The 129,734-nt window shown below is 42.1% G+C and overlaps 5 protein-coding genes and 2 long non-coding RNA genes across 13 annotated transcripts; 4 read left to right on the top strand and 3 right to left on the bottom strand.

Annotated features, from left to right (window-relative positions):
- Nucleotides 1-10,752: 10,752 nt before the first annotated feature.
- On the bottom strand, nt 10,753-15,806 carry LOC110488070. The gene is made up of 3 exons (XR_002468341.2): nt 15,588-15,806; nt 12,418-12,503; nt 10,753-11,652 (listed from the first exon to the last, which is right to left on the bottom strand). It is a non-coding gene; the product is annotated as an uncharacterized LOC110488070 (long non-coding RNA).
- A 2,334-nt stretch (nt 15,807-18,140) lies between these two features.
- LOC110488068 (cilia- and flagella-associated protein 69) lies at nt 18,141-26,228 on the bottom strand. 3 transcript variants are annotated; one of them, XM_021560050.2, is made up of 23 exons: nt 25,816-26,228; nt 25,625-25,684; nt 25,433-25,498; nt 24,963-25,072; nt 24,804-24,880; nt 24,543-24,719; nt 24,268-24,420; nt 23,754-23,931; nt 23,466-23,589; nt 23,276-23,324; nt 22,995-23,116; nt 22,597-22,828; nt 22,155-22,319; nt 21,913-22,028; nt 21,337-21,455; nt 21,164-21,245; nt 20,875-21,067; nt 20,527-20,667; nt 19,700-19,776; nt 19,319-19,516; nt 19,108-19,194; nt 18,906-19,010; nt 18,141-18,528 (listed from the first exon to the last, which is right to left on the bottom strand). In XM_021560050.2, the coding sequence occupies exons 1-23, from the start codon at nt 25,951-25,953 to the stop codon at nt 18,355-18,357; spliced, it is 2,943 nt and encodes a 980-aa protein (XP_021415725.1). In that variant the 5' UTR covers nt 25,954-26,228; the 3' UTR covers nt 18,141-18,354. The 3 variants fall into 3 exon arrangements, with proteins under 3 accessions (XP_021415725.1, XP_021415726.1, XP_036827315.1); XM_021560051.2 differs by having other exon boundaries at nt 24,621-24,719; XM_036971420.1 differs by lacking the exons at nt 18,141-18,528; nt 18,906-19,010; nt 19,108-19,194 and having other exon boundaries at nt 19,391-19,528.
- Nucleotides 26,208-29,720, top strand: LOC110488069. The gene is made up of 4 exons (XR_002468340.2): nt 26,208-26,342; nt 28,035-28,124; nt 28,654-28,790; nt 29,051-29,720. It is a non-coding gene; the product is annotated as an uncharacterized LOC110488069 (long non-coding RNA).
- Nucleotides 29,721-34,601: 4,881 nt separating this feature from the next.
- LOC110488067 (DNA mismatch repair protein Msh3) lies at nt 34,602-40,445 on the top strand. 3 transcript variants are annotated; one of them, XM_021560047.2, is made up of 9 exons: nt 34,602-34,778; nt 34,863-34,988; nt 35,301-35,453; nt 35,574-35,741; nt 38,437-38,544; nt 38,686-38,835; nt 38,947-39,114; nt 39,235-39,396; nt 39,613-40,445. In XM_021560047.2, the coding sequence occupies exons 1-9, from the start codon at nt 34,760-34,762 to the stop codon at nt 39,693-39,695; spliced, it is 1,137 nt and encodes a 378-aa protein (XP_021415722.2). In that variant the 5' UTR covers nt 34,602-34,759; the 3' UTR covers nt 39,696-40,445. The 3 variants fall into 3 exon arrangements, with proteins under 3 accessions (XP_021415722.2, XP_021415721.2, XP_021415723.1); XM_021560046.2 differs by having other exon boundaries at nt 39,610-40,445; XM_021560048.2 differs by having other exon boundaries at nt 39,579-39,796.
- A 3,625-nt stretch (nt 40,446-44,070) lies between these two features.
- ccdc127b (coiled-coil domain containing 127b) lies at nt 44,071-46,057 on the bottom strand. Its single transcript, XM_021560045.2, has 3 exons — nt 45,904-46,057; nt 45,326-45,457; nt 44,071-44,998 (listed from the first exon to the last, which is right to left on the bottom strand). Exons 2-3 carry the CDS (start codon nt 45,450-45,452, stop codon nt 44,313-44,315), a joined length of 813 nt encoding a protein of 270 aa, XP_021415720.2. The 5' UTR covers nt 45,453-45,457; nt 45,904-46,057; the 3' UTR covers nt 44,071-44,312.
- A 72-nt stretch (nt 46,058-46,129) lies between these two features.
- LOC110488064 (succinate dehydrogenase [ubiquinone] flavoprotein subunit, mitochondrial) lies at nt 46,130-58,480 on the top strand. 3 transcript variants are annotated; one of them, XM_021560043.2, is made up of 15 exons: nt 46,130-46,276; nt 48,357-48,434; nt 48,632-48,793; nt 50,136-50,279; nt 51,483-51,647; nt 51,839-51,987; nt 52,193-52,317; nt 52,691-52,859; nt 53,376-53,571; nt 53,822-53,996; nt 54,147-54,265; nt 56,948-57,059; nt 57,214-57,344; nt 57,636-57,749; nt 57,948-58,480. In XM_021560043.2, exons 1-15 carry the CDS (start codon nt 46,217-46,219, stop codon nt 58,032-58,034), a joined length of 1,986 nt encoding a protein of 661 aa, XP_021415718.2. In that variant the 5' UTR covers nt 46,130-46,216; the 3' UTR covers nt 58,035-58,480. The 3 variants fall into 3 exon arrangements, with proteins under 3 accessions (XP_021415718.2, XP_036827483.1, XP_021415719.1); XM_036971588.1 differs by having other exon boundaries at nt 46,162-46,225; XM_021560044.2 differs by lacking the exons at nt 46,130-46,276; nt 48,357-48,434; nt 48,632-48,793 and adding an exon at nt 51,112-51,178 and having other exon boundaries at nt 50,140-50,279.
- A 2,657-nt stretch (nt 58,481-61,137) lies between these two features.
- Nucleotides 61,138-72,429, top strand: LOC110488063 (proteasome subunit alpha type-2). The gene is made up of 8 exons (XM_021560042.2): nt 61,138-61,315; nt 66,551-66,627; nt 66,915-67,047; nt 67,299-67,421; nt 71,571-71,652; nt 71,750-71,823; nt 71,943-72,000; nt 72,147-72,429. Exons 1-8 carry the CDS (start codon nt 61,215-61,217, stop codon nt 72,261-72,263), a joined length of 765 nt encoding a protein of 254 aa, XP_021415717.1. The 5' UTR covers nt 61,138-61,214; the 3' UTR covers nt 72,264-72,429.
- Nucleotides 72,430-129,734: the final 57,305 nt, after the last annotated feature.

Below are 129,734 nucleotides of genomic sequence, written 5' to 3'. Positions count from 1 at the left end.
AGGAAAGCTTTGCCCTTCCACCCCCCCACCCCCCCCCCCCCCCCCCCCCCACCCCCCCCACATACACACACACACACACACACACACACTAAACGACATCATAACCGCCATCGATAAGAGACATTACTGGGCAGCCGTATTCATCGACCTGGCCAAGGCTTTTGACTCTGTCACAGCCTTGGTTTCTCAAACGATTGCCTTGCCTGGTTTACCAACTACTTCTCTGATAGAGTTCAGTGTGTTAAATTGGAGGGTCTGTTGTCTGGACCTCTGGCAATCTCTATGGGGGTGCCACTGCGTTCAATCCTCGGGCCGACTCTCTTCTCTGGTGATTCTCTGATACACCTCTACGCAGACAACACCATTCAGTATACTTATGGCCCCTCTTTGGACACTGTTAACTAACCTCCAGACGAGCTTCAATGCCATACAACTCTCCTTCCGTGGCCTCCAACTGCTCTTAAACGCAAGTAAAACTAAGCGCATCACTGAATGCATCACTGATCACTGCCCGCACCTGCTCGCCCGTCCAGCATCACTACTCTGGACGGCTCTGACTTAGAATACGTGGACAACTACAAATACCTAGGTTTCTGGTTAGACTGTAAACTCTCCTTCCAGACTCACATTAAGCATCTCCAATCCAAAATTAAATCTAGAATCGGCTTCCTATATCGCAACAAAGCATCATTCACTCATGCTGCCAAACTGGTCACCATAGCAGCACCCACTCATAGCACATGCTCCACCAGGAATATCTCACTGGTCACCTCCAAAGCCAATTCCTCCTTTGGTCATCTTTCCTTCCAGTTCTCTGCTGCCAATGACTGGAACAAACTGCAAACATCTCTGAAGCTGGAGACTCATATCTCCCTCACTAACTTTAAGCACCAGCTGTCAGAGCAGCTCACAGATCACTGCACCTGTACATAGCCTATCTGTAAACAGCCCATCAAACTACCTCATCCCCATACTGTATTTATTTATTTTGCTCCTTTGCACCCCAGTATCTCTACTTGCACATTCATCCTCTGCACATCTACCATTCCAGTGTTTAATTGCTATATTGTAATTACTGCACCGTCAAGGCTTATTTCTTGCCTTAACTCCCTTATCTTACCTCATTTGCACTCACTGTATAAAGACTTTTTGTTTCATTTTGTTCTACTGTATTATTGACTATGTTTTGTTTATTCCATGTGTAACTCTGTGTTGTTGTATGTGTCAAACTGCTTTGCTTTATCTTGGCCAGGTCACAGTTGCAAATGAGAACTTATTCTCAACTAGCCTACCTGGTTAAATAAAGGTGAAATTAAAAATTAAACACACACACACACACACACACACACACACACACACACACACACACACACACACACACACACACACACACACACACACACACTGTGATTTTTCATTTAGGTATCTTTCACCTCTTTCCCAGGTGGGAGAAGGCAGTGTGAAGTCTAAAGGAATGAAAAAGATAACACTTTATATGATTCTGCCATCAAACCAACTGCAACTCCCTTGTCTACCAATGCAGTCTCTGCACTGCTGAGTTCCTCAGAGGAATGTTTAGTAGCAGTTAGTCCAGTGATGCATAATGAGGACAGTGCAGGACGGTGTAGTGTTGTGTCCCCCAATGCAGTCCTGGCTCCTGTCTGTTTATCCCGTCTCCTGCTGTCACCCCATGTCATCCTTATCTGTTTGATTGTCTGCCCTGCCCCAACCCAACGACAGTAAAGACAACAGTTCATACCATTAGGATTACTGTTTAAATAGGCACAGTATTCTTCCTCAAACATGGTCGGTTCCCACAGAATCACACTGCTATTGTATGTGTGTGTGTTCTCACAGTAGACTCTGGCTCACTGACTGACTAACTGACTGAGCTTCAGGCAGATGCTAAGCTTCGAAGCAAGCTCCAGATGCTTCTAGCTCCTAAGCAACTTTGAAGGATTTCGTTTTTTGTGTGTGTTATTTCGTACATTATTAGCCCAGAACGTTTTTTTTGTGTTATTACTTACAGCCGGAAATAACTTTTGGATATCAGAGCGGCGGTAACTCACCAGCATTAGGACCAGAATTACAACTTTTCCAAATTGGATCCTTTGTTCGCACCCCCAAGAGCAGTTGAACTTATTCCAGAGGCTGTTCCAAGATGCCGCCGGTGGAGAAGAGGTATTCGGAGTGGACTTCTAGTTCGACTCAGGAGGCAGGCACACCATCCTCCGCTTTTCAGTATATTAATCGCTAATGTTCAGTAAAGTAGATGAGCTCAGGGCGAGGATCTCCTTCCAGGGAGACCTCAGGGGCTGTAACATACTCTGTTTCACGGAATCATGGCTCTCTCCGTATATACTGTCTACGTCCAGACAACCAGCTGAGTTCTCAGCACATCCCGCAAGACAGGAATAAAGAACTCTCCGGGAAGAAGAGGTGGTGTATTTTTCAGGACTAACCACTCATGGTATGATTGTGATAATGTACAGAAACTCAAGTCCTTTTGTTCACCTGGCCTAGAATACCTCACAATCAAATGCTGACCGTCTTACCTCCCAAGAGAATTATCTTTTTTATATGACACAACCATAGTAGGCCTGATTATCAACATTGATGAGACAGCATACAGGGAGGAGGTGAGGGACCTGGCGGAGTGGTGCCAGGAAAATAACCTCTTCCTCAACGTCAACAAAACGAAGAAAAAACAGCTTCTATCTCAAGGCCGTCAGACTGTTAAATAGCCATTACTAGCACACGGTTACTCAATCCTGTGCCTTAGAGGCTGCTGCCCTACATACTGTACATAGACATGGAATCACTGGTCACTTTAATAATGGAACACTAGTCACTTTTGTATTTGTGTTTGTATTTATTAGGGATCCCCATTAGTTGCTAACAAGGCAGCAACTACTCTTCCTGGGGTTCAAACATATTAAAGCACAATACATATAAAACAAAATATACAACAATATCACAATGTATGCGTATGTGTGTGTGTCTGTGCCTTTGCGTTTGTCTCTTCACAGTCCCCATCTAATTCTACTGCTTACATCTGTTACTTGATGTGGAATAGGGTTCCATGTGATCATGGCTCTATGTAGTCCTGTGTGCCTCCCGTATTCTGTTCTGGACTTGGGGACTGTGAATAAACCTCTGGTGGCATGTGTTGTGGGGTGTACATGGGTGTCCGAGCTGTATGCAAGTATTTTAAACAGACAGCTTGGTACATTCAGCTTGTCAACACCTCTTACAAAAACAAGTAGTGATGAAGTCAATCTCTGAGCCATGAGAGATTGACATGCATGTCATTAATGTTAGCTCTCTGTGTACTTTTAAGGGCCAGCTGTGCTGCCCTGTTCTGAGCCAACTGCAATTTTCCTAAGTCCCTCTTTGTGGCATTTGACACACTACTGAACAGTAGTCTAGGTGTAACAAAACTAGGGCCTGTAGGACTTGCTTTTTTGATAGTGTTGTTAATAAGAAGGCAGAGTAGTGCTCTATTATGGATGGACTTCTCCCCATCTTAGCTACTGTTGTATTAATATGTTTTGACGTCAACTTGCTCAATTTACATATTATTCATTACGAGATGTAGATGAGGTTTAGGGTTAAGTGAATGATTTGTCCCAAATACAATGCTTTAAGTTTTGGAAATATTTAGGACAAATGTATTCCTTACTACCCATTCAGAAACTAACTGCAGCTCTTTGTTAAATGTTGCAGTCTTTTCAGTTGCTGTAGTAGATGACGTGTATAATCTTGAGTCATCTGCATACAGGGTTGGGGAGTAACGGATTACATGTAATACGTTACATGCAAGGCATTACAAAAAACTGTAATCCTTTACGTTACCAGCAAAAATATTCTAATCAGATTACAGATACTTTTGAAAAACTAGATGATTACTTTGAGGATTAATTTTAAATTCAGAAAGGATGTTGGCGAAAAATAACTTTGAGTGTGACCAGAAGTCAGAGACCACTATGATGACACAACAAATGTGTTTGATGGATCACGGGAAAAGAGCAGGAACAGGCTTTTGTAGGCTACAGTCCAAGCCATGTCTTCCAATGGTGTGACTGCTGTCGACATTCAAAGATTATCCAACTTGAATAAATGCTTGGAGGTAACAGCAAATAAAATCAAATCAAATGTTATTTGTCAAATGTGCCGAATACAACAGGTGTAGTAGACCTTACAGTGAAATGCTTAATTACAAGCCCTTAACCAATAATGCAGTTTCAAGAAAATACAACAACAAAAAAGTAAGAGTCTGGGTAGCCATTTGATATGCTGTTCAGTAGTCTTATGGCTTGGGGGTAGAAGCTATTTAGGAGCCTCTTTTACCTAGAATTGACGCTTTCCATGCGGTAGCAGAGAGAAAAGTCTATTACTAGGGTGGCTGGAGTCTTTGACAATTTTTAGGGCCTTCCTCTGACACCACCTGGTATAGAGGTCCTGGATGTCAGGAAGCTTGGCACCGGTGATGTACTGCACTGTACGCACTACCCTCTGTAGTGTTTTGCAGTCGGAGGCAGACCAGTTGCCATAACAGGCAACCCGTCAGGATGCTCTCGATGGTGCAGCTGTAAAATATTTTGAGGATCTGAGGACCCATGCAAAATCTTTTTAATCTCCCGAAGGGAAATAGGTTTTGTTGTGCCCTCTTCACGACTGTCTTGTTGTGCTTTGGGGATTTGTTTGTTGGGGATGTGGACGCCAAGGAACTTAAAGCTATCAACCTGCTCCACTACAGCCCTGTCGATGAGAATGGATTCGTGCTCGGTCCTCCTTTTCCTGTAGTCCACAATCATCACCTTTGTCTTAATCACATTGAGGGAGAGGTTGTCCTTGCACCACACGGTCAGATCTCTGACCTCCTCCCTAAAGGCTGTCTCATCGTTGTCGGTGATCAGGCCTACCACTGTTGTGTCATCAGCAAACTTAATGAGGCTGTTGGAGTCGTGCTTGGCCGTGCAGTCATGAGTGAACAGGGAGTACAGGAGGGCACTGAGCATGCACCCCTGAGGAGCCCCCGTGTTGAGGATCAACGTGGCGGATGTGTTGATACCTACCCTTACCACCTGGGGGCGGCCCGTCAGGAAGTCCAGACTCCAGACCCGTCAGGAAGTCCAGACACAGTCGTCCAGAACAACTGATGTTCTCATGCATGTTTCAATGTTACTTGCCTCGAAGCAAGCATAGAAGTTATTTAGCTCGTCTGGTAGACTCGTGTCACTGGGCAGCTCTCGGCTGTGCTTCCCTTCGTAGTCTGTAATAGTTTACAGTCCCTGCCACATCCAACAAGCGTCGGAGCCAGTGTAGTACGATTCGATCTTAGTCCTGTATTGACGCTTTGCCTGGATTTCTCATAAGCTTCCGGGTTAGAGTCCCGCTCCTGGAAAGAGGCAGCTCTACCCTTTAGCTCAGTGCGAATGTTGCCTGTAATCCATGGCTTCTGGTTGAGGTACGTACGTACAGTCACTGTGGGGACAATGTCCTTGATGCACTTATTGATTAAGCGAGTGACTGATGTGATGTACTCCTCAATGCAATCGGAAGAATCCCGGAACATATTCCAGTCTGTGCTAACAAAACAGTCCTGTAGTTTAGCATCTGCTTCATCTGACCATGTTTTTATAGACCGAGTCACTGGAGCTTCCTGCTTTAATTTTTGCTTGTAAGCAGGAATCAGGAGGATAGAATTATGGTCAGATTTGCCAAATGGAGGGCGAGGGAAAGCTTTGTACGTGTCTCTGTGTGTGGAGTAAAGGTGGTCTAGAATTATTTTCCCTCTGGTTGCCCATTTAACATGTCGTCATGACTTGGCCCTCTTTGGGTATAGTGAGTTCCTTCCCCCGCTCTCTCCCTATTACACCCAGGCTCTGTTATCTCAGGTCGTAAATTCCATGAGGAGACTCTTTTTCCCCTGCTATGCGGTATAGAGGGAGGGTTCACAGTAGATCAAAGGAACTTCTTCTACCTCACAGAACTTGAGAACTGAACAATATCCATGTTTTGGAGAATGTGTAAACGGTCAGTGGAGAATCCAGCTACGACCTGTCCATTTTGTTTAATGTTTGTGACCTCATGAGAGACAATACAGCCACATTACCATAACTCAGTTCTCCGTTATGAGATTTGCATCTAATTCTTGTATAAAATGAATGAGTAAAGATGAAATTATTTGTGAAATTATGTAATGTAATTTTAAACTGTTTAATGAAAGAGAATCTAATTCCCTTTAAAGTTTAACTAAGCCCTTGGCCCGCCCCATGAGCATAGACATTGATCTGGCGTCATGGGACAGCCTTTTCTGCTGTTGCGAATATAACCCCCACCTGGAGAAGCCCACTTCAGACCATGCGTACCTAGATTACCGAGAGGGCTAAGGTTTGAGTAGAGACCATGCATTCCTCGGTCATCTGAGGGAGCTAAGGTTGTAATGATTGTTTAATTCCTAACCAAACCACGTGGAGCATTGGCTACACTGGTGGAAATAGTTCAACTCTGAGACTATCGATACCGACAGAATAAGAGCAAATCTTCGATACTAATTACTAGTCTGCAGCTAGAATTTATGTTGACCTGGAATGCGAAGACCGACAACCGTCGAAACATATATTCTACAGGAACATTTCTGAATGGTACTCTGAAGTATCCATTCTAACCATGAACAACTCCAGGGACGCAAAGAGAACAACAGAAAGACTGACGATTCCAACAGAGATCACGACGACACACTGAACGTAAATATATATATATTGATTGCAATTATTCCAGAATAAGTGAGCATTCATGTGCAAATTATTAGTATTTCTATCAATATAATTATCAACTGTGTAGTGTCTTTTGTCTTTCGCGCCCTTCTCAGTCCCTTTGTCTACCAAGCCACCATATCGGTTTAGCACACTCGGGTACATCCCCTATCATTTCCTTGTAACCATATCTACTGTTTGTTTGTTATTCATTTCTGTGATTATTTTGTTTGTAAATAAATTATTAAGACAATTGATGTATGGATGATTCATAGTGAAGGCTGGGTTCGTGCAGATAACCAACAATTTCCGACGTTTGAAATGAGACTAACGTGAGATAAAGAATAATTAATTAATTAGAAGACTAATTGATCAGATATTAAAATATCTGAAGAGTTATATTAGGAAAATTATAACTTTGTAATCTGAAGATTTTCTTTGGTGCCCCGACTTCCTAGTTAATTACATTTACATGATTTGTTTAATCAAGTAATAATAATTACAGAGAATTGATTTGATAAAATAACAGTCTTCACTTTAATGATGCCAAAGACACAACAATGTTGATACAATTGGTCTATGGTGGTATATAGACAGCTACGAAAAATTCAGATGAAAACTCTCTAGGTAGTGTGGTGATTGAATCAGCATTAGTTGTGTAACATAGATAATTAAGATGCTGTATTGCATAATATGTTTATGTGATATACGTGTCTATTAGAATGTATTTCTTTGGATAATGGTGTTGGCAGTTGCACTTTTCCCTCAGCTGGGGCTCAGTCACTCGGGGCCCAGAGAGGGGAGAGGTCAGGCTTGTATTTCACATGTCCCTGGTGCTATGCAGAATATCAGAAAGGGAAGAGGACAGGGTGGAACATTGTCTTCATAGGTGAATGTATCTGTTAAACAATGTGAAGGGATGGCGTGATTAAGGCGGAAACCAATCACTTGTCTCCACAATGTCTGTGCGTAAGTCACTCCCTCCTTTGGCATTGGGGGGAGGTGTATGGCAGTGTCTGGAACCATTGTATGTCCTCTCTGATGTTACACTTATCCTAGGATAGTGTATGACCTAGAGGCTCACTCCCCTCAGTGAGCTTGTGCAGGAGTGGGGTCAAGAGGGGGTTTAATTGAGATGGGAGTATCTAGAGTTGACAATTGAATTATGCCATTGGAGGAGGTAATGGTTCTGTGCTATGAAGTACCAGGAACGAGATTAGAACCTTGTCTTAGGGACCAAACTGAACGATAATTTATAGCGAATGTTATCTGGCTAAAGGATACTCCTTTCTCAATTATAAAGTCCCTTTGTGAAGTGTTCTTAAGATCTGTGGTTCGTAATGTAGGTTGAGAGGGTATAGTGGCTATAAAAGATCTTTGTACTTTTGTATCGGCACTCTCAACGGATCATTAGAAATAGCAAATCGTTTGAAAGTCAGTGCTATCTTATTATTATTAAAAATGTAGTTTAAGTATAACTCTGACTGGTGTGTGAAGTTTGTTTCTCCTCATTTGGTAATGCAGAAAATTAGCCACCACAGTAGATAGTGTGGTCTACAGCTTATCATAAGATACTCTACCTCAGGCGAGCTGTTGTTTACATAAATGCATATGCCCCCGCCCCATGTCTTACCAGAGGCTGCTGTTCTGTCCTGCCGATAGAGTGAATAACCCTCCAGCTGTATGTTCTTAATGTCGTCGTTCAACCACGACTCGGTGAAACATAAGATATTACAGGTTTTAATATCGCGTTTTTCATCTCTTTCCACAAAATCTGCGTTACCTTTTCCAGCGAATAACGGGGATCTGGGCCTGGGCGGGTGTCTGTATTATAGCCCTCCCGTCCGACTCATTGAAGAAGAACTCTTCATCCAATTTGAGGTGAGCAATCGTAGTTCTAATGTCCAGAAGCTCTTTTCGGTCATAAGAGATGGTAGCAGCAACATTATGTACAAAACAAGTTATGAACAACGTGAAAAAACAATCAAAATAGCATGGTTGGTTAAGAGTAATCGTGTAGTCTACAGCAATTGTTTTAAACAGAACCAGGTAAGTCAATTAAGAACAAATTCTTATTTACAATGACTGCCTACCAGTGAACAGTGGGTTAACTGCCTTGTTCAAGAGTAGAGCGACAGATTTTTACCTTGTTAGTTTTTTGGATTCAATCCAGCAACCTTTCGGTGACTGGCCAAATGCTCTAACCACTAGGCTACCTGCTGCCCCGATAGGGATATTACTTATTATTTTAATCTACATAGCGCCTTGATGTGACACTGCTGCTCTCTCATTTAGCTATTTGCGCCTTACTGAATGTGGTTGTTGTGGATGGCTGTTCAGAAATCTAAATGTGTATTTGAACCCAATAATGCTTGAATTCAAGAAGTTTAAGCTGCTTATCAATCATTGCTTTTGAAATCAGTGGACAGCCAGTGAAAATACGCTCTTGCAATAGCTACATAATGCGGATCCAAGTCTATGGAATAAAAGTGACGTTTTTATTGCTCAATCTAATTCATGCTGATAAAAAAAAATCGATAGGCCTAATGGACACATGCTCAAACTTGCACACTTTTGATAGACTTAAAGGTGCAATCTGTAGTTGCTACATCCATTTTTTGACTTATAAATGATATATATAAATATATATATACATTGATTCTTGAAGAATATAACGTATAAATTCCTACCGAGCTTAGTTCAACTGTCACACTCCAGGAGAAAAATATAAACTTGTTTTTCTCAAATGTTTGTAAACATTGTAAATGTAAACAAACACTGTAAAGCATCATAACATGGTTAAAACAATGATTTTCATATCATGGATGGTCAGTCCTTGCATCCATAGCTCTGTCTATTAGTCTGAGATTGGTTACATTTCTCCAAGCCCATCCCTCAGCTTTTTACCAAAACAGAGGCGGGGTGACGGTGTTGTTAATGTTTCTTCTGTGGATTTGGGCTTTAAACAGCTGCATATTATCAAGATATCAAAGTGTCACCAACAAAATGGTCAAAAATAGGCCTGTAGTAAATGCAGCATATGGCATTAATTAATGCTCAAGTAAAACAATTTGGCTAATCTACACTTCCGTATTATTATATTTTAACAGCATTATTATATGTTGTAGCGATGGGTTAGATTAGGAGAAGCCTACATAACCAACCCATGAAGTTACATTTTACATCCATATGGCCAGCTATGTAAACTTTAACGTTGATTTATCATGCAATAGATGTTGTTCAATTGGTAACATACATTTTTGTCTTCTTCTAATGCCTCTTCAGGGGAAAATAATCTAAAAGTAGCGGAATGTAAACAGATTACATTACTGAGTTTGGGTAATCCAAAAAGGATGTTGCTGATTACAATTTTTGACAGGTAACTAGTAACTGTACCGGATTACGTTTAGAAAGTAACCTACCCAACCCTGTCTGCATTCATAGACACACTTTACTCAAGTGGCATGTCGTTAGTAAAGATAGAAAAAATTAAGGGGCCTACACAGCTACCCTGTGGAATTCCTGATTCTACCTGGATTATGTTTTAGAGGCTTCCATTAAAGAATGGAATGTATTGAACCTTTCTGGAATTTTCCAGCCCTGAATGGGATATCTTATTCATCTAGTGTCAAAACCACATTTTCCTCCTTTAGCTTATTTTCACATGAATCACCCAATACATTCAGTGCAGCTGTGTGACCATATCACTCCCTAACCTAATGTACTGTACCTTCCACATGGATAACCCCATAGAATTAGAAATATTTTCACCACAACACTTTGGTGTTGCATAACTGTTTCAAAGACTTTGAATGACAAATACTCAAGTCTTGATAGGTCACATACCACTGACATATACACACATTTATCAACAGAAAAACCCCCATAAAAAAATCAGTGACTTTGATGATTATATTACATTAAATTATTTTTCGTATATGTACTTTACAGCCAAATAAATCATTGAACCTTCTTTGAGTAAATAGTGAGTTTTATTTGGTATTTAAAAATGTAAACTATTAAAAATACTTGTTAATAAAATATACATATAAATGTCATTGAGAGTCAGTTTGGAAGTGGCATACGTTGAGGAGACCACCGATTCTGTCAGAACCACAGAGCTACAGTATTATCATGGCATCCATGTTCAACTGATAAAGCGCTAAAGCAAATACTAAACGCTTACTGGGGTCCCGCATTTGTGATGTGCATTCATGCTATGTTCAAAGACATTCTAGTATGGAGCCTATGTAAGTATGCTAGGCCTACATGTTGAAATCTTTCAAATAAGCAGATATGTGTAGATCACCTCATATCTTCCAAAAAATGTCTTTAGTTAAAAATGTTGTTAGGTCATTTTAATCTATTGGGCATTAGTACTGGTAATTCACATTTCCATTTCCCCACAGTACACTTACATTTTCCCGTTATCATAATACAAAGATAAACGTATGTCAAACCCAGCAGTTGTTTATTAAAGACTGCATGGTCTCACAAGACAAAACGCTCCTGATACCCATCCTCTTCCATCAAACACAGACATTCTCTCGAACAACAACAACAAACACTCAGCCCACAGAACCATCTTGGCATGGCATCTTTGAGTAGGCCTGAATTCTAGTGAAGGTGCCAAACGCTGCAATGCAAGGTGATGGAGTGCAGCACTGCAGCCTACTCTGATTCTCTTCATCTCTCTCCCCCATCTCTCTGGTCCAGTTGAGGGGCCACACTGTCCAACTGTTCAGGGAGCATTCTCTTTCAGATGGAACTTCTCCGCCATCCGCCGGGCGCTGTAGAAGGACACACTCATGCCCACCATGGCCATCATCATGGCGATCTGGTTGATGAATCCTTTCTGCGGCTGTATCTGGACTTCACCTGAGACCTGTCTCTGCCAGGGGGAAGAAACAAGCACGCACACATACACACACACAAACACTCAAACATACACACACACACCCCGACACACACAAGGTTTGGTCAATTTATATTGGCATCAATTCACACAGCCCCTACTGTTTTTGAACTGTGAAACAATCCTGTTCTATTGTTGCCTACTTTCCAAGTTTCCTTTACGCTGGCACTCACTATGAATATTTGAACAAGGAAATTAAGGATTTGAGTTAAGGGCACACAGTGCTCTTTCCACACACATTAGCAATGGCACTGATAATAAAGCCAGTAGGTAGGAAACAGTGTCCCATAGGTTGCATGTCTTTCATATTTACAGCTCTCATAGGACAGATCCACACCACGGTAACAGAATTCTGTTTCCTGATAGGAATAAGTCTTTGGTATTGTTTTATTCACATCTGTGAGGCAGGCATGCAAGATAATACGCTAACATCAAAATGATCCTTTATTTAAGAAAGTACAATTCAGCAAAAGCTTCAAACGATATGAGCTGGTTCTTTCAGTGAGAAAAGACGTCATAAGTGTTGTATTATATAATCACTTAAGGTCTGCATCTGTAGTTCACTATGAAATGTTAATGTCCACTTTTCACTGTGTTGTTATCCATCACAACTAGCCTACAGTACAATGGATCCCTATGCTAATATATCAACTTTCCAAATAAACTCTAAAAACAAACAGTGTGTGCAGGAAATAAACTATAAACCAAGGTTTAAAATCATCCCTAGATAGACAAGGTCACCTGGAGGAGACGGAAGTATCCAGGGGTCAGGCGTCCCAGTCTAATGAACATGTCTTCAACTGTGAGTTCTCAGATTAGTCCAGCACCTGCCAGCAGAGAAAACATAAAATATAAATATAATCACCATAGTCCTCAATAGACACTGAGGCAAAAACATCGACAACACAATGAAAAATGTAGTTTTAACTACAAGACTCAATAAGCAAGCCCTCTTCCCATATCAAGCCAAAAGCACAAACTCAGCCTTGGAGGTAAACAAGCTAATCAAAAATATGTTCCACTGTTAACATAGACGAATAAGGACCAGAATGATATTCTGAGACATTTATCAAAGGACAGTACTACATGAACAAAAATATACATGGATTTCACATCACTGGGCAGCAGCGCACCAGCCAGTCAGACTGAGTTTTTCCCCAGACAGAAATATTCCTCAGCTTCAGCCGTTCGGGTGGCTGGTATCAGACGATCTTGCAGGTGAAGAAGCCAGATGTGGAGGTCCTGGGCTGGCGTGGTTACACGTAGTCTGATGTGAGGCCAGTTGGACGTACCAGCAAATTCTCTAAAGCGACTTGAGGCGGCTTATGGTAGAGAAATTAACATTAAATTCTCTGGCAACAGCTCTGGTGGACATTCCTGCAGTCAGCATGCCAATTGCACGCTCCTTCTAAACTTGAGACATCTGTGACATTGTGTTGTGTGACAAAATAGCATATTTTAGAGTGACCTTTTATTGTCCCCAGCAAAAGGTGCACCTGTGTAATGATCATGCTGTTTAATCCGCTTCTTGATATGCCTGTCAGATGGATGGACCCCTCAACACTGTCATTGGTTGCACTAATTGCACTGTTTGTCAACAACCTGGTTCAAGTGTTCATGACGTTACACTGAATAAGGCAGGCACAGTGTTACCGAAAATTTGGTGTTTTACCCAATAAATTACAGGGAGTTTATGTATATACAGTACAACTGAAGTCGGAAGTTGACATACACTTAGATTGGAGTCATTAAAACTCGTTTTTCAACCACTCCACAAATTTCTTGTTAACAAACTATAGTTTTGGTAAGTCGTTAGGACATCTACTTTGTGCATGACACAAGTAATTTTTACAACAATTGTTTACAGACAGATTATTTCACGTATAATTCACTGTAGCACAATTCCGGTGGGTCAGAAGTTTACATACACTAAGTTGACTGTGCCTTTAAATAGCTTGGAAAATTCCAGAAAATTATGTCTTGGCTTTAGAAGCTTCTGATAGTCTAATTGACATCATTTTTTGAGTCAATTGTTGGTGTACCCGTGGATGTATTTCAAGGCCTATCTTCAAACTCATTGTCTCTTCGCTTGACATCATGGGAAAATAAAAAGAAATCAGCCAAGACGTCAGAAAAACAATTGTAGACCTCCACAAGTCTGGTTCATCCCTGGGAGCAATTTCCAAATGCCTGAAGGTACCACGTTCAACTGTACAAACAATAGTACACAAGTATAAACACCATGGGACCAAATCAAACCCAGAACAACAGCAAAGGACCTTGTGAAGATGCTGGAGGGAACAGCTACAAAAGTATCTATATCCACAGTAAAACGAGTCCTATATCGACATAACCTGAAGGCCGCTCAGCAAGGAAGAAGCCACTACTCCAAAACCGCTATAAAAAAGTCAGACTATGGTTTGCAACTGCACATGGGGACAAAGAATGTATATTTGTAGAAATGTCCTCTGGTCTGATGAAACAAAAATAGTACTGTTTGGCCAAAATGACCATCGTTATGTTTGGAGGAAAAAGGGGGAGGCTTGCAAGCCGAAGAACACCATCCCAACCGTGAAGCATGGGGGTGGCAGCATCATGTTGTGGGGGTGCTTTGCTGCAGGAGGGACTGGTGCACTTCACAAAATAGATGGCATCATGAGGCAGGGACATTTTGTGGATATATTGAAGTAACATCTCAAGACATCAGTCAGGAAGTTAAAGCTTGGTTGCAAATGGGTCTTCCAAATGGACAATGACCCCAAGCACACTTCCAAAGTTGTGGCAAAATGGCTTAAGGACAACAAAGTCAAGATATTGGAGTGGCCATCACAAAGCCCTGACCTCAATCCTGTTGAAACTTTATGGGTAGAACTGAAAAAGCGTGTGCGAGCAAGGAGACCTACAAACCTGACTCAGTTACACCAGCTCTGTCAGGAGGAATGGGCCAAAATTCCCCCACCTTATTGTGGGAAGCTTGTTGGAAGGCTACCCGAAACGTTTGACCCAAGTTAAACAATTAAAAGGCAATGCTATCAAAAACTAATTGAGTGTGTGTAAACTTCTGACCCACTGGGAATGTGATGAAAGAAATAAAAGCTGAAACAAATCATTCTCTACTATTATTCTGACATTTCACATTCTTAAATTAAAGTGGTCAGCCTAACTGACCTAAAACAGGGACTTTTTACTCGGATTAAATGTCAGGAACTGTGAATAACTGAGTTTAAATGTATTTGGCTAAGGTGCATGTAAACTTCTGACTTCAACTGTAGAGTGTGCGACTCTCTTTATTTATTTCTATAGACATGGGATCCTACCACCACATTTTGCTAAAAGGGAACTAAACTCCTTGGCAACAATACCCAGCATAAACTTCTGTAGAATGCACTTTTAGAATCTCATGTCCATGCAATTTGTTCTGCAACAAGGACTGCATTCATGTTGCAAATTATTACAGGAGTTAACCAGCAAATCACAAAAAAATGCAGCCCAAAAGTACACAATAGCTGCCAACATAGCCTCTTTTATCTAATTGTCCACTGAATGGCGCCCTCTTTCTTACATCACAGAGAAACCAATGAGTCCTACATTTCAAACTCAAATTCAACATTTAAGAAAGACATGATCCATTGGAGCTTTTATAAGCCCAGAGTCAAGCAAACTTCAACTCATGATGACAGCAAAATAACAAAACCAGCAATAACCATGACATGAAACCAATACCACAATTGAGAAATAACTTCAGAAATACCCTGAATTTTAGGAGAAGTGTAGAATATAATCTCACGGAGAGAGAGAGAGAAAGAGAGAGAGAGAGAGAGAGAGAGAGAGAGAGAGAGAGAGAGAGAGAGAGAGAGAGAGAGAGAGAGAGAGACAGGACAGGATCCAAAGGAATCCCGGTGAATCCTCACCTTCACCAAGCCCTGCAGCAGCATCAGCCCAGACACCATCCGAAACACTAGAAGAAAGTGAAAGCCTGTGATACTGAGGAAGCTCCTATGTGCCCCTGGTCTTTGTAAACCCCAGTCCCATCCAATTGGCTCAATAGACTCAAGCTGAACACACAGACACAGTCTTGCACAGACAGACACACACACACACACACATAGACACACTCTCTCGCCTTACTGCATAAAAGCCTCAGCCTGTCAGATATGGTTTTGTCATCCAGTCCAAAAATGGGAGGATGAGGAGAGGGGAGTGTGCTTCTGTGCAGCATGGTCCACGCTTGAAGAAACATGTGTGTTAACACGCTGCAGGGGTGTTATGTAACACTTCGGACTCACCAAAACAGGACCCTTTCCAATAGCATCCACTGTAAGAAGCAGTCAATGATCCCAGCAGGAAGTCATTATAATGACTTCTAATTATGAGAACATATCTGACATTTCTGGAAGACTTCTTGCATTGTATATGTTCAAATTATTGTCTGAAGGCTTGGTTCTAATGTTACATACTAACCACACCACTCGGTCACGTGTGAGAGCGTTGCAAAATAAATGTACACATACATGTTTATTCAATCATTGCACCCACACCGCTTGCGAGCGTCAACAAGCATGCGTAGCCATGCGCTAAAATAGAACTTTGTCATATTTGTGATGCTCGAAGCACTGTAAGTCCTGCCTCTCCCATCTCCTCATTGCTTTTTAGGAGTATATACCCACGTGGCATCTTATCATTGGTTTTTAGGAGCATATGCCCATGTGAGTGATTGAAAGACGAACTGAGTTCCACACTCCAGTCCAGGTGGTTGTGGGAATGCACCTTAAAGTTGGTTGCCAACCGCCATATAAAGTCCAAATAAGAAGAAGCCTGAAGGAGGAGAGATTAGAAACAAACTTGGTTTACTGTTTTATCTGTGGATTAATTGTCGGAGTAGAGGACCTTGTGCATTTCAGGTAAAATAACAACCCAATGTTTATATCCCAGGACAAATTAGCTAGCAACAGCAAGCTAGCTAGCTAAATGACCGTAAATGTTTGTTTTTTGACCTGTCCCCAAATTAATATAATTGGTTCAGAGTTTGTTTTGATATTTAAACCTGCGTGTCCTGATCGTGTCTGGTGTGGTTGGACAAAATCAACTTGCTCAATGATGTATATAAACCCTGGATTGCTGATGCTATTTAATTGCCATTGAGAGGCTTTGAAGTCACCAACATATTGGTACTCCCCAGTTGGAGCAGTCCTCCATAGGAATGAATGGAATTCGACAGTATTTCAATTAAATGTTTCAAGGACCAAATTACATGTATTAGTAAATGCATTTATATAGCTTCCAAAATATTTTTTACAACGGTGGGAGAGTGCGATGGCTTCAGCACAGCACTGCAAGATGGTGATGCGCAAGTTGGTGGCAGGACAAGGAGGAGTTCCTATAGTACTCCAGCAAAAAAAGGCTCTATTTACATGTTGCTTGTGGGTGCATTTCACACTATTTTTGAATTATAAATTAGATTTTAAGGCTTGTATAAATGTCATGCTTAATATGTTTATGTCATCATCGCAAATAAACTGTATTATATATATTTTTTAAACACTTCAACCAGTAAAATGTCTCTTTTTCTTTTGCTACAGCCTATAATCAATGAGCGTTAGTATTATAGCTAACAACTGCTGAATCCAAAATAGTTATTTTGCAAAGATCACAACCAAATATAATCTTTGCGACTGTTCAAGCAAGAATCAAAACATTATTGTAAGCGTATGACAACCCCAGAAAGTGATTTTGTTCAGAAGTAATAAAAACATAAATCTAGGCTTTGTTGAATGGGAGTATGATGGCAAAGGCTTTCTCACTGCCGCCAAAAGTCACACGCATCTGTGCATGACGTCAGTGTGTCGTGTACTGGAAAGTGGTATATAACCTTTCATTATGTGGGGAAAAAAAATGTATCTTCATCCAACACATCCAGAACTAGTGGCCTGACCACAGCACAACCAAAGACATTTCCTTTATGGAAACAATATTTTCAAACCAAAGGAAAGCAGGAAAGCGCCATCTTCCCCATCTTGACACACTAGTTGCCTTGTTTAGTATGGGTCTTTGTCTATAGTCTGCAGAATACAAACATGTGTAGTCATGTTCAGTTTGGCCACAAAAGGCAGTCAATTCAGAGGGGGAGGTAGACTACAGGATGCTGATTGTGGCCTCCTAAATGACTTCATCCGTCAGCCTGCACACTCAGTAAATTGAAACATTATTGCCAAAAGCAGATGCTGGTAACATACTGGTCTTGATGTAAACTGCTAATCACATCACAAAATAGTTTATACCATCACGAAACATGTGAGGAAGTAGAATATTCATCATAAAAAGTATCTCTGACATCACAAATGAAACACCTTGTGCACTGAAGGTCAAAATGAGGTGATGTCCTCACAAATGATTGTGAATTCTGTCGATTGCTACATCAATATTTAAATCAAAAAATCAGTCCTAGGCACAATGACAAAATTCAGTTGCAGCACAATTTTAATAATTTCAAATCTGTTTAATCCATCCATTAATATCTGTTCCTAGTAGATACTAGTAGTCTAATTTTGGTTGTTCATGCTGGATTGATGAATTCCTGTCTGTATGTTCACTCTGAAGCTAACACACCAAATTGTACATGGAGACCTGTAGTAAATAGTGAACAAACACTGAGCAAAGCTATAAGAGGAGGTGGGGTATTTATTTGACTGATACTGTGTTGAAATACTCTGGGTCCTCAGTGGCAGTGGGGAGTTTCCTCAGGGCTCCACCCTGGATGGGCACCCTCTCCAGTGCCAGCTCTGTATTGGCCAGGGGCCCTCCTGTCAGGTGGGCTGGAGTGCTCTCTACAGTCATCACCCGCCCACAGAATTTCTGAAACACACACACACACACACACACAATTGTTTTAAGGCGGTGGGGAAATCAGAGCAACAAATTAAGCATGGAAACAGGGGGTCATGGTATATGGCCAATATAGCACGGCTAAGGGCTGTTCTTAAGACAAGATGCAATGCGGAGTGTCGTAGGTCGTGGTATATTGGCAATATACCACAAACCCCCGAGGTGCCTTATTGCTATTATAAACGGGTTACCAATGTAATTAGAGCAGTAAAAATAAACGTTTTGTCATACCAGTGTTATACCTTTGATATACCACGGCTTTTAGCCAATCAGCATTCAGGGCTTGAAGCACCCAGTTTATAATTATCAATATAGTACAGTACAATATCTGCATCACAATGACTTACTGTAATTTGTAAGCCATGAATCTGTGTAGGATGGAATATAGCTTCCTTATGCTTTGGTTTAGGTCTGGAAGAGTCAATAGATCTCTCCTGATGCTCTTTTGTCTCCTGAAATAGAAATTGATAAAGTAATCAATCACAAAGTCTTCCCTACAAATAGCACTTTCAAAGAAAGATTAATTGCTTGAGGCGGACATAGGACAACCTTTAAAATCTTGTAGTTTGATGTCTTTGCCACAAAATGCTCCCAAGACTGGGCTGTAAGCTCCTGCTGTTTCCAGTTGGAACGTATCTGTGAAATTAAGAAATAAACAGAATAACTTAGTCAGACCTTAATTATTTTAGAGCCCTTACACACATTGGGGTCATTTGACCCCAGCTGATATTATGTCACGGGCACGGGCACGCACGCACACCTCTGTATACATGCGTTTCTCCTCACTGACGTCCTCCTTGTCCCGTTGCTCCAGCATGCTGCTCTGCTGTGTGATGACTCTCCTGGCTGTGTCCTCTGTCATCTTAGCAATGGTATCCAGGGCCTCTTCGTCAGGGGTGACTGGTCTCACTCCCTCCAGACTCAACTCTTTGGAGATCTCATCCCACACCTCGCCAACCTATTGGGATAGCTTACCGTTCAAAAAAACTGTTTTTCTTCATGATTTGACATGGTCTTTTTTTCTTTGTCAGTTTGACACTGTTCTGACTGATACGGATATCATATCAAGCTTATTTGTGTGTGACTGACCTGTTATAAATGTACATTCTAGGATAGGCTAAGAGAGGACACAAATGTTCACCTTAAAGTCCAGATATCTGGTGACAATGCTTAGGGTGATATAATCTTCCGTTGACAATCCAGGCAGGGCTTCAAAACCTGGAATCAGAAGCATTATTTTACCCAAGGAAACAACTCAAACACACATTACTGTAAAGCATACACTTGTGTTAATTTCAAAATTTCAGGGTGTTGGTATGGCAACTGCTCGGCATCGGTAAGGTGCTACAGAGGGTACTGCGTACAGCCCAGTACATCACTGATGCCAAGTTTCCTGCCATCCAGGACCTGTATACTAGGCGGTGTCAGAGGAAAGACCAAAAAATTGTCAGTGACTCCAGTCACCCAAGTCATAGACTGTTTATTCTGCTACCGCACGGCAAGTGGTACCGGAGTGCCAAGTCTAAGACCAAAAGGCTCCTTAACAGCTTCTACCCCAAGCCATAAGACTGCTGAACAATTAATCAAATGGCCACCGGACTATTTACATTGACACCCCCCTCTCTCCATTTGTTTTGTACACTGCTGCTACTCACTATTTATTATCTATGCACACCCCTCACCCCTACCTGTACAAATTACCTCGACTAACCTGTACCCCCCCGCATACTGACTCAGTACCCCCTGTATATAGCCTCATTATTGTTATTTTATTGTGTTACTTTTTACATTAGTTTATTTGGTAAATATTTTCTTAATTAACTCTTCTTGAACTGCACTGTTGGTTAAGGGCTTTTAAGTAAGCATTTCACGGTAAGGTCTACACATGTTGTATTCAGCAACATGTGACAAATAAAGTTTGATTTGATTTAATCTGTCCCTTGAAAATAGTAGTCAATTGTCCTTTACCAAGTTTACAGAAGACAGAGTAGATCTTGGAGCGAAGGTTCTCAGACACATCCATCACTGCAGCACTAGGCCTGTTAGCAGGCAGTGATACCTGGGAATCCTCCTCCTCTTGGTAATAACACAGAATAGGCTTCTTGGGATCTAGCCATAAAACAGAAAAAAAAGAAGAAAAAGTTCTAGCTTTAGTAGTTTTAGTAGTAGGATGTTACTGTAGCTCCATTATGAAACAGAGGCAACATTTACTGTATTATTCAAAGAGTATTGACCTCACTGCATAGCATTTCACTGTCCTTGTGTGATTGTTAACAGCAGTAATCCCACTTAATTTGAATGATACCATGGACCCACCTGAGATCCTTCCATAGAGGTCTCTGCTCACCCCCAGCTCTGCCTCTTCCTGCCTCCAGAGCTGTAAGAGTAGCCCCGGGGTGGTCAGGCTCTTCTGCCCTCGCCAGGCCAGGATGTGAGACATCGTCTTGGGGTTGTCACACAGCTCCAGCAGGGTTCCAAGGACCACGTTCTGCATGTTCCTAGGGCTCGACTGCAGGTAAGATGGGTTCAGAAATTCAACATGGTGCAGCAGAAAAAGTACTGCTTGAGCTACACCTAAGGATGCCACACCAGATAGTGTACTTACATGAAGCAAGTCAAGCAGAAGGAAAATGCCTTCTTTTTCCAAAAACACATCTTCTGTGGTGTAGCATCCAACAATACAGGACCTACAGTAAAACAACAGCCCACAAATGAGAACATACAGTACAAGAGTCACAGATGGAAGAAGTAAACTGATGTATTGGTAAGTGAACTGACCAGACACAATCCACGGTGGAGAGGATGAGTTTGTTGTGTCCCAGGCCACTGTAGAACTTCTCAGTGCTCATCTTGAGGAAATGCACCGTCATCTCAACTCCCTCCGATCCAAACAATTCCTGAGGCATATAATAGCATGGAGTTAAACCCATTTTAGTCTCCATTTAAATTCAATGAAAGCGAAAACATCATAGTGCATTGAGGCTTTTTAACTGCTGTTACGAGGGTGAGTAACACATAATTCTCCAATATCCTCTTTGAAGATGCTGTATTTGTATATATTAGGGATCCCCAATACCTGCTGCCAAGGCAGCAGCTATTCTTCCTGGGGTCCAAACACACTAAGGCACTTACATAACGTATAAAACAAAATATAAAACAATATATCATATAACATTATTACACCACTACATATCTATAATACAAAATGTATAATACCACCATACAACAATATTACAATGTATGTGTGTGTAGAGTGCGTGTGCTAGCGCTTGTGCACGTATGCGTGTGTCTGTACCTTTCTGTGTGTCTCTTCACAGTCCTCGCTGTAATCAAGGTTCTTGACCTTAGTTTTACCTTTCTGTGTGGATTGTTCTCGCAGAGTGCTGACAGGATCAGCTGAATGTCAGCCTTGATCTCCAAGGTAATAACGTCCTCCTCCTCAGGACTCCCCTCCATCTGCATAATGATCACTGGGAAAGTTGTGCTCAATATTATGGAAAAACACAGATACTTTGAGAAGCTTGCATTTGGAATCAAAATCCAAATATCCATAATAGCTGTAATATTCCAAAAGGGGAGGTAACGCCTGTCATTACCAAGCAGCTGGCTGATGGCTCCTTGATCAAAGAGGTCCTGGTTGATTGCTTCGTTGCCTAGAGACACCATGGATCTCAGCAGCCTCACACAGTAACGCATCTGAGCCTTCTTACTGCCCCTCCCTCCAGTGCCATGGAAACTATGGCCCTGTCCAAAGTAGGCATCTGTTGGGCATAAACAATGTGATACAAACAATAGTTGCAGATCAAACTAAGTGACCAATTTCAAGTTCCATTAAATTCATAGCTATGTCATCATAAGTGGCCAAACAAATGTGAGGTACCAGTCTCTGAATTACTCCCACCATACAAGCCAATATATGAAATTAAGAACATTGCTTTGGAGAAGTCCATCTGCAACTAACGTTGTCTACACACCACTACATCTGTTCAACTCCTGTCCAAGTTCGTGGTAAGTTCCCAGGGTGCCCCCTCTCCTCACCTCGCTCAGTGCACCACTCCAGCAGCAGCAGAAGGCAGGTGTTTCCCTGGCAGATCATATAGTCATCCAGCATCAGTGGAGCCACGGTGGCCAGAGTGGCCAGAGCCTGCAGTTGCAGCTCCTCCTGCTGGACAGGGGTCCAGTTGCGTGGCCCTGACTGGCCTTCAGGAGGAGCAGCAGTGGGCTTCACTAGGTGGAGCAGGGCCAGGACAACATGGCCCTCTTTGAACAGCTGGTAGACACAAACATCATGTATGAAGTTACAGTTTATAACACATCAGAGAGTATGAATAATTTGTATGTACTCTGGAATGTTTTTCAGACTATCAATGGCACACTAACATTAAATAATGCAGCTAATCGATCGTTCACATTACGGAAGTAAAATACTCATTCACCTGCAGAGCAGATAAGTCTTTTGACATGACAACAACCAGATTTAGTAGCAACCTTTTCATCTCAAAATCTTCATTGTTATAGGAAAGCTTGAGGTTGCGGACCAACGGGTTGTGACTCTTGACTTGGATACAAAGAAAAATAATATCAAAATAGTTCATGACCATTCAACTTCATTTGGAAGATAAAGTAAATCTGTTACATGTTATAATGCATCAAACATTATCACTACTTACAAACACATCATTTATTTATTTATATATGGCAAAAAAAAGAGGCTTACGTTCTGGAAATGTAACAAAAAGAATGAGTTGCTTGGCAAATAAACTCTCCTGTAAATGAGGACAACCACTGATGAGAAGACAAACAAATATCAATAACATGTGATGCTTGAAGTGTGGTATGATTATTGACAATTGATGACATTCCTGTGATTTACTTCCTGCTTTGATTTAGTAATACAATTTGCTTACAATGAGTGGAGATTTGGGGTTTTCAGCTATGAGAGTTGTGATCACCAGTAGATCATTCCTGAGTTGGAAGTCGTAATGTCGAAAGCCATTCAGCAGCTGGTGCAAAAATGCCTCTTTCAGAGCCCTATGTTTGAGACGATAATAATCATTAGTACTTCATTTCCCTTCACATATTACACAGTTAATTTGTAATGGTTGTAAACACTTTTTAATGTGAGTACTGTTTATTGCACTCACTCATGCAGAATGTGAATGAGCTCTTAAAAAATGTAGGTAAAAGTCACATACATAATACAGTCCATGTTGCTCAATTGAGCTGTAACCTCCTCTTTGCAACCTCTCTCCAGCAAGTTCCATAGGATCTCCGAGGAGCGGAACAGGACTTGCCCTGAAGGGTCTGGCTCATTCATATGGAAACAGATCTGCTGTGCCCCCTGTGCCTTTAATATTAGGCTACAGTTCACATCTGTGTACAAAACATACATGTGACTGTATGAGGTGGATTAAATAGAGAATGACTCCTTGACATTGACAGAGGTAAACTGTAAGTTACTGCTATGATTGGTCCTTCTTTAAAGAGCTACATTATCTCAAGAGCTACTTTCTCTGATGAAGGATGAAGGGCTCCAATCCAAAGTAGTGCACTATAAAGGGAAATAGGGTCCCACACAACCAATGTTCTGACTTTCTCTAGGTCTGGGATTTCTGAGACTATGCCAGTTGGGAAACATACAGAAACTAATTCATACAGAAACTAATTCACCAGTCCTTTATAGCAATTCATGTTTGAATTGTTATTTACCAGATGAGCTGGAGAGCATCTGAAGAGTCTGTAGGACCTGGAGCTTGACTGCAGGCTGGTTCTCCAGGAGGGCCATGGACAGGACCAGAGTCTCAGCCAGCCCACTCTGCTCCAACAGCTGCACCCTGTAGCCTAGGCTGGTAGGGTGGAGTCCTACAGAAAATAGGATATTACAACGGAAGACAATAAGCATATTTCTATGAAGTGGTACACCATTTCAGACAGGTGAATGTCTTACAACGAACACAACCTCAATATCATTTAAAATGGCTCACTCATTGACTGTTTAGAGAATCTGTGAGAGGCAACAGCTGGCTTTGAGGCAGCTGCAGGCTTTGAAAGACTGTCCATACCATCCACACTGTGTTTTGATGTCACAGAGCTGTACACGGATATAATAGAGTGGCAGATTTGGTTCCTCACTTCAGCGTTTGGCACCCTCATCAGGAACCCTGCAAACATAAAATAAATTGGTATCACTTTTGGATGACAATAGATGCTTGTATGACCACAGCAGTACTGCATGCGTTACGTACCCATCTGAGAGAATGATTCTTTGACAGTCTGTGCATAGGTCACTTCATCAGAGGTCTTTTCCTTTAGAAAAGGAAGCCTAAGTAATACAAGTTATAGTCTGTAAGCTTGTATTTGGTTTGAATAAGCAAGAATAACCGATTAAACAAGCAACAACTTACCGACAAATCTTCAGTAAGTCACATAGCACTGAAGTATATTCAGGATGATCTTTGGACTTCTCAGCACAGATATATAAAATCTTAAAAACATCTGCCAGCTCTTTCAAAAGCTTGAAAATGTAATTTTAAGGACAAATAAGCACATGAAGAAGTAGCCTAACTATGGAAATAATGATGTCTAAAAATACCCCATGGAGACGTACAATATCTCATAAGTATAATTATTTCTGGGCAATAAAAATGCTGAACCCAAAAATAATTAGCTGGTAATTGGGATCTAGGGAATTCAATGTGTCTACATTTGGTACTCGGAGGACATGACACTGCCTAACAACATAGGCTTATCTATTTCCAAAACATCATTAGGGGATATGAGTCAGAAGAGTTTACACCCTGGCACAATTAGTTCTGAACCAGAAAATAATCAATCAGCCCAATGAAATCAAGAAAAAGTCAGGTAAGAAGGATACAAAGCCTTTTTGACATCTCTTCACTACTTTCTTCAAAGCAAAAATCTGTCTCTCTTTCAAAGTAGCCTGAAGCAGAGATAGAAATGTTTGATTAACATTTGGCATTTCCATTGAATTAATAGCTTAGTTTATGATTTCGTTACTAACCTAGTAATAGTTTAATGATTATGTTGACAAATATTTTCCACTTACTGCTAAAGGATCCTCAAGAAAATGTATCACACGACTGAGTTCAATAGGTTTAGTGAGAACCTGAAAAAACACATGAACGCATTTGATAAATTAACATGAATCCAGATTCCTAAGACAAAGTGAACTTTTATTTGAAATGCATGACAAAGTAGTTTAAAACATGTCAAAGTAGAAAAATATAAACAACTTACCTCCTGTTTCTCTTGATCATTGTCTTTTGCTATATGTTTGATAACTGGGATCGCATGTTTTCTTCGATGCACTTTGGCTTTCGATCCAGTTGAAGTTGTCAAATAACTTTTAGTCATTGCAGCCTCCGATGCAAGCATTGCAAACGCGTTTGTGCAAAAAAATACCTGCTTTACAGAGTTCCGCGTGTACAACTGAAATGTTTCAGTTAGTTGACATAACAAATATTACAAATACATGGAAGAAAATAACTACAGTCGATGCCTCACAAAAACACCGACTTCTGTGTTGGCCTCAGACCTACCTATGTGCGCTTGTATCCGTTACTATGGTTATCTCCCTACTACCACAAACAGAAAATACCACATCTCGAAACGCCTACTTTTCCCGTTCTGACACACCGGAAGTGGGGTTTTGGTGACAGCATTCGCTGGCAGATTGTAAGAATTAATTGTTATCAATCGTCTCAAACATATTAATAAACTCTGAATCGGAAAAAGAGCACAGTCTGCCATGCTGCCAGATGCAGGTTAGTGCGTATATATCCAAATTGCACGCATCTGTTAGTTGTGGACAGCTGATTAATGATCAATTGGGCAGCAGGTTAGCTTCATGTTGGCAATCTCTATTACAATCATTAAATATGTTTTATAACTAAACCTCATTGTTCTATCAGTGCTATAATGTCCCTGTGTTTTCATATTAAAGCCGATAGTATAGCCGCTAGATCTACACTATCATCTAGGATTGATGTGCCCAGCCGGTAATACCAAAGATTTGTATAACTAAACCAATATTGACCATAGCCTGTCGTTTCCAATGGGAACAAATTAGTCATAATGGGCAGAGCCAAGCACGAGCTAGCGAGATCCTATTGGCGCGTTTTGGCATCATCTGCATATTGCCATTAGGGAACGCCTCCTTTGTGAAGTGCTCTTGTGCAGTAACTCAATTCGCCTTTGCACTCGTTCTAAACAACGCGTTTTTTATTTCATTTTGCAAAGGGTAAAGTCGACAAAACTTAGTCCACTCTGTTTATAACAGATTATATTGAGATCAAATGTTTAATCGATGAGAAAATGTGCAGAATCTCGGCCAAAATCCATCTCGTTCCATCTTCTTCCACTGCAAGCCAGTGAGCAGCTTCTTCTACTTCTATGGTATAATGGCGTAACAATCAAATGTACAGTCAGCCACCAACTGTGCGGGTGGGTAATAAGGATCCGTCCGCAAAAATAAAACATTTGCGTTAAAATAAAAGATCAAACTACCAAAAAAAATAAATGAAAAAAGACAAAATGAACCTGCTTTTCTGTAAAAAAAATTTAAAAAAACGTTTTTTTAATCAGGTCCCAACACAGGTTCAGAAGCCTCCTGTGAGGGCGGGACATTTCCTAGCAACAAAAGTCCTTGTAGTGTTTCTGCCGTGAAGGCTTGGAGCCCCAAAAACTTCTCAGTTGCAGATATAACGATATCCAGGTTATTTGACTTCTTAGACACTTGTGCTGTACAATTAATCACTGTGGCTATAAATGCCACAAAAATCCACCTTCACAATGAGTGTATCCAGATCACCCGATTGACTTAAAACACTAGCAACTGATTGCCAGGACTACCTGGCATGATGACGCCTTGCTGTCCCCAGTCTACCTGGCCGTGCTGCTGCTCCAGTGTCAACTGTTCTGCCTGCGGCTATGGAACCCTGACCTGTTCACCTGTCCCAGACCTGCTGTTTTCAACTCTCTAGAGACAGCAGGAGCGGTAGAGATACTCTTAATGATCGGCTATGAAAAGGCAACTGACATTTACTCCTGAGGTGCTGACTTGCTGCAACCTCGACAACTACTGTGATTATTATTATTTGACCATGCTGGTCATTTATGAACATTTTAACATCTTGGCCATGTTCTGTTATAATCTCCACCCGACACAGCCAGAAGAGGACTGGCCACCCCTCATAGCCTCGTTCCTCTCTAGGTTTCTTCCTAGGTTTTGGCCTTTCTAGGGAGTTTTTCCTAGCCACCGTGCTTCTATACCTGCATTGCTTGCTGTTTGGGGTTTTAGGCTGGGTTTCTGTACAGCACTTTGAGATATCAGCTGATGTAACAAGGGCTATATAAATACATTTGATTTGATTTAAAAGAAACTGGTTTATCCTGTCACCAAAAACAGTGTCTTGACACACCTAATCCGCAAATTGCCGTTCCCATACCGCTTTTAGGACGAGAAGATCCAAGGTGCAGACTACTTTGGCCACAAAGATGTTGCTGGTCAGTGCATGAAGGTCCTGCGTGAAGTCTTCAATGAGCAGGTAATGGAATAACCCTCTACTAGGAAGAGAATATTGCGCAGATGACATTAATACACAGATTATATTACTACACAGATTAAATTAGTACACAGATTACATTACATTACAACACAGATGACATTACGACACATTACATTACTACACAGATTATATTACATTACTACACACATTACATTACAACACAGATGACATTACGACACACATTACTACACAGATTATATTACATTACTACACAGATTACGTTAGTTACTACACAGATTAAATTAGTTACTACACATTACATTACAACACAGATGGCATTACTACACAGAGGACATTACTACACAGATTATAGTACTACATTACATTGCTCCACATATTACATTACTACACATTAGATTTTCAAGATATTCAAGGTCTCCCTTGTAAAAGAGGTCTCCTATCCTCAATGGGACTTCCTGGATAAATAAAAAGGTTAAAGCTGCAATATGTACCTTTTTTTGTATTATCCTGTACCTTATCCTCATTACTTTTCCATTGTCTTGGCCAGGAGTTCCTAGAGAAAGTGAAGTACTTTGATGTGGTAGAGCAGACATGTGGTCTCAGATGTCATATGTCTTTGTGAAGACTGGAGGCCTATGACATCGTCGCTGAAATGTCCAAGGAAAAGTGTTCTTTGCTGGGGAGGTAAGATCCATTTTATCATTCTAACCCAATGTATCACACTATAGGGCTCATATTCATAAAGTGTCAGAATATAATTGATAATCTAGGATCAGGTTCCACCAGTCCATGTAATCTTATTCTAAAAGGCACAACCTATCCTGGATCAGTACTCCTACTCTTGAGACACTTCATGGATATAGGCCCAGGTCTTCACAGCAAAGATAATATCCGTGAGAGTAGATTTTCAATGCATTTCATTCTTTGTCTTTTTCTCTCCCCAGGAAACATTCCTATTTGAGTGGCGTCCGTGAAGCAAGTAAAATCGCCTTACCTGTGAGCAGTCAGTCACACAATACCAGCATGACTACATCTCAGTCGTACAGAGCAACGGTTCAGTTCCTCACTCAACTGAGTCACTACGCTTTTAAGTGGTGTTTTCAACCAGTGTGTCCTGTACCTCGAGTGTGAGCAGAGATGACCAATGCTGTTTGTAATGCGCCAATGTTATGGACATTGAATCAATGTGGAAAACTGATTGGATTTGCACAAATTAACATAAGGGAATTTCATAATTTTCTTACCCAGCTTTTAACCTAAATGTAATGACATTACGAAATGTTTTGTTGATTTCACGTTAGTTGACAACTAGACATGGAACTGACGTCTGTGCCCAGTGGGACACTTCGTGTTGGTTTAGTTGGAGATCACTGTAATAAGAAATTAAAAGATTGGCAGCGCCAGTATGCTTCTAAACAATTAATTTTGATGTACAAATGGACATACAGTATTTCTGTTATATGTGGATTGTTTGTCAATAACTATTTAGTGAGGTGCATGCCAATGTCGTGCACACATCATCAATAGCTTTCAAAGTTCCAATGTGTTGGTACAATGAGCGCTTAACTGTTGAAGTAATAAAAGTTGATAACTTAAATGGATAAATGAGTACTTTTGCAGTAGCACGTTTGTGTTTTATAATGATTAATTAATTATAATTTCTGTTTTCAGAACAAAACTGGCCCTGAATATACTTTAAATTAACAAGATAGAACTGCCAAAGGGGAATGAGTTGCAATCTACTGCAGAGATAGCCTGCAAAGTTCTGTTATACTTTCCAGGTCGATGCCCAAACAGTTAGAGCTTCTAATTTAAAAAAATAATCTCTCCAGAAATAAGTCTCTCACTGTTGCCACCTTTTATAGACCCCCCCTCAGCTCCCAGCTGTGCCCTGGACACCATATGTGAATTGATTGCCCCCAGTCTATCTTCAGAGTTCATTCTGTTGGGTGACCTAAACTGGGATATGCTTAACACCTCGGCCGTCCTACAATCTAAACTAGATGCCCTCAATCTCAAACAAATTATCAAGGAACCCGCCAGGTACAACCCTAAATCTGTAAACATGGGCAACCTCATAGATATTATCCTGACCAACTTGCCCTCCAAATACACCTCTGCTGTTTTCAATCAGGATCTCAGCGAACACTGCCTCATTGCATGCATCCGTTATGGGTCCGTGGTCAAACGAACACCCCCCATCACTGTCGAACACTCCCTAAAACACTTCTGTAAGCAAGCCTTTCTAATCGACCTGGCCCGGTTATCCTGGAAGGATATTGACCTCATCCCGTCAGAAGAGGATGCCTGGTTGTTCTTTAAAAGTAATTTCCTCAACATCTTAAATAAGCATGTCCCATTCAAAAAATGTAGAATAAGAACAGATATAGCACTTGGTTCACTCCAGACCTGACTGCCCTTGACCAGCACTAAAACAACCTGTGGCGTACTGCACTAGCATCGAATAGTCCCGCGATATGCAACTTTTCAGGGAAGTCAGGAACCAATACACACACTCAGTTAAGAAAGCTAAGGCTAGCTTTTTCAAACAGAAATTTGCATCCTATAGCTCTAACTCCAAAAGGTTTGGGACACTATAAAGTCCATGGAGAATAAGAGCACTTCCTCCCAGCTGCCCACTGCACTGAGGCTAGGAAACACTGTCACCACCGATAAATCCATGATAATCGAGAATTTCAAAAAGCATTTCTCTACGGCTGGCCATGCATTCCTCCTGGCTACCCCAACCCCGGCCAACAGCTCCGCACCCCCCGCAGCTACTTGCCCAAGACTCCCCTGCTTCTCCTTCACCCAAATCCAGATAGCAGAGGTTCTGAAAGAGCTGCAGAGATTCCTAAAGATTGGAAAGCTGCCGCGGTCATCCCCCTCTTCAAAAGGGGGTGACACTCTTGACCCAAACTGTTACAGACCTATATCCATCCTGCCCTGCCTTTCTAAAGTCTTCGAAAGCCAAGTTAACAGATCACTGACCATTTAGAATCCCACCGTACCTTTTCCACTGTGCACTCCGGTTTCCGAGCTGGTCACGGGTGTACATCAGCCACACTCAAGGTACTAAACGATATTATAACTGCTGTCGATAAAAGACAGTACTGTGCAGCCGTCTTCATCAACCTGGCCAAGGCTTTCGACCCTGTCAATCACCGTAATTCTTATTGGCAGACTCAACAGCCTTGGTTTCTCAAATGACTGCCTCGCCTGGTTCTCCAACTACTTCTCTGATAGAGTTCAGTGTGTCAAATCGGAGGGCCTGTTGTCCAGACCTCTGGCAGTCTCTATGGGGGTACCACAGGGTTCAACTCTTGGGCCGACTTTTCTCTGTGTATATCAGTGATGTCGCTCTTGCAGCGGGTGATTCCTTGATCCACCTCTACGCAGACGACACCATTCTGCATACATCTGGCCCTTCTTTGGACACTGTTAACAAACCTCCAAACGAGCTTCAATGCCATACAACACTCCTTCCGTGGCCTCCAACTGGTTTTAAATGCTGGGAAAACTAAGTGCATGCTCTTCAACCAATTGCTGCCTGCAACCTCCCTCCCAACTAGCATCACTACTCTGGACGGTTCTGACTTAGAATATATAACTACAAATACCTAGGTGTCTGGTTAGACTGTAAACTCTCCTTCCAGACTCATATTAAGTATCTCCAATAAAAAAGAAAATCTAGGATCCACTTCCTACTTCGCAACAAAGCCTTCTTCACTAACCCTGCCAAACATACCCTCATAAAACTGACTATTCTACCGATTCTCGACAATGTCATTTACAAAATAGCCTCCAACACTCTACTCAGCAAATTGGATGCAGTCTATCACAGTGCCATCCGTTTTGTCACCAAAGCACCATATACCACCCACCACTGCGACCTGTATGCTCTCGTCGGCTGGCCCTCGCTACATATTCATCGCCAGACCCACTGGCTCCAGGTCATCTAGAAGTCTTTGCTAAGTAATGCTCCGCTTTATCTCAGCTCACTGGTCACCATAACACCCACCCGTAGCACATGCTCCAGCAGGTATATCTCACTGGTCATCCCCAAAGCCAACACCTTCTTTGGTCACCTTTCCTTCCAGTTCTCTGCTGCCAATGACTGAAACAAATTGCAAAAATAACTGAAGTTGGAGACATATCTCCCTCACTAACTTTAAGCATCAGCTATCTGAGAAGTTTACTGATCACTGCAGCTGTACACAGCCCATCTGTAAATAGCCCATCCAACTACCTACCTCGTCCCCATAGTTTTTATTTACTTTTTTTGCTCTTTTGCACACCAGTATTTCTACTTGCACATCATCATCTGCACATCTATCACTCCAGTGTTAATTTGCTAAATTGTAATTACTTCACTTCTATGGCATATTTTTTGCCTTACCTCCTTATTCCATTCGCACACATTGTATATAGATTTTTCTATTGTTGTCACAATCGTCATTAGGAGCAGACCAAAATGCAGCCTGGTATGTGTTCATGATGATTTTTTAATTAAATAATTCACTATTCACTGAATAGACTATACAAACCAATAACGACCTTGACACTATAATGATAACTATGCTGACACAAGCAACTAACATAGACACCCACAACCCAAATTGACAAAACAGGCTACCTAAATAAGGCTCCCAATCAGAGACAATGACTAACACCTGCCTCTGATTGAGAACCATATCAGGCCAAACACAGAAACAGACAAACTAGACATCCAACATAGAATGCCCACTCAGATCACACCCTGACCAAACAAAACATAGATACATACAAAGCAAACTATGGTCAGGGTGTGACAATTGTGTTATTGACTGTACTTTTGTTTATCCCATGTGTAACTCTGTGTTGTTGTTTATTGTCACACTGCTTTGCTTTATCTTGGCCAGGTCGCAGTTGTAAATGAGAACTTGTTCTCAACAGGCCTACCTGGTTAAATAAAGGTGAAATAAAAAATAAATGTAAAAATTTGGCTTTAATTATTGACTGGTTCTTGTAAAGACAGTTGTGTATTGGTTGTACTTGCATTGTTTTAGCAAGTAACTTGGACTAATGTCTCTGTAGGAAAGGGATATAATATCCTTTTCATACACAGATCAGATTCCAAGAAATTTACCATGGATGCTTTTTTTATGTCTGTTTTTTCGTATATCTGATACCAGTACCCATTTCAGACAAAATATGTGGTATATTACCTTTCAAACAGACCCTTATTTACCACTTTCTTGCAGGTATATCCCTTTTAGGGTTGTCAAACCATGGGGCTGTTTACATTTCAAAGTAGGGAGATGTTTTTAGCAACAAAACCGAACATTTCTCTCAGATTGTTGACAACATATAAAGTATATTTTGTATCCAATGTTTATTGAAAACATTCCTACATTTGCACAATGAGCACTTGTCTCTCAAATACATCGTTACAGTTGTTGGTTTGCTAGCTAGAGAATTTTTGCCATATTAGCAAAGACGTCAAAACAAGACATGGTATCAAGAACAAGATAAAACTAGCTGAAACGCGAGCCACCTACGATTCCCCACATTGCAGCTCTTTGTCACTAGGGCCGGTAACCCGAAAGGTTGGTGGAACGAATCCCTGAGTTGACTAGGTGAAATCTGCCGTTCTGCCCCTGAACAACACAGTTCCCCGGTAGGCCGTCATTGTAAATAAGAATTTGTTCAAAACTGACTTGCCTAGTAAAATGTGAGAACGTTTACATGCACCGTAATAATTCGATATTAAACTGATTATGGAAGTAGGGAGATTATGCAATAGTCATGTAGACACTTTACTCTGCTGAGCTTAATCGAAGTAAACATACATTTATTAAAACACCTGGTTTTCTGAGCAATCTTTCAAATTATTAGAACATGTAAACCCCTTACATGTAAACCCCTAGTAGTTATATATGTCCGAACTCGGAATCAAATACGTTTAACAGTATACCTTCTGTCCCCTCGCCCCTACCCGGGCTCGAACCAGATACCCTCTGCACACACAGACAACTGAAACCCACGAAGCATTGTTACCCATCGCTCCACAAAAGCTGCGGCCCTTGCAGAGCAAGGAAACGCTATTACCTCGCACCACCGCTAACTAGCTAGCCATTTCATATACATATGCTTACATATGCTTCACAAAAATAACATGATTTCTGTAGTATAACGTTTATTTTGATTGTCTGCATTTATTAGAGTAGCCAGATTTCAGATGTGTCCATGTAAACAGGATTATTAGCGACATAGTTTTTCCTAAAACGTGCAATACCTGTTAACATTTTAATCTAACTAGTCGTTGTGTACACGTCTCCTCGCCCCTACCTGGGCTCGAACCAGGGACCCTCTGCACACATAGCCACTCTCGAAGCATCGGTACCCATCGCTCCACAAAAGCCGTCCCTCCCCGTTTCGTTCTGTTTGCTTCCGTTTAAGAAACGTTTTTGCAACAAAATCGGCGTAATGAATACGTCCCACCAAACGCTGGACGTCATGACGTCATCAAAAAAGGACAGCGGGCTAATCTCGCAATCGTAAACAAAAGGAAATTTTAACCTTGCAGTTTTTCTACTCCTGGAAAGTCTCTCCGCACATAGACCTTTGCTTAAACAGCTAGCGACATTGTCATAATATTACAGGGCGAAAACATGGTGGATATACGCACAGGTGAATATGCCTTTTGAATCTACACAATGACCGATATTGGTTTTATTCTTTGTGTTCACATCTAACATGTTTTTTTTTTTTTAGCTGTACGGTCAGAGTCCTTAAATAAAAGCTCCGATTATGAACCTGTGATTACATTAATAAACAAGAAGCACCAGCCCAATGAGACCCAGTGTAAAAATAGCCAGAATATCACTAGACACGATTCAGGTGAGAGAACATGTGAAATGAAAACGTTTATAAACACCTATTCAATAAAGTAACACGTACAAAAAAAGATTGCAGTTTTCAAACTGCAGTAAAAGTGCAGTAATTGCAGTTAACTGTGGTATTTTGGACGCAATAACTAGAATATACTGCAGTTATGCTGCAAAACTACTGCAGTCATTTTTTTGGGATGCAGTATTTGCAGCATACTGCAGTTATACTGCACTCTAACTGCAGTTATACTGCAATCTTTTTTCGTAAGGGAATTTACCTTATTTTGAGTAATATGTTGATATTTGCTGCTTGTGTGATTAGGTTTAGATGACACTTCAGATGATGAACCCTTGACAAAGTTGGAGAGACTTCCCAGACCTAAAAAAGCCACTGTACAAGCAAAGGGGCAAGGGACTACTTATATCAAAAGAGGAACAGGTAATGGCATCCAGAAGACAAAGAACAAGATCGCAGGTGAGAACCTCTCTCAAGCCTCTCTGTCCTGAATACTGTAAAATACACACACACTACTACTATTCTGAATGGATGAATGGAAGGTGGCATCAATTTGTTTGGTCTATGTTGTAATTCTAGGTTCAACCCAGGATGAGGACTCCTATGACAGCTCAGACAATGAACCCTTGATAAAGATGGTTAAACAGACATCGTTGCCATTCAAAAAGAGACCCTTCAACACAGCCAGAGAGGTTAACGATGTGAAGAGCAGAAATAACGTCCAGAACACTCAAAACATATGCACAGGTGAGACTAGTTCCTCAATTATTGTATCAAGGCCATATTTCTAAGATACAGGACAGTTTCGCTAGCACAGACTGGAATATGTTCTGAGATTCATTCGATGGTATTGAGGAGTTTACCACATCAGTCACCGGCTTCATTAATAAGTGCATCAACGACGTAGTCGCCATAGTGACCTTACGTACATATCCCAACCACAAGCCATGGATTACAGGCAACTTCCGTCCTGAGCTAAAGGCTAGAGCTGCCGCTTTCAACGAGCAGGACACTAATCCAGACACTTATAAGAAATCTTGCTATGCCCTCTGACGACCAATCAAACAGAAAAGCGTCAATACAGGACTAAGTTTGAATCCTACTACACCGGCTCTGATGCTTGTCGGATGTGGTAGGGCTTGCAAACTGTCATAAATTACAAAAGGAAAACCCAGCCGAGACCTGCCCAGTGACGCAATCCTACTAGACGAGCTGCCGAGGAAGGACGGCTCATAATAATGGCCGGAACGGAGCGATTAGAATGGCATCAAACACGTTTGATGTACAGTGCCTCCGGAAAGTATTCAGACCCCTTGACTTTTTCCACATTTTGTTACAGCCTTAGTCTACAATTGATTAAATTGTTTTGTCTTCAATCTACACACAATACCCCATAATGACAAATAAAAACCGGGAATATGACATTTACATAAGTATTCAGACCCTTTACTCAGTACTTTTTTGAAGCGCCTTTGGAAACGATTACAGCATCGAGTCTCTTGGGTGTGACGCTACAAGCTTGGCACACCTGTATTTGGGAAGTTTCTCCCATTCTCTGCAGATCCTCTCAAGCTCTGTAAGGTTGGATGGGGAGGGTCGCGACACAGCTATTTTCAAGTCTGGCACTGGCTGGGCCACTCAAGGACATTCAGCTACTTGTCCCAAAGCCACTCCAGCATTGTCTTGGCTGTGTGCTTCGAGTCGCTGTCCTGTTGGAAGGTGAACTTTCGCCCCAGTCTGAGGTCCTGAGCACTCTGGAGCAGGTTTTTATCAAGAATAACTGTGTACTTTGCTCCATTCATCTTTGCCTTGATCCTGACTAGTCTCCCTGCCCCTGCCACTGAAAAACATCCCCACAACATGATGCTGCCACTAGCATGCTTCACCGTAGGGATGGTGCCAGGTTTCCTCCAGGCATTCAGGACAAATAGTTAATTATTGGTTTCATCAGACCAGGGAATCTTGTTTCTCATGATCTGAGAATCTTTAGGTGTCTTTTGGCACCTACTCCAAGCGGCGTGCCATGTGTGTTTTACTGAGGAGTGGCTTCCGTCTGACCACTCTCAACCATAAATGCATGATTGGGGAAGTGTGGCAGAGATGGTTGTCCTTCTGGAAGGTTCTCCCATCTCCACAGAGGAACTCTGGAGCTCTGTCAGAGTGACCATCGGGTTCTTGGTCACCTCCCTGACCAAAGCCCTTTTCCCCCGATTGCTCAGTTTGGCCGGGCAGTCCAGCTCTAGGAAGTCTTGGTGGTTCCAAACTTCTTCCATTTAAGAATGATGGAGGCCACTGTGTTCTTGGACCTTCAATGCTGTAGATGTTTTTTGGTACCCTTCCCCAGATCTGTTTCTCTACACAGTCCTGTCTCTGAGCTCTACGGACAATTCCTTCGACCTTATGGCTTGGTTTTTTGATCTGACATGCAGTCAACTGTGGGACCTTATATAGACAGGTGTGGGCCTTTACAATTGATGTCCAATCAATTGAATTTACCACAGGTGGACTCCAATCAAGTTGCAGAAACATCAAGGATGATCAATTGAAACAGGATGCACCTGAGCTCAATGTCAAGTCTCATAGCAAAGGGTCTGAAAAATAAATGGAAATAAGGTGTATATATATTTTAATACAATTGGAAACATTCTAAAAAACCTGTTTTCGCTTGGTATTGTGTGTAGATTGCTGATGAGTTTTTATTTATTTAATCCATAACATAACAAATTGTGGAAAAAGTCAAAGGGCCTGAATACTTTCCGAAGGCACTGTATTTGATACCATTCCAATCATTCTGCTCCCTTGGTGTCCCTATCACTAAGAACCATGGACGATCTTAAAGGATTTGTCATGGGCCCTCAATCCTCAAAAAGTTATACAGCTGCACCATTGAGAGCATTTTGACTGGCCGCATCACTGCTTGGTGTGGCAACTGCTTGGCATCCGACTGCAAGGCGCTATAGACAGTAGTGGGTACGGGCCAGTACATCACTGGGACCGAACTCCCTGCCTTCCAGGACTTCTATACCAGGGGGTGTCAGAGGAAGGCTCTAACTATTGTCAGACTTCAGCCATCCAAGTCATAGACTGTTCTCTCTGCTACCGCACAGCAATTAGTATTGGAGCTCCAAGTCTTGGACCAACAGGCACCTGAACAGCTTCTACTCCATGCCATGAGACTGTTAAAAGGTTAATAAAATGGGCAACCGGAGTATTTACATTGACACCCTTTTATTTATTTATCTTTTATTTAGTAAATAATTGTCTTACATTTTTAACTCTGCATTGTTGGGAATGGGCTCGTAAGTAAGCATTGCACTGTGAAGTCTACACCTGTTGTATGCAACGCATTATACCAATAAAATTGGATTTGATTCATGTACTAAATGGCTTTAGCGGGGAATAAACTTGCTTTTCCTGTTCATCTTATTGTCTATTTAACCAGACTCATCAGGTGACAGCTCCGATAATGTGCCACTGATCAAGATGGTAGACAAGCTGAAGACACAAACCCGAACAAAGACACTCCCTACAACAGCCAGAGAAACACCCAGTAAAGTTCTTAAAAACCACAACAGGAGGATAGTTGAGAACACACAGCATCTCTTGTCTCTATACTTTCACTATGGCATAATATGTCTGACAGTTGTATCATTGATTCTAATCCAATAGTCTTTTCTGATTACATGGCCAGAATCCTCCGATGACAGCTCAGAGGATGAACCATTGATTAATCTAACCAGGTCTCCATCTAAAGACACTGTGAGGACAATACTGAAGAGCTGTGTTGCTAAAGAATCCAACAGCAACAACTGTAGTGAAAGAAAAGGCAAAACCAGCAGAGGTAATTTATCCTACAGAGCACGTTTTTACAAATATTGCTGAGTATGTATGCTGACAGATCATTTTTTGATGGGTCTATAATGTTTTTCCTTTATCCTGTTTGAATTGTCAGAGGAAGAGGTGAATTCTGATTCTGATGACGAGCCCTTAATAAGCCTAGTTAAAAAGCCTCTTAAAGCTGTAAAGAAGACCACGACACCAGCGAAGAAGAGTGTGCCAGGAAAGACAAACAAAGCAGTCAACAGATGGAGCACCAACATTGTTCAAAGCACAAGTGAAGGTGACAATAATTTTTCAGCACATGTCAAAGCATGGATTTAAAAACATCCAAAATACACCCTAGAAGATTAGGTTAGGGTGAGTCTTGTTATGCAACGGTTGATTTGTATTGCTTTATCAGGGTCTTTGGATGATAGATTAGATGATGAGCTGTTGATCAAGAAGATGGTGAGGAATCCATCAATGAAGACCCTGATGGTTATTCTGGAGAGGTGTGAAACTAAAGAAGCCTTGGAAGATTACTATAGAGCCAATGTGGGAAACGCAGGCGAAAGAAGTGCAGGTAAGAATTCCACTTATTGTATATTTCCCTTCCCATTTGGATTATCTTTGACATAGTCGAGAGCTGCACTGTTTGATAAATCACATTGGAATCTGTCAGTGTCTACCTATTATGCAGTACTCATAGTTTTTTTGTGTATTTATTTGGAAGAGGAGAACTCTGATGATTAACTCTTGTTAAAGATGCTCACGAATCCCCCTCATTCTTCACCAGAAGCTATGGCAGAGAAGAGAAATCGGTCACAAGACTGCTCTGACGATGAACCTTTGATAAAGATGGTTGGAAGCCCAGAGTCATGATTATGGACTTGTATAGATACCGGAATAGTATTTCATTTTAGGATTTTTTAAATATTGCACCTTTATTTAACTAGGCAAGTATGTTAAGAACAAATTCTTATTTTCAATGACGGCCTAGGAACAGTAGGTTAACTGCCTGTTCAGGGGCAGAACGGCAGATTTGTACCTTGTCAGCTTAGGGGTTTGAACTTGCAACCTTCTGGTTACTAGTCCAACACTCTAACCACAATGCATTACAGCATTCAGTAACAAACTTGTCGAAGATGGCACAATAGTTACTGACACAACCACTTTTTTTCTTGCTTGAGTTTACTGTGTTATGGTGAAAATAAATGTGTGCTGTCTAACTATTAGGTGATTTGGGATAACTATTTTCATTTTTTAACCTGTGTTTTTCTAACTTATTTATTTTTGTATCATGTTTACCACATGGACGTTCGTGGTAGCATGTTTTATAGTATATTTATGGCCATGCAAAAGTTCAACAATAGGCCTGATTATTTTTAATTGTTGCCAATTATGGGTCTCCAGCTTAATGAATTAGAGTACATTTGTGATTAATAGGGAGGAGTCAGGTACTCAATTTCTTTTGACTAGAATGTACCATCAAATAGGGAGCAGTACTATTCATTTTCAAACACTGAAACTGTAGATGTGCTTGTCACAGTCCACACGTAATTTTGTGAAATTACGTTCTAAAAAAAATATTCATGAATTGTTTTCACAATTTTAATTAAAGAACAGAAGTTTCCCATTTGTCTTAGTCATCAACAAAAAACACACCTTCATTTCTATGGGAGATATTAAATTGGCAAAGGATTCCAGCTTCTAAACTGAGACGTCTGTAAAATGAGGCTTTTTTTGCAACTCTAACTAGAAGGCCAGCATTCCAGGCGTCGCCTCTTCACTGTTGATGTTGAGACTGGTGTTTTGCGGGTACTATTTAATGAAGCTGCCAGTTGAGGACTTGTGAGGCGTCTTTCTCAAACTAGACACTCTAATGTACTTGACCCACTTGCTCAGTTGTGCCCCCTCCCACTCCTCTTTCTATTCTGGTTAGGGCCAGTTTGCGCTGTTCTGTGAACGGAGTAGTACACAGCGTTGAACGAGATCTTCAGTTTCTTGGCTATTTCTCACATGGAATATCCTTCATTTCTCAGAACAAGAATAGACTGACGAGTTTCAAAAGAAAATGCTTTGTTTCTGGCCATTTTGAGCCTGTAATCGAACCCACAAATGCTTATGCTCCAGATACTCAACTAGTTTAATGAAAGCCAGTTGTATTGCTTTAATCAGAACAACAGTTTTCAGCTGTGCTAACATAATTGCAAAAGGGTTCTCTAACATTACCTCCTGAATAGCTAATCAAATGGCTACCCAGACTATTTGCATTGCCCCCCGCCCCCTTCCACGCTGCTTCTACTCTTTGTTATTATCTATGCATAGTCACTTTAATAACCCTACCTGCATGTACATAATTACCTCAACACCAGTGCCCACGCACATTGACACATTGACTCTGTACCGGTACCCCCTGTATATAACCCCGTTATTGTTATTTACTGCTGCTCTTTAATTATTTGTTATTCTCTTACTTTTTTGGGGAGGGTATTTTCTTAAAACGTAATTGTTGGTTAAGGGCTTGTAAGTAAGCATTTCATTGTAAGGTACCTGTTGTATTCGGTGCATGTGACAAATAAAATTTGATTTAATTTAATGCCATAATATACAGTGCATTCGGAAGTATTCAGACCCCTTGACCGTTTTCACATTTTGTTAGCCTTATTCTAAAATGGATTTTTAATAAAGTCCCTCAATCTACTCAGAATACCCCAAAATGCAAAGTATTTTTTTGCCATTTTTGCAAAATATTAAAAAAGCAAAAACAGAAATGACCTATATACATACAGTTGAAGTCAAAAGTTTACATACACTTAGGTTGGAGTCATTAAAATCAGTTTTTCAAACACTCCATAAATTTCTTGTTAACTATAGTTTTGGCAAGTCAGTTAGGACTTCTACTTTGTGAATGACAAGTAATTTTTCCAACAATTGTATACGGATAGATGATTTAACTTGTAATTCACTGTATCACAATTCCAGTGGGTCAGAAGTTTACATACATTAAGTTGACTGGGCCTTTTAACAGCTTGGAAAATTCCATAAAATAATGCCATGGTTTTAGAAGCTTCTGACTAATTGACATAATTTGAGTCAATTGGAGGTGTACTTGTGGATGTATTTCAAGGCCTACCTTCAAACTCTGTGCCTCTTAGCTTGACATCATGGGGAAATCAGCCAAGACCTCAGGAAAAAAATTGTTGACCTCCACAAGTCTGGTTCATCCTTGGGAGCAATTTCCAAATGCCTGAAGGTACCACGTTCATCTGTACAAACAATAGTTTGTCTTAATAGCTTCTTAATAGCTTCTACCCCCAAGCCATAAGACTGCTAAACAGCTAATCAAATGGCTACCCGGACTATTTCCATTGACCCCCCCCCCCCTCTTTTTTTTCACGCTGCTGCTACTTGCTGTTTATTATCCATGCATAATTACTTTTTCCCTACCTACATGTACATATTACCTCAGTTACCTCGACTAACCTGTACCCCCGCACATCGACTCGGTATCGGTAGCCATGTACAGTGCCTTGCGAAAGTATTCGGCCCCCTTGAACTTTGCGACCTTTTGCCACATTTCAGGCTTCAAACATAAAGATATAAAACTGTATTTTTTTGTGAAGAATCAACAACAAGTGGGACACAATCATGAAGTGGAATGACATTTATTGGATATTTCAAACTTTTTTAACAAATCAAAAACTGAAAAATTGGGCGTGCAAAATTATTCAGCCCCTTTACTTTCAGTGCAGCAAACTCTCTCCAGAAGTTCAGTGAGGATCTCTGAATGATCCAATGTTGACCTAAATGACTAATGATGATAAATACAATCCACCTGTGTGTAATCAAGTCTCCGTATCAATGCACCTGCACTGTGATAGTCTCAGAGGTCCGTTAAAAGCGCAGAGAGCATCATGAAGAACAAGGAACACACCAGGCAGGTCCGAGATACTGTTGTGAAGAAGTTTAAAGCCGGATTTGGATACAAAAAGATTTCCCAAGCTTTAAACATCCAAAGGAGCACTGTGCAAGCGATAATATTGAAATGGAAGGAGTATCAGACCACTGCAAATCTACCAAGACCTGGCCGTCCCTCTAAACTTTCAGCTCATACAAGGAGAAGACTGATCAGAGATGCAGCCAAGAGGCCCATGATCACTCTGGATGAACTGCAGAGATCTACAGCTGAAGTGGGAGACTCTGTCCATAGGACAACAATCAGTCGTATATTGCACAAATCTGGCCTTTATGGAAGAGTGGCAAGAAGAAAGCCATTTCTTAAAGATATCCATAAAAAGTGTTGTTTAAAGTTTGCCACAAGCCACCTGGGAGACACACCAAACATGTGGAAGAAGGTGCTCTGGTCAGATGAAACCAAAATTGAACTTTTTGGCAAAAATGCAAAACGTTATGTTTGGCGTAAAAGCAACACAGCTCATCACCCTGAACACACCATACCCACTGTCAAACATGGTGGTGGCAGCATCATGGTTTGGGCCTGCTTTTCTTCAGCAGGGACAGGGAAGATGGTTAAAATTGATGGGAAGATGGATGGAGCCAAATACAGGACCATTCTGGAAGAAAACCTGATGGAGTCTGCAAAAGACCTGAGACTGGGACCCCCCTTTTTCAATAGTTCAGAGTTCATACCATTTCACGTGTGGCGCAAGGTCTCACGTTTTCTGGCCTGTAGAGTTGAAATTAGAATTAGCCCTTTTTAAACAAGTGACTTTCGTCACGGGGGCTTTTATTCTAGAGTGGAAAAGGGGTTGGTTCATTATTTCCAACCAATTTCTACTCACTTGGGCGGGGCCACTGACTGGGCACACATTACCATAAAACAAACACTTTTCATTTTAGAAGACTAAATCACATTATCTTTTCAAAAGTATTCTTCTACTTCGTCAAACATTTTATCCGACATTCACATGCAAGCCTCATAACTGAGGAACCTGTATAAACAGAGTTAGGGTAACGTGCCTGTATTGTCTTTCATTAGGTCACAAACATGAAACAAAACGTTGGCTTCTCCACTAACCGTTTCCACTTTCTCTAAATTAGGAACAATGTTTAATTAGGAGTATTTGGCGGGAGAGTTCCTTTGTTCACATCTCTGCTAACTGATTCATTGAAAGGGCTAGCGTCATGACAACTGATATACACAGTGCAAGTGCAGTACTTTATTTGCATACCCCACAAACACAGGTTTGAGATGAGATGTACTGTATGATGGAAACATTTAGTTTAATAAAAAATAAAACACTATAGGATTCTATGAATAGGATATTGGTCATGCAAATAACATTTTAGGTTCAATAAGTGCTTTACAGGGTTAACCATATTGTTTACAGTTTTTATTTTTACTTTCTCTTTCAGATACACATTTTTAGATTATCAACAATAATTTGCTGTACTCATTTTAAATGCTTGTCCTTCCTCATAGGACATATTACACATCATTAATAAATATCACTTTGGCTCATAATCCCAGCGACATCATAGATTGCTAGACTGTGTTCCCAACAACGTGGCCTCTGCTCTCCTGTGTTTCTGTAGTGTGACCTGCAGCTGCCAGTATCTGAGGTAGATCCACATCAGACTACCGTTCTTGCGCTTGTCAGTGTTCAGGTACTGTGCACAGTTGCGGTCATTTTTAAAGATGTCCTTGAGGCCGGTGTCCATATCCAGCTGGGCGAGAGCCCGTTCTCTGCCAGCTCTGACCAGCAAGTCCTTCTCCATTTCCAGCCTCTTCTCCCGGGGCACCAGGATGCTGCAGAAGGCCCCCTGCCTCTCCACCAGACCCTCCTCCACCTCCCTCAGAGCAGCTATGGCTCCCCGGTGCCACTCGCTCTCCCTCTCCAGAGCCGTGTGGAGGAGGGCCCCAGCTCCGCCAGCCTGCAGCAGTCGGCTCTTCTCGCCAGTCAGGGCCTCCCGCTCCTGGCTAAGCCTCCTGCGTTCCTCCATCAGCTGCTGGCTCTGGGAGGCTATGGCCTGGCGGTAGCCCTGCACGCGGTTCTTCTCCTTCTCCAGTTCCAGCTCCAGGTGGACCGTCTCCCGTCGGTTCTCTCTCAGCGTGTCCTTGTACTTCAGCTCCATGTCATCACGGATGGTCTGCATGCTCTTGTCAAACGTTTCTTTCACCTCCAACACTTCCCTCTGTGACTCTCTGGACCATATCCACCCTGAAAGATGTTTGCATTTAGCTTGCTATCTACCTGTGCCTTACAAGTTGTGGATGCACAACGTTGCCACTTACTTAGACCTTATCTTACCAAATGAAAGTAAGGAAAGTTTGTCATCAGACATGCCAATCTTGGATTTCAGGATGAGCATTGAGAGTTAATGCATATGGTAAGACATCAACAGTATAGTACATTTTCATTGGCCTAACATTTATGTATGTAAACTGAGCACAGTGGCCCTCTGATTGCCCAGTAATGCAGTCAGTAACATTGTTATTATGTCTAGTCATAACAAGCAACGTGCAACTTGTGTAATACAGTACTTACGGAAGGCAGCGAGACCAATCATGGGCACCAGTAGGGCATAGTTCCACTTGTTCCCATCGCTGCCACCACCACCCCCCCTCTGCTCTGGCCTGATGTTCCATTCCTGGGGGTCATTCAGGTTGTTCATCTGGCCTGCAGAGGTAGCATAAATGTAATGAGTGACATCATATCTGCATATTAATAATGTGCATGAACTGCTCACAATCTTGGCTAAACTGCACTGGTGAAAACACAACCAATAAATTATTTATTGACGCAAAAGCATTTAAATATGGGGTATTACAAATGAGCATATTCGTCATGATTCTGAAGGGTGCGTTTCTACTGTTCTTCCTTACTATCTACATGAACTACAAGTTGACAGAAAGGGCTCGATGGTTGACTGTCAAACTGGAGTTTTTTATAAGCTTGAATCAGAGCTAGTTTGTTAGCTAACTAGCTTTATTTACTGATCTTGGATCGATGCATTCTGAATTCAGTTCCGTTCAAACCAACTTAGTTAATAGGACCTGATACATAACCTGCAGAAAGTGTTCGCGACCAAAAGGAAAGCATGGTTTAAGTAATATTGCAGATACCTTCTGTTAAAGAATGATAACGTCTCTTCAATCGAACTGCATTCGTCTCTCTTCCGGGTTAAACATAGCGTAATTTCCCAAACTAGACTTTGCAGAGGTGAGTTACATTTGAGTCAATTTATATATTGTCAATATAATGACGTAAACCGAATTATGAGTTGTGAAATATCAAAACAGTAATAAAGAAAGTTATTTGATGATTTAATAAATATATAAATGAGGACTATTTATTTTCATTTTGAGATGGTATGCTCCGGCACGTGTCAGAGCAGTTTGGTGACGTAGATTTCCCCAGACGAAGCGAGCACCCATCATGGCCGTGGTGTGTACTGCCTCCCGTGTCCTCACCAAAAAGATCCTGTCAGCTAAGGCGGCAAGTATTTGGAGATAAACTGTTGCTATCGAATATCACTATGAACTAATTTATATTTTGGACTCATGAATGTGTTCATATGAGCTGGTATTCGCAGAGAATTGAACTTTAACCCACCCTGTTTTGTAACATCAGCTTGTCAATGACGTCTCACCATTGACGGAGTTTCGTAGCTAGTTACCTAACTATAATTTGCTATGCAATACTGGGAGCTAGTTTAATTTGTCACAGCTTAAATAGTTTTCATAATAAATATCCATGGCAATTCGATTCTGAAGAATAGCTTAATAAATATAATTGGTGCTGCTCGTGTATGACGAGTGAATTAAACCTTGCAGTAGCCATTACCATTAGTGTATTGAAGGTCAATCAAGGCATGTTAGCTAAGAAGCTGTTAACGATGTGGCTGACCAAGCAGGAGGCTAGTTCCCAGTGTTGGCTGAATCTGTGATGAGTTGGTTTGTGTTGTCTGTCAAACATTGATTTATGTTTGATGACAAATGTCTCTCGGCTACCTTTTGAATGCGTGCTGTGTTTTAAGAGGAGATGTTGAGACTGGCAAATATTGATACCTTTGACTGCTTGGCCAGCTCTTAATTGTAAGTGTGCAACTGCAGCCTGGAATTTGGGGCGCCCCCCCCCCCCCCCCCCAGCACCCCATTGGTTCCTGCATGAACGAGCACAACATCGTCATGCTGGTGACACATTTGGATGTGGGTCAAAAGGGAAATAATACTTATGAGGTTTTTCGCCCCCGCCAGGTGTGTACCGGAGTCATCTTTGCTGGCTAACTATCTCCCGCCTGCTCTCTCCGTCGTTAACATAACTGTGGGAAAACAGTTCCTGAAAGGCAGGGGAAAAGGACATTGTATACCGGTTGAGGCTGGAGCTACACTGTGTGTTAGCTAGAACACTGTGTCGCTCCAACATACTGGGTACCGTAGAAAATTATACCGTCAAGCCTTCCGCTCGCTAATCCGGTACACAGTAGGCGGGGGCGACACTGCTAGCTAACACACGATGTCGCCTCCAACTGCTGTGTACCGGAGTCATCCATAAGCTAGCACACAGTGTCTTTCGTTCGCGCCTGCCAAACACCTTCCCTTGCCATCGTTAACCTCTCTAGGGTATGTGGGAAGCTAGCGTCCCATCTGGCCAACATCCAGTGAGGTTGCAGAGCGCCAAATTCAATTACAGAAATGCTCATTGTAAAAATTCAGAAAACAAAACATTTTTTACATATGTTTAAAGATTAACTTTAAACGTGGGTACCTGCTTCTATAAACCAATGAGGAGATGGGAGAGGCAGGACTTGCAGTGTGATCTGTGTCAGAAATAGGAACGACTTCTATTTTAGCCCTTGGCAACACAGATGCTCGTTGACCTGCGTGAGCAATAATTTAATAACAGATTCCTAAATGTATTTTGCATGCGATGTGAGCGGTGTAGTCAGGGTATTATAGGTAGACCACACCGCTCGCGTATCTTGCGCAAGCGTTGGATGAAAAAGCTTGGAAGGAGGAGAGATGACTAGAAATGAGTCGGTTGACCGTTTTACGTGTGGATTAATTGTCGGGGTAGAGGACCTTGTGCATTTCAGGTAAAATAACGACCTAATGTTTATATCCCAGGACAAATTAGCTAGCAACAGCAAGCTAGCTAAATAGGACAAATTAGCTAGCAAGCTAATACCATACATGTTTAATGCTTTTCAACCTGTCCCCAAATTAATGTAATTGGTTCAGAGTTTGTTTTGATATTTTAACCTGTGTGTCGTGATTGCGTTTGGTGTAGGGGGACAAAATAAATGTAGGCACGATGGCGCGCGCACGCACGCAGCCGGTTTGGGTTCCGCGTTAGGGTACATGTTGCTGCAGCAGTCTCACCTTAATTAATTATGTAACCATCAGCTGGCTGTGTTTTCACTGCATTTTAAAACATTGAGCAAACTACACTGTTAGAGGCCTATAGACAAGTCATAAATTGACTTGACATTTTGTGGATAAGTCTAGTTCTTGCAATTGAGTACATTCATCAATAGCTATGCATAGCCTATGTTCTATATTCTTTCTCCATTTAGCTTCTGGCAGTATCCCAGAGCTCCAGGAAGCTCCACTTCTCCATCTACGGGAAGAACGAGGCTAAAGTGTCAGATGGCGTAAGTCTGCGTACTCCATGTTCATCTTTGACATTACTGTATGAATGGATTCAATATGTTTGCACAAAATATATTGTCTTTTAGATGTATTTAATTTGTGTCGGTGCTTGTAGAGACAATTTGTATTATGCAACTCTAGCTAGAGAAAATACTGAAATGTTAATGTTTTGTGCTTGTGTTTTTACTGGTTTCTACAGATCTCCACACAGTACCCTGTGGTAGACCATGAGTTTGATGCCGTGGTTGTGGGTGCCGGTGGGGCAGGACTACGTGCTGCTTTTGGCCTGTCTGAGGCTGGCTTCAACACAGCTTGTGTCACAAAGCTGTTCCCCACCAGGTCGCACACGGTGGCTGCACAGGTATATATCAAGTTATATATTCTACAAGATTCAATGGGAAATGACCATGTAACAGCAGGAAATATCCCAGATTGTCCCCTTAAACTTCTTTGGGGTAGCCCCCTTTTTAATTTTTCTTTGCCTAAAATGACATACCTAAAACGAACTGCCTGTAGCTCAGGCCCTTAAACAACGATATGCATATTCGTGGTACCATTTGAAAGGAAGCACTTTGAAATTTGCGGAAATGTGAATTGAATGTAGGAGAATATAACACAGATCTGGTCGAAGAAAATACAAATATATATATTTTTCTACCACCGTCTTTGAAATGCAACAGAAAGGTCCCACATCTAGCCATCACTCTGTAATTCTGATGGTGTCCATAAGATGGCAGCAGTTTATGTGCAAAGTTTCAGACGATTAACTTGAAGTATGAGCAAACTACATGACATTTAGTGTGAAGTCACCCAGGTACATTTGGGCAAATCGTGATGGAGACATTTACATTCTTCTGCAAGAATATTGTCAAATCTGTATACTTGGACTTTGATTTAGCTTTCCCAGTATTAGTAGCCATATTATAAGTTCAACATTTGCAAAACACCCAGTTTTCATAACTTCATAACTCTCCATATTCTTATAATTCTTGTCCAAAAGGAAAAGGCTTACTGTCGCACAAGGTTAGCAGCTAAATTTTGCGACATACAGGGTTTCTGTAAAGCCCAGCTCATTGGCTATCTAGCTAGCTTTGTTTGACCCCGATTGGTGCTTATTTGTCAAAGTTACAGTCGATCAAGTGAAGACCGCCCGCATTATCGGTGTGCCATGAAGGCGTCGCTCTCTGACCCAATTTGGTGTTCTATAGGATATACTACACCCCTAATGATATAGTGAAGTCTGGTTATGTTCTAGGATCTCTGAGGAATTAATATGAACGTGATTTGACTGGTTGAAACAACGTTTAGGGTTAGATTTTCACAGATTCCTTTCTTTGCAAATTGAACGAGTGGAAATACAAAATCGATCATGCATGCTATATGGACCTTTTTTAGGACATGAAAAATGATTTTATCTAACAAAACGACACTTCATGTTATCTCTGAGACCCTTTGGATGATACGCCTATCTCCAATAAGTTTTTAAATTCCTGTGTTGCCTGATAACAAGTCTCATCAACTCTGTTTGCATTATACACAGAAGGCAGCAATGCCATTTTAAATTCACAATGAATTAACCATATCCCACTGCAGTGGCTTTATCAGCCAACTTAATGTTTTACACTTGTATTAGGCCTATCTCCATGCAATATCTACAAAATAAGTCCATAGTTCAAGTCCTGAACAGTTGTTTTTGCATTTAGGGCGGGATCAATGCAGCCCTTGGAAACATGGAGGGAGATGATTGGAGGTGGCATTTCTACGACACAGTGAAGGGATCTGATTGGCTGGGAGACCAGGACGCCATACACTACATGACAGAGCAGGCCCCACATGCCGTTGTGGAGGTGAAACACACACACAGCTTTTTAGATATGGCAAAGAAAACAAAATGGGAAAGCAGGATATTCACTAACGTAAATTAAACTATGCTGCTGATGGTTCTTTGTGGAAAAAGAAATGTATTGAAAGGTAACCAGCCTCTTGAAAGCGGAGTTGGTAGAAGGGTCCAGTAGGGGAATGTGGCAAGCGTGGGGCAGCAGGTAGCCTAGTGATTTAAGAGCATTGGGCCAGTAACCAAAAGTTTGCTGGTTTGAATCCCTGAGCCAACTAGGTGAAAAATGTGTATGTGTCCTTGAGTAAGGTACTTTACCCTAATTGCTCCTGTAAGTCGCTCTGGACAAGAGCGTCTGCTAAATGACAAAAATGTAATGTAAAAATACATGCTAGTGGTGGTGTAAGCAAAAGTCCCATGCTTAAAGGTGCAATATGCAGAAATTGCTCCGCCATTTCCTGGTTGCAAAAATTCTAATTCTAGTTGGCCTAATTCTAGATGGCCTTTCAGTTTGGGAAAAAATCATTGTACCATCAAAACCGCTGGGAAATTTATTTTCAATATCCAAAAATATTGTATTTTCAGCTGTTCGAAGCTGGTATAGAGAACCGGATGTAAAAGATGAAAAAACGAAAGTTAAGAATAGGAAGCATAGACTTAGAAATAGCGTACATAGAACAGATCTACTGCTTCTTACATTTGCATTCAATTAGTGACAGATCTATAACTCACATTTCTATGTGAATTTGGTTGGGTTGCCCTACATATTGCAGCTTTAAAAGCGCTGCAGCAGAATTCAACGGCCCCTCCGACTAATGAATTAATGCTGTGTCCTGTCCTTTCAGCCCTTCTGATGTACCAAAACGAGTGAAAGTGCCCTTTCAATGCCCTTATTCTTCTCTGCAATGTTGTGTAGGTGCCTTTACATAGACTCAAACAATTTGATTTAATACATTCTGTGTAATTTAATAATTGGCTAAAGTGCAAGCGTATTAGTGTATTATGTAACCTATAATTATTTTGGGATTAAGTTGAACCCCCTCTCCCTCCCAATCAGAAAGGATTGTCACAACATCAAAACAAGCACTGATAGGCTGGTAAAATGAAAACATTCATGTATTATTTATTGGCTACCTTACTATTTCTAGCTTTCTGTTGTGAAAATAACTGAAAGCTGGTGTGCCAGTGATTTAACAGGTCTTCTTGATGTCCCCAGCTAGAGAACTTTGGCATGCCCTTCAGCCGAACCGAGGATGGCAAGATCTACCAGAGGGCTTTTGGTGGCCAGAGTCTGAAGTTTGGCAAGGGAGGCCAGGCCCACCGGTGCTGCTGCGTAGCTGATAGAACCGGCCACTCCCTTCTGCACACACTCTACGGACGGGTACGTCACAATGTCTTGACTCAAAATTCCATAATCCACCACTTGCAGTCGTGCTAAATTTCCATACCCTTTCTCTGCTGTTCCTCTGAATTCCATTTTACTGACAAACTCTGCTTTTAGAATCTCATGTTCTGTCCTGTTTTTGCTGGATTCACTAATCTATCACTCTTCTACCCTTCTCACCTTTTTAGTCTCTGAGGTATGACACCAGCTACTTTGTGGAGTATTTTGCCCTGGACCTGCTGATGGAGGAAGGAGAGTGTAAAGGAGTGATTGCTCTGTGTATGGAGGATGGATCCATCCACCGCTTCAGGTCCAAGAACACAGTCATTGCCACAGGGTATGTAGATGTTTCTGTAGTGAGTAAGTTTACAGTTAGAAGGCTTGTTCCAAGTAATCTGGGAGCTTTGTCTTACCTATTATACCAGTTGTAATGTTAACTTTTTAACATTCTCACCCTGGGCAGAAGGTGCCTCCTTGATGACGATGTAAAGTTAAAATATTTTGCCCTGATTCTTACTCCTGCCACTCTGCTCAATCTGCAGTGGCTACGGCCGTACCTACTTCAGCTGCACGTCAGCCCACACCAGCACAGGAGACGGTAATGCCATGGTGACCCGTGCAGGCCTGCCCTGCCAAGACCTGGAGTTTGTCCAGTTCCACCCCACAGGTCAGTGTCAGATTGGCAATAGAGGCCTGTCTGCTAGGGAGTGAAATTAAGAACATGAAATAAACATTTATTTGAGAAGAGTTGATAAACACTCAGAATAAGCCTATCCATTGGAAATGTAATCTTGAAAGTGTTTCTGTCCTTAGTCTGAAGGTAACTGAATTATCATGCGTGTTTCATGACATAGTTGGTGACAATGGCTAGTATCGTTGGTGACAATTAAATCATATGGTCATAGAAGTCAGAGGGCTGGGAGACATGTCTGTTTACATACTGTGGATACATAATCATACTATAAATATCATTGGGAGTGAAGTGGAGTCCATCGGTGCCCTCAGTGCTGGTTTCATATGACGTAACGTAATCCCTCTAGGTATCTATGGAGCTGGCTGTCTGATCACAGAGGGGTGCCGTGGTGAGGGAGGAATCCTCATCAACAGTGAGGGCGAGCGCTTCATGGAACGATACGCCCCCAACGCCAAGGACCTGGCCTCCAGAGACGTTGTGTCCCGCTCCATTACCATCGAGATCCGAGAGGGCAGGTAAGATCACCACCAAGGCTCTGTCTTCCCTGAGCACCCATAGAAGTATTGTGCTGATGCTGGATAACTGATGTGTGACTGCATGCTCTATCGATGTCAGATCATTGATTTAATATTGGCATGCACATTTTTAAAAACAGTGTCAAATAGATGGTCAATCTAGAATCCATCTATTCATGCTTTGGTAAACTAAAATCGACCTCAAGAATGTTACATTTTAGTCATTTAGGAGATGCTCTTATCCAGAGCGACAGGAGCAATTAGGGTTGAGTGCCTTTCTCAAGGGCACATCGAAAGATTTGTCACCTAGTCTGCTCAATGATTCGAACCAGCAACCTTTTGGTTACTGGTCCAACACTCTTACTCTTAACCGCTAGGCTACCTGCTGAATGACAGGAAATGGAATTCGCATGGAATCTACCCACAAATTCTAATTGAGATGTTTCCACCTTGCTATGAGTTTCAGGTGTGAAAGACAACTGTCATGCTAACAGACTTTTATCTGTGTGTTCCTAGGGGATGTGGCCCAGAGAAGGACCATGCGTACCTGCAGCTGCACCATCTCCCGCCACAGCAGCTGGCCACCCGTCTGCCCGGCATCTCTGAGACTGCCATGGTCTTCGCCGGTGTGGATGTCACCAAAGAGCCCATCCCCGTCCTGCCCACCGTCCACTACAACATGGGAGGAATCCCCACCAACTACAAGGGACAGGTAACTAGCAGCATCCGTTGAAAAGAAATGTCATATATTTGTATATTTTCTTATTAAAAGTCCTATGAAATAACCCTAATATAGGTAAGCAAATCTAATGAGACAGATATAGTGAGTCTTTAAACTGGACCTCTCTTAGGTTTAATGTATTCAAACGATCTTATCATATAATCTATATATTACATCACAGATGACAATACGTCTGCTGTACCGCAGATCATTTTATGATTTACTGTCCTGTTCTCCACAGGTCCTCACCTACACGCCTGAGGAAGGGGACAAGGTGGTGCCAGGGTTGTTTGCCTGTGGTGAGGCTGCCTGTGCCAGTGTCCATGGTGCCAACCGCCTGGGAGCCAACTCCCTGCTGGATCTGGTGGTGTTTGGACGTGCCTGCGCCCACACAATTGCTGACATCTGCAATCCAGGTACCAATTCTCTTCTTTAACCCTTACCTGTATGTCAAGACAAAAGCACATGCAATAATGCATTGTCCCACAACTTCTTAATGTAATGGCCAGGCCAAGGCTCCCTTGGAAAAATAGATAGACAATCCTGGCAATGTGGTGTTTCTGCAGGAGAGAAGCTCTCCCCCCTGAAGCCCAACGCAGGAGAGGAGTCTGTGGCCAACCTGGACAAGTTGAGGTTTGCTGACGGCAGCATGAGGACCTCCGAGATCAGACTGAACATGCAGAAGGTATGGATTAAAAACAATTTTGTGGGGGGAATGGAACTGATATGCCTTGGATGGTCATCAAATCTACTGGTAATGAGCGTTAATCTGTAGTGACGCCCAGCCCGTGAACGGGACCGTTATCATCATCTGACACTAATTAGCATAACGCAACGGACATAAATCTTCCTAGTCATGAAAATCACAAGTGAAATATATTGGAACACAGCTTAGCCTTTTGTTAATCACCCTGTCATCTCAGATTTTCAAAATATGCTTTACAGCCAACAAGCATTTGTGTACGTTTATCATAGCCTAGCCTAGCAGGCAAACTTGTCACGGAAATCAGAAGAGCAATCAAATTAAATCGTTTACCTTTGAACTCCGGATGTTTTCACTCACGAGACTCCCAGGTAGACAGCCAAAGTTCATTTTTTCCCAAAATATTATTTTTGTAGGCAAAATAGCTCCGTTTGTTCTTCACGTTTGGCTGAGAAATCGCCCGGAAATTGCGGTCACCACCACACAGAAAAATATTCCAAATTAATATTCCAAATTAGCTCCATAATATCGACAGAAACATGGCAAACGTTGTTTAGAATCCATCCTCAAGGTGTTTTTCTAATATCTATTTGATAATATATCAGTCGTGACAATTCGTTTTTCACTCTGACTGATTGGAGTAATGGCTACCTCTGTATTTTACGCGAGAATCTCTCTCGGAGCCACCATGTGACCACTTACGCAATGTGGCTGCCTACGGCTATTCTTCAACAGAAATGCGTAAAACTACGTCACAATGCTGTAGACACCTTGGGGAATACGTAGAAAGCGTAAGCTCGTTGATGGTACATTCACAGCTGAATATGGAGTCATTGGAACGCAGCGCTTTCAAAACCTGGGGCACTTCCGGATTGTATTTTTCTCAGGCTTTCGCCTGCAACATCAGTTCTGTTATACTCACAGACAATATCTTTACAGTTTTGGAAACGTTAGTGTTTTCTATCCAAAGCTGTCAATTATATGCATATTCTAGCATATTTTCCTGACGTTTTTTTTCTCCAAAAATGAAAATACTGCCCCCTAACACCGAGGTTAAATACACTGCTCAAAAAAAATTAAGGGAACACTAAAATAACACATCCTAGATCTGAATTAATGAAATATTCCTATTAAATACTTTTTTCTTTACATAGTTTAATGTGCTGACAACAAAATCACACAAATTATCAATGGAAATCAAATTGATCAACCCATGGAGGTCTGGGTTTGGAGTCACACTCAAAATTAAAGTGGAAAACCACATTACAGGCTGATCCAACTTTGATGTAATGTCCTTAAAACAAGTTAAAATGAGGCTCAGTAGTGTGTGGCCTCCACGTGCGTGTATGACCTCCCTACAACGCCTGGGCATGCTCCTGATGAGGTGGCGAATGGTCTCCTAAGGGATCTCCTCCCAGACCTGGACTAAAGCATCCGCCAACTCCTGGACAGTCTGGTGCTGGTGGATGGAGCGAGACATGATGTCCCAGATGTGCTCAATTGGATTCAGGTCTGGGGAACGGGCGGGCCAGTCCATAGCATCAATGCCTTCCTCTTGCAGGAACTGCTGACACACTCCAGCCACATGAGGTCTTGCATTAGGAGGAACCCAGGGCCAACCGCACCAGGATATGGTCTCACAAGGGGTCTGAGGATCTCATCTCTGTACCTAATGGCAGTCAGGCTACCTCTGGCGAGCACATGGAGGGCTGTGCGGCCCCCCAAAGAAATGCCACCCCACACCATGACTGACCCACCGCCAAACCGGTCATGCTGGAGGATGTTGCAGGCAGCAGAACGTTCTCCACGGCGTCTCCAGACTCTGTCACGTGTGCTCAGTGTGAACCTGCTTTCATCTGTGAAGAGCACAGGGCGCCAGTGGTGAATTTGCCAATCTTGGTGTTCTCTGGCAAATGCCAAACGTCCTGCACGGTGTTGGGCTGTAGTAAGCACAACCCCCACCTGTGGACGTTGGGCCCTCATACCACCTTCATGGAGTCTGTTTCTGACCGTTTGAGCAGACACATGCACATTTGTGGCCTGCTGCAGGTAATTTTGCAGGGCTCTGGCAGTGCTCCTCCTGCTCCTATTTGCACAAAGGCGGAGATAGTGGTCTTACTGCTGGGTTGTTGCCCTCCTACGTCCTCCTCCACTTCTCCTGATGTACTGGCCTGTCTCCTGGTAGTGCCTCCATGCTCTGGACAATACGCTGACAGACACAGCAAACCTTCTTGCCACAGCTCGCATTGATGTGCCATCCTGGATGAGCTGCACTACCTGAGCCACTTGTGTGGGCTGTAGACTCCGTCTCATGCTACCACTAGAGTGAAAGCACCGCCAGCATTCAAGTGACCAAAACATCAGCCAGGAAGCATAGGAACTGAGAAGTGGTCTGTGTTCACCACCTGCAGAACCACTCCTTTAATGGGGATGTCTCGCTAATTGCCTATAATTTCCACCTGTTGTCTATTGCATTTTGCACAACAGCATGTGAAATGTATTGTCAATCAGTGTTGCTTCCTAAGTGGACAGTTTGATTTCACAGAAGTATGATTGTCTTGGAGTTACATTGTTGTTTAAGTGTTCCCTTTATTTTTTTGAGCAGTGTACTTGTACAGTACCATCACTTCTTTGCTAAAACTTTGTTCCTCTCTCTGTCATCAGACCATGCAGAACCACGCCGCTGTGTTCCGTACCGGCAAGGTCCTGAAGGAGGGATGTGACAAGATGGATGCTGTCTACCAGACCCTGGACGACATCAAGACCTTCGACAGAGGTCAGCATCTCATTCCCTCTGCTGATGTGAATTGTCTTTCAATTGCCCCATCTCGCAAGGGCAGAAGGTCTTTATTGTCTCATTGTTGGGCTTGATTGCAACAGGGATTATGTTTTGAAGCAGTGTTAAAGTTCCCTCTGTCTCCTCCCCTTAGGTATTGTGTGGAACACTGACCTGGTGGAGACCCTGGAGCTGCAGAACCTCATGCTGAACGCTGTGCAGACCATCAACTCTGCCGAGCAGCGCCAGGAAAGCAGGGGAGCCCACTCCAGAGAGGACTTCAAGGTAAGAACTGAAGAGACAGAAACCACTGTTATACTAGCCTGGCCTGCAATGACAATTTGTTGTCTGGCAAAGTGATATTGCTAGTATGCATACAGTTCCATTTTGTTTCATGGTAGGGGCCTCGATGTGGACATGTTTTTTTTTTGGAGCTGAAAGTAATGCATATGAACAGACACTGCTATTGTTATCACACAAACAACCACTATAAACTATAGGAGCTCTCTCCAGTTGTAGTTTGACCAGTCTGTAGACTGATGTTTCATTCTGAAAGAGTCCTTTGTACCATTGCAGGACCGTATGGATGAGCTTGACTATGCCAAGCCTCTGGCGGGACAGGTGAGGAAGCCCATTGAAGAGCACTGGAGGAAACATACCATGTCCACTGTGGATCCTAAGACGGGAAAGGTAAGTATGCTCACAAAACACAAAAAAAGTCCAGTGCCTAATGTTTGTTTAACTACAGATTTTTTTTTTCTAAATATAAATGACAGGATTAATTGTAACCTTTTAATTCTTAACAACACAATAATAGCAGAGTCTGTGCTTGCCAATTTTAATTTGCTATCACTAACCCATCTCTCCCTTTTTGTGCTTCTGTTATAGGTAACTCTGAAATACAGACCGGTTATTGATAACTCGCTTGATGCAGAGGACTGTGCTGCTATCCCTCCCGCCATCCGTTCCTACTAAGCTCATAACTATCTGATGCTGACTCTTTTATTTATGATCAAGATTTATGCTTTTGCAGTTATCCTTTATGAAGTTTCAACATGATTCTCATATTGCTGCTAATAAATACTATAAGTGGAATGTTTGATATTTTCGATAATAAACCTTACTTGTGCAAATGTGAGTTTTGTGTGTATTTTAAACTTCTAACACATTTGCTATTGTTCTTTTTGGCAAATAAATACATTTTAATTTTAAAATATTGAATAATTGTAGAATTCTGTGCAAAAAATAAAGTCACGGTTTGAAAAAAAATTAACCCCAATTTTTAAGATATCTACACAATTTCTTCACTCAGTGGCTATGCTTGGTTAAGGAAAAACTAATTTCTATGTCGAGTTCTGTTTATCTTGCGTGCTTCCTGTTTTGTAGGATTTATCTTGAATAAAGATGCTGAAATAACTCAATCCCTCCTGTCTGTGTAGTGTGTCAGTTCTTCCAAATACCATGTCAATGTTCCATCTGAAATACAATAATCAAAGTCGCTGGAGGAAGCACCAGCAAGCACCCTGTAATTGGAAGATGTCTTTGATTACAGAAAACAACGATGGTTTAGAAACTCTCAACTTCTGTAATTTTAAAATGTAGGCTTTGTGATTAACTTTTTTTGGAAGGGGGAATGGTATGCAACCGGCTACATACTGGTGTGGACCGGTTTATAAAACATTCTCCATTGAGGCTGCTAAGGCGTCAATTTCCTCAACACAATTTAATGGCAAGAAGGTGGGGGGAAAAAACAATATACGTACTTTATGAAGTACCATTTTCCACTACCATGCTACAGTGGCTAGTCCTGGTCCACATTAGTGTTTTAAAACTATATGACTATAAAAAAATGACTGCTGCAACAAATACAGGGTCCTTGCTATCTGGGTTCCTTGGGACATTACAACTCTGACCGTTGAAATTTAAAAAGTTTAGGGTAGAAAGCTATAGGCAACATCCGGGACTAGCATTAGCCACTGTAGCACAGATGGTTGTAAAAAATCTTTGACTGTAGCATGTTGGTGGAAAATAGTGTTTCATAAGGAAAGTAGCTATGTATTTTTCCCGCCATTCGCTTTTGACTAAGATTAAGCAACTCTATATCGCCATCTGCAGGCCTTGGGCTTTGTTGGAAACATCCACAGACAGACAAAACCCCAGTACCACAAGAACAGAACAACTCAATATAAAAGCCCAATCAATTGTATTAATACTTGTAAACAAAAAATAAAGTATATTTTATTAATTCAGAGGATCATCTGAAAGTTATGTGCATGTTTCGCAGAGAAATTAGTAGGTTGATAAAATGCTGTCTCTGGAGAGGGCAAGAACAATATGTATGTCAGAATAAGTGCAGTATTATCATAAGGAGACGTATACTTGGAAAACGGAGGAGGAATGTGGAGAAAATGCGAGGCAGAGGAAGTTCGAGATAAGGAGGAAGAGGGTGAGCTTGAAACGGTTACAAATGGCGGGGAAAAGGGAGATGGTTTGTTAAAGAAGAATGGTAGAAAGTGTAAGCAGGGTGAGCTGTACACCGGATCGAAGACAGGAGGAGAAATGTGAGTGAGGGCGAAGTATCGGAGGGGTTAGGTGTGGGTGGTGAAGTTCTCGGGAGCCCGAGGCTTGCACCGATGGTCAGGATAAAGATGAGTCTGACAGTGGGAGTGACATTTTTGGAAAAAGTAAATCCTTACCTTTTGGCTGATCCATTTGTGGTTTCATGTTGGGTGAAAAGAAAGTTGGGTACTTTGGAACCGGTGAAGGTAACCAGATATGGTCTTGTGATAATTATTTGTGTTTCTGCTGGTCAGAGGAAGCAGGCGCTCCGCGTTAAACGACAAGAGGTGTGAATTGTTTTGCTCTCAAGACAAGGGCGCCATTGAAAGGAGTGATTACTGAGGTAGCGGTAAATGTGAAAGTTGACCAACTGAAGGGAATGATTCCCGGTGTTTGGGATGCTAGTCGTTTGGTGCTACGCAGACAGTGGCGTGAGTGGTCAAACAGAAGAGTCGTTGCCTGTTCTTTTGAGTTTTAATATTGAGTCTTTGACCGCAAAAGTGGTGTTAGGATATATAGAGCATGAGTCAAAGGAATGTGTAGCTTTGGGGGAAGCAGTGGTATGTGTTAATTGTAGGGGTACCCATGGGGATCAGAAATCTCCGGTGCGAGAGAGGCAGGTTGAGGTTTCCAGGCTTAGAGTAGTGCAGAAGTTGTCGTATGCTGAGGCAGTGAAGAAAGTAGCGGAAGATAGGGCGAGGGACCCTGAGAGGAGTGGTGTGAGTAGTAGATCTGTACCAGAACAGGGGAATAGGCCAACAAGTGATATATGCTTCAGTAAGATTTAATTTGTAGTGTTTATTGCAGTGGTTATCAACTGTACTGCAGGGATGGAACGCAAGTCGCAGAAAATTGGGGTTGTGGTGGCAGCTGCAGAGAGGTATTTGGGTGTACGAGACTTGAAGTCAGAAGTGTCCAGTCCTTTCAGGCTGTTGGCTTGAGGGATGACTAGATATATTTAAATGCCGTTTGAGCATGCTTTTGCGGCACAGTTGATAGCGCGCTAGACTTCGGGATAGAAAGTCGAGGGTTCGAGACCTGCTCCCTGCTGTTTCATCGCAATACCTACAGGACTCAAGTAAAAGTCACCCAGTAAAATACTACTTGAGTAAAAGTCAAAAAATATTTGGTTTTAAGTAACAAAAGTAAATGGAATTGATAAAATGTACTCTCCAATACGTAGACATAATTTACAAACAAAGTATTTGTGTAGGTAGGCATTAGGGATGACCATTGATGTTATCTTGTTAAGTGAATTGGACCATTTTCCATTCAAAATGTAACGAGTACTTTCGGGTGTCAGGGAAAATGTATGGAGTAAAACGTACATTATTTTATTTAGGAATGTAGTGAAGTAAAAGTTGTCAAAAATATAAATAGTAAAGTACAGATACCACAGAAAACTACATAAGTAGTACTTTAAAGTATTTATTTTACCTTACACCACTGGGTATTTGTTTATTTAATTTTTTATTTTCAAGGAAAGTTTAAGGGAGTTATACTTCAGTCTGGTAGGTGGCGGTAATACATTATTTATTGGATGCCAATCGCGGTTAAACCTCATCGAAGAACAAACAGCGCAATGAGCGGAACTTCATGAAGCTCATTTCCGCCATCTGGTCCGTCCAGCAAAGCTTTCCCCAAGACAGATCAACAATGGCTGAACGAGGATACAGCTTCTCCCTCACTACTTTCAGGTAACTTAAAATAACAATATATTTCTGCGTAGCAACACAAGACGTAATCAATTAACACCTTACTATGAAGCCATTTTCCGCGATAGTTGTGATCTTTCTCTTACTATATGGCCATTAAATGCATTTGAGGCAACACTTACAAGAGATGCAGTGTCACGCCGATGATAGCTAACGTTAATGCTTAGCTAACTAACGTTATCTTCCTACCGCTAACTGTTGAGTTGAAGCCACTGATGTATAGCTTGAAGCGGGTTAGTTAGCGTAAGCTAATTCATCTCTAAGATGGTTAACATGTCTAATGTAGGCTATCTAATGTCAGAATATGTGTACTGCAGTTGCTGTTTTGGGTGTTAGCAAGTTAGATACAATTCCCATAGCTTCTGTGTAACGTTAACTGGCTGACGTTAGCTTGCTAACGTAAACTCACCCCATTCCGTACAAATGTGCGCAACCGCAACATTCAAACGAGGCTACAAATAATACTAATGGGACTGTAGCGACTGTGTTGACTTCATAATCTGGGGTGTGAACTAGGTTTCTATTCCAGCGTTGATCGACATGGTAATGGCTCTATAGTATTGGAGAAAAGTAGAAAAAAACGGACCCTCCGTTACACCGGGACGTGTCATGTCCTAACGTACAGCAAGCGTAAAGCAACTATTTCTGTCTTACAATCTCTCTCCACCTGGTGTTGCACTACTCTCATCCTTTAAAAACAAGAAATGGACAGTGAGGGGGGTAAGGGGGATGGATACCTAGTCATTTTTTGCGTCGTCATTGCATGTGATCATTCTCAAAGCTGCTGTTTATTCACGGCCCTAGATTCAAATTCGACACAAACCTTCAAATAGGTATGTAATGACACATTATATAAACTCTTTATAGTGTTTTCTTTACATTTTAGAGGCGATAAGGTGATAAGTTGGACAGATCGAGTGGGGGGAAAAAAGCAATTTTCCCACATCTTGTAATATTCATGTGTAAACATACTGCATTGTAATTGGATGCATTTTACCGCCATATCATACTGTGCTATGATTGGTTAAGACCACCCAAATGGTTAGGCCATCGGCAGTTTGATCCTGGTTGGCGATACGTGAACATGCCAGTAATAGCTAGCTAATAAAGAGCTACGTTAAGAAATATCCTGTAGTACTGCATTTTATTATTTTGTACAAAGTGTGCAAAACAAGACATGGTGTCAGAGTAAAAGGTCTTAAAAGATGAATTTTTCTGGAGTTCCTTCACCTCGAATGGACTGGGAGTTTACAAACTTACCCGATGCATGGCGTAAGTACAAACAGCATGTAGAGCTAATCTTCACAGGTCCTCTGAAGGACAGAGGAGAAGAGGGAAAATGCAGCTACTTGCTACTCTGGATCGGTGAAAAGGGGAGAGATATTTACAACACATGAACACTTACCGAGGCTGAATCAAAGGTACTGAAAACATACAACGATCGTTTTGAAGCATATGTTGTGCCAAAGACCAATACGATTTTCGCTAGGTACAAATTCCATGAGAATGTACAGGGAGCTAGCGAGTCTTTTGAACAGTTTGTGACAGAGCTGCGTCTGCTTGTGAAAGACTGTGATTACGCAAACAAGGATGAGATGGTCAGGGACCGTATTGTATTTGGAATACACTCACCGCGAGTGAGAGAGAAACTTTTGAATGTTGGGTCTGAGGTAACGCTGGACAAAGCTATCGACATAGCCAGATCTCACAAGCTAGCACAGGCTCAGATGAAAACCATTTTGCGCGGTAGCACGAGCGCATCACGTGAACAAGCAGCCAGGCAGACCTCAAAGCACACCTCCGGTGCACAGAGAGCGGGTTTTAGAACGGAGAGAGACATAACTCCAAAACAGAGCGACACAGACTCAAAATGCCACAAAACGTGGATATTGTGGATACAAAGTGCATGGCGAACAAGGAAATTGCCAAGCTAAATGCAAACAGTGTACTAAATGTGGAAAATGGAATCACTTTGCAAAAGTGTGCAGAGCTTACCGTGGAAAAACAGTACACACAGTGAGTGGAGATGAAATGTCAATCAAAGAGTCAAACGCTGATGAACTGTTTATTGATTCAGTGACACAGAAAAGTGAAATATCAGAGACAGCAAGCCTTTGCTGACATTGAGATAGGAACACAAGGCACAAAGCTAAAGTTCAAACTAGACACTGGTGGACAAGTAAACATTATTCCTCTGAATAAGTGCCACAGCTTGACATCTGAGTGTGAGCTAAAGCCCACCACGCGCAGACTGACTGGTTATGATGGTGAACAGCACCCAGTAAAAGGCACATGTACTTTCAAATGCAAATACAAGGAAAGTGACATGATGTTGGACTTTTATGTTGTTGACACTAGAGCACCTGCAGTGCTAGGTCTTAAAGCATGTTTAGACATGGACCTCATCAAGCTAGTTTTATCTGTGACAGCACCAGTAGAGACAGACAATTTACTGGAGGAGTTTGCTGATGTTTTTACAGGAATAGGATTATTCCCAGGAGAATGTACCATTCACCTTGACCCAGACGCAACCCCTGTGGTCTACCCACCGAGAAAGATTCCCCTTGCTCTCCGTGCCCATCTGAAGAAAGAGTTGGAGAGCATGGAGCAATCTGACATAGTCACCAAGGTTACAGAACTGACTGACTGGGTAAATGCGTTAGTGGTGGTAGAGAAACCACGCACAGGCAAGCTCCGAGTATGTCTCGACCCAAGAGACTTGAACGCGGCTATCAAACCCCCATTACCCTTTACGGACGCTAGATGGCATCACACACAAGCTAGCGGGAGCACACTACTTCAGTGTCATGGACGCTAGATCAGGCTACTGGGCTATCAAGCTCACAGAAGAGTCATCTAAGCTCACAACATTCAACACACAGTTTGGACGCTACAGGTTCCGTCCCCTGCCTTTTGGGATTATCTCAGCCCAAGACGAGTTTCAGTGAAAGATTGACGAAGTGTACGAAGGCCTCGACGGAATTGTGGCCATTGTGGACGACATCCTTGTCTATGGTCGAACCAAAGAGGAGCACGACCGAAACCTCTGCGCAATGCTGCAAAGGTCCCGTGAGAGAGGAGTCCGGCTCAACCCCCACATGGGCATGGAAAAGTGCAAACCGAGAGCACGGGACATTTTGTTTTGGCCCGGAATGTGCAAACAAATATAGGACATTGTTGGTAAATGCGCCATATGTCTTGAACGACGCCCCTCAAACACCAAAGAGCCAATGTTACCTCACTGTATCCCAGACCGACCCTGGCTGGTCGTGGCAACTGATCTGTTCAGCTGGAACAACGAGGACTACATCGTAACAGTGGACTACTACAGCAGATACTTTGAACTCGACAAGCTTCACAGCACCACATCTGCAGCTGTGGTACACAATCTGAAAGCAGCCTTTGCCAGGCATGGCATTGTAGAGACTTTAATATCTGACAATGGGCCCTGTCACAAATCAAATGAGTTTGAACCCTTCACAAAAGCATGGGAGTTCACACATGTCACCACAAGCCCACATTACCCTCAAAGTAATGGCCTTGCTGAAAAATCAGTGCAGATTGCTAAATCACTCATGGATAAAGCAAAAGCAGACAAGAGAGACCCCTACCTCAGTCTCCTTGAATACCGCAACACTCCAGTTGACAACTTCAAATCCCCGGCCCAGCTATTTATGAGCCGCAGACTTCGCTCAATCCTTCCCAGAACCAACCAGCAGCTGCAACCTGAGGTCGTCAGCCACAAGGAAATGCATGGAAGACGTGCACAGAGACAACAACAAAAGTGATACTACGACAGGTCAGCTAGACCACTGCCACCACTGATCGACGGAGAGTCAGTTAGAATCCAGGAGCATGGCCTCTGGAAGCCAGCATTCGTCATCCAGCCAACTGACTCTGAAAGTTCATATCACATCCGCACCGCAGAAGGAGCGGTGTACCGCCGCAATCGTCGTCACCTACTGAATCAAATCAAATGTATTTATATAGCCCTTCGTACATCAGCTGATATCTCAAAGTGCTGTACAGAAACCCAGCCTAAAACCTCAACAGCAAGCAATGCAGGTGGAGAAGCACGGTGGCTAGGAAAAACTCCCTAGAAAGGCCAAAACCTAGGAAGAAACCTAGAGAGGAACCAGGCTATGTGGGGTGGCCAGTCCTCTTCTGGCTGTGCCGGGTGGAGATTATAACAGAACATGGCCAAGATGTTCAAATGTTCATAAATGACCAGCATGGTCGAATAATAATAATAAGGCAGAACAGTTGAAACTGGAGCAGCAGCACGGCCAGGTGGACTGGGGACAGCAAGGAGTCATCATGTCAGGTAGTCCTGAGGCATGGTCCTAGGGCTCAGGTCCTCCGAGAGAGAGAATTAGAGAGAGCACACTTAAATTCACACAGGACACCGAATAGGAAAGGAGAAGTACTCCAGATATAACAAACTGACCCTAGCCCCCCCGACACACAAACTACTACAGCATAAATACTGGAGGCTGAGACAGGAGGAACACAAAAGAACAACACACTGATGAGATGAACTGTTCCCCTGAAAGAAAACTTGATGTACTAAACACACACAACATACACCATACTTACCTGCAACACCACAAGAACTGTTGACTGACACAGAAGCATGCTCAGCATCATATCGCACAAGGTCAGGAAGAGAGGTCAAGCCCAGAGCTGTCCTAGACCTGTGAAATGTCAAAGGGTGTAGGCGGATCGCTGCCCTAAAAGAGTTCCAGACTGTAAACTTGTTATTGAAAGTTCACTTGAAATGCTTTGGTATTGTATTTGTTTGAAATGTTAAGATGTTATTTCTACAGTGAAAGCTGAGTTGCGGAGAATTCCTTGTTTGAAAAGTAACAGTATGTTGGATTATTGTTTCAGTCTGATTCAGTTGGTGTAGAATGCAATATAAATGGTTACTTACCTTGAGTTCAAACTATAGAGCATGTATTCAAAAGAATCCCTTAGAATTCCAAAACAAGACATCTCCGTCTCACTATCACGCATTAGTTTCGCTTCCCCACTCTGCATTTTTAAAAAGACCCGACGGGGCTCATTGCGTGCTTGAATAATGAGGGCAATTGTACGGACGTTACATAGACACAACTATTCGGGTTTTGACTACACAGCTAACTAGTTAGTGAGATATTTAGCTAGTTAAGTTAAATGGTTGTAACTAAGATTGAATACCTTCCCTTTTTCCAATAGCCCCTCTGGGAAACTGGTCCAAATTGAATATGCCCTGGCAGCTGTAGCCGCAGGTGCTCCCGCTGTGGGAATCAAAGGTAAGTACCTAGCTAGTAAAAACAGCAGTTTGATGCAGGTAGTTTACATCCACCCTGTCTATTAATTCGTGTAACACTTTTAAAGCCACTTTGATACCGAAGTGACTTTTTCATAGCAGTTTAGTGAAAGTGTCCCCTGTTTATTCAGTGTTTCATTCATCACTACCCACCCAATTAAACACATCAACAGGGTTGTACAAGTCACTACTCAACATCACCTTCTTAAGTAGCCTAATGAGAGCTGATTCCAAGCATTGAATTTTCATGTATTTTTGTTCCCCTTCCAGCCTCAAATGGAGTTGTCTTGGCAACAGAAAAGAAACAGAAGTCCATCCTGTACGACGAGACTAGTGTTCACAAAGTGGAGCCCATAACCAAACACATCGGCATGGTGTACAGTGGTATGGGACCTGACTACAGGTAATGAGACCTTCTGCTTAATGGAATGTAACTTCAACACAACATGTACTATTCGTATGACACTCCCTAGGCGCTCGAGTATACTGGCCACTTCATAGGCACATTGTTGTTTTTCATAGAATAGGCCTATTTGTAAGATGTACGATCTCTTAGTGTACATGATCAAATAAGGTAAATAAACAAAGTGAACTAAAGCTACAGTCCTTGACTGTATTGAGTACTCAGAGAGATGCTTTTTGTTGTGTTGACAGGGTGCTGCTCCGGAGAGCCAGGAAGTTGGCCCAGCAGTACTTCCTGGTGTACCAGGAGCCCATCCCCACAGCTCAGCTTGTTCAGAGGGTGGCCTCTGTCATGCAGGAATACACACAATCAGGGTATGGAGTAGGTTAAAAGTCAACTGTTTATTCAATGTTTGTTTTCAGACTGTTGAATAAGAATTGTAGAAAAACTATATTAAAGCCCAATTATGTGTACCATATTAGGTATTAGATAATGTAACATTTTTGTAGTTTAACTATCTTGTAGTTTACCAATAAAATGGGCTGGTGGTGACTTAGACATACTTGGTATTCATATTCCTAAAGATAAATGAAGTTACCCCAACCAATTTCAATAGAAAGTTAGCAAAAATAGATACGATTCTATAACCATTTATGAAAAAATCACCTTGATTAACTCTAGTGCCATCAGATTACTTGTTTTTTAATTCATATGAGCAAAGAATATTTACATTAATATACTTTATTTGGCACTCTAAGCTAGAAAATGTAAACGTACCTATTTATATAATGAATGAGTTTGGGGGGCTGAAATTTTTCAATTTTAAAGCATTAAACCTGTAACTAAAAGCTTCACTGATACGCTTAAACCTGAACTGGTTCTCCAGTAGATTACTAAGAAAGGCTCATCCTTTGTTAAAAAGTGATTTATTTTGCCTTTAGGTAACTTCTCATTTTCGATTATTTGAAAATGAAACTGTTCAAAGTCGCTGTTTTTAAACAAGCCATACAAAGTTAATTTCAATTTTATTCTCCAGAAAGACAGAACAAATATAATTGTTAAACTGAAATATACTGATAAGCTTCTTTATGGAATACATTTTATTTTTATTAATGATATTATGAATAGGAATGGTGGAGTTATGTCATGTGCAGCTATGGAAAATATATGAGAATGTTTGCTCAATCCAAAGTTAAAACCAACTGATTGAAGCATTACTGTGAAAAATGGAGGAGGAAAGTAGAAGAGGGAGAAGGTAGGGAACTTTTTGGTCTGCCATATATCAAAGACAAATTGGCTGAAAAAGATAGTCATACAGTGGCTTGCGAAGGTATTCACCCCCCCTTGGCATTTTTACTATTTTGTTGCCTTACAACCTGGAATTAAAATATATTTTGGGGGGGGGGTTGTATCATTTGATTTACACAACATGCCTATTTTTTAAAAATTGTGTAACAAACAAGAAATAAGACAAAAAACAACAACTTGAGTGTGCATAACTCTTTTCCCCCCCACCCCAAGTCAATACTTTGTAGAGCTAACTTTTGTAGCAATTACATCTGCAAGTCTCTTTGGGTATGTCTCTATAAGTTTGGCACATCTAGCCACTGGGATTTTTGCCAATTCCTCAAGGCAAAACTGCCCCAGCTCCTTCAAGTTGGATGGGTTCTGCTGGTGTACAGATTGGATTGAGGTCTGGGCTTTGACTAGGCAATTCCAAGACATTTAAATGTTTTCCCTTAAACCACTCAAGTGTTGCTTTAGCAGTATGCTTAGGATCATTGTCCTGCTGGAAGGTGAACCTCCGTCCCAGTCTCAAATCTCTGAAAGACTGAAACAGGTTTCCCTCAAGAATTTCACTGTATTTAGTGCCATCCATCATTCCTTCAATTCTGACCAGTTTCCCAGTCATTGCTGATGGAAAAACATACCCACAGCATGATGCTGCCACCACCATGCTTCACTGTGGGGATGGTGTTCTCAAGGTGATGAGAGGTGTTGGGTTTGTGCCAGACATAGTGTTGTTTTTGATGGCCAAAAAGCTACATTTTAGTCTCATCTAACCAGAGTACCTTCTTCCATATGTTTGGGGAGTCTCCCACATGCCTTTTGGCAAACACCGAATGTGTTTGCTTATTTTTTTCTTCTTTAATAAGCAATTGCTTTTTCTGGCCACTCTTCCGTAAAGCCCAGCTCTGTGTACGGCTTAAAGTGGTCATATGGACAGATACTCTGATCTCTGCTGTGGAGCTTTGCAGCTCCTTCAGGGTTATCTTTGGTCTCTTTGTTGCCTCTCTGATTAATGCCCTCCTTGCCTGGTCTGTGAGTTTTGGCAGGTTTGTTGTGCTGCCATATTCTTTTAATAATGGATGTAATAGTGCTCTGTAGGATGTTCAAAGTTTTGGATATTTTTTTTATAAATCAACCCTAATCTGTGCGTCTCCACAACTTTGTCCCTGACCTGTTTGGAGAGCTCCTTGGTCTTCATGGTGCACCTTACTTAGTGGTGTTGCAGACTCTAGGGCCTTTCAGAACAGCTGTGTGTATACAGTTGAAGTCGGAAGTTTACATACACTTAGGTTGGAGTCATTAAAACTAGTTTTTCAACCACTCCACAAATTTCTTGTTAATAAACTACAGTTTTGGCAAGTCATCTTTGTGCATGACACAAAGTAATTTTTCCAACAATTGTTTACAGACAGATGATTACACTTATAATTCACTTATCACAATTCCAGTGTGTCAGAAGTTTACATACACTAAGTTGACTGGGCCTTTAAACAGCTTGGGAAATTCCAGAAAATGATGTCATGGCTTAAGAAGCTTCTGATAGGCTAATTGACATAATTTGAGTCAATTGGAGGTGTACCTGTGGATGTACTTCAAGGCCCACCTTCAAACTCAGTGCCTCTTTGCTTGACACCATGGGAAAATCAAAAGAAATCAGCCAAGACCTCAGAAAAAAAATAGTTGACCTCCACAAGTCTGGTTTGTCCTTGGGAGCAATTTCCAAATGCCTGAAGGAACCACGATCATCTGTACGAACAATAGTACGCAAATATAAACACCATGGGACCACGCAGCCGTCATACCGCTCAGGAAGGAGACGCGTTCTGTTTCCTAGAGATGAACGTACTTTGGTGCGAAAAGTACAAATCAATCCCAAAGCAACAGCAAAGGACCTTGAAGATGTTGGAGGAAACAGGTACAGGTACAAAAATATCTATATCCTCTGTAAAACGAGTCGTAATCGACATAACCTGAAAGGCCGCTCAGCAAGGAAGAAGACACTGCTCCAACACCGCCATATAAAAGCCAGACTACATTTTGCAACTGCACATGGGGACAAAGATTGTACTTTTTGGAGAAACATCCTCTGGTCTGATGGAACAAAAATATAACTGTTTGGCCATAATGACCATTGTTATGTTTGGAGGATAAAGGGGGAAGCTTGCAAGCCAAAGAACACCATCCCAACCGTGAAGCACGTTGTGGGGGTGCCCTGCTGCAGGAGGGACTGGAGCACTTCGCAAAAAAGATGGCATCATGAGGCAGGAAAATAATGTGGATATATTGAAGCAACATCTCAAGACATCAGTTAAAGCTTGGTCGCAAATGGGTATTCCAAATGGACAATTTTCCCAAGCATGCTTCCAAAGTTGTGGCAAAATGGCTGAAGGACAACAAAGTCAAGGTATTTGAGAGGCCATCACAAAGTCCTGACCTCAATCCTATAGAAATTTTGTGGGCAGAACTGAAAAGGCGTGCGTGAGCAAGGAGGCCTACAAACCTGACTCAGTTACACCAGCTCTGTCAGGAGGAATGGGCCAAAATTCACCCAACTTATTGTGGGAAGCTTGTGGAAGGCTACCCAAAACATTTGACCCAAGTTAAAGAATTTAAAGGCAATGCTACCAAATACTAATTGAGTATGTAAACTTCTGACCCACTGAGAATGTGATGAAAGAAATAAAAGCTGAAATCAATCATTCTCTCTAATATTATTCTGACATTTCACATTCTTAAATTAAAGTAGTGATCCTAACTGACCTAAGACCGAATTTTTACTCAGATTAAATGTCAGAAATTGTGAAACTGAGTTTAAATGTATTTGGCTAAGGTGCATGTAAACTTCTGACTTCAACTATATGTATGTATAGTACCAGCCAACAGTTTGGACACCTACTCATTCCAGGGTTTTTCTGTATTTTTACTCATTTCTACATTGTAGAATAATAGTGAAGACATCAAAACTATGACATAACACGTATAAATTAATGTCGTAACCAAAAAAGTGTTAAACAAATCAAATATATTTTAGATTTTTCAAAGTAGCGCCCTTTGCCTTGACAGCTTTGCACACTCTTGGAATTCTCTGAACCAGTCTAATGAGGAATGCTTTTCCAACAGCTATTCTAATCTGATATCATTAAATTAATGTAAAATATATATATTCCCAATGAAGGCTTTCGCAAGGGAGTCAATTTGTTTCATATAGGCTTAAATGTTTTGTCTTGCTGCAGGGGTGTCCGTCCTTTCGGAGTATCCTTGCTGATCGCTGGTTGGGATGAGGACAGACCATACCTTTTCCAGTCTGATCCATCTGTAAGGGCTCGTTATCACATTTTGCTATCTGAACAAGTTTACCTTCTGTATTTCTTGTGACATTATGATGACATCATGGTTTGATTTCTCTACACAGGGAGCATATTTCGCCTGGAAAGCAACTGCTATGGGGAAGAACTACGTCAATGGTAAAACATTCCTTGAGAAAAGGTATTTCAATCTATTTCTCCCCCAGTCCAATTGGCACCATACTCACAACAGTTGAGGTTAAACTGCAGCTGTTAGTAACCCTTTGTATACATTTGAGGTAAATTTAATGTCTTGCTCAGATACAATGAGGACCTGGAACTGGAGGATGCCATTCACACAGCTATCTTGACTTTGAAGGTGAGTTACTCTCTTGAAAGCCTCTCCTGCTGGGCTTCTATGCGTTGATGTCTGATGTCACACACGTTTATTAAGAGACCAGCCTCTTGTGATCTTCTTGCATTTGGGTCATGAGCAGAATCCTGAATGCTATATTTTATTCACAGGAAAGCTTTGAGGGTCAGATGACTGAAGACAATATTGAAGTGGGGATCTGCAATGAAGCCGGCTTCAGGCGACTGTCACCCGCAGAAGTGAAAGACTACTTGGCGGCTATCGCTTAAAACAAATGTGACTTGTGTTAGTGTGATTTGATTGTTTATCTTTGGTTATTGCAAAAATAAATTGACTCTACTGTATTTTCAACACAACAGCATTTATTTGTTTGTATTCCAGTCCCTCCCTTCTGACAAGCTCAGTAACTTTCAATAAATTCCAGAAAGTAAAGAAGCTATCATGTCTTTATTTTACATCTATAACTTGAGCTTCTCACAAAATAAAAATAAACATTTCACACAATAAACAAAATACACTACATGGCCTTGTCAAAAATCTCATTACAAAATTATGGGCATTCATATTTTTGGTATTTTATTAGGATCCCCATTAGCGGTTGCAAAAGCCCTTCCTGGGGTCCACATGAAACATAATACAGAACATCATTGGACAAGTTGTCATTGAACTGTTCTTATCTCAGCAAAAAAATAAATGTCCTCCCGCTGTCTACTGTTTATTTTCAGCAAACTTAACACGTAAATATTTGTATGAACATATCAAGATTCAACAACTGAGACAAACTAAACAAGTTCCACAGACATGTGACTAACAGAACTGGAATAATGTGTCCCTGAACAAAGGGGGGATCAAAATAAAAAATAACAGTATCTGGTGTGGCCACCAGCTGCATTAAGTACTGCAGTGCATCTCATGGACTGCACCAGATTTACCAGTTCTTGCTGTGAGATGTTACCCCACTCTTACACCAAAGGACCTGCAAGTTCCTGGACATTTCTGGAGGTAATGGCCCTAGCCCTCACCCTCTGATCCAACAGGTCTTAGACGTGTTCAATGTGATTGAGATCTGGGATCTTCACTGGCCATGGCAGAACACTGACATTCCTGTCTTGCAGGAAATCACGCACAGAATGAGCAGTATGGCTGGTGGCATTGTCATGCTGGAGGGTCATTGTCAGGATGAGCCTGCAGGAAGGGTACCACATGAGGGAGGAGGATGTCTTCCCTGTAATCCACAGTGTTGAGATTGCCTGCAATGACAAGCTCAGTCCGATGATGCTGTGAAACACCGCCCTAGACCATGACGGACCCTCCACCTCCAAATCGATCCCGCTCCAGAGTACAGGCCTCGGTGTAACGCTCATTCCTTAGACGAAAAGCATTAAACATTATGGCAATTTAGCTAGCTAGCTTGCACTTGCTAGTTAATTTGTCCTGGGATATAAACATTGAGTTGTTTTACCTGAAGTGCACAAGGTCCTCTACTCTGACAATTAATCCGCACATAAAAGGGTCAACTGAATCATTTCTAGTCATCTCTCCTCCTTCCAGGCTTTTTCATCTTTTAATTTATATGGTGATTGGCATCTAAACTTTCATATTATTACCACGACGACCAGCAACACCGTTCATCTTTCAATCACCCACATGGGTATAACCAATTAGGAGATGGCACGTGGGTACCTGCTTCTATAAACCGATGGGAGAGGCAGGACTTGCAGTTCGATCTGCATCAGAAATAGTAAGGACTTCTATTTTAGCCCTTGGCAACGAAGACACTTGTTGACGCGAGCGAGCAGTGGGTGCAATAATTGAATAACAGATTTCAAAATGTATTTTGCAATGTGTAGTCAGGGTAGAGTATAACACGGAACCCAAACCTGCGCGTGTGCACTATCGTGCATACATTTATTTTGTCCCCCCACACCAAACGCGATCACGACAAGCAGGTTAAAATATCAAAACAAAATCTGAACCAATTATATTAATTTGGGGACCGGTCGAAAAGCATTAAACATTTATGGCAATTTAGCTAGTTAGCTTGCACTTGCTAGCGAATTTGCCCTGGGATATAAACATTGAGTTATTTTACCTGAAATGCACAAGGTCCTCTACTCCGCCAATTAATCCACACATAAAACGGTCAACCGAATCGTCTCTAGTTATCGCTCTTCCTTCCAGGCTTTTTCTTCTCTTGACTTTATATTGCGATTGGCAACTTTCATAAATTAGGTGCATTACCGCCACTGACCTCGTTCGTCTTTCAGTTACCCACGTGGGTATAACCAATGAGGAGATGGCACGTGGGTACCTGCTTCTATAAACCAATGAGGAGATGGGAGAGGCAGGAGTTGCAGCGCGATCTGCGTCAGAAATAGAACTGATTTATATTTTAGCCCTTGGCAATGCAGACGCTTGTTGGCACGCGCGAGCAGTGTGGGTGCAATTATTGAATAATATAGATTTCTACATTTATTTTGCAACGCAAGCGGTGTACTCAGCCTGTAAGGCACGTTCATGCAGATGAGCAGGGACCCTGGGCATCTTTCTTTTGGTGATTTTCAGAGTCAGTAGAAAGGCCTCTTTAGTGTCCTAAGTTTTCTGAACTGTGACCTTAATTGCCTACCGTCTGTAAGCTGTTAGTGTCTTAACGACCGTTCCACAGGTGCATGTTCATTAATTGTTTATGGTTCATTGAACAAGCATGGGAAACAGTGTTTAAACCCTTTACAATGAAGATCTGTGAAGTTAATTCGTAAAAATCCAAATATCTTTGATAGACAGGGTCCTGAAAAAGGGACTTTTCTTTTTTTGATGAGTTTACATACATCATAGAATTGGTCACCCCTTTGCTGCTATAACATCCACTCTCTGGGATTGCTTTCCACTAGATGTTGGAACATTGCTGCGGGGACTTGCTTCCATTAGTGAGGTTGGGCACTGATGTTGGGCGATTATGCCTGGCTCGCAGTCTGGGATGAATTGGAATGCAAAGGCGTTCCTTGGTTGAGGTCAGGGAACTGTGCAGGCCAGTCAAGTTCTTCCACACTGATCTCGACAAACCATTTCTGTATGGACCTCACTTTTGCACCCTAAACTGTTGCCACAAAGTTGGAAGCACAGAATCGTCATCACTCCAGAAAACACATTTCCAGAGTGGTGCCGAGCTTTACACCACTCCAGCCGACGTTTGGCATTGTGCATGGTGATCTTTGGCTTGTGTGTGGCTGCTGGCCATGGAAAACAATTTCATGAAGGTCACGATGAACAGTTCTTGTGCTGACGTTGCTTCCAGAGGCAGTTTGGAACTCGGTAGTGAGTGTTACAATCGAGGACAGACAATTTTTATGCCTTTTCGGCTCTTGGTGGGCCCGTTCCGTGAGCTTGTGTGGCCTACTACTTCACGGCTGAGCTGTTGTTGCTCCTAGACGTTTCCACTTCACAATAACAGCACTTAGTTGACCAGGGCAGAATTTTGACCAACTGACTTGTTGGAAACGTGGCATCCTAAGATGGTGCCATGTTGAAAGTCACTGAGCTCTTCAGTACAGGCCATTCTACTGCAGAGGTTTGTCTGTTTGCATGGCTGTGAGCTAACTTTTATACACCAGTAAGCAACTAAATGGCTGAATCCACTTATTTGAAGGCGTGTCCACATACTTTTGACCATGTAGTGCATATTAATTGCTTGAAATTACATTAGGATGGATACATTGTAAAACTGTCGTCTCCGAACACAGTTTTTGTTGCTTCATTAAAATGGATTGTTTAAGACCCTGATCAGTCTGAAAGGCTTCTTTAGTGTAAATATGAAAATAACAGGAGAAAGGTAGGACAGTATCCAGGTCATAAATAAAGCTTTGTTCCTGCTGATTCTGATGTAGTAGAATAACGTGATAATCCTACAGAGAATGATGAATCTTATATAGCGACCATTGTAATAGTTGACAGTTAACACATTGCCATTTGGCCTTTTGATAAATCTAAAATGTCTATTTCACAATGCTAAAAGGGCAAAGGTGGCTTCATCCGGTTTTCTAATTCTGGATTTCTATATCTGTGTGATAATGAAAGCCAAGGGACTTGATGACAGTGCCTACCCAAACAACAGGTTAATCTCCATGACCGGACTTCTATTTCCACATAGGGATCTGAGAGGAATGGAAATTCATAAGAGTGAATGGTTATAGATTCACATTTCACAATCACTAGGCAATTTGATGACCTAGCAACAACTCACCATTCTTTCATTTGATATAAAGACTGCATGCACATCGTCCAAAGGTGTTTTGAATCTTGATGTGTACACATAGTTTCCAAACATTTTCCTCACTGAAAAAGCAATATTTTTTAAATGTAATTAATGCCCCCATTGTGTGTATTTTGCTTAATGTTGATCATGCATGCATTGCTGACATTTATTAGTAGCAGCTTGTGTAAACGCATTCATCCCCGAATGGAGTTATGCTGGCATACTTTAAGGAAACGTGTTCTGTATGCATATCTTCCCAGCAATTACAACAGACTGACGCTACAAAACAATTGCATTTAAAAACCTCAGACAACGAGCAGTCGATTTTGCGCCAGTCGAAATATTTTGGTGTTACATTAAGTGTCCGGCAGAGGACGAGAGTCATCTGTACATGTCGCCCGACTTTGACGTTGCCACATCGTTCATGCTACACATGTTTTTGTCGGTAGGGGGGGACATCACATTGCAAAATGTGAACTTGTCCCTTATCCATTTCCAGAATTTGTTTAAATTGGCTTATTGGCGTTCATAGCCATGGTTATCAACTGTACCGCGGAAGTGGAACGTAAATCACAGAAAAAACATGTTATTGTGGCAGCTGCAGAGAAGTACTTGGGTGTACGAGATTTTACTGCAAGATGTAGATGTTTTGAACAATAGTGTCTTAGCCCCATTTTGCCTGGCAGCCTGGGAGGACAAGTAGTGGAATAGTGGTGAAAAATATATATTTTTTAAAATTAATGTCAAATGTATGATAAAAATGAATGACCGTTTATTGTGACGTGTAGCAATATTGATGTTACTCATATTGATGTTACACAGGAAACAGAAACCAATTGTTACTTACAGTCTTCATGTACTTGATGTGGTGGTTAACAACATGCATAGTAAAGTTTGCGTAACTATATATCTTTCTTTTGTGACTACAACACAAAGCATATTGAAACATGGTGGGAGTGCCACTTAAACGAACCTGGATCTCATTTATGTAAAGGAAGAATACATTCCAGGCAGCAGTTTGGAAAAGTGTCACATTTACGAGCTAGTCATCGCGCCGAACATCAACGCTAGCTGGCTATTGTGAGTGACTGCTAAAAGCTAAATGGCTATTGGACACAAGCAGATTTGTGAGTAGCTAACATTCCATTTTACAACTAAATCTCCATGGAAAATGCCTTGGAATCTCTGGGAAAAATAAACTTTGATGATTGGAATTTAGCACTTACCTGGAAAGGATGGAAAGAGGAATTCAATTTGTACACAGCTCTTACAATGAGAGAAAAACCTGATGACTACAAAGTGAAGCTAGTGTATTATCTCATTGGAGAAAAAGGCAGAAATGTGTGAGACACTGTGTGGGCAGTACAAAAGACAGTCTCTTTGTTGAGGAAGTAATTGCAGCAATGGATGCATTTTGTGTTCCCAAGAAAAATTAAACAGTTGAGAGATTTTTTTCATGCGCAGTGGCCACCTGCAACTTTGGAGTAATCACAGACTCTTATCAGGGACAGGATTGTGTCACACTTAAGAGAGAGCTTACTCAGAGACTGATCTCAGTTTGGAGAAATACATACAGATTGGAAGAGCTGCAGAACTGTCCAGACAGAGCTAAAGTCATAAATGTGCAGGGCCCTGTAGCATTGCATGCAGTAACACAGACAGAGGGAGAGGAGACCCAGAGGGACAGAGCATTATACCATGCAGATACTGTGGATGGACACATGAGAGAGAAAAAATAAATCATGCCCTGCATATGGACAAAAATGTAAATCCTGTGGAAAAAAACTATCACTACTCGACAGTTTGCAAAAGTGTAGGGACCAGCAATGGAAAATGCGTCAGCTTACTCAGAGCGGTGAGGATACATCACACTAGGGCCAAAGTCAGAGAGCATCAAAATAATAAAGGAGAACGCCACAGACCCCAATGCAGCTCTTTTTGCAACCATGCTGGTCAACAAAACAGTCAGATTTCAGCTAGATTGTGGTGCTAGTTGTAATGTTATCCCTGCAAACCTTCCAAAACACAGCCACCTAGAGCCCTGCAGTCAGGTATTGGTGATCTATAACAAGAGTACTCTGACGCCACTGGGGAAGTGCACACTTAAAGTGATCAATCCACGCAATAAGAACCTACAGAATTGAGTTCATCGTTGTCAACAAAGTGCACAGGCCCATTCTAGGCAGTAAGGCCATCCAGGCAATGAAGTTGATTACTGTGCAGCATCACAATATCTGGCCATCGAGAAAACGACAGGATCCTGGACTAAAGAGCAAATAAAGTACGCTGATGTATTCCAGGGAGACTGATGCTTACCCGGCAAACTAAAGTTGGAAGTGGATGAGCAAGTGGAGCCTGTCCAGCTGCCAAAGAGAAGAGTGCCAGAGTACTATATAAACCAATCAAAGAGGAGCTTGTGGAGAAAAGAAGGATGATAAAAGCAGTTGAAAAAAAGCACAGATTGGATTAGCAGCCTGATCGTAGTGCAGAAACCGTCCGGAAAACTAAGAGTGCGTATTGATCCAAAACCTCTCAAGGCGCTCAAGAGGAGCCATTACCCACTTCCCACTATTGAAGACGTGCTGCCAGACCTGAACAGAGCACGTGTGTTCTCTGTTTGTGATGTAAAAACTGATTTTGGCATGTGGAACTGGACGAGGAATCGAACCACGTTCTCTGCTCCGATGGGATGCTAAAGGTGGCTGCGCATACCGATGGGAATCAGTCAAACCCAGAGATCTTTCAGAGGAAGTTGAACCAGGAAATGGAAGGTCTTCCAGGAGTTAAAATCATTGCATATGACATACTGATTGTGGGAAAAGGATAAAACAATGAAGCAGCGACTCTGGACCATGACAAGAACCGTTATGCTCCTGGACAAATGAATGAAGGTCAATATCAAGCTGAATCCGGAGAAGCTGCAGCTCAGGCTGAAGGAAGCGCCCTACATTGGCCACCTGCCAACAGAGGGGTTGAAAGCGGACCCAGGGAAAGTGACAGCCATCAGACAGATGCATAGACCTACAGATGTGCAGGGGGTGCAGCGCTTCCTGGGCAAGGTAAACTACCTAGCCAAGTTCTGCAGCCTACGTGGCGGAGCTCTGCGAGCCACTACGACAGCTAACACAAAAGGACTCACTATGGAAGTGGTCAGAGAGACATAATCTGGCTTTCAAGAAAATAAGGGATACTATTGCACAGACCCCTGTGCTGAAATACAACCCAACAGAGCAGATTGTACTACAGTGTGATGCTTCAAAATGTGGGTTAGGAGCAGCCATGATGCAGGGTGACAAATTATCATGGTTATCAGTATTATCGTGGTATTGTTAAAATGTGCTGGACATGTCTAAAAAGTACTGATAAACACACTGAAATCATTTCACCAAGTTTTGTATTGAAAAACAACAAATTAAATTAGCAGCACTATGCACTTTTTGTGTGCATAAACATTAAAATAATAACATTAACATTAAAGATGGCACCATGTGGCCATGGGAGTTATAAGTTCCCCTAGTGCAGGTTTAAATGAACACAACTGTAAATGTGCATATAAAAGCAACACAAGTAAAGCAATGTGCAATTAAGAACAATACAACCATATGTAAACACATCCAATGTGCAGGTGTTGACATTAAAATAACAACACGAAATATGTAAACAAATCAAATGAACAGCACTGATTGTATGTCCGTTCTCTCCTTCATAAGGAAATAAGGTGCTGCTGGCCTAACATCCTGTATGTATGCATCTTTGTTCACTTGAGATTGAAATGTGAAAATGTCAGCATATTTACTTTGTCCGGTTTAAGTAGTCTTCTGCGAGGGGAGACAATGTGCCCGCTGGCACTGAACACTCTGATGGCATGCTGGTTGCTGGGATGCACAAAATCTTTCTGGCAACCCTGGCAAGGTGAGGGTGCTCTGATGCATGGCCCCTCCACCACACCAGTGAATCCTCTTCTGCTGGAATGGGTGGCAGAGACAGGTAGACCTTGATCTCTTCTTTCACTCTGTCTTCTGGGGTGGTCGGAATCTGACCCTCTTCACCTCTCTGCTGACTTAGTCTTAGTCTAATCTTTCTCAGCAACCCAGCCAGGCCTTTCCCCTCCGATGCCGCTGTGGGGGTGGTGGAGGTGCTGTTGGTGCTTTGTGGTTCATCCCTGACTTGTGCAGCTGCCAGCTTCAAGGCTTCCTGGACACAGCTGTCAGTGTCAACTTTTGCAGCCTCAGGCTCATCTGAAAAGTTCATTTTGAAGCGGGGGTCAATGAAACAAGCCATGTGCATGACTCTCTTCGCCTTCTCTGTGTATCTGTTAAGGTCTTCTCTCATTACACTTTTTATCTCCTTGGTCAGGGATGGTCTCTGTATCCTTTTCCACCAGTACATCACGAGTGATGTGGTCCAGGACAGGCTTGATGGCTGTCCTTGTGTCTCTGAGGCAAGTGCATCTGTAAACTTGCTCAGAGGTTCAAGGAGTTGGCACAGTTACTCCATGACACTTATGTCAGCATCCTTGTGCATCAGATGCCATGTTCCTCTTTCTCCAGCCAGTGTCACACAGACTGGCTGCTGTTGGCTGAGGAATCGCTCAAGCATCTTGTGTGTAGATCCCCATCGAGTCACCACATCATGGATCAGAGCCTTCTGTGGAATGTTATGGGCAGCTTGCTTTTCTCTCAGTTTTCTCCTTCTCTTCCAGCTCTGTGAGAAGCCTTGGACCAGATGACAGCAGGCCTTGACTGCTGTGTCAACTCTGTGAATTTTCAGAGCCTTTGAGATGGCCAAGTTCAAATTATGGCCAAAGCACCCAAGTCACAGATCTGGGAACTCTTCAAATGCCTTGATCATGTTTGTTGCGTTGTCTGTGGTTATGCAGACCAGGTCTTTCTGGTTGATCTCCCACTCTTCCAGCATATTCTCAAAAAACTCTGATGTTGTGAGCTGAGTGATCTTCTGGGAAGAACTGTGTTTCCAGGCAGTTTGATTCCAGTAGCCAGTCTGGGGTGAGGTAATGGATAGTGAAGCTGATGTATGGTTGACCACCCCTGCTTTCACTGGTCCAGAGGTCAGTAGTTGCAGCAAACCATGTGCCTTTGAGCCAAACTTTTCCAACATCAGCTTTAACCTGGTTGTACAGGTTTGGGATTTCAGTCTTGTAAAATAATGTTGGTGATGGAACTTTGTAGTGAGGCACGGCAACCTTCATCAGCCTCAGAAAGTCTGGCCTCTCAACAATTTGAAATGGCATCATGTCCTTTGTAATGTATTATGAAAGGGCTGCAGTGAGGTCTTGAGCATTTTTTGATGTGGGCGCATACGCAGCCTTTCTTTAAAATGCTTGAGTGTCTGTGTCACAACTGTAGATGAGGAGGGACCAGTAGCATCACTGGGTTTGTCTGCTGCACGCCCACTCTGTAAACAAGAGAACAGGAAATGTATTATTATTATTAGTGTTACATTATAATTATTCACACACAAACACACACACAGTCTATCTTCTGTGTTGCATGAGAATATGCAATGACCCCATGCACAATTTGCATAAATACAAATGAGTCTTAAGAAGACTGATAGTAATTGCAATGATCCCAACAATTTATATAAATACAGGAGTCTTGTTTAGGACTCTAGTGTTTCTCCTGTTGCAACACTTTTACAACCACTTCGACGACTGCCGGATTTTAAATGAACTAAATATGTTGATTGGGTGACTAAACTAGATAGCGTGTTATCGTGTGCAATGGGAGAATAGAGTCTGCAGACACACGACGCATACAGCAGCAGAACAAGTGTAGTGTTTTTACAAGAGTAGGTAACACTGAAAGCTTCAGTTTACATTATTGACAAGCTATTAGCAAGTTAGACAGACAAACCATGACATTTTCCCCCATTCCGAAGTCCCCACATCATGCATTGAGCTAAAAGTTAACTTACCTTGCATTCGCTATAAAGTTATGGGAGGTGGTCACGAAGATGACTCAAGAGATTTGAAGTGTTGCCCCCTTTGGTCCTCTTAGAAGGCTGAAAAATCTCCCGAGCACTGTCGCTGCCTTCCCCCATGTTTTCACACAAAACAAAACCCACATTGCATGCTGCGCCTGCGTCAGACTATTGCTAACTTTGGTTGATGCTGGACAGTATTTGCCATGAGTTTTTCTATCCGTGGTAATCAAACACGGTTTTAATGATAATAAACAATTGAAACGGTAATACTAACTGTTGGGAATTTCACAGCGGTTTATCATGAAACCGGTAACTGTTTCATCCCTACTCCAAAACTACGAGGTCAGTCTCCGACACGTTCCTGGAAAACATTTGGTGCTTTCGGATACCCTGAGCAGGGCGTACCTCACACAGAACAAGAAAACAAAGGCCCTGTGGAGGTCGAAGTGGAATCAATCAACATGATACACTACCTGCCTGTGTCAAGCGAGAGACTAAAGGCCATCCAGAGAGCCACTGAGCTGAACCGGGAGCCCCAGACACTGAAAAATGTGATCTTGCAGTGGTGGCCTAAAGTGAAAGAACATGTACCCTTGGAAGTAGCCATGTATTTTCACAACAGAGATGAGCTGAGTGTGCAAAATGGAGTTATCATTGTGCCTGCTGTCCTCGGGTGAGAGATAATTGTAACGGCTGTTGGAAGGAGTGGAGGAGCAAGGTGCAGCGTGGTACATGTTCATCTTTATTATTTGAACTGAACACTGATTAACAAAAAACCAACGAAGAGAACGAACGAAACAGTTCAGTTTGGTGCAGAAAGACACAAAACAGAAAGCAACTACCCACAAAACCCATGTGGGGAAAAAGCTACCAAAGTATGGTTCCCAATCAGAGACAACGATAGACAGCTGCCTCTGATTGAGAACCACACCCGCCAAACAACAAAGAAATACAAAACATAGAAAATGAACATAGAATGCCCACCCTAGTCACACCCTGGCCTAACCAAAATAGAGAATAAAAGCCTCTCTATGGCCAGGGCATGACAATAATGCAAAGAATCCAATCCTCACACATAGGAATCAAGAAATGTCTGAGGAGAGTTTGTGAGTGTGTCTACTGGCCAGGCATGAATGCACAGCTGAGAACATACATGGAACAATGTAGCACCTGCACTGCATGTGGTGTGAAACAGCAGCTAGAGATGCTGAGGCCACACGAAGCACCAAAGTGTCTCAGGGAAAAAAAATAGGGATTGACCTGTTTCAGTTCAACGACAGAGACTACATAGTCACAGTTGATTACATTTCAAACTTCTGGGAAGTGGAGAACACACCATTTGTAGAACACACAGTCGAAAATGTTCATTTGAAAACTAAAGACACACTTTGCACGCTATGGGATACCTGACATCCTGTACTCAGACAATGGTCCCCAGTACTCTTCAGATGAGTTCTGAAGTTTCAGCAAGGCTTTAAACGCAAAACATTGTCTCTAGGATACCCATTTAGTAATGGGAAAGTAGAATCGGCAGGGAAAACAGCCAAAAGACTAATGGCAAAAGCAAAGATAGCAGGTCCTGACCCATACCTGGCCATGCTGGATTACAGAAATACCCTTCACAAGGAACATACAGCAGCCCTGCAATGGTGCTCATGGGAAGATGTATGAAGACACTACTGCTAATGAGTGAAAATCTGCTGAGACTGGTGATGACAAACTGTCAGCAGGAGAAGTTCAACAAAAGACAGTAGAGACAGGCAAAGTACTATGATACCTCCGATAAGGATCTCACAGAGCTGCAACGAGATGACAGGGTGAGAGTTCAGCCACTCACAGGACAGAAACAGAGGTGGCAGAGGGCCACAGTAGTCAGACCCGTGTAGCAAAGGTCCTACGAGGTGAAGAGAGAACAGGGACAAGTCTTCAGGAGGTACAGGAGACACCTGAGGAAGAGCAGAGAAATAGACAAGGATTTCCCCACTGTTGAGGAGCCTGGCACAGAGCTAATAAAAAGAGCACCAGCTGATGCCCAGCAGGGTGCGGAACACAAGCTAGAGGTGGACGCTGCACATCAACAGGAAGATCCAACCATCTCAGGTCAAGCCCCTCCTGATGTAATCAACACTCCCCACACAAGGCCTGGTAGGGCCATCCGAAGACCTATACACCTGAAAGACACTGTGTGAATGTACACTTAAACTAACAATGTAATGCACAATCAGAGACATTAAACAGAAATTCAGTTCACATTTAAGTTTATTGCAGACATGGACTACAAGCCGAAGATGGGTGGAGTCTGCCTTTGTTGTAAAAAAAAGAACATGTAGAAATATTAATGTTACACAGGAAACGGATACCAATTGTTACTTAATGTCTTCATGTACATGATGTGCTGGTTAACAACATGCATAGTAAAGTTTGCTTAACTATATATCTCTGTCTCTCGTGACCACAACACAAGCATATTGAAACAACATGAACACAACCAGTCATGATATTTTCATCAAACAAATCACTTCAAATAGTAGGCTACTTGTACATGTTTGTCCACTCCAAAATAATTCCAGCATCCAAACTGCATGTATTTTGGCGCCATTTGATGAATGGAAAAAGACATCTGTTACAAAACACCATAAAGTGTTCCTATTGGCATTCAGTGATTGCCATTGATTAGGCCTACATTAATTGATGCGTCTTGCTGACAAATGTACCTTTTTGTAGCTTGAAAAGTAAGGACACAGCTGAAATGGGGCTAAAAATGTCCTGGGGAAACGTGATGGTCACCCTAACACACATGATAAATGTACTAGATTAGGCTGCAATGTGTATTACCAATAATGTAGGCCTATGCTATTGCAAAATCAAATGCTTCGAACCCAACGTTAAAACTACCTCTAACAGAAAGAGTCACCTTATAGGCCTACTGTCATTAACTATAGACTACTGGATGGATTGGATGCGTATTGGTGTCTAGCATGTCGGCTAGTTGTCTAGTGATATTGTCAACCATAATCAGGTGATCCAGGAAAGACCAAATATTGATAGAAAATAAAAAAGCTAAATAAATGTTCTACTACCCTCAAACTCAACTCTGGACCTCGAAGTCCGTTTCACTGCATTTTGTCATTGTTCCACTCTAATCAGGCACTAATTTAGACCTTTGACACCCATAGTCGTGGGAAGTAGGGGTGCTGAGAGTGCTGCAGCACCCCCTGAAAAAAGTGGGCCTTTACTACTCCTGTATTATCGGACAGATATAGCCATCTGTAACACAGTCAATTTGTTTTCTTCATTCGGGTAAATCAAGTCTGAAATTTAAATGTGGAAATTCCAAAAACATTAATTCAAAAAAACGTTCCTAAATTATGCGCAACAAAAGAGTGATCCTACATCTGCACAACTCTGTTTTTATTCAACTGTTTTAGAAATCATGAAACACACTTCTCCACTTCGACTTGCACTCTCCCTTATTTCAATTTATGCTCTGATGTGCCTCGCAAGTAGTAGGCTATAACAACAACTCTGACCAGTGTTATCATATAGCCTAGCTTGAGACTTGAGTTTTGAAATATAAGGGGCTCTACGTTACTTATAATAAGAGATAGGCATACATGGAGAAAATCAGACCTTTTATTTATTTAACTAGGCAAGTCAGTTAAGAACAAATTCTTATTTTCAATGACGGCCTAGGAACAGTGGGTTAACTGCCTTGTTCAGGGAAAGAACCACAGATTTGTACCTTGTCAGGTTGGGGATTCAATCTTGCAACCTTTCGGCTACGCTGCCGCCCCAGACCTCTCTTATATATGAAAAGAGGCAAATGAGTGAAACAATTTCTTTCCATTTAATGTAAATAGCCTATCATTTTTAGGAATTTAAATGAATTGGAAATTTATATTTTCTGTGCTTCTCCATCCATTCACTATAGTTAGGCCCTAGAGGCTACTGATCATTTAATTGCTATCACAGAATAAATTGTAGGGACACTTGATCTCCAGGGCCCAGCAGAGAATTACACTAAGCTTGCAATTTGATTTCGTAAAGGGATCTCATCTAAGAAAATGTTGGTGACCAGTGTTCAAGCCTATATAGGCTATGGCTGCCTATTGTGAATATTACTGTTCATTTTTATTTTATGTTTTATTTCACCTTGATTTAACCAGGTAGGCCAGTTGAATACAAGTTCTCATTAACAACTGCGACCTGGCCAAGATAAAGCAAAGCAGTGCGACACAAACAACAACACAGAGTTACACATGGAATAAACAAACATACAGTCAATAACACAATCGAAAAGTCAATATACAGTGTGTGCAAATGAAGTAAGATTAGGGAAGTAAGGCAATAAATAGGCCATACTGGCGAAATAATAACAATTGAACAATTAAACACTGGAGTGATAGATTGCAGAAGATGAATGTGCAAGTAGAGATACTGGGGTGCAAAGGATCAAAAAAAGATATTTAACAATATGGGCATGAGGTAGTTAGGTGAGCTATTCACAGATAGGCTCTGTACAGTTGCAATGATCTGTAAGCTGCTCTGACAGCTGATGCTTAAAGTTAGTGAGGGAGATATAAGTCTCCAGTTTCAGTGATTTTTGCAATTTGTTCTAGTCATTGGTAGCAGAGAACTGAAAGGATAGGCGGCCAAAGGAGGAGTTGGCTTTGGGGGTGACCAGTGAAATATACCTGCTGGAGCGCGTGCTACTATGCTGCTATGGTGCTGCTATGGTGACCAGTGAGCTGAGATAAGGCGGGGCTTTACCTAGAAAAGACTTATAGATGACCTGGAGCCAGTGGGTTTGGTGCCGAATATGAAGCGAGGGCCAGCCAACGAGAGCATACAGGTTGCAGTGGTGGGTAGTATATGGGTCTTTGGTGACAAAACGGATGGCACTGTGATAGACTGCATCCAATTTGCTGAGTAGAGTGTTGGAGGCTATTTTGTTAATGACATCGCCGAAGTCAAGGATCGGTAGTATAGTCAGTTTTACGAGGGTATGTTTGGCAGCATGAGTGAAGGATGATTTGTTGCGAAATAGGAAGCCGATTCTAGATTGAATTTTGGATTGGAAATGCTTAATGTGAGTCTGGAAGGAGAGTTTACAGTCTAACCAGACACCTAGGTATTTGTAGTTGTCCACATATTCTAAGTCGGAACCGTCCAGAGTAGTGATGCTAGATGGGCGGGCAGGTGCGGGCAGCGATCAGTTGAAGAGCATGCATTCAGTTTCACTTGCATTTAAGAGCAGTTGGAGGCCACGGATGGAGAGTTGTATGGCATTGAAGCTCTTCTGGAGGTTAGTTAACACAGTGTCCAAAGATAGGCCGGATGTATACAGAATGGTGTCATCTGCGTAGAGGTGGATCACAAAATCACCAGCAGCAATTGCGACATCATTGATGTATACAGAGAAGAGAGTCGGTCCCAGAATTGAACCCTGTGGTACCCCCATAGAGACTGCCAGATGTCCGGACAACAGACCCTCCGATTTGACACACTGAACTGTGGCTGAGAAGTAGTTGGTGAACCAAGCAAGGCAGTCATTTGAGAAACCAAAGCGGTTGAGTCTGCCGATAAGGTCGATGAATACAGCTGAACAGTATTGCCTTTTATCGGGGCATTATGTTTTAGTATCATAGTCTATTAATTATAGACCTATAGTCTCTGAGAGTAGGTCTATGAGAGTTGCATGTTGAATGCAAGAGTCATGGATTTACGTAGGCCTATAAGACTATTTGGTCTGTAATGCGAAATCACATGTAAGATGGTTTGTTGTGTGTGTAATTGATTACAGTAGGGTATAGGGTAGGCTATGATCATTTAATAATTATTTGAGTGCACATTTTGGCCCACCTACATTTTTGCTGGCCCTGTCATCAACGGATGTCTGCCTACACCACTGACACATGCCGACACAAGTAAGTCAGCCTGTCTGTCAGTCCATTGTAGCTTAAACAATGTTGAAACCGCAAAAATACTCTTAAAGGTCATGTTGTAATCTTTCATGTTCTAATGTAGCCTATAGGTTGCCCCCAGGGTCATATTCCCCTTTAATCAAATCATTATGATGCAAAACCAGGATGTCCTGGGAAATGAAGGTTGAGTAAATAATGCAATGGGTTAATGATGATTGCCAATGTAGGTCTCTGCATGTTCACCCCATACAGAGATCTTTAATCACAGTACAGAGAATGAAATGTAGACTGAGTGAGAGAGAGAGACAATAGAGAAAGCCCTTTGAAATTAAATTGAATTGAATTGAGAGCGAGAGAGGGGGGAGGTTGAGAAAGAGAGATAAAAAAGTGAACGAGAGAGAGAGAGAGATCTCTCTGCATTATTTCGTTGTTGGGGGTCTGGAGGGGAGTGGAGAAAACAGCTGCAGGCAAAAGGAGCCCCACATGACTGTGATGAGCATGGTACCAAGTCAAGCAAGTCCGAAGCCTGCCAGAGTCTTACAGGAAAATTGTATTCATCCCAGGCTTATAGTTGGAGCAGAGATGCGATTGTGTCAACAAAGCACTATTGATTTCTATGCCCAGAAAAGTGTTATTTTCATAAACAATAACTAAGATGAAAGATCAATTTTTCCAGACCAAAACAAATGATGATAACGAGATGCCATGAAAAACTGTAACAAATTACTGTAACAAATTAGTTTTAATTTTAGTTTAAGAAAATATGACGAGACGAGAATTCCAAGTGAGACTAATGGACATTTAATTTGACACAAAGCTCCTTTTCATCTGCTTTGTCCAATCATAAGCAAGCACACTTTTTCAGAATATGTAATGCAATCCTCTAATTGGAAGAATTAATGTCTTTCAGTTGTGCAGTCTGATTGAGCTGATCTGCCTGGCTCTCCCACACACCTCCTGGGCAGTCACTTCAGTCACTCTTCAGTCTTTTAAACAGATGCGCAGCCAGCAAGCCAAGACATTTAAATTGTAAATAACCTCAACTAGAAACAATAATGTTTACTCTCACTTACTTCATGTAGGCAATTTTTTCTTTGATCAAATGAGACTCCGGTAGTTTTTTCTGATTGGAAATATTAAAGCTATTTGTTGAATATTAGGAGTACAGTATTAATTCTGGAATTGTTGTAAAGCTCAGATTCTCCCATTTTTAAGGGAAGCCCTGTCATAGTCGCAGGACGTATGGGTGCTCAGGGTGCTGCAGAACCCACTGAAGAATATTTAAATTTTTTCTCTCACCAACGTAGTGCGCTAGGCTTTTACTAATCCTGTATTAGCGGAACCATATAGCCGTGTGTAGCGTGAGCATTAGTATGACACATTTTCACCCTTTTTACATTTTTCTTCCATTTTCACCTTCCCTGTTTGAATAGTAGCCTCACACTCCAGTATTGTAGGTGGCGGTCTATGCACCTCTTAGTTGGATGCGAACCGCTAAAACCATTTAAAGAAGTCCAGGGGAAAAATTAGGTGTTTTAGGATATTGGAATGGTCCAAAGAATTGGTTGCATTTCCATGACAATATTTAACAACTTCCCACTGAAGCCACGGAAATAAGATTCATCCAAAAAACAACAACACATGGCTCTAGAGGTAGCCCTCTCTGAGCTCTGTTACAAGTCTGTGGATGTCATCATTCCAATATATGTGACAGATAGACAATTTTTACTTTGCAGGTTTGCGATACAGTGTGAACTCACTACCATGTAGGCCTACATTCCCAGAGTCTCCCCGAGCATCAGATAATTCTCTCTCTCTCTCTCTCTCTCTCTCTCTCTCTCTCTCTCTCTCTCTCTCTCTCTCTCTCTCTCATACATAGACATCATTATCTCCCTCCTGTTCCCAGAGGTTACCCTATAAACTAAATCCCTCCTTATTTGCAGAATAAGCATCTCTGCCCTGCTATCATAAACTGAGTATGACTCAACAGCATCCATTCTTCAGATGCTTCCTTCTTCTGCTGCCCTGGGTGCAAAGTATGCCGAGCTCATTGTTAGGGCCGACATAGACTTGTTTTGTTTTGTTCTCAGCTCACTCAAAAAGCCGGTAGGTACTTTGCTCAGTAAGCATTAAAAAGTGGGCTCCTCACTGTTCCTGCTCCAAGCATAAGCTTCTATTGTTAGTCTCATAGATTTTTATTTGGGCTCTCACTGCTTGCAGCGCACCGTGTTTTCACTCTCATATAAGGATTTTTCTTTGTGTTTGTCTTTATCATTGTGGGTAAAGATTGTATTTCTCATAGTTTTATCAAAATGTTCCTACCTCAAGTTTGACATACTGTAGGTGTTTGTTTATCACAGTTTGTAAGCCTTGTAGAATCAGCTCTTTCCATCAGGGGTGGTGTCACGACTTCCACCGAAGTCGGTCCCTCTTTGTTCGGGCGGTGTCGATGTCACCAACCTTCGAGCCATCACTGATCCATTTTTCATTTTCCATTGGTTTTGTCTTGTCTTCCTTTACACCTGGTTCCAATCCCATCAATTACATGTTGTGTATTTCACCCTCTGTTTCCCCTTATGTCCTTGTCGGAGATTGTTTGATTGTATGTTTTGTGCAAGTCATGTGTCGGTGTGCGACGGGTTTTGTACCCACGTTTATTATTATTTTTTAATATTTTGGTTTTTGGAGTTTTATGAGCACTTATTAAACGACTCCGTTTCTACCAAGTTCGTTCTCCTGCGCCTGACTTCTCTGCCACCAACGCGCACCCATTGCAGGTGGTTAAAACAACATACCCAGGTGGGGTCCTTGCTCTGGAGAATACCTATCAGTTTAGAAGGCCTTCAGAATTCCTGTGGGTTCTTAACCAAAGGCAACCTCCTCAAGGGTAAGAAATAACATTGTTTCACCTAAATGACTTACTTTGTCTTTTTTTGTGGGGTATGAAGGAGGGGACAGGAGAGCAGGGAGACAGTTTCTAACTCTTTCCTCCCCCTCCTCCTGACTGTCTTTTTCTCCTCTCGAATAGCTGCAGATTTTTAACCAATAATTTTGCATCAGATTCCACAGTCAGATCAGGCTGTTCAGAGAACCACAGACAGGATAAGAACATGCTGTTCAGAGAACCACGGACAGGATAAGAACATGCTGTTCAGATAACCACGGACAGGATAAGAACATGCTGTTCAGAGAACCACGGACAGGATAAGAACATGCTGTTCAGAGAACCACGGACAGGATAAGACCATGCTGTTCAGAGAACCACGGACAGGATAAGAACATGCTGTTCAGAGAACCACGGACAGGATAAGAACATGCTGTTCAGAGAACCACGGACAGGATAAGAACATGCTGTTCAGAGAACCACAGACAGGATAAGAACATGCTGTTCAGAGAACCACAGACAGGATAAGAACATGCTGTTCAGAGAACCACGGACAGGATAAGAACATGCTGTTCAGAGAACCACGGACAGAATAAGAACAGGCTGTTCAGAGAACCACAAATAGGCACTGGATAACAATGGAGCTTCCACTCAGTGTAAATGATCTCCTCTCTCTCTCGTTGCTGAATGATCCTACTTCATACTACCACTACTAATCCTCTTCAGCACGTCTTCCTATTCTCTGCCACACTGGTTGTATGATATCGAGATTCATCTACAAGCCGGTGATGCCCAAGCCAGTAAACTTGAAGTGGTTGGCATATTCAGGACACCACTCAAGTCTTGATCACTGCAGCAGTGGCGATACATAGACTTTGGCGCATTGTCTCAAGTGGTTCAGCCAGGGCCGAACGCCACCACTCTGCCAGCTCCTTCAGGACTGTGTGTGGGTGCAGGACCAGCTCTATAATCAGCTCTCTTCTTTGGGTTCTCAGAGAAATATGAGTGAGAGCGAGAAGACAGGTCGTCGTTTTTGGATGTTCCTGTGCTGCGGTGCTGTGTGTCAGGGTCACCTAGGTTGCCTCCCTCAGTAGAGCTGCTTTTATCCCCCGTGTGCGCGTGTTCTTGTGTGTGATTTCTATCCCCGCTCTGTGGCCATCTATCCCCCCCGGCAGTCACTCCACTAATTGGTTGCTCCTCTGAAGTGCCAGTGCCGTTATCTTTCAATATCACAGAACGGTTCATTAGAGAGAGGTAACATCTCGGCAAGGATGAACTTTCTCCATATTTCTTAGACTAGATTAAAACATATGACTGGACTGGTTCTGGCATGGTTTTATATTAGGGTGCTGGTATAGTATACTGAATATTGTTATAGTCGTAACATTACATAGAAGTAGTAATATGGTTACATAGGGTTTTTCTATAGGCCTATTAGTGTATGGTTTGTACAGTGTGCAGGGCAGCGTTTCCCAAACTCAGTCCTCGGGACCCTAAGGGGTGCACGTTTTGGTTTTTGCCCTAACACTACACAAATGATTCAAATGATCAAAATTTGATGATAGTTGATTACTTTAACCGAAAAGAGCACCCCTTGGGGTCCCGAGGACCAAGTTTGAGAAAGGCTGGTGTAGTATATGGTATTGTGTTAGTGTTGTCTTATATTAGGGTCTGGTAAAGTGTAGACCGGTTCGCTCAAAGACATACATTATGTTGAGTCATTTTGTACTTACAGCATTCACAATGTTTTCTTGTTGGATCAGAGATGAGTTCTTAGGCTCTGTTGCTTTGTGTGTGGAAAATAAAACCAAGGGGATACGAGACATTTATTTATTTATTTATTGTTGGATTTAGGATTGTATTAGGATCCCCATTAGCTGTTGTGAAAGCAGCAGCTACTCTTCCTGGGCTCCACACAAAACATGAAACATGACATAATACAGAACAACAATAGACAATAACAGCTCAAGGACAGAACTACATACATTAAAAAATAAATAAATATACATATAAATGTTCTGTACTGACAAAACACTGAGAAGACAGAGATACCTATACACTCTTAGGGAAAAAAGGTGCTATCTAGAATCTAAAAGGGTTCTTCGGCTGTCCCCATAGGAGAACCATTTTGGTTCCAGGTAATAATACCCCTTTGGGTTCAATGTTGAACTTTTTCCACACCGTGTTTCATTTGAACAGACACCCACCCGCTGGTTTCATCTGAAGTTTCAGAGTTCAACTTCCTCGTCCATTGTTGTTGCTCTTTAAGCCGACGAGGGCAGCCGCGGCGGCACAGCTAAACATTTGTGTCTGTTTAATGAATGCATATTGTAAATAAACATACAAAACATGTGGACGATGGATTAGGAGTGCCTGGCTGCTTTGGGTTGCTTAAGCTGCTTAAAAGAAGAGCTCTCTCTCTAGAAATCCTTGCATGGTAGGGTACAATATGTATCACAAGTAAATACTAACCCTCTCTTTTTGCCTCTTGGTACTTTTCCTCTCTGCTACTGCAATGTGAAGCGTTTACAGTTTTCGACCTCTGTGGAAGAGACCCAATGCTTCCCATCGCATTTCACACATTATGTGGTGACGTTTTCTGTAGAGCTGGATGCTCTCTTTGATGTTTTGTTACTCAGATGTTTGTTTACATGTCACATATGAGAAGCACTTATTTCACAGAAGATTTTATTTCTCTTAGAGAGATATTTAGTGAGGTCACAGACTAGGCTTGAATGCACGCACTCTTGCTTCCCCACCCTTCAGACTTAAACTTTTAGCAGCACCTTTCTTTCGAGGGTAAATTGAATGAAATCACAGCCAAGTAAATGAGCCATAGATCTGAACTCTGCTTGGTACAGCAAAAAAAGTGTGTACTAGTCAATTAAACTCCAATTACTCTAGCCAAATAGATTTTGGTTCAATTGACTGCACATTATGTGACCAACGTGCTGATCATTTGGGCATGGTTTGCCCTTTTCACACTCAAAGTTACCAAGAATAAAAGGGAGACAAGTGGGTGTAGCACTGCAATAGCCAGTTCCATTGGAACTAGGTCCCTGTAGTCCTTTGTGTAGACCAAAAGGGGGCATAAGTGGTCCACTCAAAAGGGTATTTAACAGTACAAGTGTTTGCATGTAATGTATGAAGGGGTTCTAGTGAAACATAGCCATGCACTGCAAGTGGTTCAGGTCATAGCCTGGAGGGCTGTAGAAGAGAAGGAGGAACCCACACCTACAGAGAGGAGAGGTCCCTCTTTCATTCATAAGGTTTCAAGGGTTGGTTCAGGCAAAAAATACAATTAAAGTCAGACAGACTCTAGAGTTCTCCTATCGACTTTTTACCTCAATTGTTTTACATCGGAGGCTGATGGAGCTGCTGCTTGAGTATGTGCTATCCATCACCATATATTTTTCTACCATTAAAGATCTGCCTAAACAGACACTACTACTTGAGTATGTTCTATCCATGTTTCCATGTGCTTTACTGTAGGCCAAAAGCTGAATGCATGATAGATTAGCCCCTATCAAGAGCTAATGGGTTGTGATTGGTAATGAACTTGGTGAGAGAGAGGAAACCTAACCCTCACTATTACACCTGCCCAAGCCCCATCCTGCGACCTAAGAGGTATGTATCAGATGTTCAACATGCTCTGCTCACACCTACACACTCTGCTAAAGAGCAGGAACCCAGACTTTATCAAAGAAACATGGTTATAAAGGAGATGGGCCCACTGGTTGCCCTCTAGGTTACAGAGAGTTGGTAGCACTTTGAGATATCTGCTGATGGACGAAGGGCTATATAAATACATTTGAATTGATTTGATTTAGCCCCATCCACCAAACTATCAGGTGTGAAGCAGGAAAGAGACTCTGGGGCTATGCTAATTTGGTATAGAGCAGACCTAACCCACTCTATTAAATTAGTCAGAATATGAACATTTTACATCTGGCTAGAAATGAATTAGGAATTGATCTCAACAGAGAAAAATGTCATCATGTGTGCTACCTATATCCCCCCACTAGAATCCCCATACTTAAACAATGACAGCATCTCCATCCTAGAGGGGGAGATCAACCATTTCCAGGCCCAGGGACATGTACTGGTCTGTGGCTACCTAAATGCCAGAACACACACCAGGACACACACCTACCTGGAGGTGACAGAATTCCCTCCCCCATATGCCTCCCAAGACACAACTACGACTACATAACCAACAAAAATGGGTCAAAACTCCTGCAGCTCTGTCAGATGCTGGGTACGTACATAGTCAATGGTAGGCTTTGAGGGGACTCCTACGGTAGGTACACCTATACCTCATCTCTTGGCAGTAGTACTGCAGACTACCTTTTCACTGACCTCAACCCAGTGTCTCTAAGATCGTTCACAGTCAGTCCACTGACACCTCTATCAGATGATAGTAAAAAATATACACTCCACTTGAACAGAGCTAGGCTCAATCATGAGGCATCAAAGCCAAAAGAACTGAATAATATTAAGAAATGCTTTGGATGGAAGGAAAGTAGTGTGGAAATCTACAAGAAAACAATTAGGCAACAACAAATTCAATCCCTTCTAGATAATTTCCTGGACAAAATGTTTCACTGTAACAGTGAAGGTGTAAACTTGGTAGTAGAAAACCTAAACAGTATATTTGACCTCTCAACTTTCCTATCAAATTTCAAGCAGACAACGTAAGAAAATTAACAACAATGACAAATGGTTTGATAAAGAATGCAAAAACCTAAGAAGAAATTGTGAAACCTATCCAACCAAAAACATAGAGACCCAGAAAACCTGAACCTACGCTTTCAATATGGTGAATCACTACAATTTTACAGAAATACCCTACGGAAAAAGAAGGAACAGCACATCAGAAATCAGCTCAATGTAATTGAAGAATCTATAGAATCTAACAACTTCTGGGAAAATTGGAAGACAAACAACAACAACAAGAGTTATCTATCTAGTACGGAGATTAATGGATTAACTACTTCTCCAATCTTTTAGGCTCTATGACAAAGACCAAACAGCAAAACATGTACATGATCAAATACAAATCTTAGAATCAACTATTAAAGACTACCAGAACCCACTAGATTCTTCAATTTCGTTGAGTGAACTATAGGACAAAATTTAAACGCTTCAACCCAAAAAAGGCCTGTGGGGTTGATGGTATCCTAAATGATAAAATATACAGACCACAAATTCCAATGGGCTATACCTAAACTCTTTAACGTCATCCTCAGCTCTGGCGTATTCCCCAATATTTAGAACCAAGGACTGATCACCCCAATCAACAAAAGTGGAGACAAATTGGACCTCGATAACTACCGTGGGATATGCGTCAACAGCAACCTTGGGAAAATCCTCTGCATTATCATTAACAGCAGACATTTCCTCAGCGAAAACAATGTACTGAGCAGAAGTTAAATTGGCTTTTTACGAAATGACCGTACGACTGACCACGTATTCACCATGCACACCCTAATTAACAAACAAACAAACCAAAACAAAGGCAATGTCTTCTCATGCTTTGTTGATTTCAAAAAAGCTTTCTACTCAATTTGGCATTAGGGTCTGCTATACAAATTGATGGAAATTGGTGTTGGGGAAAAAACATAGGACATTATAAAATCCATGTACACAAACAACAAGTGTGCAGGTGAAATTGACAAAAAACACACACATTTCTTTCCTTAGAGCCGGGGGGTGAGACAGGGATGCATCTTAAGCCCCATCCTCTTCAACATATATATCAATTAATTGGCGAGGGCACTAGAACAGTCTGCAGCACTCAGCCTCACCCTATTAGAATCTGAAGTCAAATGTCTACTGTATGCTGGTGCTTCTGTCACCAACCAAGGAGGGCCTATAGCAGCACCTAGATCTTCTGCACAGATTCTGTCAGACCTGGGCCCTGACAGTAAGTCTCAGTAAGACAAAAATAATGGCGTTCCAAAAAGGTCCAGCTGCCAGGACCACAAATACAAATTCCATCTAGACACCGTTGCCCTAAAGCACACAAAAAACTATACATACCTTGGCCTAAACATCAGCGCCACAAGTAACTTCCACAAAGCTGGGAATGATTAGAGAAACAAGACAAGAAGGGCCTTCTATGCCATCAAACGGAACGTAAAATTTGATGTGCCAATTAGGATCTGGCAAAAAATACTTATAGAACCCATTGCCCTTAATGGTTTTGAGGTCTGGGTTTCACTTACCAACCCAAAATATCCTCTGTGTACTACGTAAAACACCAAATAATGCATGCATAGCAGAATTAAGCCATTACCTGCTAATTATCAAAATCCAGAAAAGAGACTTTCATTTCTACAACCACCTAAAAGGAAGCGATTCCCAAACCTTCCATAACCAAACCAACACCTACAGAGAAATGAACCTGGAGAAGAGCATGCTGGTCCTTGGGCTCTGTTCACAAACACAAACAGACCCCACAGAGCCCCAGGACAGCAACACAATTAGACCCAACCAAATCATCAAATCAAATCAAATTTTAATTGGTCACATACACATGATTAGTAGATGTTATTGTGGGGGTAGCGAAATGCTTGTACTTCTACCTCTGACAGTGCAGTAATGTCTAACAAATTACACAACATATACCCAATACGCATAAATCTAAGTAGGAATGAATTAAGACTATATACATATGGAAGAGCGATGTCAGAGCAGAATGGACTAAGATACAGTAGAATAGTTTAGAAACCAGTATATACATATGAGTTGAGTACTGCAAGATATGTAAACATTATTAAGTGAATGAGAATAACATAGAATACAGCACATACACATGAGATGAGTAATGCCATATATGTAAACATTAAAGTGACTAGTGTTCCATTGCTTAAAGTGGCCAGTGATTTCTAGTCTGTGCCTATAGGCAGCAGCCTCTAATGTGCTAGTGATGGCTGTTTAACCTCTCCGATATAGGGGGCGCTATTTACATTTTTGGATGAAAAACGTTCCCGTTTTAAACAAGATATTTTGTCACGAAAAGATGCTCGACTATGCATATAATTGACAGCTTTGGAAAGAAAACACTCTGACGTTTCAAAAACTGCAAAGATATTGTCTGTGAGTGCCACAGAACTGATGTTACAGGCGAAACCCAGATAAAAATCCAATCAGGAAGTGCCGCATTTCATTTGCGATTTTCATGAATAGGAAAAGTTGCGTTATGCTAATGCATTCCCTCATCAACTTTAAACATCAGCCATCTGAGTAGCTAACCGATCGCTGCAGTTGTACATAGTCCATCTGTAAATAGCCCACCCAATCTACCTACCTCATCCCCATACTGTTTTTATTTACTTTTCTGCTCTTTTGCACACCAGTATCTCTACTTGCACATCATCATCTGCTCATTTATCACTCCAGTGTTAATCTGCTAAATTGTAATTATTCACTCCTATGGCCTATTTATTGCTTACCTCCTCATGCCTTTTTCACACACTGTATATAGGCTTTATTTTTTTCTACTGTGTCATTGACTTGTTTATTGCGCTATTGGCTTGTTTATTGTTTATTCCATGTGTAACTCTGTGTTGTTGTCTGTGTCACACTGTTTTGCTTTGCTTTATCTTGGCCAGGCCGCAGTTGTAAATGAGAACTTGTTCTCAACTGGCCTACCTGGTTAAATAAAGGTGAAATATATATATATTTTTAAACCACTGCCCACAAAATGAGGTGGAAACTGAGCTGCAGTTCCTAACCTCCTGCCAAATGTATGACCATGTTAGAGACACATATTTCCCTCAGATTACACAGACAGACCCACAAACATTTTGAAAACAAATCCAATTTTGATCAACTCCCATATACATTGGGTGAAATACCACAGTGTGCAAGCACAGCAGCAACATTTGTGACCTGTCGCCAAAAGAAAAGGGCAACAAGTGAAGAACAAACATTTTAAATAAAACCTATATTCATGTTTATGTTTATTTATTTTCCCTTTTGTAATTTAATTATTTGCACATCATTACAACACTGTATATAGACATATGACATTTGAAATGTCTTTATTCTCTTGGAACTTTTGTGAGTGTAATGTTTAGCGTTCATTTTTGTAATGTTTATTTAACTTTTGTTTGTCTATTTCACTTGCTTTGGAAATGTATAAATATGTTTCCCATGCTAATAAAACCATTAAATTGAAATTGAAATGGAATTGAATTGAGAGAAAGAGAAGAGAGAGAGGAGACAGAGAGAGCAGAGAGAGAGAGGAGAGAGAGAAACAAGCTGATAAATGACTATTTAACATACTGATTATCCATTCAACCAACGTCCGTGCCAAGCTGACGGAGGTCAGAGGCAGTCCCTCTCAACCCCATTAGGCAGCCAGCTGTTGGTGTTTATCTTCACCCCTGAGACTGGAAGTTTACCACGATAGCACTACTGAGGGGACAGAGTGACAGAGAGCCAGCGAGCCAGCGAGCTAGGTGCAGGGGAGAGAGGGGTTGTCTCCTCAGTGCCAGTTGGATTGTTTAAAAATAATTTTGTATTCTCAGCTGGATTAGGCAATATCTAAGTAGCTATAATCTGACAACTGATTAAGCGGTGAACATTTTTTCAGGGGCGATTGTTGTTGTGGAGTCAGAGCACCATGCTGACCAAGTGGCCAATCGATCAGGTTTTTAAATAAGCATCTGCTCTGTTTTGAAATTGAAACTCTGTTAATTACTACTCTGATCAGCAGAAGCTGGTCTCTCTCTTTCTCTCTCGCTCCCAGAGCGACAATGCCCTGCCCTGGAGAGGAGCTAATTTAAGGAAGGTGGTTCAGAACCACGCTTGCATGACAATTAACGTTGTTTGAGACCTGAAGACTTGTGTTAGCTCCCCAAGCTATGCATAGGCTTCAGCTCAGTGGGCTAACACAGTATTGTGGTACTCAGGAGATCTGGGTTTGAACTCTGGGAATTCACACTACCTACCCGGCATCCCCTGTGGGAGACGTAGCCTAACACACCACAATTTAAGATGGATGACATGGGAGCCCCTGTTCTTTATTCAAATGTCCCTGGTGTTATTTTAGCTTTCTCTTTGGACTACAGAAGGCTCAGAAAGTAAAGATGAGGTCCAGATCTGAGTGTGCACCATGCAGCCTGAGGGTCACTGTAAAAAGCTGGAGAGTTCAGGGACGATTCACCCGAGACCCAGATTAATAGTTGGGATGGAAGACTTGATTTGGCTGTAAAGCCCTGCACACATCTGAAGCCTGTGTAAAATAGATTGATGTCTGTAATGCTGAGCGAGGAGAGGATTCTGAAGAGAGGAGAGGCTGCCTGGCAGAAGAGGAAATAGACTAAACTCAAATTTCTCTGTGTCCTTGAACGGCTTCTGTAGCGTCTGTTGGGCTGGGTGCGTCTGAATGTGACTGCATGAACGCGTACTGTTCTGTGTGTGTGTCTGCACAGTGTATATATATATATACATGTATTTGTGTTTATCTGTATATGGAAGAGTATTGCCATTGGCTAAACAACCCAGACCACCTTCCCTATAGTCATAGGTTATTGAGAGGAATTCATAACTAGTGCCACTAACAGTCTAAGCAGCGAATGTCTTACAGCAGCAACATTATGAACAGATACTGTTCCACTGCTCTCTTACTCTGTTAGCCCTGCTGTCTCTCAGTATTCACATTGTTTTCCTGTGTGGATGGAGCTGTGCAAGACAGCCTGGTTGACACACAGACCCAGGGGAGCAGCACTCAGTGCTCTCTTGAACCCTGAAGACCTTGTAGAAGTGTGCGTGCGCATGTGTGTGCGTGTGAGAAAGACAGGTGACCTGCTTTTCCTCTTTCAGCCGGCCACAGTGGCCCGATCCTCCCCTGATCTTGTCTCTCCATAAGGGAGAGCTATACTCTAGTTTGGCGTTTTCAGATATTGAAATCTCTAGAAGTAGAAGACGGGCAATGTAATCTATCTTGTCGCATAATCTGAATCTACCTTTCACTGTAGTCTAGCATCACTTCTTATGAACTTTTGCCCTTTACATCTCTTCATTGTGTCTTTGGAGAATGTGTTTGGTAATTTCTCAGTTATACATGGGGAATGACAAAGCCTTAACCTATATTTAAAACTATTTTAATTATTCTCACTGCCTCAATGGATTCTTGACACTGTACTGTAGGGGGAGAGGATCGAGAGAGAGGTGCTAACTGTCCTGAGTCACTTGTGTTGCTCTTGCTGCTGGTCCTGATCCAGACTTAGGTGTTTCTTACCCAGTTACACACTGGGAATGCTACAAAACCATTTTTAAAACCCCCTGAATTCCTGACACTTTGTAGCATAGGGAGAGAGGTGTTAAGTCTGGGTCACCTGTGTTCTACTCTCTGCTGGGCCTAATCCAGATGTATGCTGAGTCCCAGTTCTCCACCCTAGAGTGCACACTTCCCGTCATGGATTTAACAATGATATAAAATCTCTTCAGCCAATGCTTTCACCACAATGTTCACTCTGGGAGAAAGTGGAGAATCTGAACTCAGCCTTAGGTGTTTGTCTCTCTCCTGGTCCTGATCCAGACTCCGGTGTTTCTCTTTCTGCTGGTAGGTGTTTGGTGTTTATTTGTACCCTGCAGGAGGCCTGTGTATGAATTAATGATTCAGAGGATGTCTGGTGTTTTTTACCAGTGTTACCTTCTCTCGCCTCATTAACCATGTATACCGACCTGTCCAAGGACTCTGACTCCGTTTCAGTTCTCTCTCTCTCTCTCTCTCTCTGCCTTTCCCATTTTCTCTCTTTCTGTCTCCCTCAGGAGATCGGCAAGCCACTGACTGTGGGAAGTTGTCCTTGTTTTCTGCTTCAGCAGCAGTCTCTTCCAGTGGTGTAAACAGGTCATGGCAGTCTAGCTGGGGGGAAAATGAGCAGGAACCCAAGCGGGTTAAATTTGATCTGAAAGAGGTTAAAAAGGAATAAAAATACAAATTTAAGCTCAATGGAATAAAATTGAATAAAATTGAGCAAAAATATAATATAATACTCACCACGATAGTGGTGTTTTTCCTCAGGTCAGCTGGATACAGTGTGTGTGTGTGTGTGTGTGTGTGTGTGTGTGTGTGTGTGTGTGTGTGTGTGTGTGTGTGTGTGTGTGTGTGTGTGTGTAACATGCATATATAGTGCCTAGTGAAAGTCTATACACCCCTTGTACAGTCTTCACATTTTGTTGCCTTTTTTCCCATACAGATCTACACAACCTACTCCACATTTTCAAAGTGAAAGAAAGTGATAGAACATTTTCCAAATGAAGATAAATAAATAAAAACAAAGATGCCTTGAATGCACATGTCTTCACACCCCATATTTATTACCTGCTGGAAGCACCTTTTGCAGGCATTACAGCTGTGAATCATTTTGAATAATATTCTACCAACTTTGCCCAACTCTTAGGGCAACATATATCCATTGTTTATATCAAAATTGCTCATGCTTAGTACTTTTGGTTGGGAATCATTGATGGACAGCAATATTCAAACTTTGTCTCTGATTTTCAAGCTAACTTACGTCGGGACTGAGACTGAACCACTCAGGAACACTCAACCCCTATTGGAAAGCCATTCTGGTGTGTCTTTGGCCTAAAAATGTGTGTAGATGTAACGCGGAAAAATACAACTCTATCCCAGGGTTAGGTATTCAGAAGACAGGGTTTATTTTTCACTGTTATCTGGGCTTTGCTCCTGTCATATTTATTTGGATCCTGACATACTCCCCAACGTGATGCTGCCACCACAATACTTGAAAATACAGAGGATCTACAACATTGCATTTACTCCACAATACTGGCCTGTAAGTCAAAATGAAAAGAAGGAAGCCTATGTTCAGAAATTCACTTCAAATCATCCATTCTGTTTGCAACAAGGATGTTAAGTAATACTGCAAGACAACACAGCAAATAATTTCACTTTTTGGCCTAAATTAAAAACTACAAGCTTGTGTCAAATCCAATACAACACAGAGTGTATTTTCAATTATTGTGGTGGCAGCTTCATGTTATGGGTATGCTTGTCACCAGCAGGGAATGGGGAGTTTGTCAGGATCAGAATTAATATTAAAGGAGCAAAGCCCAGCTAAAAAGTTTGAAGAAAAATCCACGGTAGTCTTCTGAAAACCTAACCCTGGGTTATAGTTTTATTTTTCAGCTAGATAGTCACACACATTTTTATGCCAAACACACTCCAAAATAGCTTTCCAAGAGGTATGTGCTCCTGAATGGTCCAGTCTCAGCCCTGACTTAAATCTGAGAGGTTTGAATATTACTGTTCATGAATGATTCTCAACCAAATTTACTGAGCTTGAGCAATTTTGACAAAACAATGGATATATGTTGCCCTAAGATAGGGGTGTCAAACGCATTTTGCCTCGTTCTTCCGGGGGCCGCACTGAATGTGTAATATTTCCTTGCCATCAAAATGTGCAAAAAATAGTCCTCTATCCATTGTTTTTGGAATTTTCTATAGTCTGTATAGTGATTGTTAGCAAGCTGGACAGTCATGAAACTGTATGAATGTAGGAACTGTATCATTTGAACTGTATAATTTCTACACTGTTTCTATTTGGTTTTAGTCATTTTAAAGTATAGTGAGTTTGTTTTTTTGTTTTGTTTTTACTCAAACCACCGGATTGGACCCCCTCGCTGCGGCCCGTATGTTTGACACCCCTGCCCTAAGAGTTGTGCAAGGTTGGTAGAATCTTATTAAAAATGATTCACAGCTTTAGTGGCTGTCAAAGGTGCTTCCACCAAGTATTAACTATGGGGTGTGAAAACATATGCAATCAATATGTCTTCCATTTTTATTTTTTGTAATAATTTTCCATTTTTTTCTAGAATGTTTCTTTTACTTCGAAAATGTGAAAGATGTGTTGATCTGTAGGAAGACATTCAAATGTAATCTGCTTTAGATTACATTTTAAGGCAACTAAATGTGAAGACTGTGGAAATGGTGTGTAGACTTTCACTAGATACTTCAAGGGGTGAATCAGGCCACAATAAAGGAAAGCCAAGTCTTATATATGAATACGTGTGTGTACGGTATATGTATAAGTGAATATTGTATGTGTGTGTGTTGTGAAAATGTGCCCTTCTGAGGCTCCTGAAAGTCCGCCCCTCCGGCCCAGCGCCCACTGATTGATAATCACATGGCAGCTGTCCAAAGTCCACTTAGCCCTACAGCCACATCTAACTCTGTTTAGAGGGCAGCAAGTTGACTGATTAGCACCAATCCATATTTTGGACTCAACTCGCTCAACTGTTGGATCCGGAACTGTGATCATGCGTTATTCATTTATTGCGCAACCAAACACCCACTTTCTTGCTAAGTGAACTGTATCATCCTCATAATAATGAATGTGGTGGGCTTTTTATTGTGTTATTGTTGGTTTCATAATTGTACTGTGGTAGGGTGGTAGCAATCTAATGGCTCGAGCTTGTGCTGTGGAAGAAATAACATTGTGCAAGGGATCATGTCTATCCAGTAGCCACACCCCTCCAGCCTACCCCTGGTCACCCCTCATATTGTGAAACATCCATCCCCAGCCAAGGAGCTTTTTTGGGAGGGAGGGTGTGGTAGAGGAATTACACCACATCTTCCCTTCCAAAGATCACAGGATACTGTGTTAAGGTTTCATCTTTAACAGCTGACGAAAGTAGAGACCAGACAAAACTAGGCAGTTTTGTAGACAGTTCAGATCAAGCAAACTTCATTTTGAAACAGCATAAAACCATATATTCTCATCTGGGAAGTTAAAGATGTACCAGGCTTTTGGCTACTCAGCGGTTAACTACATGCTAGTGTAACTGATCTGAACCTCGATCTCACACTCATGAAAACCAACATCACCAGAGGAAATTCCCTATTGGACCCAGGGTGAAACAGATTTTAAGTTGCACGCAGGGTTACCTCAAAACGACAGTGTGAGTCCAACTCACCTTCATTACACTAGTAGAGAAAACTTTTGATGTTTTCAGTCAGTTTTGACCATTGCACTATGAAAAACTTAGAAAGAGTATTCTTTACCAGGCCTATTAGAAACGTGTTAAATGGTTCCATACCAGTCAAATACCAAGGATGTGTTCGCCATAATGGGGGTTGTGTTTATTTTGATCGACGTCCATTTTCTGGGTTGGATTTCAAAGACCGTCTGCGCTCATGCAGAGAGTAAATGGCTTCAAACCCCCATTGAAAGGTGATAAAGGTGAACATCTGTTGTGTCCTCTATTGTTTTTTCTCTGCTCCTCTAGTCCTGGTCAAGTTCTGAGTAGTTAACCAGAACAGATGTATGTGTGTGTGTCTGAAGTTGTGTGTGTGTGTGTTTGTGCGTGCGTGTGTGTATTGCGTGGAAGAGATGAAAGCTGGTATTGTGTAAACTCTATAGAAGGCAGGTCAGACAGGGCCAGTGAAACACACAGTAAAACCTGGTTCTAAGACCTCTGACACACACGCACACACACACACACACACACACACACACACACACACACACACACACACACACACACACACACACACTACTCCTATCCACTCATATAGCTGGCACATTGCTATTGTAGCAGATGTGTAACCCATGATTTACCATATACAGGTGTAGGATCTTAATTTTATCATTCTTTTGTTGCTGAGAATTTTCATTCACAGCAGGAAATGCAAACTTGTAGTGCATTGAAGATTTACATATCCACTTTAAATTTCAGACTTGATTTGCCCTAATGAAAAATGTATCAACCCCCTCAAAAAATGTCCATTAATTATAATCCACATAATAATTCACATTTCCTGTTGCTGCAGGATTATTTTAAGATTCAAATTAAGATCTGACATCTGCAGTAGCAATGCATGGGTAAAATCATTTGGGAAGCCAAGCCAGGGAATAAAAGCCATATTACAACGTTTGTGTTGTGATAATTGCGTTGTTTGCTCAAAAGTATGGACACACCTACTCATTCAAGGGTTTTTCTTAATTTTTACTATTTTCTACATTGTAGAATAGTAGTGAAGACATCAACACTATGAAATAACACTTCTTCGTCTGAGGAAGAGTAAGAAGGATCGGACCAATATGTAGCGTGATAAGTGTTCGTCATAAATTATTGACTGAACGCACAAAACAAAATAGCAAAGTGAAACGGAAGAAACAAAACAGTTCTGTAAGGTGACATACACTAAACAGAAAACTATCACCCACAACCAAAATGGGGAAAACAGGCTACCTAAGTATGATTCTCAATCAGAGACAACGATCGACAGCTGCTTCTGATTGAGAACCATACCAGGCCAAACACAGAAATACAACATAGAAAAAAGAACCTAGACTACCCACCCCAACTCACGCCCTGACCAAACTAACACAAAGACATAAAAAAGGAACTAAGGTCAGAACGTGACACTATATGAAGTAAGAGAGAGTAAACATTATTGTTTCTAGGTGAGGTTAGTTACAATTGAAATGTCTTGGCTTGCTGGCTGCGCATCCGTTTAAAAGACTGAAGTGACTGCCCAGGAGGTGTGTGGGAGAGCCAGGCAGATCAGCTCAATCAGACTGCACAACTGAAATAAATTAATTTGTCCAATTAGAGGATTGCATTACATATTCTGAAAGCCATGCTTGCTTATGATTGGACAAAACAAATGAAAAGGAGCTTCATGGCAAATTAAATGTCCATTAGTCTCACTTGGAATTCTTGTTTCGTCACAAATTAAAAACTGATTTGTTACAGTAATCGTTTTTTGTCATGGCGTCTTGTTATTGTCATTAATTTTCATCTGGAAAAATAGGTTGTTGACTAATATTTTTCGTCTTAGTCATTGTTCATGAAATTAGTACTTCTCTGGAAATAGAAATCAATGGTGCTTTGTTGACAGAATCGCGTCGCTGCTCCAACTATAAACCTGGGATGAATCCGATTTTCCTGTAAAACTGATTTGGTACCATGCTCATCACAGTCATGTGGGGCTCCTTTTGCCTGCAGCTGTTTTCTTCACTCCCCTCCAGACCCCCAACAACAAAATAATGCAGAGGTCTCTCTCTCTCTCTCTCTCTTTCTCTCTCTCTCTTTCACTCCCTCACTCTCTCAATTCAATTCAAAATATTTTATTGGCATGTGAAACGTATGTTTCCATTGCCAAAGCATGTGAAATAGATAATAAACAAAAGTGAAATTAACAATCAGAAATTAACAGTAAACATTACAAGTTTCACAGGCATAGAGACATTTCAAATGTCATATAATGGAGCATGTTGAGCATTTCATACATACCCGTTAGGTCTCAAATGGGGCTTGGGTGGGTGTATTAGTGGGGGTTAGGCCTGTTGCTCTGCTCACGGCCTGGGCATATGTGCATCTTTCATGTTGTTCTAATGTGGCCTATAGGTTGCCCACAGGGGACACATCCCCTTTAATTAAATCATTTTAATGCAAAACCAGGATGTCCTGGGAAATGGAGGTTGAGTAAATAATGCAATATGTTAATGATGATTGGTCAGCATGTTCACCCCATACAGAGATCTTTGATCACACTACAGATTAACTCTCTCTCTCTTTTTCTCACCCCCCCCTCCTCTCTCTAGCTCTCTCTCTCTCTCTCTTAATCCCCCCTCTCTAGCTCTCTCTCTCTTAACCCACCTTCTCTCGCTCGGTCTGCATTTCATTCTCTGTAGTGTGATTAAAGGTTATAAAATGGCAAAATCTTCACTACGCACCATGGCAAAATGTGTAGAATTGCAGGGAAATTAACGTTAAAACACATTTTTTCGATTCTCTGTCACGAGGGGGGCAGCTAAAATGTTTGCCTTTCAAGGTCTATAGAATTCACAGACTATGAGCTTAGAACGTAATGCCCTGATATAAGAGTAATAATCACAATAGGCAGCCATAGCCTAAATAGGCTAGAACATTGGTCAACAACCTTTTCTTAGTCGAGATCACTTTAAAATGCAGGCCGAGTGCAATTCTCTGCTGGGTGCTGGAGATCAAGTGCACCTACAATGTATTGTGTTATATCAATTAAATGATCCGTAGCCTCTAGGGACTAACTATAGTGCATAGGTGGAGAAGCACAGGGCAAATATCTGTTTCCAATTAAAATACATTCCCCAAAATTATAGGCTATTTACATTTACTGGAAATAAATATTGTTTCATGCATTTGTCTCTTTTCATATATAATAAGAGAGGTCGGATTTTCTCCATGGAGGCCTACCCTTTATTATAAATAACGTAGAGCCCTTTATATTTCAAAACTCAAGTCTCAAGCTAGGCTATATGATAACACTGGTCAGTTGTTGTAGCCTATTAGCCTACCTACGAGGCACTTTGGAGCATAAATTGAAATAACTGTTTTTTATTTCACTGGACTGATTGTCATGTCTCAGCGGAGGGACGGAGAGAGTGCAAGTCGAAGTGGAGAAGCGTGTTTCGTGATTTCTAAAAGTGATTTCTAAATAAACTATTGCAGTGCTGAACAACTTTAGAATTGTCTCTGAATGTACTAAAACTGTATTTAAGACCCTGGATTAGACCAATGTAACCAGCGATTGATATAGAGGTGGACTGGAGGCAAATGTTCCAACATCATCTTCTAAACAGTTCTCTTGAAAAAATTCAACAATGAGCTTTGTTTGGCCATTTGACTTGTTTTTGCTGACCGAGTTGGCTGGTGAGTCTTTGCTAGCTAGCTAATGGTGAGTCGCCTACACAGTTTAGCATAGCCTACAAAGCGATAGCTACTGTTTACAGCACATGATATCAGTGTGGAGAGACGTGCCAGAACCCACCCATTATTTTTAAATTGATAAGGTGATTGTTATTTCTTTACAATTCGTTTTTAAAGTTTTTTTCCCAGTAAATAGTGAAGCATAATTCAAATTCATTACATAGGACTAAATGAAATAGATTTTTGAACAGCACTAGATTTTATGTACATGTACTTGAGTGTCCAGAAAGGAATCTGTCAAATATATTTTATTATTATTATGATTGTTAGTACACAATGAGTATACAAAGCATAAGGAACACCTGCTCTTTCCATGACATGGACTGACCAGGTGAATCCAGTTGAAAGCTATGATCCCTAATTGATGTCATTTGTTAAATCCACTTCAATCAGTGCATATGAAAGGGAGGAGACAGGTTAACGAAGGATTTTTAAGCCTTGAGACAATTAAGACATGGATTATGTATGTTTGCCATTCAGAGTGTGAATGGGCAAAACAAAAGATTTAAGCGCCTTTGAACGGGGTATGGTAGTAGGTGCTTTGTGTCAAGAACTGCAGCGCTTCTGGGTTTTTCACACTCAACAGTTTCCTGTGTGTATAAAAATTGGTCGACCACCCAAAGGTGTTCCAGCCAACTTGACACAACTGTGGGAAGCATTTGAGTTGACATGGGCCAGCATCCCTGTGGACCGTTTTCGACGCCTTGTAGACTTCATGCTCCGACGAATTGAGGATGTTCTGAGGGCAAAAGGCGGGGGCGGGGGTGAAACTCAATATTGGTATACTCAGCATTCGGAACGTATTCAGATCCCTTCCCTTTTTCCAAATTTTGTTACTTTAAAGCCTTATTCTAAAATGTATTAAAAAAACAATTTTACTCATCAAATCCCCATAACGACACATTTATAAAAATTTCATTTCATTTCCTTTTATTTACATTAGTATTCAGACCCTCTGCTATGAGACTTGAAATTGAGCTTGGGTGCATCTTGTTTTCATTGATCATCATCATTGATCATCATTGATCATCCATGATTGGAGTCCACCTGTGGTAAATTCAATTGGTTGGAAATGATTTGGAAAGGCACACACTTTTCCAAAACTTGAGGTCGAAGGAATTGTCCGTAGAGCTCCAAGACAGGATTGTGTCTTAGCACAGATCTGGGGAAGGGTACCAAAACATTTCTGCAGTATTGAAGGTCACTACACAACATACACTTCTTAGCTACTGTATACATATCTACATGGTATATTACATAATTTATGCAGCAGCATACAATACATTGTTGGACTCACCTTGTTGGACTCACCTTGTTGGACTCACCTTGGAGGTCCTTCGTGGGCAAATCTTGACATCAAACGTTGTCATTAAAGTCTGGCATTCTCTGTATTTATGTTGCTTTCAAGACAACTGGGAACTCAGAAAAAAACAAGATTGAATCATGACGTCTGTGATCTTGTAAAATGTAATTTCTCAGTCGGAGTTAGTTCCCAGTTCTCTTGAACTCACTGAAGTCTGTAATCTCCCAGTTCTGAGTTTCCAGTTGTTTTGAACACAGAATAAGTCATGCTGGTTTGGCAGCATGGCCAATGTTGAATGTTTATCCTTTTAAGCTTGTAAAAGAGACCCTAAAACCCAGACTTGGACCACAAACCCACTCCACTGAATAGCAGGCTAGAGATTGCCTTGCAAAGCTTGCAGTTAGCCACTGATTCCTCCCAAACCACTCATTGTTGAATTTGTGATTTCTACCTTGTTGTGTAATGTTCATGTGCAATGGTCGATGAGCACCAATACTTTTATATATGTTTACACTTTTTACTCCTAATTCATGATATCCAATTGGTAGTTACAGTCTTGTCCCATCACTGCAACTCATGTAAGGACTCGGGAGAGGCGAAGGTCGAGAGCCATACGTCCTCCGAAACACGACCCTGCCAAACCGCACTGCTCCTTGACACACTGCTCGCTTAACCCAGAAGCCAACCGCACCGATGCGTCGGAGGAAACACTGTACTTCTGGCGACTGTGTCAGTGTGCATGCGTCCGGCCCGCCACAGGAGTCACTAGAGCACAATAGGACAAGGACATCACGGCCAGTCAAACCCTCCCCTAACCCGGACGACTCTGGGCAAATTGTGCGCTGCCTCGTGTCTCCCTGTCGTGGCCGGCTGCGTCATAGTCCGGGATCGACCCCGGGTCTGTAGTGACGCCATAGACTGCTGCACCACTCGGGAGGCCCCCACACCGATATGTTTTATCTATAATTTCTCTTCATAATTTCTCTTCACATGACAAAGATTGAAAAGGATTTGCCAGTAGATTGTCGACTTCATTCATGATGATGACTGCTAGCTAGCTAGCTAAGATTTTGAGAGTATGATGTTTTCAGTTGTGCTAACATAATTGCAAAGGGTTTTCTAATGATCAATTAGCCTTTTAAAACGATAATCTTGGATTAAATAACACAATGTGCCACTGGAACACAGGAGTGATGGTTGCTGATAAAGGGCCTCTGTACATGTAGATGTACAGTGCCTTGCGAAAGTATTCGGCCCCCTTGAACTTTGCGACCTTTTGCCACATTTCAGGCTTCAAACATAAAGATATAAAAGTGTATTTTTTTGTGAAGAATCAACAACAAGTGGGACACAATCATGAAGTGGAACGACATTTATTGGATATTTCAAACTTTTTTAACAAATCAAAAACTGAAAAATTGGGCGTGCAAAATTATTCAGCCCCTTTACTTTCAGTGCAGCAAACTCTCTCCAGAAGTTCAGTGAGGATCTCTGAATGATCCAATGTTGACCTAAATGACTAATGATGATAAATACAATCCACCTGTGTGTAATCAAGTCTCCGTATAAATGCACCTGCACTGTGATAGTCTCAGAGGTCCGTTAAAAGGGCAGAGAGCATCATGAAGAACAAGGAACACACCTGGCAGGTCCGAGATACTGTTGTGAAGAAGTTTAAAGCCGGATTTGGATACAAAAAGATTTCCCAAGCTTTAAACATCCCAAGGAGCACTGTGCAAGCGATAATATTGAAATGGAAGGAGTATCAGACCACTGCAAATCTACCAAGACCTGGCCGTCCCTCTAAACTTTCAGCTCATACAAGGAGAAGACTGATCAGAGATGCAGCCAAGAGGCCCATGATCACTCTGGATGAACTGCAGAGATCTACAGCTGAGGTGGGAGACTCTGTCCATAGGACAACAATCAGTCGTATTTTGCACTAATCTGGCCTTTATGGAAGAGTGGCAAGAAGAAAGCCATTTCTTAAAGATATCCATAAAAAGTGTCGTTTAAAGTTTGCCACAAGCCACCTGGGAGACACACCAAACATGTGGAAGAAGGTGCTCTGGTCAGATGAAACCAAAATGGAACTTTTTGGCAAAAATGCAAAACGTTATGTTTGGCGTAAAAGCAACACAGCTCATCACCCTGAACACACCATACCCACTGTCAAACATGGTGGTGGCAGCATCATGGTTTGGGCCTGCTTTTCTTCAGCAGGGACAGGGAAGATGGTTAAAATTGATGGGAAGATGGATGGAGCCAAATACAGGACCATTCTGGAAGAAAACCTGATGGAGTCTGCAAAAGACCTGAGACTGGGACGGAGATTTGTCTTCCAACAAGAAAATGATCCAAAACATAAAGCAAAATCTACAATGGAATGGTTCAAAAATAAACATATCCAGGTGTTAGAATGGCCAAGTCAAAGTCCAGACCTGAATCCAATTGAGAATCTGTGGAAAGAACTGAAAACTGATGTTCACAAATGCTCTCCATCCAACCTCACTGAGCTCGAGCTGTTTTGCAAGGAGGAATGGGAAAAAATTTCAGTCTCTCGATGTGCAAAACTGATAGAGACATACCCCAAGCGACTTACAGCTGTAATCGCAGCAAAAGGTGGCGCTACAAAGTATTAACTTAAGGGGGCTGAATAATTTTGCACGCCCATTTTTTCAGTTTTTGATTTGTTAAAAAAGTTTGAAATATCCAATAAATGTCGTTCCACTTCATGATTGTGTCCCACTTGTTGTTGATTCTTCACAAAAAAAATACAGTTTTATATCTTTATGTTTGAAGCCTGAAATGTGGCAAAAGGTCGCAAAGTTCAAGGGGGCCGAATACTTTCGCAAGGCACTGTATGTCTATGTAGATATTCCATAAAGAATCTGCCGTTTCCAGCTACAATAGTCATTTACAACATTAACAATGTCTACACTGTATTTCTGATTCATGTTATGTTATTTTAATGGACAAAAATTTTGTTTTTCTTTAAAAAAAAGGACATTTCTACGTGACCCCAAACTTTTGAATGATAGTGTATACATTTTGTTTTAGCTAAACTGCCCCGAATGATGGGTCGCCAATGTGTGTAGATTGAAGAGGATTATATATATATTTTTTATACATTTTAGAACAAGGCAGTATTGTAACAAAATGTGAAAAAAGTCAAGGGGTCTGAATACTTTCCGAATGCACTAAATATCTCTTTTGTTTTCCCACCCCCTGGCCTCCCTACTGCTTGCTATGAATTCTATCTGATGATGTATGCATGTTTAGGCCAGTGCTTGAATTGGACTGAAATAGGTGCTATCAATACTTTTGAGCAAGTCAAATACTGTGCTTAGGTAAAAAGACAAATGCTGTCCCATTTGGAACACAGACAAGTACACCACAATATTTTTTTTGTGTGTGTGTGTGTGTGTGCTCAATCTGATTGGGTGCCTATTGGGTGTTCTCTCCCGATGTTTGGGGTACCACAGAGAGCATCAGAGCTTGCTGTAGTTCTCGAAACATCCCCCCAACAATAATACCAGGAGGCAGGGAGGGAATTTGGGAGGGCGGGAAGGAGAGAGAGTGGAGGGTCTTACTGTATGAGGACAGGACCAGAGGGATCAATCGGACTGACTGGGGTTGGCAGGGCTTGTGTGGGTTTGGGTGCGTGTGTGATCTTCTGCTAGCAACACCAAGCTAATGAGATTATCTTCGGTCACTACTACAGTAACAGTACCACCTCCGGCGGTGCGGGACGTGTCTGTGTGTGTGTATGTGTGTGTGTGTGTGTGTGTGTGTGTGTGTGTGTGTGTGTGTGTGTGTGTGTGTGTGTGTGTGTGTGTGTGTGTGTGTGTGTGTGTGTGTGTGTGTGTGTGGTCATTGGCCAACCACTACCACCTCAGGCGGTGTATGACAGGAAGTGCTGAAGCGATGAAATAATGCATGATGGGTAGCGGGTTTCTACCCAACCTCCGGTCATATTGAGTTAAGGGACCATTGGGTAAAGATTATTCTTTATGGACATTGTTTTTGCTGTTTGATATTGTTTGGGAATTAATCTCAACTGATATATCTCTCCAACCCATCCTTTAATGTGATGGGGATGGTGTTGTCCTCCCCTTAATGTACCTATGTGTATAACCAGGCAATTGAGGTGGCAGAGGACCCTCCTCTGTGCTAGGTTCCATCCCTCAGCCTCAGCCTCAGCCTCAGCCCCAGCCTCTCAGTCCCTGTAAAATGCCCAGCAGAATTATAGATCCTAATGGATATTTAAACGGACTTCATATAGAAGGCTAAAACTATATGGGCTGCAAAATATGTACATTCAACTCCTTTAACGAGCAGTCTGGTGGTTCACTGTTCTTTCCAACTGCCTTATTTATTAGTGCACCCTCCCCTCCTTCTTTTTCCTTTTCCTTAGGGCTCTCGTTTCCCTCACGAGAGTTGATCCATCTCCTCATTCCTCTCCTACTCCACTCTCCACTCCTCCTCCATCCTCTCTTTTTGAACCAGCCTCTGTGTTCAGCCTGGTCTGTGTGTTGGCCTCTCATAATTCTGGCTGGTGCTGGCTGTTTACTGGGCTGCTGTGTCTAATGATGCTCTGTTAGGTGAGCTCTGCTCTGGCTGGAGGAGGACAGCTAGTATAGGCCTGCCTCCAGCTGTCTGCCTCATTCTTTCTTCTCCTCTCGTTCCTGTCTGTCTGTCTCTGTCTGTCTGTCTGTCTGTCTGTCTGTCTGTCTCTCTATCCCTCTCTCTGTCTCTCCTCTGTCTGTCTCTCTATCCCTCTCTCTGTCTCTCCTCTGTCTGTCTCTCCTCTGTCTATCTCTCTATCCCTCTCTCTGTCTCTCCTCTGTCTGTCTCTCTATCCCTCTCTCTGTCTCTCCTCTGTCTGTCTCTCTATCCCTCTCTCTGTCTCTCCTCTGTCTGTCTCTCCTCTGTCTGTCTCTCTATCCCTCTCTCTGTCTTTCCTCTGTCTGTCTCTCTATCCCTCTCTCTGTCTCTCTCTCTCTCTCTCTCTCATGACAGAGGTATGCTCCTGTCATATGCCAGCCAGAGTCAGGCTTTTACAGGATGTGATAGCTGTTATTTGCTACCCCCCCACACCCCCCCGCCACATTTGACGGCTGCGTCTACAAGCCCTGTTGCAGGTTTGATTCACGATGGGCTGGCTTAACACAATGCTGGATTTGGCTGTCACTCTGGCACCGGCATCAGGTCCTCCATCTTCCTAGCATGCAACAGCAGGGGACCACACAGAGCGGCTGAGGAGGGCTTATGCCGGGGTGTGTGTGTATGTTTCTCTGTGTGTTTCTCTGTGTGTGTGAGTATGACTGAGATGAAGAGGCACAAAGAGAGACTGTGCTTTTGTGTGTTGCTATGTCTGCTGTCTGATGTTGCCATGCCGATGATGTATCACTTGATACACCACTGATTAGTAGACGTTTTGACCCACATCAGCGCCTTGGTACACAGTGGAACACTAGGTTCACATTACACAGAAATCTTAAATGCATAGCACCCCATTCCTCTCTCTGCTCCCTCCCTCCCTCCCTCCCTCCCTCCCTCCCTCCCTCCCTCCCTCCCTCCCTCCCTCCCTCCCTCCCTCCCTCCACCAAGCCAGATAGATGCTGTTCTGCTCTGTGTTACATTGTGCTAGCTAGCTAGCTCTCCCCTGAGTCCCCCTCTGTCTTTTTTATTAGCAGGATTTATCGGCAGTAGTAATTACAGAATGCTCTCAAGCCCCACACGCTCCCAGCCAGCCAGCAAGTCCCTGATGAAAAAGATTTTGCATTAGCAGTGGTGCTACACTTGTGAGAACTTAATTAGCTCCTTTTGTTGTGGATCCCCCTTTTACAAAGGCATCAAAGACAGACTGTAATGAATGAGGGTTGCTTTGAATGATATGTAGTGTGGCTGTACAGTAACATGGAAGAGAGTTGCACATCATGCAGATCAACACATGGACAAGAAGATGGACAAGTACGTATGTAACCGGTGTAAAATGGCTAGCTAGTAACCAGTGCGTGCTAGCAGCGTTTCAATCGGTGACGTCACTTGACGTCCTTAAAGTAGTTGTTTCCCTTGCTCTGCAAGGGCCGCAGCTTTTGTGGAACGATAGGTCATGATGCTTCTCGGGAAAGGGAAATGAGGGATACCTAGTCAGTTGGAGGGTGACTGTTGTCAATGTGTTCAAAGGGTCCCTGGTATGAGCCCAGGTCGGGCGAGGAGAGGGACAGAAGCAACACCGTTAAAGCGATGCTGTTGACCAGGATCACTGGTTGCTGCTTATAAGGAGGAGGTCAAAGGGGGTTAAGTGTTACCGGTGTGAAATGGCTAGCTAGTTAGCTGTGCGCGCTAGTACTATTTCAATTGGTGACGTCACTCAGTCTGAGACCTTGAAGTAGTTGTTTCCCTTTCTCTGCAAGGGTCGCGGATTTTGTGGAGCAATAGGTAACGATGCTTCGTGGGAGATAGTTGTTGATGTGTTCAGGGGGTCCCTGGTTCAAGCCCAGGGTGGGGCAAGGAGAGGGACGGAAGCCAGACTGTTACATGTTCATGCATGCACGTATGTACTAATGAATGCATGCAGGTCCGTATGCACACACACACACACAACATTCTCTTTCTACTCGAAGAAGCTCGCCTCTGGCTAAAAGTGAACATATTCTTCATATTTGCATCCTAGCGGTGTAGGCAAAGAGATGACACAGACAGAGAACTGTGACATGAATAACCAAGCTTCAAATGCTATAAGAGTCATTCAGTCAGTCACACATGTCATCTGCCCTGCATCAGAATGAAGTCACCTCCACCGCCTGCTGCACCGCACTACCTCTCCTGAACGCCCAGGTGGCACTGTGGCACTGCAGAGGAGTTGGATGCGCTGCTGCGTAGAGACTGGAGACTGAGAGTGAGGGAACACACACTTACACAAACACACACATGCAAACACACACTCACACTGACAGAGAGGGAGGAGGGAGTGGGGTTTGATAAACACATAAATAATAATGTAGATGGTTTAAAGATTGCCGCTTCATGCTGTCTGAGATGACCCCAAAGCCATATATCCTTTCAGAAGAATGGAGTATTCATTGTGGAAATGATGTGCTTCATTAACATCAGTCCTGGGAGAGCGCTGATGGGAATGGATCTGCAATTTGGGCTGTTTGTTAGTTTGTGTTGGCCTGACGGGTGGGCATTATGGCCGTAGTAATGATCTGGCAGGGAGGATGGGCGACTGGGTGGACTGCGGTTATACGTGATGGAGGGAAAGAACATTACACCAGTGTGTGAGTGCGTTAGGTGTGTGAAAATTATACTAGCTGCATTGGAACATTGATGATGATGACCAGCAGAAAATGTGATTTTCGAGTTCCTATCACATTGCCGCAGTGTTGAGTTGCCTTAATTATTTATTGTGTATGTGTGTGTGTGTGTTTGTGTGTGTGCCCAACTGCCCATATGTGTATGCCCATGTGTGTACACTTTAAGATATATGTGTGTATGTTTTCTATGTACTTGCATGAGTGTGTTTAGGAAGAATATGCAAGGTCTATCTGTACAGTAGGTGTGTGTTGTGTCCATTCATCAACTCACCCTGGGCATGGAGGAGGAAGTGATTATCCCCTCTGCGGGCAAGCTGCCTCCATCACATCATATTGATTATTTAAATGCTTTGATTGATTAGAGCAGTGCTCTGGCTCCTAGCGCCAGCTAAGGCTACACGGCCTGCCTCTCTAAGTGTCATTTCCCAGGTCTTCATCATTAACATCACACACAGGCTGGAAGGAGGTACGGAGGGATGCTTGATCCTGGCCCTCTGCAGACCTGCGCCCATATTCATAAAGTGTCTCAGACTAGGAGTGTTGATCTAGGATCAGGTCCTCCCTGTCCATGTAATCTTATTCATTATGATTTAACCCTTGTCTGGTGTTCGTGTCTGTGGGACCCATTTTCAATATTTACTAAAAGAAAAATGCTACAATGAATTATTTTGTTCAACCTGAGACTCATTGGCCTTGGCTCATTTTCTGTGAAGAACATGTAAAATAACACATTTTCATTGAGTGCACACTGCACACCCCCCTAAACATTTATATTACATACAGTTGAAGTCGGAAGTTTACATTCACTTAGGTTGGAGTCATTAACACTTGTTTTTCAACCACCATACAAATTTCTTGTTAACAAACTATAGTTTTGGCAAGTCAGTTAGGACATCTACTTTGTGCATGACACAAGTAATTGTTCCAACAATTGTTTACAGACAGATTATTTCACTTATATTTCACTGTATCACAATTCCAGTGGGTCAGAAGTTTACATGCACTAAGTTGACTGTTTCAGCTTGGAACATTTCAGAAAATGATGTCATGGTTTTAGAAGCTTCTGTTAGGCTAATTGACATCATTTTGAGTCAATTGGAGGTGTACCTGTGGAAGTATTTCAAGGCCTACCTTCAAACTCAGTGACTATTTGCTTGACATCATGGAAAAATCTAAATAAATCAGCCAAGACCTCATAAAAAAATGTGTAGACCTCCACAAGTCTGGTTCATCATTGGGAGAAATGTCCAAACACCTGAAGGTACCACATTCATCTGTACAAACAATAGTACGCAAGTATAAACACCATGGGACCACGCAGCCGTCATACCGCTCAGGAAGGAGAAGCTTTCTGTCTCCTAGAGATGAACGTACATTGATGCATAAAGAGCAAATAATTCCCAGAACAACAGCAAAGGACCTTGTGAAGATGCTGGAGGAAACAGGTACAAAAGTATCTATATCCACAGTAAAACGAGTCCAATATCGCTCAGCAAGGAAGAAGCCACTGCTCCAACACCGTCATCAAAAAGCCAGACAACGGTTTGCAACTGCACATGGGGACAACGATCATACTTTTTGGAGTAATGTCCTGTGGTCTGATGAAACAAAAATATAACTGTTTGGCCATAATGACCATCGTTATGTTTGGAGGAAAAATGGGGACGCTTGCAAGCCGAAGAACACCATCCCAACTGTGAAGCACGGGGGTGGCAGCATCATGTTGTGTGGGTGCTTTGCTGCAGGAGGGACTGGTGCACTTCACAAAATAGATGGCATCATGAGGGAGGAAAATGATGTGGATATATTGAAGCAACATCTCAAGACATCAGTCAGGAGGTTAAAGCTTGGTCACAAATGGGTCTTCCAAATGGACAATGACCCCAAGCACACTTCCAAAGTTGTGGCAAAATGGCTTAAGGACAACAAAGTCAAGGTATTGGAGTGACCATCACAAAGCCCTAATTTATGGGAAGAACTGAAAAAGCATGTGCGAGCAAGAAGGCCTACAAACCTGACTCAATTACACCAGCTCTGTCAGGAGGAATGGGCCAAAATTCACCCAATTTATTGTGGGAAGCTTGTGGAAGGATACCCAAAACGTTTGACCCAAGACAAACAATTTAAAGCCAATGCTACCAAATACTATTTGAGAGTATGTAAACTTCTGACCCACTGGGAATGTGATGAAATAAATAAAAGCTGAAATTAATCATTCTCTCTACTATTATTCTGACATTTCAAATTCTTAAAATAAAGTTGTGATCCCAACTTCTTTGTGGGCTATACTCTGCTTTGTCTCAGGATGGTAAGTTGGTGTTTGAAGATATCCCTCTCTTGGTGTGGGGGCTGTGCTTTGGCAAAGTGGGTGGGGTTATATCCTTCTTGTTTGGCCCTGTCTGGGGGTATCATCGGATGGGACCACAGTGTCTCCTGATCCCTCCTGTCTCAGCCTCCAGTATTTATGCTTCAGTAGTTTTCGTGACGGGGGGCTAGGGTCAGTTTGTTATATCTGGAGTACTTCTCCTGTCTTATCTGGTGTCCTGTGTGAATTTAAGTATGCTCTCTCTAATTCTCTCTTTCTCTCTTTCTTTCTCTCTCTCGGAGGACCTGAGCCCTAGGACCATGCCTCAGGACTACCTGGCATGATGACTCCTTGCTGTCCCCAGTCCACCTGGCTGTGCTGCTGCTCCAGTTTCAACTGTTCTGCCTGCGGCAATGCGGCTATGGACAGCAGTAGTGGTAGAGATACTTTTAATGATCGGCTATGAAAAGCCAACTGACATTTACTCCTGAGGTACTGACTTGCTGCACCCTCGACAACTACTGTGATTATTATTTGACAATGCTGGTCATTTATGAACATTTGAACATCTTGGCCATGTTCTGTTATAATCTCCACCCGGCACAGCCAGAAGAGGACTGGCCACCCCTCATAGCCTGGTTCCTCTCTAGGTTCCTTTCTAGGTTTTGGCTTTTCTAGGGAATTTTTCCTAGCCAACGTGCTTCAACACCTGCATTGCTTGCTGTTTGGGGGTTTAGGCTGGGTTTCTGTACAGCACTTTGAGATATCAGCTGATGTACGAAGGGCTATATAAATACATTTGATTTGATTTGAACTGACCTAAAACAGGGAATATTTACTAGGATTAAATGTCAGGAATTGTGAAAAACTGAGTTTAAATGTATTTGGCTAAGGCGTATGTAAACTTCCGACTTCAAATGTATGTGGTGTTCGGGTCCACTGGACCCGAGGGTAATAAAAGTGTGTAAAAGTGTGTTTGTAGGTGAAAACAAGTAAAAATGAAACAAAAAGGTGTGCTGTGTGTCTTCCTCCTCCCTGGGCCTGCTTTTTCAACATAGCACCAATAATCTGTCTGTCGCCATGCCTGTCTGCCTCTTTTCTCACACCCTTTACCCTATGTCTTGTGGGAACCTGCACAATGTTTTTACAATACATTATTTCAATACGTTGTAAAAAAATCTGTATTTTCCCACACTCTACCCCAGCCAGATGCAAATTGTGGAAGGGACATAACAAATAAATAGCTTTGCATATGTGGCTCCTTACAACAATCAATCAGTATGGCAAAAATAATCTCTGCTCTCTTTTAGAGAGAGATGCTAGTTGTGAAGGAACGTCTTCCACTTTGGAAGATTAAGAATTTTCCGGAATATGAGGATCATGTCTCTGTCAATTCGGAGTCTGACAGTGAGTTGGAAGAAGAGGATGAGATTGATCCTCAGCCAGCCCCAGGACCAGCCTGTCAGCAACCAGCTCATCAGCAGCCTGCAGGAGGAGAAATATAAATGTCAAAACATTTTGAAATTGAATGGTCTTCTTGCGCAAGGAATGAGCCACCCCACATGGCTGCCAAAGTGATAAGGATGCAACCAGGGCCGATGCGGATGGCGGTTACTTATGTGCAGGACATAAAGTCTTCTTTTGAACTGCTCATCCCAGACACCATCCAGAAAATCATTCTGGACTGCACTAATTTGGAGGGAAGGCGTGTTTTTGGAGAGAGATGGAAGGAGATGGACCAAACACATTTACATGCATTATTTGGGGTTCTTATCCTTGCTGGTGTTTTCAGATCCAATGGGGAATCCACAGAATCCCTGTGGGATGCAGAAACTGGCAGATAACTTTTCTGTGAAATAATGTCTCTGGAAAACTCCAGGATTATCCACTTCGATAACCGAGACACCAGACCAGCACGGTGACAGAGAGACAAGCTAGTTGCAATCAGGTCAGTGTGGGACAAGTGGGTGGACCGTCTTCCCCTGTTTTACAACCCTGGGCCCAACATTACTGTTGATGAGCAGCTTATGCCATTTAGGGGCCACTACCCCTTCAGGCAGTGCATACTGTCTAAACCCATGTAATATGGAATCAAGATCTGGGGTGCCTGTGATGCTGCTTCATCATACGCGTTGAACTTGCAAGTGTATATGAGGAAGCCAGATGGAGGAGCCCCTGAAAAGAACCAAGGAATGCAGGTTGTCCTGGATATGACTCGGGGACTGTGGCAACAACATCACATGCGATAACTTTTTTTATTTCGCACAAGCTGGGAAAGGGGCTCCTCAAGAGGAAGCTGACGATGGTAGGAATGATACGAAAAAACAAGCCAGAGCTCCCACCTCAGCTGTTGAATACACGGAACAGGCCTATCAATTTGTCTAAGTTTGTGTTCACGGCCGACACATTCCTAGTGTCCTCCGTGCCAAAGAAAGGCAAAAATGTGGTACTCATGAATACGCTGCATAGAGATGGAAGAATATGTGGCCAGTAACATCAAAAAACAGAAATCATAATGGATTGCAATGCCACAAAAAGAGAGGTGGACAATTTAGACAAGCTGGTGACTGGCTACAGCTGCAGAAGAAGAACCCTACACTGGCCACTTGTGATATTCTTCAACATTTTGGACAACGCGTTTGTCATCTGGATGGGGTTGAAACCAGATTGGAACAGGGGGAAGCTTCAGAGGAGACGGCTCTTTCTCTAGGAGCTGGGCAAGGCATTGGCAATACCTCAAATCCAGAGGAGGAAACATATCCCAAGGACCCCAGCTTCTGCAGCCATTGTGAGGAGGATTCGGGAGGAGGATGCTGGTGCCCCATCCACCTGACCTATAGAACCAACAACTCCAATACCGGAAGTAAGTGTGAGTGATGTTGTTGCGTGTGTGTGTGTGTGTGACTCTCATACCATGGCTTGCTGTAACTGTATATGTGAGTGAGTGAGATGTTAGTAAAATTCCTGAACTAAGTGTTTTCATCATTTTAGATTGCAGCTGGTAGCAACAAGAAGAAGCGCTGTGATGTGTGTGGACCCAAGAAGAACAGGAAGACACAGTACACATGCATCATGTGCAAGAAATAGATTTACAAAACACACACAGTAGAACTCTGTCCCTCATGTGGTGTGTATACCGGGCTTAATATGTGTTCGATGGAGCTCATTTACCATTTCCATAAAATACTGTATGTAAACTTTGTCCTTTCAAATTGTTCAGTTCAAAGCAATAAACATCAATAGTGATGAAAACCTTGTTTCATTTATATTTGTTCAAGATAAAGATGATTTGTTCCACCCATGTCTTAATTAATATAATTATGCCTGTATTGTTTTAAAAACCCAATAATGTTGTGGGTCCATCAGACCCGTAAACATTGGGTGAATAACAAAAACATGAACACCACACAAGGGTTGAAGGGCAAAACTGATCCTAGATCAGCTCCTGCTGCCCTGGCCTGTAATACCCACTGCACTGCAAAGTCTGTTTCTTCAAAGCATGGTAGTGTCTTGGTCTCTTGTTACCTAGGCTTGCTTTCTGCCCATGCCGAGCCTGTAGACTGTCACTCTCACTCTATGTCTATGTGTTACTGTCACTAGGTTGCATTTCTCAAGTATGACCCACCTCCAGTGTGCCTTATGGGGTCCGAGGTGGGCGGACATACTGTATGTGTCCAGCTCAATAGGGAAACATGTCTTATTGAGTCTTGTTACAGCAGTGTAACACTGTGTAGAGCCTCTGCGGGTAGAGGGGGAGACCCTGTGCATTGTTGCTGCCTCCCTGTGATGTGGCCAGCAGCACAGACTGTTACTACTCTGTTCTTAAACTCATAGACATATACAGTTGAAGTCAGAAGTTTATATACACTTAGGTTGAAGTCATTAAAACTCATTTTTCAACCAGTCCACAAAATTCTTGTTAGCAAACTATAGATTTGGCAAGTTGGTTAGGACATCAACTTTGTGCATGACACAAGTAATTTTTCCAACAATTGTTTACAGACAGATTATTTCACTTATAATTCACTGTATCACAATTCCAGTGGGTCAGAAGTTTACATACACTAAGTTGACTGTGCCTTTATACAGCTTGGACAATTCCAGAAAATGATGTCATGGCTTTAGAAGCTTCTGTTAGGCTAATTAACATCATTTGAGACAATTGGAGGTGTACCTGTGGATGTATTTCAAGGCCTACCTTCAAACCCAGTGCCTCTTTAATTGACATATTGGGTCAATCAAAATAAATCAGCCAGGACCTCATAAAAAATGTGTTAACCTCCACAAGTCTGGTTCATCCTTGGAAGCAATTTCCACACGCCTGAAGGTACCACGTTCATCTGTACAAACAATAGTATGCAAGCATAAACACCATGGGACCACTCAGCCATCATACCGCTCAGGAAGGAGACGCATTCTGTCTCCTAGAGATGAACATACTTTGGTGCAAAAAGTGCAAATCAATCCCAGAACAACAGCAAAGGACATTGTGAAGATGCTGGAGGAAACAGGCACAAAAGTATCTATATCCACAGTAAAACGAGTCCTATATCGACATAACCTGAAAGGCCGCTCAGCAAGGAAGAAGCCACTACTCCAACACCGCCATCAAAAAGCCAGACAACTGTTTGCAACTGCACATGGGGACAACGATCATACTTTTTGGAGAAATGTCCTCTGGTCTGATGAAATAAAAATATAACTGTTTGGCCATAATGACCATCGTTATGTTTGGAGGAAAAAGGGGGAGGCTTGCAAGCCCTTCACAAAATAGATGGCACCATGAGGGAGGAAAATTATGTGGATATATTGAAGCAACATCACAAGACATCAGTCAGGAAGATAAAGCTTGGCCCCAAGCATACTTCCAAAGTTGTGGCAAAATGGCTTAAGGACAACAAAGTCAAGGTATTGGAGTGGCCATCACAAAGCCCTGACCTCAATCCTATAGATAATTTGTGGGCAGAACTGAAAAAGTGTGTGTGAGCAAGGAGGCCTGCAAACCTGACTCAGTTACACCAGCTCTGTCAGGAGGAATGGACCAAAATTCACCCAACTTATTGTGGGAAGCTTGTGGAAGGCTACCCAAAATGTTTGACCAAAGTTAAATAATTTAAAGGCAATGCTACCAAATACTAATTGAGTGCAGGTAAACTTCTGACCCACTGGGAATGTGATGAAAGAAATAAAAGCTGAAATTAATCATTCTCTCTACTATTATTCTGACATTTCACATTCTTAAAAATAAAGTGGTGATCCTAACTGACCTAAGACAGGGATTTTTTTACTATGATTAAATGTCAGGAATTGTGAAAAACTGAGTTTAGATGTATTTGGCTAAGGTGTATGTAAACTTCTGACTTCAACTGTACATACAGTACCATTCAAAAGTTTGGACACAACTACTCAGTCAAGGATGTTCTTAATTTTAACTATTTTCTACATTGTAGAATAATAGTGAAGACATCAAATCTAGGAAATAACACATACGTAATCATGTAGTAACCAAAAAAGTGTTTAACAAATCAAATATATTATATTTTTTAGATTCTTCAAAGTAGATCCAACCTTTGCCTTGATGACAGCATTGCACACTCTTTGCATTCTCTCAACCAGCTTTTCCTTCACTCTGCGGTCCAACTCATCCCAAACCATCTCAATTGGGTTGAGGTTGGGTGATTGTGTGTCACGTGTGCTCCCTCTCTGGCCTCTAGGTCACCAGGCTGCTCATTATGGAGCACACCTGTCACCATCGTTACGCGCACCTGTGCGTCATCAGACTTACTTGGACTCCATCACTTTCCTGTTTCCAACCAGAGTGTCTTTGTGAGATGCAGAGTAGGAGAACGGATGATTTCTGTATGTGCGGTTCCCACCGTGAAACATAGAGGAGGAGATGTGATGGTGTGGGGGTATTTTGCTGGTGACACTGTCTGTTAATTATTTAGAATTCAAGGCACACTTAACCAGCATGGTTGGTATGAAAACAAAAGTTTAATGCTTGCAATATAAAAATTATAATTAAATCAGAGTAAATTCAAGTTGCCGTCTCTGTAATTCTCCTGCCCCCTAATAAGCTTAATGTGAAAACGTGCCTGATATTCTAACAATTAATTTGTGTTGGGTCGGCCCAAGTTTATGGTTTGTGCAGCATTGTAACCCGTATAGACCACCTCGTGGCAATTGTTGTGGAGAGAGAGAGAGAAGCGTGCCTGCATCTCTCACAGAACTACAATGAGATTTATGTTCAATGATCTCTCTCCCTCTCTCTGTGCTCTGATAGACATGAGCCTGAAACTCGCATCTTTCCAGCATCAAACTTAATATTTATTTCCTCATAGAATCATAGCCGCGGAAAGGGTGCTGGAGTTGCACCAGCAGTCCTGATAAATACATTTGCCAAAGTTATATAATTACTGCTGTCTCTTCAGAAATAAATTAAAGAATTCAGAACACTACACCAACAGTAGGTCTATAATGTAGCTACAGAGGAAAGTAGCCTAGTTTTGGATTGTGTGTAGCCCAATCCAGAGCAAACAGCTCCCCTCTGTCTCAGGATGTGTAGGCCATCCATCTGATGCTGTCTGATCAAAAACAGCATGACATTGTAGCATTGAATGCAAGGGAAGCCAGCGAGCATTTGGCTTCCCTTGATAAAAAATAACTAAAATAATAGCCAATTTAGCGTTGAGCTAAACTTAGTGAGCTCAACTGTGAATGGTCAAAAGTGCTAAGGGAAGCCAGTTTGGATTTGGCTTCACACCAATCACAAGATTAATGTAATTTACAAAAAAAACTTGAATTGTTGCATCTCATTGTGTCATTGTCCTCCAGTGGCTAGCTAACTAGCTAAAATCGTCCCTTTCCTAAATTAGCCATGGATGGAGATAGGGATTTTGACTTGTGGTTTTAATTAATTGTCTGTACTGGCAAATGATTATAATGGGGATTCTGATCTACCAATAAATTCATACATTGCATCCCTATCCTGAGATGATGGAAGTTCAATATGTACTGTAGCTAGATGTAGTAGGCTAATATTAACTAGCTGGCCTGGTGTATCGTTGCCCATGAAAGGAAGTTAGGCTAGTGAGCAACAGGTAGCCTACAATAGGACAACAAAAGTGTGTACTGTATGACCGAGTCATGAAAGAGAGGAGGATGGCATTGGGGTTTCTGGGTGAGTCAACACGTTTTTTTTTAACTTGCACACACACACACGCACACACACGCACATGCACATGCAGACACACACACCCACACTACACACACACACGCACACAATACACACACACACACACACACACACACACACACACACACACACACACACACACACACACACACACACACACACACACACACACACACACAGACACACAGAGCCAACACCATGGGAGAGCTAGTGAATTTGCTTTCCAACACATCATGTTGTGGCTTGTCTTCAGGGTCATGGAACTCACATTTCTCATGTTCCTCCTCTAGGCTATTTTCCCTCTATTGTGCTCCTCTCCATCACCTTCACCAACAGGGATGGTGCTGCCTGTGTAATGAGTGCTCAGGAGGGGGAAATGTTCACCTAGTCCCTCTGAATGTGTGTCTCCTTCAACCCTGGGGTGCCTGCTGACTGTGCTCACGCTAGGGCTGGAGGGCAACAGGAATGCACATGTTAATTCCTGGTGTTATTCATGAAAGGTGTGTGTATTTGAGAGTTTGGATTCCCATTAGCTTTTGCAGAAGCAGTAGTTACTTTTCCTGGGGTCCACACAAAACAAAAAACATGACAAGTAACACACCACTGATATACTGATAGACAAGGACAGTCACACAAATTTAAAATACCGTCACGACTTCCGCTGAAGTCGGATCCTCTCCTCGTGCGGGCGAGGCTCAGCAGTCGGCGTCGCCGGTCTTCTAGCCATCGTCGATCCACTTTTAATTTTCCATTTGTTTTGGCTTGTTTTTCTACACACCTAGTTTCAATTCCCTAATTTTCTTGTTGTGTATTTAACCCTCTGTTCCCCCATGTCTTTGTGTGGGATTGTTTATTGTAGTGCTTGTGCACGTTCCCCATGAGCGCATAAATAACGGGTTATCCTTTGTGACTCTCAAACCCGCATGCGGGAGTGTAATCATCGCCTGAAACTAATTAGCATAACGCCGAAAAATATTCCAAATTAGCTCCATAATATCGACAGAAACATGGCAAACGTTGTTTAAAATCAATCCTCAAGGTGTTTTTCTAATATCTATTCGATGATATATCCGTCGGGACAATTAGTTTTTCAGGAGGACCGTTCGGAGTAATGGCTACCTCTGTATTTTACGCGAGAATCTCTCTCGGAGCCACCATGTGACCACTTACGCAATGTGGCCGCCTACGGCTATTCTTCAACAGAAATGCGTAAAACTACGTCACAATGCTGTAGACACCTTGGGGAATACGTAGAAAGCGTAAGCTCGTTGATGGTACATTCACAGCTGAATAGGGAGTCATTGGAACGCAGCGCTTTCAAAACCTGGGGCACTTCCGGATGGGATTTTTCAGTTTTGTTATACTCACAGACAATATCTTTACAGTTTTGGAAACGTTAGAGTGTTTTCTATCCAAAGCTGTCAATTATTCTAGCATCTTTTCCTGACAAAATATCCCGTTTAAAACGGGAACGTTTTTTTTTCTCCAAAAATGAAAATACTGCCCCCTAGCACCAAAAGGATATTATCTTTGTGCCCATTTATCTTGTTGTTCTGGATGCCGTTGGTTTTGCTTAACAAATCTCCGGTTATTACCCAGTTCTGCTCTCCTGCGCCTGACTTCTCTGGCACCAATTACGCACCCCGCTACAGAATCCCACACCGCAACATATGGAGTCAGCAGGAGCAGGTGCCCCTGGAATAGGGGTGGAGGAGGTCTTCCGGGAGCACGCGGCGATGCTCCACCATCTCGGCGCTGCCATGGACCGCGTTGTCCAAACTATGGACTGCTGGGAGCGACAGGGAGTTCCTCCAGGGCCTCCACCACACAACCAGCGTCTCCACTACTCGCCCCCCCTTCACCCGGTCCCAGTGGGATTCGTCTCGCCCTTCCTCGGGAGTATGACGGGACGGCTGCACGCTGCCAGGGTTTCCTGTTGCAGCTCGACCTTTACCTGGCAACCATCCACCCGGCTCCTTCAGGTCGTGAGAATGTGTCCACCCTCGTCTCGTGCCTCTCTGGGAAAGCCTTGGAGTGGGCCAACGCCGTGTGGGGAGAAGGAGATCGGTGAACGTTTCTTCCATCTGAGGCAGGGGACGAGGAGCACCCAGGAGTTCGCCATGGATTTTCAGACTTTGGCCGCCTGCTGGCGATAACCTGCTGGCTACCCGCGGACGTCCAGATCGGGTTCTGTCTGTTCCATCCCCCAGCACCACCGCTCCGGTGCCCGTGGAGCTGGGAGGTGCTGTGCGTAGGGACACTGAAGTAGGTTCCGGCTCGTGCACCATCTGTGGCGGCAGAGGTCACACTGCTGGTCGGTGCTGGGTTGGTTCCTCTGGGTATCGAGGCAGCAGGCAGGGCACTTTGGCGTCATCCCAGGTGAGACGGCATCCTTCTTACCCAGAGCCATCTGTTGCACACATGTTTTTGTATGTTACGTTTCCTGAGTTTTCTCCGCATTCCCAGCATAAGGCGCTTGGCGATTCACGCGCGGCTGGGATTTTTACAGACAGGTCGTTCGCCCCTAGTTTAGGGATCCCCATAGTTCCCGTGGCTGCGCCCTTCCCCATTCACGCCTTAGACAGTCGACCATAAGGGTCAGGGTTGATTAGGGAGGCTACCGCTCCTCTGGGTATGGTGAAGCAGGGGGGTCACAAGGAGAGAATCAGTCTCTTCCTCATTGACTCTCCTGCATTTCCCGTGGTGCTAGGCATACCCTGGTTAGCTTGTCATGACCCCACTGTTCTTTGGCAACGGAGGGCTCTCACCGGGTGGTCGCGAGAGTGCTCCGGAGGTGTTTAGGGGTTTCCGTTGGTGGTACTACGGTGGAAAGTCCAGACCAGGTTTCCACCATGCACATTCCCTCTGAATAT

Source organism: Oncorhynchus mykiss, chromosome 32 (assembly GCF_013265735.2).
Source record: "Oncorhynchus mykiss isolate Arlee chromosome 32, USDA_OmykA_1.1, whole genome shotgun sequence".
In the NCBI taxonomy this organism is placed as follows: domain Eukaryota; kingdom Metazoa; phylum Chordata; class Actinopteri; order Salmoniformes; family Salmonidae; genus Oncorhynchus; species Oncorhynchus mykiss.
Note: the sequence above shows the minus strand (reverse complement) of the source record. Positions and strands in the feature narration are given on the sequence as shown.

Bases quoted from the DNA above. Each gene is read 5' to 3' on its own strand.
- LOC110488068 (XM_021560050.2), bottom strand. From the start codon at position 25,953: ATGCTTGCATCGGAGGCTGCAATGACTAAAAGTTATTTGACAACTTCA. The intron at 19,011-19,107 runs GTTGTCCTATGT...TTTCTATTTCAG, and splicing joins CAAACTACAAGATTTTAAAG to GAGACAAAAGAGCATCAGGA. The intron at 18,529-18,905 runs GTAAGTCATTGT...TGTGTGTTTCAG, and splicing joins TTCATGGCTTACAAATTACA to AAATTCTGTGGGCGGGTGAT.
- LOC110488067 (XM_021560046.2), top strand. The intron at 35,454-35,573 runs GTGAGAACCTCT...TTGTAATTCTAG, and splicing joins GACAAAGAACAAGATCGCAG to GTTCAACCCAGGATGAGGAC. The intron at 38,836-38,946 runs GTAATTTATCCT...TTGAATTGTCAG, and splicing joins AAAAGGCAAAACCAGCAGAG to AGGAAGAGGTGAATTCTGAT.
- ccdc127b (XM_021560045.2), bottom strand. From the start codon at position 45,452: ATGAACAACCTGAATGACCCCCAGGAATGGAACATCAGGCCAGAGCAG. The intron at 44,999-45,325 runs GTAAGTACTGTA...AACATCTTTCAG, and splicing joins GATTGGTCTCGCTGCCTTCC to GGTGGATATGGTCCAGAGAG.
- LOC110488064 (XM_021560043.2), top strand. From the start codon at position 46,217: ATGGCCGTGGTGTGTACTGCCTCCCGTGTCCTCACCAAAAAGATCCTG. The intron at 48,435-48,631 runs GTAAGTCTGCGT...TGGTTTCTACAG, and splicing joins AGGCTAAAGTGTCAGATGGC to ATCTCCACACAGTACCCTGT. The intron at 52,318-52,690 runs GTCAGTGTCAGA...TAATCCCTCTAG, and splicing joins TGTCCAGTTCCACCCCACAG to GTATCTATGGAGCTGGCTGT.
- LOC110488063 (XM_021560042.2), top strand. From the start codon at position 61,215: ATGAAGCTCATTTCCGCCATCTGGTCCGTCCAGCAAAGCTTTCCCCAA. The intron at 66,628-66,914 runs GTAAGTACCTAG...TTCCCCTTCCAG, and splicing joins TCCCGCTGTGGGAATCAAAG to CCTCAAATGGAGTTGTCTTG. The intron at 67,048-67,298 runs GTAATGAGACCT...TTGTGTTGACAG, and splicing joins GGTATGGGACCTGACTACAG to GGTGCTGCTCCGGAGAGCCA.